Genomic DNA, 122,804 nt, shown 5'->3' on the forward strand with positions numbered 1-122,804 from the left:
ATGTAAGCCCCGGGCCAGAGCAGGAGGCGGCCGGCGTAGCGGCGGCATTCGCGTCGGCTGCTCGCCGGAGAGGGTGGCAGACGGTGTAGGCGAGAGGCAGATTCAGAGGGAGAGATGAAGCGTAAGTTTGAGGAAGAGAAAATATGAAACAGTGGGATTTAGCGTGAGTTAAGAAGGAGAAGTTGGGCTCCCATTTGTGGGCTTAAGCTTATTCATTAGTCATTTGACTTTTGATTCTTTTAAATTTAAAGTTGAAATGGAGTTATAATATGAGTTGATATTATTAATTTGAAATTGAGCCGTTTATTTTTCTATATAACAAAATACCTTTAATCATTTAATAATTTCATAATAATTAATTTTATTGATTTTATAAAATAAATTCCTTTGTTTTAATTAAATATTTTAAAGCTTGATTAGGAGTATTTAATTTTATCTGACTAGGTGCGGCGCGACGAGGATATGAATTTTAATTGAATTACTCAAGTTGAAGTTGAAGTTCAAGTTAAATTTTTAGGTGTGAGATTTATTTAAATACATGCCGTGGTTATTTATTGTCCATTTTAATAATATGTGTTTACCATATGTGTTATGACGTATATTTTGAGGATATTGCTAGGGGCCCGTAAATAGGGTCCAGGACTTCACCGTCCTTGGATTGCCACAATGCGATTTGAGATTTATTTTGAGGATGTCGTCAGGCCCGTAAATAGGGTTCAGGACTTTAATAATCCTTGGGATGCCACAGTGCGAATATTGAGGATATATATGAAATGACCGTAGGTGTTACCGTGTTATTATCTTGGACACTTATTGCATGATATCCCACACTAAGTATATTTTGTATGCTTATCTCATATTTAATATTTTCAGATACTTAAGGTTGGAGACGTGTAGAGGGTCGAATGGGCGCGTCCAGTCATGTTTTGAAAATATGATGTTGTAGATACACCTCACCCTTTTGTTTAGTATAGTTTTGAAGCTCAACTACTCTATGTGACTTATTAAGTTTAATATTATTATATTTTTGTGTTGACTTGTCGTCTTTTAAATTCAAGTTTTATCTCAAATAGTTTATTCAAGTATTCACTTCTTTTATGTTTAATAGAAATGGTTTTCAAATAAATTAAAATCTTTGCTTTATGGTATTTCCGCTATCAAAATTTATTTAAATTCGTATTTAACACTTTATTTAGATTAGGGTGTTACATCGATACCCGCAAAATCAACGATGAGGGTCGGGTGCGGGTATTGTTTTTCAAAAAATTATGGGTATCGGGTACCCTCGGGGTACCCGCATACCCGCATGTAATTTTTAATTAAATAAATAATTTTTATAAGTATTAAGTTTTAGGAAATCAAATACGAAAATAACTCCGTTCCACTAGCCCTAATCACGACTCACACTACAGAGAGCAGAGTTTAGAGACACAGTCGGGGGAATTTGGGAGGGTAAAGAGGGTACCCACAAATTGCGTGACAAAAATACCCTCCAGTAGGACAAAATATCCGCAAAATTAAAATTCACCAAAAAATTGTGGGACTGTGCGGGTACCCTCATACCCTCAGTGGATACCCGCTGTGAAGTATGAGGGTACCCACACAGTGCATGTGGGACGGGTGAGGATAGGGTATTTTGTCATTTTGTTCCACGGGTACTCGTAATTTGCGGATAGGGTACCCGCATGTACCCGAATTTACACCCCTAGGACTTTCATGTAATTAACTACATCTCTGACATCTGTTATTTTCTTTCGCCAATGCAATTTAATTTCTTCTTTTCCAATTTTGTTAATTACTTAGACATTTCACGTGCTAGGGATGTATGTCAATCCGGTCAATCCCTATAAGATTATCAAGTTATTAAGATGTTGCGGGTTAATCGAGTTTAAATTTTTTTGAATTAAAAATTTTCAATCCTAATCTCAAACGTTCGAATTTGGAGTTAGTCGGGCTCGAAAATTTATTTTTAAAAAAATCAACTAATTAATATATTTCTTTTGACAATATTATATTTGTAATAAGCAAATACACGCATAAATAAGTAACATTTCAACATCGACTTACATAAATAACTAATATGCAACTATTATATTTATTATTAGATTTTAAATTAATAGCAATTTTAATATTCTACGTACACTTATTTGCATAGTGCAATTTTTGGAATTTTCATTTGGCAGAGAGAGAGATTGGCAGGGCAAATTAATCATAATTAAATAACCCAACTCAGCCTTCAGAGCTTAGTCCAGTTAAAGGGAAAAGTAAAATTACAGCATAAACATGGATTTGTCACCGCAATCTTTAAAATTTTATTTATTGAAAAAGAAAAGACATAAACAAGTTTGAGACTAACAATACACTTCATGGTGCGTCAATTTTATTTATGACATAAATAAATTTAATTAGATACTTAGGTATAGTTTTTTAGGAAGCCTAGGAGTGAGAACAACATCAAGAGGCTTCAATTTCGGGAGAGCAAGTCCCAACCCTTCTCCCATGTCAACTGTCTCCCCATTTGGCATCGACAAGTCGAAGCTTTGGAGCAAACGGGCTAGGGTTAGATGTATAACTTGCAGACCAAACATCATTCCGGGGCACATTCTTCGTCCCGAGCTAAACGGGATGAACTCGAAATATTGTCCTTTAAAATTTATTTGACTTTTCTCGTTCAAAAATCTCTCGGGCCTAAACTCGTCTGGATCCAACCAAATATTAGGGTCGCGGTGCAATTTCCATAGGTTGACGACCAAACGCATCCCTTTTGGGACACGGTATTCGCCGATGTGGCAATCCTCAAGGGCCTCGCGGGGCCCCGACAGGGGGCCCGGCGGGTACAACCTTAGGGTTTCTTTGAAGATTGCTTGTAGATAGGTGAGGCTGTTGATGTCAGATTCTTGCACGAATCTGTCTCTGCCTACGTTGTTATCGATTTCGTCTTGGGCCAGTTTCATGGCATGGGGATTCTTTAGCAGCAACGAGATCGCCCATATTATTGTCACGGCCATGCTCTCGGATCCCGTCATGATGAGCATCTACATATATAATACTCCCTCCGTCCACAATTTAATGCCCTGTTTGGCTTTAAAAAACTGTCCACAAATTAATGCCCTGTTTTGCTTTTTGTACCCTTTTACTCTCTTACTTTTTCTATATTTACTACCCTTTGCCACTAATGGACCCACCTTCAAACACCTTTTTCACTTTTATATTCTATATTTACTACACTTTATCACTTTAGTCAACTATCTTTATCACTTTAGTCAACTACCCTTATATTTCACCACAACACATTTTTCAGCTTTCTTAGTCTCCGTGCCCACACCCAAATAGGGCATTAAATTGTGGACGGAGGGAGTATAAAAAATCGATTAATTAAAATATATATAGCAAAATGTATCTCAAACTATCACCCTTTCTTCAATTACATCCAGAACTATCGATTTCACAAATTATTTTCGGGACTATCAAATATAGTAAGATAGTTGGAAATTTAGTAGTGTTGGTAAAAATTCATATTTACACATGTATTTCCACGTCAAATTCTTCATTATATATATATATATATATATATATCCTAATCAGCTTTAAGGTATGAGAAAAAAATAATTTATTTGATAATATATATGCATTAGTGAATATCGATAGTTCAGAATATAATTGAAAAACGACAAGAACATGCATCATGCTTACTAGAATTGTGGCCTTGATGACAGTTTCCCTTGTGTAATTAGCTACCATCTCATTCTCCTCTATAGTTGACAACATCACATCCATGTAATCTGAGACACTTTGATCATTTTTTTGCTTTCTTGTCTGAATTCTTTCTTGAACCCAATCCTCAAGAACACTGTCTACTTGCTTGAATGTTTGTTTCATGCTTTTGATGTATCCTCCAATATCCAACCATTCAAGGGCTGGGATTGCATCAGAAAAAACGAACACTCCACTGAGGTACAACACTTTCTTATGGCTTCTTGGAACCTCCAATTTTTGTCATCGCCTCTGCAAGAAGAAGGGGTATATCAACAAGTTGAAAATAAAAAATAATTCAAAAATAATTCATGATTTATAGCCGAACTCCTCCTTATATATAGTGAAAATTTAGGCTACAAATCTCTTTTAAAATATAAACTATGAACTCATGAGTTCTATATGAAATATATATATATCAATTTGATGTGAAGAATGTATGAATAAAAAAAGTGAAATTTTTGTTGTTTATGAGATTTGAATCTGGACCATGAATTCATCCAATAAAATGATAAATTTAATTACCATAGCTTTTTATGATCCAAGAGTTCAAAATAAAAGAAAATTTATTTTAATTTAATCCTATATACACGTGAAAACGTATGTACAAGTAAAACACAAAATATAACATGCATGAAAGTTCACATATAACTACTTACTTGGAAAACGAGAACCTTTTCCCAACTAGCATCCGTAACATGATATTGAACGTCAAGAGCTCAATCCGACCACTCAAAGCCACCACCTTCTTCGATTCGCCGCCGTTTCCTCCGCCGCTCATCGAGTACAAATCCTTGACGAAGCCGTCGACCTCCGCCGCCCGCACGTGACTGAAATCGTCAAGGCGGCGGGCCGTGAAGAGGTCGACGGTCACCATCTTCCTGACGTCACGCCAGTAGGGCCCGTACGGCCCGAGCCCGAAGCTCGCGCCGCCGTAGCCCAAGTACTTCGCCACCGCCACGCTCGGCCGTGTTGCGAAGACGCGGTCGTTGGCGGTGAAGCACTCCTTGATCGCCTCCCAGCTGCTAACCACCATGCCGCGGTGGCTGCCGAGGCCGAGGGAGAAGACGGGGTCGTGGCGGTCGGCCATGGCCCCCAGGGTCCGGGCCACCGGGCTCGGGCCGTCGAGGAGGTGGAGGTGCCCTATCAACGGCCATGCACCGGGCGGCTCCGGTGGAGTTGTTACCTTCTTGGTTGAATTAAAATAAGAGTATATGATTAATATGGTTGCTAGAAATAATAATGATAATGCAATTTGTGAGGTGAGAGAGAAGAAATCCATTGTCGGAGTGAATTTGAACAAGATTTTGATATTGGTGGAATGTTGGCCATAATTGCTTGCTATTTATAGAGCGGGAATGAGATTTAGTACAACATTTTATGTCCCACTTTCAATTTTGTTTAATTTCTTATATATATTTTCTTCAATTTCAATTTTATATGCTTTAGTTTAATTTTGTGATTATTAACTAGGGTTTATTCCATCAATCTAGGATATATAATTAATTTTTATCATTTAATTTTCCTTTTATTAGCTAATAATAGGTTGATAAATTCAAAGTGATGGTATATACTTTTTAAAAAATTTAATTTTTGGAAATAAATATTAAATATAATTCATAGTATTATAATAAATTTTATTTTTATAAAAAATATTTTTAAAATATTAAATATAAGCATGGGACACAGTGACACATATAAGATTATTAACTAGGGTTTATTCCATCAATCTAGGGTATATAATTATTTTTTATCATTTATTTTCACTTTTATTAGCTAATAATAAGTTGATAAATTCAAAGTCATGGTATATACTTTTTAAAAAATCTAATTTTTTAAAATAAAAATTAAATATAATTCATAGTATTATAATAAATTTTATTTTTATAAAAAATATTGTGGGACACTAAAAAAATCTATTTTTTAAAAATAAAAATTAAATATAATTCACAGTGACACATATAAGATTGTGGGACACTGAATCTCATCCCTTTATAGAGTACATTTGATAACATATGTTCGAATATAAAAGGAAAGACAGTGTTTAATCTCGTGTTCCATCTGCTATATATTGTATTTATGAATTATCGTCATGTGTTAAAAAAAATGGGCTGGAAAGATTTTCTATAAGCAAAACAGTGTATCACACTTTATGTCCCACTTTCAATTTTATTTATTTTTTTATATATTTTTTCTTCAATTTCAACTTTATATGCTTTAGTTTAATTTTGTGATTATTAACTAGTGTTTATTCCATCAATTTGTGGTATATAATTATTTTTTATCATTTAATTTCACTTTTATTAGCTAATAATAAGTTGATAAATTCAAAGTCATGGTATATACTTTTTAAAAAATCTAATTTTTTAAAATAAAAATTAAATATAATTCATAGTATTATAATAAATTTTATTTTTATAAAAAATAATAGATATAAACATGGGACACAGTGTCACACATAAAATTGTGGGACACTGAATTGGATATATTAAATTTCCTTGACTTGTGGTGATTATTGACTCTTATTCACAGCAGGGGCAGATCCAGCTAGATTGATAGCTGTCAAATCGGTCAAATATCTAAGACTTTCATAAAAAACCAAGAAAACTAATCAACATCAAGGGTATTTAAAGAATAGGATATAAAATACTTATATTTATAAAAAAAAATGATATTTTTCACGTATAACTTAAAAAATAGGCCGGCATTTTAAATTTTCACTCTTATCTACTCCATTTTCTCGATTGTTAACACTTCTCGTGTGCTACACAATTAATATGAGAGAGATTACTACGTTATCATATAAGATTGACAACGTATGGTCTACATTTAACCAGCACAATGCATATAAATGAAACAAACGTTTCACCTAATTAGACATCTGACATCTGACCCCCCAATATTGTAATTTTCTTCATTTCCACATGCATACATCTCCACACATTTTTGAGCTAACTTCATAAGGTTCGGGCTATTCTCGGATTAACTCTTTTAGTTTGCAGGCTATTTGATTACAGACTATAAAAATGTTCTATCTATAATCCTATCAAATTATCGATATAATTGGATTTTGGGCGGATTTTTAGCTAGATTACATTTTGTGTTTGTTGAGTATTGGTTATATTCAAATATATATTGTCATTGTGTAGACAATTCTTGAAGTATCTTCGGATTTTGGGCTTGGTACTTTGGCAATTAATACAGTCCAGCACGAGTTTCCACCAACATTGTGCAAATTTTCAGCAGCATATTCCAGTTGGTACCTTACACGTCTCTTATGGATATATTTCATATTATATTAGCAGTATGCACAAATTATTGTTGGATCACAATTAAAGATAGATCAAGATCATCCAAGCAGAGTCCGAATAATTCGGTCATTAAAAAATTTAATTTTTTTTTTGAAAAAAATAATTTTTTTTAAAAAATAATTTGTTTTTTTAAAATATATATATATATATATATATATATATATATATATATATATATATATTAACGACCGAATTTTCGGTCGTTAAAATTAAAAAAAATAATTAAAATATAAAAAAATATTTTGTACGACCGAAAATTCGGTCGTTAAGAAAATTAAAATATTAAAAAAATAATTAGCGACCGAATTTTTGGTCGTTAAAAAATAAAAATAAATAAAAAATAAAATCGGTCGTGAAACGGTCGTAAATCGATCGTTAAGGCCGCAAAATTAACGACCGAAAATTTCGGTCGTTAACCGCGTGTTTTATTGTAGTGATATATATATATATATATATATATATATATATATATATATATATATAGGGGGCCGCTCCAATGAGACCCCCTAATTTTAGTGAGATCTAGGGCACGATCTGGTGCGTTTATTTTATCAATTCTATGGCTGATATTGTATCTGGAGGGTGATTTTTTTTCGCAGGGTTCGAATCCTGGAGGGAGCAGAATATTTTAAATTTTGTTATTCATCAGTATATACTGCCTTGTTCATCAGTATATACGGCCCTGTTCATCAGTATATATGTCTTATTCATTACGAATTTTTAAAATTTTATTTTTCATCAGTATATACATCTTGTTCATTAGATATACGTTTTGTTTATTAGTATTATATGTCTTATTCATTGTACTCATGTTACACGAAAAATAGAGGGTCCCACTGGAGCGCGCCCCTATATATATATATATATATATATATATATATATATGTATGCATCAAGTTCCACAACATATCTTTATATATATAAAAAGCAAAGTAAATGTAAACGACGGTTTAATTAATTGACATCTACTATTGTATTTATGAATCATCGTCACGTGTTAAGAAAATGTGATATATGGAATAATAATTTCTATAAGCAAAATAAGAATGAAATAAGAAAATGAGATTAAATATTCATGAAACGTTAAATATTTAAATACTACAATTGAGATTAATCACCTGAATTAAAATTAACGAACAAATTAATTAAACATACAAACAACGTTTAATTTTGAGTTCGAATTTCCGAGGGAGCAAAATTTTACAATATTAATTTAATACGATTATTCGTGTATTATAATTGATTTATTTGTAGATATTAGAACTAAAACGTAAATATAATAATCATATATCTATCATACAGTGTGGACGTTCCATTGAAAATTTTATTTTTCATGAGACATGAAAATAACAAATAAATTAATAAAATTTATGAATAAATCAATATAACTCACAAATGACCGTATCCAGTTAATATGGTGAAAATCTCGCCTCTTAAGGATTCGAACCCAGACCAAATTACATGTTCTACACTTAGGGGGGTGTATTCGTTGTGGATTTCCACAGACTTTAAAAAGTCTATGGAATTTAAATTCCATGGAATTCACATAGATTCCAGACGACTTTCAAAGAATTCGTGGTTGGATTTCACCCCGATTTTCACTGATTTTCGAAGACTTTATGGGATAATTTTGGAATTGAATTCCATGAAACCAGCGCCCGCGGAGAACCAGCGCCCGCTAGAAGAGACCCAGCGCCCGCAGAGTCCCAGCACCCGCTGGAAACCCAGCGACCGCTGGAAACCCAGCGACTGCTGGGTTCCAGCGAGTACATGGAGAATCGTAGTCTGGATAGATGGCTTCATAGTAAAAACAGATCATACAACATCTCAGGTTCAGTCCACCATGTTGTCCTGGACTGGCCCAAGAGGCTGCAAACTGCAATAGGAGCTGCTCACGGAAGTGGAATTTTTTTTTTTGTTTTCAAAATTGTGTCATGTTTGGCTCCAGCAGCTATATATTTTTTACAGATCTGTGGCCCCTCGCATTCTGCTGAATGAGAAATGGGGTTTTACTTTCTTAATTAAAGATTTGATTTTTATTTATTCTTTTCGAATATAAAGTTCTTACTTGACTCTGAATAGACATCTAGAACAAAAGGGTTTACCAAGAACACGATTTGCTCTCTGCCCTTCTTGCTTGCACAGTTCCTGCAAAAATCTATGTGGGGTTTCCTTATTTTGCATGAAAATTGTGCCCAGTTCAAAAAAAATTAAAACTTGCTTTAGACAAGTTGTGATTGTGTTGTTGCAAAGATGATTCCTTTGAAGTGGAAAATTTTAATATGGGACAAAGTTGTGGATATATATGATTGGCCAATATATATGTTGGCCATCATTTAAGGGAGACCCACCATGTTTACGAACAAAATGTATGGTCTTGAGTAATTTTCCAGCGATTGAACCCAGCGATCGCTGTGGTCAAAGGCTGCCCATCAGTGAGAAGACAAATGGAATCCAGCGATTGCTGAGTTCCAGCGCTCGCTGGCTTATTGGCCGCGGGCGCCGGAACTCAGCGCTCGCTTAAAACTTCATGGACGAATACACCTAGATTTGTATGGATTTTAAAAAGTCTTGAACGAATACACCCAGATTTATAAGGACTTTTAAAAGTTTTGAACGAATACACCCAGATTTCTGCAGACTTTTAAAAGTCTTGAACGAATACACCCAGACTTTTAAAATCCATAGAAATCCATCAAATTCCACAATGAATACACCCCTTGCGTAGTGCAATTTTTGGAATTTTCATTTGGCAGAGATAATTACAGCATATAAACATAAAGTTCTCACTTGTCACCGCAATCTTTAAAAATTTATACATTGAAAAAAGAAGAAGAAGACATAAACAAGTTTGAGACTAACAATACACTTCATAATGCGTCATTTTTATTTATGACATAAATATATTTAATTAATTAGATACTTTGGTATAGTTTTTTAGGAAGCCTAGGAGTGAGAACAACATCAAGAGGCTTCAATTTTGGGAGAGCAATTCCCAACCCTTCTCCCATGTCAACTGTCTCCCCATTTGGCATCGAAAAGTCGAAGCTTTGGAGTAAACGGGCTAAGGTTAGATGTATAACTTGCAGACCGAACGTCATTCCGGGGCACATTCTTCGTCCCGAGCTAAACGGGATGAACTCGAAATACTGTCCTTTAAAATTTATTTGACTTTTCTCGTTCAGAAATCTCTCGGGCCTAAACTCATCTGGGTTGAACCAAATATTAGGGTCGCGGTGCAACTTCCATAGGTTGAGGACTAAACGCGTGCCTCTGGGGACATGGTATCCGCCTATGTGGCAGTCCTCAAGGGCCTCGCGAGGCCCCGACAAGGGGCCCGGCGGGTACAACCTTAGAGTTTCTTTGAAGATTGCTTGTAGGTAGGTGAGGTTGTTGATATCAGATTCTTGCACAAATCTATCTCTTCCTATATTATTATCGATTTCGTCTTGGGCCGTTTTCATGGTATGGGGATTGTTTAGCAGCAACGAGATCGCCCATATTATTGTCTCGCTCGTACTCTCGGATCCCGTCATGATGAGCATCTAAAATATAATAAATAAAAAAAATTAGATTAATTATAATATAGCAAAATATATCTCAAACTATCATCATTTTTTCAATTACATCCTAAATTATTGATTTTACAAATTATTTTTCAGACTATCAAATATAGTAAGTTAGTTGGAAATTTAATGTGGGTAAAAATTCATATTCACGCATGTATTTCCACGTCAATTCATCACTATGTATCCGAATTAGCTTAATGGTACAAGAAAAAATTAATTTATTTGATAATATATATGAATTAGTGAACATCGATAGTTCAGAATATAATCGAGAAAAACGACGAGAACATCATGCTTACTAGAATTGTGGCCTTGATGACAGTTTCCCTTGTGTAACCGGCCATCATCTCATTCTTGTCTATTGTTGACAACATCACATCCATGAAATCTGAGTCAGTTTGAGCATCCTTTTGCTTTCTTGTCTGAATTCTTTCTTGAACCCAATCCTCAAGAACATTGTCTACTTGCTTGAAAGTTTGTTTCATGCTTTTGATGTATCCTCCAATATCCAACCATTCAAGGGATGGGATTGCATCAGAAAAAACGAACACTCCACCCAGGTACAACACTTTCTTTATGGCTTCTTGGAACCTCCAATTTTTGTCATCATCGCCTCTGCAGGAACAAGGGGTATTAGTGTAAAATATAGAAGTTGAAAATCAATTGAAAATAAAAGTGCTAATATCGATCACTTATAACTCAAAAATTATTTTGACAACTTTGCGTTTTAATTAAGTTTTGAGGGACACCAAGCGGTACGAACTCCTGTCTACGAACCATGAGGTACAAGGATCAAACCTCATCGCTCCCCCTCCCCCAAAATTAATATATATATATATATATATATATATATATATATATATATATATATATATATATAAGGGCTAGAATAAAAACACTCTTAAGTGTATAAAATATAAATGATTTTCAGCCCTTAGATCATCAAGATCAACGGTTGATTCGTAACCCTGTTGGATGAATTCGTGGTCCTGAGTTCGAATCTCAAAGGTAACAAAAATTTATTTTTCGCAATTCGTAACTCTGTTGGATAAATTCATACGTGCTCTACATAAAATTCGTACATTAAGAAACGTTTATATTTTATACACTTAAGTGTGTTTTTATTCTAGCTCACCCCTATATATATATATATATAGGGAAGGCCTTAAATAAGAGCATTTATTAAAATATAAAATAAGAATCATTTTCAGCCCTTAGATCATCAAGATCTACGGTTAATTCGTAATCATGTTGGATGAATTTATGGTCCTGAGTTCGAATCCCAAAAGTAACAAAAATTTATTTTTCACAATTCATACCTATATATAGTGAATTCATACGTGTTCTACATAAAATTCATACATTAAAGATTGCTCTTATTTCTTATTTTAAGATGTGCTCTCACGGTAGCCCACCCTTATATATATATATATATATAGAGAAGGGTTCAACAGAGAAGCTAAATATTGTGGAGAATAGAGAATTCGCAAAATAAAAACGAACAGATCTATAGTTTTAATGAACAGATCAATGTACCGCATGAACAACAATTTGCCCCGGGTTCGAATCCTGCTGGTGGCGAGTTTTTCTATATTTTTATTAAATACGTCTGTCCATTACATATGTTGATCTCTTCGTAAAATATATAGATTTGTTCGTTTTCTCGAAAAAGATAATTCTCTGTTGAACTCAACCCTATATATATATATATATATATATATATATATATATATATATAGGGGTGGGCTAGAATAAAAACACTCTTAATTAAGTGTATAAAATATAAACGTTTCTTAATGTACGAATTTTATGTAGAACACATATGAATTTATCCAACAGAGTTACGAATTGCGAAAAATAAATTTTTGTTACCTTTGGGATTCGAACTCAGGACCACGAATTCATCCAACAGGGTTACGAATCAACCGTAGATCTTGATGATCTAAGGGCTGAAAATCATTTATATTTTATACACTTAAGAGTGTTTTTATTCTAGCCCTCCCCTATATATATATATATATATATAGGGGCGCACTCCAGTGAGACCGCCTATTTTTTGTGTAACATGAGTACAATGAATAAGACGTATAATACTAATGAACAAAACGTATATCTAATGAACAAGATGTATATACTGATGAAAAATAAAATTTAAAAAATTCGTAATGAATAAGACATATATACTGATGAACAGGGCCGTATATACTGATGAACAATGCAGTATATACTGATGAATAACAAAATTTAAAATATTCTGCTCCCTCCAGGATTCGAACCCTGCGAAAAAAAATCACCCTCCAGATACAATATCAGCCATAGGATTGATAAAATAAACGCACCAGATCGTGCCCTAGATCTCACTAAAATTAGGGGGTCTCATTGGAGCGGCCCCCTATATATATATAAGTTTTGAATTCAAATATTTTCACATCGAATTCATACATATTTCAAAGATAATTCATGATTTATAGCCTAACTCCTCCTTATATATAGTGAAAGACTACACTATAAATCTCTTTCAAAATACAAACTATGAATCCGTGAATTTAATGTAAAAAATGTATGAAATCAAAAATTGAAATTTCTGCTCCCTATGACGTTCGAACCCAGGACCATGAAATTATTATACTTTATGATTCAAGAGTTTTAAAATAATTCTTAATTTATATTTTAAAATAATATTTTATTTTAATGTATTCCTATAAAACGTGAAAACATATTAACAAGTGAAAGTGTGAAACTCAAAATATAACTCGAAACACATAACTACTTACTTGGAAAACGAGAACCTTTTCCCAACTAGCATCCTTAAAATGATATTGAACGTCAAGAGCTCAATCCGACCACTCAAAGCCACCACCATCTTTGATTCGCCTCCGTTTCCTCCGCCACACATCGAGTGCAAATCCTTGACGAACCCGTCGACCTCCGCCGTCCGCACGTGACTGAAATCGTCCAGGCGGCGGGCCGTGAGGAGGTCGACGGTCACCATCTTCCTGACGTCACGCCAGTAGGGCCCGTACGGCGCAAGCCCGAAGCTTGCGCCGCCGTAGCCCAAGTACTTCGCCACCGCAATGCTCGGCCGTGTCGCGAAAACACGGTCGTTGGCGGTGAGGCACTCCTTGATCGCCTCCCAGCTGCTCACCACCACGCCGCGGTGGCTGCCGAGGCGGAGGGAGAAGACGGGGCCGTGGCGGTCGGCCATGGCCCCCAGGGTCCGGGCCACCGGGCTCGGGCCGTCGAGGAGGTGGAGGTGCCCTATCAACGGCCATGCACCCGGCGGCTCCGGTGGAGTTGTTACCTTCTTGGTTGAACTAAAATAAGAGTATATGATTAATATGGTTGCTAGAAATAATAATGTCAATGCAATTTGTGAGGTGAGAGAGAGGAAATCCATTGTTGTAGTGAATTTGAACAAGATTTTGATGATGGAATCTTGGCCATATATAATTGCTTGCTATTTATAGAGTACATTTTTTGACATATTCGATCGACTATAAAATGAAAGTCTTGGACTAAAATTTTGTTCAGTGTTTAATCTCGTGTTCCATGACAAATAGGCACATTTAGGGTTGTTACACTATGTATTTCAAAACATAACTAATAGTAAAATAAACGATGCTTTAATTGACTAGATAGTTAAATACTTAGTTGGTACAAACAAAGCTGAACTCTTTAATTAGGGTTGAAACATCAGCTATTGTATTTAGAGGTGGTCTTGGGTACACCCGGGTGTACCGTACAACCGGGTCACACCTTCACTTAAACTTTGACCCGCACTCTGATTTGAACCCATATCCTGACCCAACTCATATAAATAACACTATTTTGGGTACGGGTCAACCCGGTTGTACGGTACACCCAGGTGTACCCAAGATTTTGTGTTGTATTTATGAATATTTATCGTCATGTGTTGTTACAGTACTAGCTACAACTACAATTAATGGAGGATCAGTTGCACATTTAATTAGGGTTGTTACGCTATGCATAAGCTTGAGCAATTTTTTTTCGGCACGAATTTAAGGAGTTAGTATTTTGTGTGTTAAATGTGGTAGGTGAAAAAGTGAAAAAGTGAATAAAAAGAAAAACTTTTGCCATATAAGGAAACTGCTCAAGGTTCGCTGGACAACTCAAAAAGGAATGATGCTCATGCTTCGCGGGACGGAGGGATTATATTGTATTGTTATTGTGAGCGCGAGAATTCGAGTGAGTTCATTGTATTTTAAAAAAGGTTTGTAGCCTAACCCTTTCATAACTATTTATTGAGAGATGATCAAATGAGAATGAGTAAACACTAGCTTACACTTAAAACGCGTTATATATGTACATGGAGAAGTGTCATATATACATGTGTCATGTATGCCGCTTTCTCCGATAACAGTTAATTAGTATCATGTATGTGCTCATATATGATATTTTTTTATATATACATGATATTTTTTAAATGTCATGTATATTACAATATATGACATTTTATGACAGTCATATATAAGGAATTTTTATGGACTATAAGTGACACTTAAAAAATGTCATAATATGTGTCCATGTTCATGGAATCATAGCATTGTTCATTTCGAGTATTTAGAATTTAATAATGTAATTTTCACTTTTTTTTATTAGGATTAGTAGGTTGATCGATATTTTCCCTTATCGGTGAGTTGACAAATTTTGTAACTTGGTTAAAATCATAAGATTTTCTTTTATCTTTTTTTTTAATCACGATTTTCTTTATCTTAAGCTTAAATACATTCTCATTTATTAAATTAAGGGGATTTTATTTTTTCTACTTCATTTTCTCGATTTTTAACACTTCTTGTGTGCTACACAATTAATTATGTGATAGATTACTACGTTATCATATAGGATTGCCAATGTATGGTCTACATTTAGCCAGTTCACCTTCTTGTGTACTGCACAAATATGAACCATTTATTTAATAGAATGAAATAAATTAAACGTACGTTTCATCTAATTAGCTACATCTCTGACTTCTGGCTTCTGATTTTTTTCGCCAATTAATGTAATTTTCATAATTTCCAGCTTTGTTAATTACATCTGAACCACTTGATAGATACGTTTGATATTATCAAATTAAGAAGCTTGGAAATCAACTTTGCTTTTATTGGTTTTGAACTACCAAATTAAATGAATGAAACATTGCCAGTTTTCCAATTAATATTTTTAAGACGTGAAGAATGTGGAAACTAGCTAGATTAAAAACGTGTTAAGATTGGATCCTTTCCATTAGCTATATAGCCTATATTGATATCAATATTAAATCTTCTTTACATAAATATAAAAAACACAACATTTTCAGAAAATGAATTATTCAAGAATCGCAGGCCTTGCTCTAGTGGCAAAGCTGAGGCACCCAAAGCTGAGGCAAAATTGATCCAGGAGAGTTTACCGGGTAATGGGGCAACCGACGAACAAATTGGTTCAAGATCAACCACTTCAATTGCTGAGTCGACGAAGCCAACTGGCCCAGATACTGGCTTAGATGTTGCTACCTCTGCCGCTGGTGATATCTCCGCCCTTCTCTCTTTTTCGGTTTCATTGACTGTTCCGCTCTTTTCCTCTAAAAAGATAAACGAGGAGAGACTTGTACTGTAGTAAACGAAATTGCCTTGTTTTTTTTTTCCAAGAAAGAATGGGATGAAGCTTAGTCAGCTTGGGAACCTCAAATTTCGTTCGGAGATGCTCCTTCCTCGTCGATCAAGGATTTTGATTCTCGTGTTCCCTGTTTTTGTTGAAAGCACTTTTTGAAGAAATCCCCCACTTCTCTAGCTATCCTTCTGCTGGCCAGCCTTCTGAAGCACTTTTAGATCGTGTAATGCAATCTCAGATCACTTTCTATCCCCCTTTTGGAGGGTACTTCGAGTAATGGGTACCTCGTAGGACTCTCCTTTGTGAGTGGTCTTGGGTTCAATCCCGTTTGGCGGTGATGTTTTCCCATTTTAGGTGATGATGTATTATTATTGTACATTATATAAAGTGGTGATGTCACTGATGTATTGTTGTTGTATATTATATTATTTAGTGTTGAGTTCCCACACGCAGGACGGCTCGCCTGCGTGAGGTGATGTTTTCCCACCGTTGTGTGGTGTTGAAGTCTCCCACCTGCGTGCGAGTTGCATAATTAATTGTATTCAGATACCTCTTATAACTTCAAAAAAAAAAAAAAAATCGCAGTGTCATTCTCTCTCCTCTTCTCCCTTGTACTTTCTCTCTGATGGGGTACCTCCAATAATACACCATTTCACCATGCATTCATTCAGTGCCAAACAAATCCGATTAATCCATTTCTGCAGTTCTTTATACACCCAAAGCAATGCCTCATATTCATCACTTCTGCAAAATTACATAAGAAATTAACCTACGCTTCAATGAATCCTACACACCAAAACCCCAAATCATCATCGCCGCGAAGCAAGTTTCCCACCATTCTACGCGCGAAGGCGCACGGCATGCAGGTGAGGATCTCGGAGGCTCCAGCTACCGCGTCGTGTATCGTACAAGATCAAAATCGTCCCCGTCCCGGAAAACGTGACGGTTTCCCGAGTTGCGAGTAGGGCTGGTAAACCGGTTTCGATTATAGTTAAAACCGTAAACTGGGCCCTCCTTTTCAGCTTGGAATTTCGAGGACTAATTACTGTAGCCAAATTGGTCGGCCCATTTGGTATTTTCATAATGGGCTTAAATTGGGCCCTCCTTTTGAGCATGAACTAAAACTGTAGCCATACTTACTCAAGAATCAAGCTTATAATCTACTTCAGTCAACACAAAAACAAATTTGCATTATTAATTGCTTACAATGAATTTGTGATTCATATATCAATATTTATTCTTAATTTATCGGACATAATTACATGCTTTCACATCTTACTTCAAATTCTTCATTTTCCCACATGTTTGCTATTTGTAGGGGAATGGAATAAAGTTAAATGTTTCTCCTTTGTATCACCATGAAATAAAGAAAATGAAACATTAATTATTTGTTTTTTGTGTTAATAACCGATGCTCATGTATGTGACAATGCCATGAAATATATGACAAAATTGAGATTCAAATTAATTAATTTCTCACAAAAGAGGTTTGATATTGTATACATTTTGTTAGATTATCAGGAGATCAGTGAGGCGAACTTTTTTTAAAAAGGAACAGTAAAATTCATCTGAGCCTTGATTTTATCTCGAACCCTCGTTAATAATATAAACTATCAAACACATAATAATGCAAGATTATTTTGCTATCAAGACCTTAATTATAATTAATTAAAACCTACCAAGCACAACCTTATTATTTAAATATCTCGGATCCCGTACAAGCTATCAACTATAAACTTTGTCATTTTGTTTTTCACCTAATATATTAATGGTGAATTGAAGATATTTGTGTAACTATAAACTTGATTTTGCCATTTGGAGTATATGCGTGCAAGACTGCAAGGTTCTAGTAACTTTGAAAGTCTAAATTAATATTAAATAAATTAACGTGAAAGAAAATTCAAAAACATAATACTAAACTTTTCTACTTACTTTATTATTATTGTTATTGATGAGTTGCTGCTACTAAGGATTTTCAAATAGATATCCCTAAATTTCTTCAATAATAGCATCTTCTAGAATAACGTTAAGCAAGCAAAATATTGACGTTGTCTATTAATTTGCATATCAATCATGAGTTGAGTTACAATCACATTAGGGGATTTAATTACAAAACAATGTGAAACGTAGCATTAAAGCGCCTGCAAAAATGTAGTATATATAAATAAAGCATCTCGAATGTGAAATGCAGACATGTTATGTGCTAAAAAGGATGTTGACTATTGCACTATACAGAGATATCCGAAATTTAAAATGTAAAAAATTAACAATCAATATAGTCAAATAATATTAATATTCGCAATAAATCAATAAAGCATGGCATGCAATAAGAGATTTCAATTAAAGAGTAACTTTAAGTACATATAGATGTATAACTTTACCAAATTGAAATGGGTGGGTACGTTGTGGGAAAACTATTAGAATATATATACACAAAATGGGACAAGACTCTACATTTAAGTGAATGGTTTATGTGAGAATAGCAGGTCAGATTTGTTAAAATTCCAATTTAAATTCATATCTAATGATATATTATAAATATCAATAAAATTCAAATACATCATTAAAGTATAAGTTTTGGCTACACAAGTAATAAAAAAATTGAAAAATCGCACGACGATGGACTCGAATTCAGGACCTCAAGTCTTGGCATTAATCACCAACTGCCGCTGAACCAACACAGACACGTTTGGCTCCATATTTTGATTCGTTTTCATGGTGAAACGATGTTGGCATCTCAACCAAATTTAGCTAAAGCACATTAGACGAGAAACAAACGGGATGCTCATCGTTTAGCTAAGTCGACAAAGGATTTTATTTTTATATATGTTTGAAATGAACCTCCAATCCTTTGTGGAGAATCTTCTACATTTTTCGTACTTGTGCTTGTAATAAAGTCACCTTTTTTTCTTCAAAAAATAAATATAAATATAGATTAAATATATGTATATATCAAAAACACTCAAACTTTGGATAGTCTTTTTAATCTGGTACACAAATTAAATAAATAAAATGGATTATTTTTTTTTGTTGAAGTCAAATATATCATCTCAGCGAAGCTTTATCCAGTTATCATTTTACATTGTGTTAGTGTTTATTTTTCATTGAATGACTTTTTTATATCATCAACGATCTCTTTCCTTTTTGACATTTCAATTTTCCCTTGCCCTCTTCTCAATTAAATAAATTTTCAATTATTGGTGTATCTACGCCAGCAGTATTATTGACTATGAAATTAGTCAACTAAGAATTTCATTTATAGTTTTTTTAATGAGAACCATCTCTATTAATGGGAGGTTAATTAGGCACCAGACTCTATACGTAGCATTTTACTTCATGACATACTTTCTGTTAATTTTCACCAACCATAAAATCAAATACTCTAATACGATAATTATTTAATTTGCTCTGCATCAAAAGTGGGATTTTATTCTAATCCCAACTACAAATAGTAGTTACGAGATAAACTAATGAAAAGGAGAAGCTTAATTAGTTCCACCAGCTCAATTTAAACTCAAATTGCAGCTAATTTAGACATTAAATTTATTTGATCAATGTCATATATATTTCCCCTTATGTACTTAACAATTAACATTTTATACACGTACGTTAATTAATTATATTAGTTATCCCAAAATAATGTTAAACGACACGTGTTTAAATATCACCCCACCCGCCTACAACTCTTATAATGCAAAGATCATGCACGAAATTAGCAATATTGATCAAGTAGATTTGTCAGAGGTCGAATACGTTACCTTCTTTGAAAATTTCAAGGTCAAATCTTGGAAAAAAAATAATATTTGAATTATACTATATCTAATTATTATCCGATTTGCATCAAACGTGTCTGCCCACATACTTCAAAATTTTCTCTATATAATCCCAACTCAAAACCCTCATTATAATATCAAAAACCACAACATTTTCAGACAATGAGTTGTTCCAGAATTGCAGTGTCATTCTCTCTCCTCTTCTCCCTTCTACTTTCTCTCTCATCGGCTGCCTCCAACAACACATCGTCTCACCATGCATTCATTCAATGCCTTGAAAACAAATCCGGTTCATCCATTTCTGCAGTTCTCTACACTCGAAGCAATTCCTCATATTCATCAGTTCTGCAAAACTACATAAGAAACCTACGCTTCAATGAATCCTACACACCAAAGCCCCAAATCATCATCACCGCGAAGCAAGTTTCCCACATTCAATCCGCCATCTCCTGCGCGAAGGCGCACGGCATGCAGATGAAGATCCGCAGCGGCGGCCATGACTACGAGGGAATTTCCTACTGGTCCGACGATCCCAACTTCTTCGTGTTGGATATGTTCAATTTCCGCTCCGTCAACGTCTCCGTCGACGACGAGTCGGCGTGGACGGAGGTCGGGGCGACTCTCGGCGAAGTCTTCTACGGAATCGCCGTGAAAAGCCGCACCCACGGCTTCCCCGCCGGAGTTTGCCCCACCGTCGGCGTCGGCGGCCACTTCAGCGGCGGAGGGTACGGCAACATGATGCGCAAGTACGGCCTCTCCGTCGACAACATCGTCGACGCCAAGATAATCGACGTCAACGGCCGCCTCCTCGACCGGAGGGCCATGGGGGAGGATCTCTTCTGGGCCATCACCGGCGGCGGAGGCTCGAGCTACGGCGTCGTGCTATCGTACAAGATCAAGATCGTCCCCGTCCCGGAAAACGTGACGGTATTCCGGGTCGTGAGGACTTACGACGAAAACTTCGTCGACCTCATCCACCGCTACCAGCAGGTGGCGGCGGACGAGTTTCCCCGCGAACTGTTCCTTAGACTAACCCTAGACGTGGTCAACGGAACCAACAGGGCTACATTTCTCGCGATGTTCCTCGGGAACTCGCGAGACCTAGTAGCCCTAGTGAACAGCAGCTTTCCCGAAATGGGACTGCTGTTGTCAGATTGTCTGGAAATGAGCTGGGCCGACTCAGTTCTTTTCTGGACAAATTTCCCTGCAGGAACTCCAGTCACGGAGCTCCTGAGTAGGGTTCCGCAGGTTCTAACGCACCTGAAACGAAAATCGGACTACTTGAAGAAACCTATTCCGAAACAAGCACTAGAGCTCCTATTCAAGAAAATGGTGGAGCTGCAGACGCCGGCGCTGACGTTCAATCCGTACGGCGGGAGAATGGCCGAGATTCCGGCGACGGAAAAGCCGTTTCCACACAGAGCCGGCAACATTGCGAAGCTCCAATACGCGACAAATTGGAACGAAGATGGCGCGGAGGCTGCAAACCGATACTTGAATCTGACGAGGGAACTATACGAGTTTATGACTCCGTACGTGTCGATGGCGCCGCGGGAGGCCTTCTTGAACTACAGAGATCTCGACATCGGAATAAATCACAATGGCCGGAATAGCTACTTGGAAGGACTGGTTTACGGTTCGAGCTACTTCAAGGAGAATTTCAATAGGTTGGTGAAGGTGAAGACGAGAGTTGATCGGAATAATTTCTTTAGAAACGAACAAAGTATTCCGGTTTTCCCATGGAAGAAGTGATCGAATATATATGCATGATTCGAATTGAACTAGTAGCTAGATTTGTGATTATACAATTGAAGAATATATGTGATTTTGTTTTATTTTATTATTCTTCGATATATATAGTTAGCTTGGGTTACTTATATATCTTTTATTTGTAATTGAAATAAGGGTATATCTCATGGTGCCTATATGGTTTCAAATGCAATATATCTCATAGATTTGAGATAATGTATAAGTTGTGTACTTATACATTATTAACTTGGTTTAATTAAATATTTCTTTTTTCTCCGGTGTTTGTTGCATCATACTAGTTATTATCATCTAGAAGTCTAAGCTGACGAGAGAAATATCATTCTAATATTCCATTTTTATATCTTTAATTAGCGTGTTTACTTTTTTTTTTAATTTAAAATATTAAAACAAGAGAAGAATTAATTGAAGTCGCTTTTGACCGAACTGAACTATATTTGATAGTACTTTATATAGTACTAGTATATATCTATGCGTGTATATAATAGGGGCTAACGGAGCGGGCGCGAGCCCATCTCGCGCAAGCCATGCAAGGCTGCCATAGAGGGGATCGAAGCGAAGCACGCCTTTGTGCTCCGAGCGCGGATCGAAGAGGGGAAAGAGAGGCGCGTGCAAACATCATCAGAGGCATGAGACGAGCTGAGCCGTGACATGAGACTCGATTGTTGTAGAGTCCGTGGCTCGGACGAAAGGACCCACTTGCGAACTCAAAATTTGGGCGCGTTGGGCACAGAAGAGGGGAGAGAGAGAGAGAGGCGAGTGCAAATACCGCCGAGAGTATGGGGCGAGCCAGACTGTGAGATGGGACTCGAATGCTGCAGAACCCGCGGCTCAGACAGAGAACTCGCCTACGAATTTGAAATTTTGACTCGCGATTGTGGATGCTCTTAATAATTGAACGTCTGTCATAGTCTAATACAAAAGTGAACACACAAAACTTTTTTTTTTTTTGAGGCGAGAACATACAAAACTTAATTGACAAACAAATTAAATTCAATTAAACTACTCTCATCTGTCACTAATCGGCCAATGAATGATTTTCACTACTATCAATGTACTCGATCGATATTATCTAAACTCGCCTCCATTTATACTCATCATATTCACATCCAACTCATGATCATTACCAATTTCAGAAAGAAAAAAATGGAAACTTCGAGAAACACAAATCTGATTTTCTCTCTCATCGCCGCTCTCCTACTTTCTCTCTCATCGGCCTCTTCAGACGAGTCTTTCCTCCGGTGCCTGAACAACCACTCCGACCCCTCCAGTCCGATCTCTGCAATTCTCTACGCTCCAAACAACGCCTCCTATTCAGTTATTCTCCAAAACTACCTCAACAATCTCCGCTTCAATTCATCGTCAACTCCGAAGCCACGATTCATCCTCACCGCGCTGCACGTCTCCCACGTTCAAGCCGCCGTCGTCTGCGCAAAATCCCACGGCCTGCAAATCAAAATCCGCAGCGGCGGCCACGACTACGAGGGCCTCTCCTACACCTCCGACTTCGCCGATTTCTTCATCCTCGACATGTTTAACCTCAGAGCCGTCGACGTCAGCGTCGGCGACGAGACGGCGTGGGTCGGGGCCGGCGCGATTCTCGGTGAAGTCTACTACGCCATCGCCGAGAAGAGCGCCGTCCACGCCTTCCCCGCCGGGGTCTGCCCCCGCGTCGGCGTGGGCGGCCACTTCGGCGGGGGAGGCTACGGCAACATGATCCGCGCCCACGGCCTCTCCGTCGACAACATCGTCGACGCCACGATGGTCGGCGTCGACGGCCGCCTCCTCGACCGGGAGTCCATGGGCGAGGATCTCTTCTGGGCCATCACCGGCGGCGGCGCCGCCAGCTTCGGCGTCGTGGTGTCGTACAAAATCAAACTCGTCCGCGTCCCGCCAAAAGTGACCGTTTTCAAAATCCAACGGTTATATAACGAGAATTTAACAAACCTCGTGTACAGTTACATACAAACTGCGGCGGCGGACAGTCTGCCGCCGCAGCTCTTCATCAGGATGAACCTCGACGTTGTGAACGTCGCCAGCACTGCGACGAACCGAGCCAGGTTCGTCGCAATGTTTCTCGGTGCGTCGGGGAAACTCGTTCCCCTGCTGCACGAGAAAATTCCCGAACTAGGATTGAAGCAAACGGATTGTCTCGAAATGAGCTGGATCGAATCGGTTCTCTTTTGGAGCAGTTTTCCGGCGGGAACTCCGGCGACTGCTCTTCTCAACCGGAAACCTCCATCTGTCAATTACCTGAAAAGGAAATCGGACTACTTGAAGAAACCGATTCCGAAGCCGGAATTGGAGCTCATATTGAGGAAGATGGTGAAGCTGGAAGCTCCGGAGTTGGTGTTCAACCCCTACGGCGGCAGAATGGCGGAGATACCGCCGTGGGCGAAGCCTTTCCCGCACAGAGCCGGCAACGTCGCGAAGCTGCAATACGCGACGAATTGGGAGGAAGGCGGCGAGGAGGCTGCGAATCGGTACGTGAATTTGACGCGGCAGCTGTTTGATTACATGACACCGTACGTGTCGGCGGCGCCGAGGGAGGCGTTTCTGAATTACAGAGATCTCGACATCGGAATCAACGACAATGGCGGCGGCAGTTACGCGCAGGGAAAGGTTTACGGTCTGAAATATTTCAAGGAGAATTTCTACAGATTGGTGAAGATAAAGACCAATGTTGATCCTCATAATTTCTTCAGAAACGAGCAAAGCATTCCGGTTTTGCCCAGCTAATAAATCATGAATTATTGTTTGATTAATTTGTATTTTAACAAAAATGGATAATGAATTGTTTCTAAGTTCTAAGTTCTAACTTTGTTTTATTGCTACTATATATAGTTTGTTTTCTTTTATTCTACTATCTCTAACAATTATTAATAATTTGCAGCTGTTGCTGTAGAGGTTGGATTTATTAGACTCCAGATTTTTAAATAGAATGTTCATTGAAGAAAATTGGATATTGGGTAGTAAAAGCCCAAACTAGAATGTGTATTGGGTCCATAAGTTAGATGATGGGCCACGATGATATCTTTCTCAACATTTCCAAATTAAGTTGGTTGGATCAAGATTTCAGAGACCTTTTTCTAATTAAGATTTCAAACACTTCCATTAAACAATAAAGTTTAATGCTCCTTTTGTTCCATTAAAAGTAATCTGTATTTTGTTTTGAACTATCCTATTATAAATAGTTTATTTTTATAAATAATAAAATTTAACTCATAAAAAAGTATAGATCTTATAACTTTTAACTAATTTACATTAATTTTTTCTTTATTTTACGTGTAATAAAGTAATTCGTCAGTCCGTCACTTTTAATTAATGAGACGGCGGGACAATAAGATGTAAGAATGTGAATTTTTTACTAGTAAATCACTGAAAGTTATTTTAGTGATAGAAGTGGAGGTTTTCATTTCGGGATATAGAATTTTAATAGCATAATAGTGAGCTATTTATCGAATTATCATTGAAATTATTAATCTACAGGAGATCTTTGGTGTGGACATTTGCACGATACCGATTATTCACATGCTTTATTAGAACATTTGTAAGGGTCTTATTAGACACTTCAACAAAACACTTACAAATGTTCTACTCATTAAAATATGTAAGTGATTCGTACTGTGTGAATGTCCGGATAGAAGAATTTGTGAACATAAACAAATATAAAAAGGTTTAATCTTAGCATTTCCTTTAATGATGAATTAAAAAGTACCCAAAATATGAGCGAGACTACAAATATTTAGTCTATTCGCCAAACATTAGTCTATACGCCAAATATTAGTGTATACACCAAATATTAGTTTATGCACCAAATATTAGTTTATATTATAAGAACAATGATATAATATAGGAGTAAATTGAAATTATATTACAAACTTATGAAGATCACAAACAAACATGGCTAATTTTTGTAGTTAAAAATATCATCATTTCACTTATTCCCTTTGATTATGTCTCGGGGCAATAACCGACCGCAAATTTTTATATGGCTTATTGATAACTCTTCTTGATTTCTTAATATATGTTAATGTTTTTTATTAAAAGAAAAATTAAATGTCAATGTTATTAGGGTGAATTTCATAACCCATCGGCGACTTTTCTTCGTTATTACATTTCATTTTCATAATACATTTCCTTTATGAATACTTTTCATTCACATCCTCTAGAAAAACAATATGACGACAAAATCAGAAGAATACCTTCTACGATTCAAATCACTATTTACAGTCTATAATTAATCCCGCATTCATCGTTAATACTGATGTTGGAATACATTAGGCTCGTTTGGTTTTCATTTGGTTTTCAGTAAAGGATTATGTAGGATAATTTGTAACCAGGATATTTAACGTGGATAATCACAGATTATTAATACTGAGTTGGTGTTTGCTATCATGGCTAAATACATAATATCCTGGTTTAAGTTAATCCTAGGGGGAGGTGGTATTATTAATCTTAAGAAATCTGGATTAATAATACTGGGCCGTGGGATTAAATCGGATCATCCGCATTATTACTAAATAATACCAAACACTAGATTGATCTGTACTAAATTAGCTAATACAGTGTATTAGTCAATACCAAACATAATTGAATAAATTAGTAATTGATTTTGTTTTGGAATAACAATTCAAAAGCTCCAAAATTTAATATGGGGCGAGGACATTTGGCAGGTCTAAAATTAAGTAGTTTACGCGATTAAGGTATACAAAATGTTTAGGACACTGCAACCACAGATTTCGAAGAGAACAAGTCAAACATAAAAAAGGTTTGTTTGACTTCCGAATCATTGTTTCCACAAGAGTCAATGCCTAATTAATTCCATTATCTATCCACTGCACCTTATATTAATATCTTTTTGTTTTTTTTTTCTTTTTCCATTACACCAATGTCCTAAAATAGTTATATCAAAATTTTATAAAATCCATCCAATGCTCCAAGTTATTTCCACTTTACAAAAAAAATGTGTCATATTATAAAAAATATTTATTTAAACTCCTAATTATCAGCTTTGTATCAAAAACATTCCGCATCCCTATTTTAGCTCTCGAAATCTTGATGTAGCTTGCCCAATGCTATTAAAAGGTTATTTTATGTGTCGTGTCATTTTAAAAATTATACTGAATTAATTAAAAGGTCGACTTATTTAACACTTTTTCAAACAAATGAATAAAGAAAATCGATAATATGTCCCAAATTATGTAATCATTTGAGGTGTTGTATGGGATATATCATTTAAAAAAGAAAAAGGAAAATTATACAGCAGCATCAGGCAAGCCACGTCAAAATTTCGAAAGTTAGAAAATGAATGAAAAATATTTTTGCTATAAAATTGATAGTTTAAATTTAAACAAATATTCATCATAATTTGAGATATTTTTAATAAATCGAGTATAATTTAATATTTAAATTGATATGTATCTTATACGACAAATAAATAGATACTATAACATAAAATAACTTTAATTGTTTATAAACCTTAATTCTTTTTTCCGTGTGATTTCTTTAGTGTAAACGGTGTAAGATACCTCTCCGTACAAATTTCCACACGCTTAAATCGTCAAACCTCGCATGGAAAATATTTTTGTGCACAAGTCCACCACGAAAAGTCGCCTCTCATTAGTTAGTGCCTGCAATCATGCAATTATCCATCACATCGCGCTAATCCCCTATGATTAGTCGCCATAATTACTCAATTACTACATAAATATACTCCCTCCGTTCCATTGATCTTGTACCGTATTCCTTTTTTGTTTGTCTGACCATTTTGTCCCATTTCTATAAAATAACCCTTTTACTTTATCACTTTATCATATTTGCTCTCCTACTTTATCTATACACTTAACACTACTAATACTCTCCTTAATAACTGTGCCGAAACCAAATGGGACAAGCCCAATGGAACAGAGGGAGTACATCCTAATTTTGACATATTTTAAACCATATTCGTTACTAAAATTATATTCTCGTCAACAACCAGAATCTAACAACACATCCACAAAATCCGAAACGCTAAAGTTGTAAGAAAATTTAAAATTATATTACTCGAAATGTTATTAATTTGGTTCCCGACAAATATTTGTCGCTGTCACTGCGAAAATTGAATTCTTCTCTCTCTAAAACGTAGAAAAAAATTATACTTATATATATATATGTACAATGCTGCAGTTCTTCTCCACAGCACAAAGTGCGTATCCATCTCTCTTCTCCTCTCACTAAAATGAAGGGATCTTCGGTCTTAATCTTCCTAAACCTCGTCATCATTTTTGCTTACGCTTCTGCGCAGAATCAAAATGTGTACGACTCGTTTGTCCAGTGCTTCTCGGAAACGAAAATCCCAGAATCCGAGATAACGAAAATAGTGTACAGCCCAAACAGCCCCTTGTTCACGAATGTTCTAGAATCCTACATCAGAAACCGCCGCTTCAACGTCTCGACCACCCCGAAGCCCAGCGTCATCGTCACCCCGACCTCGGCGGCCCAAGTCAGCGCCGCCGTCGTCTGCGTGAGGAAGCTCGGCGTCCAGCTCAAGATCCGCAGCGGCGGCCACGACTACGAGGGCACCTCCTACGTCTCCGACGTCGCCTTCGTCATCCTCGACATGTTCAACTTCCGAAACGTCGACGTCGACATCGCCGACGAGTCCGCGTGGGTGGAGTCCGGCGCCTACCTCGGCGAGCTCTACTACAGAATCTGGGAGAAGAGCAAAGTCCACGCCTTCCCCGCCGGCATCTGCCCCACCGTCGCCGCCGGCGGCCACATCAGCGGCGCCGGGTACGGCAACATGCTGCGGAAGCACGGCCTCACCGTGGACCACCTCGTCGACGCGAAGATCGTCGTCGCCGACGGGAGAATCCTCGACCGGAAATCCATGGGGGAGGATCTCTTCTGGGCCATCCGCGGCGGCGGCGGCGCCAGCTTCGGCGTGATTATTTCCTACAAGATAAAGCTCGTCGCCGTGCCGGCGACGGTCACGGTTTTCCGCCTCGAGAAATACGCGGCGGATAACGCAACCGACGTCGTTTTCCAGTACCAGCAGATCGCCGACAAAGTCGACGACCGCCTCTTCATCAGAACCCTCCTCCAGCCGATCACCCGCAACAAGCAGCGCAGCGTCCGCGCCACCTTCATCGGGCTTTTCCTCGGCGGCGCCGACGATCTCCTCCCGATCACCGACGCCCAATTCCCGAAATTAGGGCTCAGAAAATCCGACTGCCGCGAAATGTCGTGGATAGACTCCGTCCTCTTCTGGGGGAATTTCGACAACACCACCTCCCCCGCCGCGCTGCTGAGCAGAACTCCGGATTCCGTCAACTTCCTGAAGCGCAAATCCGACTACGTGAAAAAGCCGATCTCAATCTCCGGCCTCGAGAAAATCTTCAAGAAGATGGTGGAACTCGGCAAAGTGGGGCTGGTTTTCAACGCCTACGGCGGGAGGATGGCGGAGATTCCGGAATCCGAGACGCCGTTTCCTCACCGCGCCGGCAACATATTCAAGATTCAGTATTCCGTTAACTGGGACGAGGAAGGCGCGGCGGCGGACAAGAACTACATGGATCAGATACGGTCGCTCTACAGTTTCATGGCGCCGTACGTTTCGAAGAATCCGAGGGAGGCTTATCTGAATTACAGAGACTTGGACATCGGAACCACCGACAACGGTGAGAACAGTTACAGTGACGGAAAAGTCTACGGCGTGAAATATTTCAAGAGCAATTTCGATAGGCTGGTCAAGGTGAAGACGGCCGTTGATCCCGACAACGTTTTCAGGAATGAGCAGAGTATTCCGGTTTTGCCCTTTCGCGGGGGAAGGAAAACGAGGAAATAGAGGGGTAAATTTGGAAGCGCCGCAGTTTATATTGTTAGTATTATCCCAGTTGCTCGCCTGCATTTCGTTATAGTAGAATTTTTTTGTATAATCATTATTTATATTGCCGTCGTAATACTTTTAAATTTTTCATACTACTTTTCCTAAGTTTTTAGTTCAATGAAATTTAAGGAGTCGGATATATATATGGTGGTATCTTGTTTTAAGTGTGTGGAACATAACATGTCCACGCCTTTTGAGGTTTGATATGTGGGGTATAGCTTTTTACTTCTCTTAAGATATATTATTGTATTGACTTTAATATAGTAACGTTGTGGTTTGTAAACTATGATAAGTTTGTATCACGATGATATCAAGTTACATACGGTAGTGTAGTTATTTGTTAGAATTAAGATTTATATAGACAGGGTTGAGTTACGAATTCATTTAACGTAAAAATTAAAAAAAATTGCACTTAACCTATAAAGTCACTGCATGCAGTCTGCATATAATGTATAAAGTATCTGCAATTATGTGATAATAGATTACCTTATAATTGTGCTTCATTGGAATCCGAACCCAAGACCACTAAAATGCAGATAATTTATAGATGAAGAGCAATTATTTTATAAATTAAGTGCAAGAGGTTTGTAGTTTGTACGTTAAAGTGATTTTCATTTGATCAAATTGTTGTGCATTTAAAAAAAAAATCACCTTGTTTTTGTGCCCAACATGATGTTGTGCACTGTAGAGGATCCTGACCCCTACACTAGTAATATTTAAGTTCGATAAATAACAAAATGACTAAAAGCTGCGATGAATCGCTCTCTTTTCTAGAAAAGAAAATAATACTAAAGCAATGAGCTTTTGATTTGTTTTTGTATTTTACTTTTTTTCCACGTACGTTTAGCTGTTACTTATGAAATTTCCATATCTTCATAACTATTTTAGTTTTTACTATATCATCGGTGGTTATCATTTAGGTTGGTAATTTATAATTAATTGCGCTTTTATCAGGAGTATTAATTATAGCATACGCACACAAATATTATAAATTATATGTTAAGTTTAAGTAGCTAGCTAGCTAGGTCCTTCAATTAATGGTGAAACTACTAATTGAAAAGGTCGTAACATATTTGAATATCATGACTTTATCGCATTGTCTGGAACTATATAGTATAAGTAGGCCCATTAATATTATATCATGCCCCAATAATTACAGAAAAGTAACATGTTAGGAGTGGTATTGAGCTTCTGGAATAAATCATACTAGTATACTTTAAATTAGCTTAAAAATATGACTTTAGGTTCATTTAACCCTAACCCATTGACTTAAAAATTAATGATTTAATTTTCACCTAGTGGTAGAAACTGACCTGATTAAAAGTAGATTAGTTATGCCAATTTTTCAAGATCTCGTGATTAGAGTTCTTATTTAATGCAAGGATTATTGACTAATGATTTCACCTAGTGTGGCTGGAAACTAATTAACCTGATTAATTAACTACTCAGAATTATGCCAATTTTTTCAGATCTTTTTCAGGTTTAGGTGGTCTCCTGTGAAACCGATTTCACGGTGAAACCGGGGTTCGAATGACAATACTTCAACATACAAATGACACTTTATGTTAAGTTTAAAGTGTCATTTAAGTTGAAGTATTGTCATTTGAAACTCGATTTCACAAGAGTTTTTGTGTTTCAGGTTTGTCATATATTATACTATTTGATGGCTAATTTGTCTTTTCTTGATTCACGTGTAGAGCATTGAATAGTTATGCAAATTAAATCAATATATCTCCAAGATTTTCAGGCTAATAGATTCATTTGTCTTTAATGTCAACTTTGGTAAGCTCAGGGCTGGCTATCTTGCTTCAAATCTAGGGAAGAGATCAATAGAGAATGCTAAATGTAAAGAGAATGGAGAATCGTGCCGAATATGTTAATAACTTTTTCGAATACGCCAACAATTTTACTGAACAGGCATTTCCAGGCATTTTCGCCCGGGTTCAAATCCCGGAGGTGGCATGTTATATGCATAAATGCATGTTCATTAAAATTATCGGCGTATTCGGAAAAGTTATTGACTTATTCGGCACCGACGTTTCATTCTCCATTCTCTCTACATTTAACAATATTCTCTACTATACTTCTCATTCTTGGTATATATTGAAAAATGATAGAGAGAGAGAGAGAGTGGAGTGTGGTGAGGAGGAAAAGGGTAGGTCGTCCTTGTCCCGAGAGAACTCCGGTGAGGCAGCAAAACTATCCTAACCATAGGGCTAACCCTAAACCCAAGTCAGCGGTTGATCGGCAGGAGAACGGGAAGTCCGACCAAGGAGTGACTTTCTTCTTTAACAATTTTCCAGAAGGAACCTGGATTCAAACACTCGAGAACAGGTTCAATAAGATTGGTAAGGTCATTGATATTTTTCGACCCAGGAAAAAAGACGTTCGAGGAAAATCTTTTGGTTTCGTGCGTTTCGAGAAGGGATTACAGGCGGAGAAGATTTTGGAGGATTTGAACAACATATGGTTCGGTAGCTACAAGTTGAGGGCATACATTCCAAGATTTTCAAGACCATACATAGCAGATTGCTCAGGTTTCAAGGAGAATCCAGAGAAAAATGAAATGATGGTAAAGGAAAAATACCCAAAGGCGAATTCCGGAAGAACCTTTACGGTGAACAGCAGAAGGGAACCAGGGAAAACATTTGTCGAGGCTCTTGGAGGCACAAAAAAGCCCTCGACCTTTCCGGCAGATGAAATCATCGGATTCCAAACAACGGAGGGTGAGACGGAATGGCTCCGAAAATCTTTCACAGGTTTCATGAAATCGGAGTTTATTTGGGAAGACTTTGAGGAGGAAATAAGTAGTGAATGTGCAAACAACTTAAAGATTTCTTCTTTGGGAGGCAATCTCGTGTTGATCCAAAGTTTGAACAAGTCACCGGTGGAGGAGCTGTTGAAGGAACTCGACGAATGGGCGAAATTTTGGTTCGAATGGGTTCGACCATGGTCATACGTTGATGTAAACACGCAAAGAACAGTTTGGACTAGATGGCATGGGGTGCCTTTGCAGGCGTGGAGTACTAAGTTCTTCGAGATCTCAAGCTCTCGAGTGGGGAGGCTCCTCAAGATTCACGAGAATACAAAATCAAAGAAAATGTTGGATTGTGCGTTTATACAACTTTCAACGGGGCTTGCTACCATTAATAGGTGTTTTGAATGCATCATCGATGGTGCTCATTTTAAGATCAAAATTGTTGAAGTTGAAGACTACCCATTAGAGGTTCAACCGATGCAACATGATGGGCATTCAGATTCGGAGTTTGAGGAGGAAACGGATGATGAGGAGGAGGTGGAGCAGGTTTCGACGTCACCGGCAAAAGCTCAGATCGGAGACAATTCAGCAGCCGATGGAGACGGTGGAAATTCAGGCAGGAACACGCCCCTTTTGACCGAGCTTTCAATTTCCAACAGACAAGCAGCCACCTTCTCGAACCCCGAAAAGATTTGTTACGTTTCTGATACGGCACAATCTTTAGGGAGCTTGTTTCAAGAGGAGAGGTCGAATAAAAATATGACATCTGGCAACCCCGAAGTGGAGATTTCGAAAAGTGGTGGGGAGAATTATGAGGACCAATTCTTACCTAGTATTCTCGGCCCAAGCAGCGTTCAAGCTGTATCTTGCAAAGAAACAGGGGATGTAAGCCCATTAAAAGAATTGGAGTCCAAAGCCCATGATGCAAGAGAGAGGAACCCACTTAATGGCGAACAATTCTCGCCTCAAGCTGTAGAAGTTGGAGGACCGCATGACTGTGAAGATGGCGGGCCTTTTTCACCGACATGTAAGGACAAGGATGCTGGAAAGGTAACTCACATGATAGAGAAAAAGCAAAAAGCAGATTCCATAAAGCTTTGTAGTGGAAAACAAAATCATAAAAAAAAAGAGGTGGGGCCGAATTATCTTTTAAAAAGGGGGCCAATCGTTTTCTTCAATTCCAACTCAAGAAGTATCCGCATAAATCTCAATTTCGAAGGAAAGAGAAAGGAAGGGAGCTCGAAGGAAGTGCGATGGAAGGTGAGATTTTCAGTGACAGATCAACTGAAACGTTTACAAAGGAAATAGCAGATGTTGAAACCTCAATTGAAATTGTTTCGAGTTCCTTAGAAGAAGGAAAGAAAATTTGGGAATTTGGGAAGAATTTAGGTTTGATTAGCTATCACGCGGACATGGAAATCGCAAAGGAGCTGGCGGAATGTAGAGAGAGGGTCAGGGAGAAAACCATATCGAGTGATAAATGAAGATGCTCTCATACAACATCAGAGGGCTGGGGAGTAAGATGAAAAAGAGAGAAATTAGAGAGATCGTTCAGCACCACGACCTCGATTTTTGCTTCATTCAAGAGACAAAAATGGGGAAGATTAGCGAGATGGACATCAAGTTAATTTGGGGATCAGATAATGTGGGAGTGGCAGAGAGACAAGCTGACGGGAGATCAGGGGGAATTCTTACAGTGTGGAATAGCGTTCGTTTTCATAGCTCGAGCCAGTGGGATTTGCCGGGAGCATCAATTGTTAACGGTCGATGGCTCTCAGGTAATGTTGATTGTTGTTTGGTTAATATTTACGCTCCCCAAAGTCTTTCCGATAGAGTCTTGTTATGGGATCAGATCAGTTTGGTGGTGGAACAGAATAAAGATTTGTGTGTCTGTGTCGTGGGCGATTTCAACTCTATTAGAAACGGATCTGAAAGGGTTGGTAGAGGGTCTCAGTTCCAATTTAGAGATGTGCAATCGTTCGATTCTTTCATTAGGAACAGCAATTTGGTTGAACTACCGTTACATGATAGGAAATTCACGTGGTACCAACCACAGGGACAGTGCAAGACAAAACTTGACAGATTTTTGGTAAATGATAAATGGTTGGATGCTTGGCCTCATTCTAAGGTGAGAGGTCTTCAAAGATCGGTCTCAGATCATGTTCCTATTCTCCTGGAGACTAAGGCTGTGTGTTGGGGCCCCAAGCCTTTCCGATTCTTGAACGCTTGGACTAATCACCAAAGTTTTGAGCAGGTGGTCAGTGAGTCGTGGCAAAAAAGTGGTATCATCGGATGGAGTTGTTATGTGTTTAAAGAAAAGATGAAGAGGCTAAAGGAGGATCTTAGGAAATGGAATAAATCAACATTCGGCCATGTCGAGGACAACATTATTCAACTGAAAGATCAGATTACGAAATGGGATGCTATTGATGATGCTTTGGGATTGGATGAGGAAGAGGTTATCAAAAGGAACGAAGCCGAGGCAGATCTCATTAAACAGCTTAATAATCGTGACAGTCTACTCGCTCAAAAATCAAGGGTTAGATGGATCAAGGAAGGGGACGTCAACAGCAGTGTTTTTCACAGGGCAATCAGGGGACGAAAAATCAAGAACGAGATGTCGGGGCTATTTTTTGAAGGGGCTTGGATCGAGGAACCAACGGAAGTGAAAAGAATGGTGAGAGAACATTTCAAACTGCAGTTTAGTAACAGGAACAGGTCGAGACCAACAGTACCAGAGGTGTTTGGTCAGAAAAGAATTTCAGATGAAAACAGAGATTTACTTGAAGCACCGTTCACTGAAGAAGAAATCAAAGAAGCAGTTTGGAATTGTGATAGTGGGAAGAGCCCGGGTCCGGATGGCTTTAATTTCCATTTCATGAAGAGATGTTGGGAGATCATCAAAGAGGATCTCATTAATGTTTTCAAAGAGTTTCATTCAAATGGAAAGATAGCTAGAGGTTGCAACCCGTCGTTTATTGTTCTCATTCCAAAGAAAGACGCCGCTTCAGAACTGAAGGATTTCAGACCTATTTCTTTAATCAATTGTCTTTACAAGGTAATCGCTAAAACTCTTGCTGCTAGAATGAAAAAAGTGATGAACTTCATTATTTCAGAAAGTCAGAGTGCTTTTATTGAGGGAAGATACATTCTTGATGGAGTGGTTATTCTGAACGAGATTGTGGAAGAGGCTAAAAGGAAAAAGATTGATACTTTATTGTTCAAAGTTGATTTTGCAAAGGCCTATGATACAGTCGATTGGAGCTTTCTTGATAGAATGTTGGCCGTCATGAATTTTGGAAATAGATGGAGGAATTGGATTGTCGAATGTCTCAGTTCAGCGACAACTAATGTCTTGGTAAATGGAAGTCCTTCGGGGGACTTCCAAATGGAAAGAGGGTTGAGACAGGGAGACCCACTTTCACCGTTCCTTTTTCTCGTAGCAGCTGAGGGACTGAACCTTTTGGTGAAAAAATCAGTTTCTAATGGGACCCTGGAACCATTCAAATTTGGGAGAGACAGATTAGAGATATCTCACCTTCAATATGCGGATGATACAATTTTTGTCTCCTCTGCAAAGACGGAGAACGCATGGGCCTTCAAGTGCATCCTTAAGTTATTTGAGCTCCTCTCGGGATTGAAAGTTAACTTCGATAAAAGCAACCTAATGGGAATTGGAGATGTGGGTGAAAATTGCAGGGAGATGGCTGAGATTCTCGAATGCACAAAGGGGGAGCTTCCAACGAAATATCTGGGAGTCAAAATTGGAATCAGCTTATGCCGAGCGATGAACTGGGAGTATTTGGTTGACAAGATTAAAAAGAAGATCGGTAATTGGACCAACAAAAAAATCTCGTTTGCCGGCAGGTTAACTCTTTTACGATCGGTCCTCTTCTCCTTGCCGATTTACCAACTTTCTTTTGCTAAGCTTCCTAAGAGTGTGTTGTCTGAAATCCAGTCTCTTTTTTGTAAGTTTTTGTGGGGAAGTGGGAGTTCTGGTGAGAGAAAAATCTGTTGGATCAAGTGGGAGGAGTTATGTTTAGATCTTAAGGAAGGGGGTTTGGGCATAAAAAATTTGGAGTGGTTTAATATTGCTCTCATGTCAAAGTGGATTTGGCGTTTCCTAACTGAAAAAGATCTTTTGTGGGTTAGGGTAATCAGGGCAAGTCAAGGGGAAATAGAGAGGGAGGAGGATGAGTTCCGAGTCAAGGGAGGAAGAGGCGGAAGAAGTGGGTGGTGGAAAAAGGTTTTGAGTTTAAGTAGGGGGGAGGGAGGGAACTGGTTCAGGGAGAATATGGTTTTACAAGTTGGGGAGGGCGAGTCGACTAGATTTTGGAAACAACGATGGGTTGGGGAGAGGAGCTTGGAGGATATGTTCCCTAGACTTTTTCATCTTAACTCCAATAAAGAAGGATTTATTAGTGAAATGGGAGGTTGGTTTGAGGGAGTGTGGAGTTGGGGGTTATCATGGAATCGGGAACTTAGGGGGAGAGAACTTGATCTTTTGTCTTCTCTTAATTCTTTGATTTGCAATATTCATTTGACCTCAGGGAAGAGAGATGCTTGGAAGTGGAAGGCGGACGTATCTGGAGCCTTTACTGTTAAAACGGCTTACAAATCTTTGAGCAATGCAGCAAGGCCGTCTATTCCCAGTTCAGATGGTTTCGATTGGCATCAGGTATGGAAAACACCTGCTTCTTTTAAGGCTGTTTTAACAGCTTGGAAAGTTCTTAAGCAAAGGATGGCGACTTGTGATAATCTTCAAAGAAGACATGTCCCTATCTCTTATTCAGAGGCGATGTGTACCCTGTGTAAATCGAATCAAGAATCGATTGAACACCTTTTCTTCGAGTGCCAACGGGCGGTGGAAGTTTGGAACGAGATTTTGGTTTGGATTGGAAAAGTAGCAGTTAATCATCATTCGGCAAAAGGTCATTTCTTAGCTTTTACAAATCTTGGAAGGAAGGAGGAAATCTCCTTCCTGACTGGTGTTTGGAGTTGTACTATTTGGTGTATGTGGAAGCAAAGAAATGGTTGCAAGTTCAATCAAGAGCCATGGAACAAAGATAAACTGATTGCAGAAATCAAGTCTAGACTGTGGAGTTGGAGGATGGCTTTCGATCTCAAGTCGGCGGCAACAGGATTCAGAGGTTGGTTCGCTGCGGCTACATTGTCTGGATAGTTCTAGATTCGGTTATCTCAAGGTTTTTGGAGTTCGAGTGTTCTTACTTTTCTGTGTATTTGTTCTGTTCTTCTCCTCTCTTTTTTTTATGTTGTGAACTCTTAGGTACCCCTGGTACCTCATTTTATTAAACAATTTCTCTTGCCTTACCAAAAAAAAAAAAAAAACAATATTCTCTACTGATCTCTATCCTATATATATATATATATATATATATATATATAGCTCGAGCTTGCCATAAGTTAACCCTACTTCTTTGTCTAGCTTTCATGTTGACTATTGTATTTATATGATTAGGACTGACTTTGCAGCCTTATTGCTTGGGTTCCTTCATTCCTGGTTCCTCTTCATCTTGCACATGTTGGCTTATATTCATTTAACCGACGTTGACATCTCATCTCTCTCCTGCAACTTATAAAGGAATATCTCATCATCTTATTACCACTTCTCCTTTTTCAAAAGGTATAACAGAATAAACTCTTACTACATATTAATGCAGCTCCATTTATACACGCCACATAATTCACGAATAATCATTCTCATCTTGTGAATTATATAAATGACAAGAAAATTTCAACGCTCCCACAATCAGAAAACTTCGATTAATCGTGACTCCATTAAAAGAATACCAAATCCTACGTAGGCATCTTAGATGATTTATTATCAATATTAGAAACGAGATTATTTGAGTGAATTATACTCCCTTCGTCCCCTTAATAATGACTTAAAATCTAATGACTCAAAATTTAGTTTATACTATCTTAAAATAAGTGGATCATTTTACTTAATTTGTAACTTTAAACAATTTTTTTTTAACATGCATGCTCAAAACACTTAACACGTATTTTGTCCAATGAAGAGAGTAGTATATATGGGTGCATTCATTTTGATTGTAAAAAATTTATTGGAAAATAATGGATAAGAAAATATTATCATTTTTTATTTATTTTTTATCATATATTTACTAGAGAAGAAAAGATGAGAAAATGTTGGAAAATATTTTCACACCATTACCCAAAGATAATATTATCCAACATTGTAGAGAAAATAAATGAAAATGGGCTGCTCGAGAAAATATTTCATCGTGCTTGAAGAAAAAATTCTACTCTATAATACTAAACATGTAAAAATGGTGAAAATTTATTTTTATTTTTATTTATATAATTAATTTGATATAAAAAAAAACAAACAAAAAAAAATAAAATTCACGCATTCCATGCATGGACGGGGCCACATAAGTGGGGCCGGGCCGGCAAGGGTAACATGCTATGTAAATTTGGTCCAAAAGTTGACAACTTGATCGATGTAAGAAATTAAGAATATTGATGAGAATGAATTTAAAGCAATGTGGAATGAGTTGGTGTCAACAATTACGACTAAACTCCCAAATAATCCTCCAACTTGGCTTGAAAATGTATAACTAATTAAGTTGGGTAAAGCTGGAAGAGTGTTCAATGCTTAATTATGGCGGGATTCTAGAGGGAGAAACGTATTCAAAAAAATAAATTTTATTATTAATCTTCTTGCTAATTATTCAAGAATTTAATTACTATCGATTCAAATCAAGATATTCAGAGACCACTGCAGAGAAAGAAAGATCATCATGGTAGTCAAATCATCCACAATTACTATAAATCAATATTTCAAGTTATAAGGCAAGGTAATACAACAATTCGAGTCAGATGTAAATTCGTGAATTTATAAACAATTAACCATACTATATGCAAATAAATCCAACTCAACACCATATATATAATATTATCATTTATAAGCCCATTGCCAAAACCTAGCAGGATCCATTAAAGAATGCTTGATGGATTCATATTAGGCCTACAAGCTATAACTAAGGTGTGTATGTGACTTCAACTAATTAAGTAGAACAATTTAATCAATTACTTACAACTCAAACTACTATATCAATCCAATCCACCCTATTTGTCAAGATAACCCAATTCATTTGCTACGAATGTCTCATTTACTTATAATTAATTTTAATTAAAGGGTGTGATTATTATCATTTATAAATTGCAACACGTAAATTTCATTAATATATATCAAAGGATTTCCACCAAACCTTAAAATTAAATAACTATATATAAAAAAGTGGAGATGTAAATAAGAAACGAAATAAAATGTGATATATTGTAGAATATTTATAGCAGCACAGAATCATTTAAGTAATTAGGGACAATTAAGAATGGTTGATTACTATAATAACTTTAATCTTGGTGGCTAATTAACCATTCAATTCTTGCTACACACCACTAACGATGCAAAACCACTTGCTAAGACCATTCAAAATTTTGCACTAATATATCAAATTGCACCTACTACCATTATCGTACTTGGCCAAATTGTTTTACTTCGCTATATATAAAAGATTAAGCACACAAGCATACACATAAATGTGCTTTATGAGATGCTAAAGTCTATAAAATTCGATCAATAGGAAAATCTCAATATTGTAGCAAATTCAATCCAAATGACACAATCAATGGAAAACATCAATGTCGGAGAAATTAAAGAAGAGCCAACTCAAGAGAAAGAAAAGAAACATTCACCCGAGAAATTAAATTTTAAAAAAAATAGCTTCTAGAAAGAAAAAATCTATGATGGAGTTGCATAGCCTATAGAACCACAAAAGAAAAAAAGAAGAGTAATTAACCAAGAAAAAGTTTGATGACTACATTGAAATTACAAGTAACAACGATCTGCCGCTGAACAACATTATGTCGCAAATCAAAACTAAGAAGAAAAGATCCTCAATCGTCAGAATCAAACTAGAAAAGATTTAAGATTCGTCTTGCTCCATAGTAGTCATTCTCATGAGAAACGTTCAACACGAAAGTTAGGACTATCCAAACCCTCCAGTCCTTCCTCTTTCTTATCACAAGGGTAAACGATAACTTGAAGGGCTCCTTCCCCGTAATAGCCCGCGTGTTCCTCTGATATTCTTTTTGCAGAAACCACTGCCGAATGGCTGCAATACTTCACGAAAATTTCTTTAAGTGTGACTATTTCTGCGAAATCTAAAGGGATTTCCTGTAACTCATTTTGCGAAGTAAGATGAAGGCTCTCAAGGCATGGAAAGTGAGAGCTTTCAATTTTCCAGATTTCTAGACCACCACACGGTCCACACCAGTCAATACTCAAGATTTTGAGGCTGCGAAATTGGCCTTCAGTTGTTTCCCACTTTCCTCCGTAGAATATCCCTCTTGAGATTTTGAGCATCTGAAGATGGGGCAACACACCTACCTTATCCAATATGTCTTCCCAACAATGATCTTTGCAACAAAGAATCAATGTCTTGAGTGAATGGGGAAAGTCGATTTCACACTTTCCAGAAAAATTGCAATCCAAGAACTCAAGTTTAGTTAGACAATCGAGCTTGCTCAAAGAATGCTCTCCCCAATTATAAAAAGCCAATTCTTTTATATTGGGAATTTTTTTGACAACTTGTTCGCTACACTTGAAATTAATTACTCTCTCCAAACTTTGCAGATTTTCCAAAACAATGTCATCTTGGTCGTTAGGAGGATCTGTGAGACGAAGACCTACGCTGAACTGAACATGCCTGATGTGAGGCATGTACCAAAAATCAGTTGGCGCCGTAATCGCATAACGGGTGTGGACATTTAGTGTTTGTAGATTCCAAAATCGCCATATTGAACAAGGAAAATTCCCCTCTCTTAAACCTATTTGAAGGAACCGTGAGTTAACTAACTGATCCACGTTTCCAGATAAATTCGAATCTTCCCATTCGTTTTTCCTTGTTTTCACTATCCTCAACAAGCTCATATTGAGAGGTGATAACTCATATTGATCATTCCACATCAAACAACGAGCTTGTGACATAGGCGCCAAGACACTTATGTCTTCATTGTCTTTTGCGGTATTATAAAACCTTTCTTTTTCAGCTTCTCGCAAGCACAGGTCTCTCAACAAGTCATGAATTTGGTAGCACTTCTTTCCCCAGTAATTGGTACTCGTTAAAACAAGATTTCTACCAAAAAGGTCTTTTAAATACTCTTTTGCTATCTCTTCCAAGCATTTCCCATTTACTGCTTTCACAAATCCTTCCGCAAGCCAATGTCTAATGAGCTCTGACATACCAATCTCCGCATCTTCGGGAAAAACTCCCATATAGAGAAAGCATGGTTTCAAATGTATTGGCAATTGCTTGTAACTCATGTATAGTATTTTCAAGCAACGTTCATCATCCTCTAAATTAACGACACTTGCATTCAAGTTTTCCCCTATATATTCCCAAAACTCTCTTTCCTGTTTGGACTTTGCCAAAAGGCCTCCCACCACAACAATTGACAATGGAAGTCCTTTGCAACTTTTTCCAATCTTTTTTCCGATTTCCTCCAATTCAAGAGGCCAACCTTCTTTCCCAAACACAATTTTGGAGAGAAGCTCCAAACTTTCAGCCTCATCTAAAAGTTTCATCCCAATGATATCAGAGTCAGGGAATTTAGAAGCCAAATCCGATAGCCTAGTTGTTACCACTATTCTGCTACCATTTTCGTTATTTGGAAAATAATTTCTAACTCCATCCCATGCATCGATGCTCCACATATCATCCATTATAATTAGGTATCTTCTATGATAAAGATGTTGATACAATTTTCTTCCTAATTCATGCTCACTCAAATTGTCATCAACTCTTATATTTAACTGACGAAGAACTACTGCCAATATTTCTCTAATGGTATATTCTTGAGAGATGGTAGCCCAAGCACAAATATAAAAATGCTTCTTAATAAGACGTTCCTCATAAATATTTCTAGCAAGAGTGGTCTTACCCGAACCGCCCATCCCTACAATGGAAGTGATTTGTAGATCACGGCAATGAGAAGTGAGCTTATCCATCATTTGAAACTTGGCATTATCAGCACCCACCATGCTACTCTGCTGCGGAATCGAAGAAGATCTCGAGGAATCAGGAGGCAGCTGATGTTGGACTCCAACTCTCCCTTGAATTTGCTTGGCCTCCTCTTCAATAGAAGCCATATCTTGTATCACCTTCTCCAGAGCTTCATAAAGGCCATCAGATCTCATATTTTCTCCATTATTTGTGAGCTGATCGAAAATATGAGATTCAATGGCGTGTTCAGCCGCATAAGCTGCATCTGCAATGCGAGACTCCAACGGATCCGCTTCTTGCGAGTAGCCACGATGTGGGTTATAGCCCTCGAGAAATTGGAGCAGGAAATTAATCTTTTGAGTGAGAGACTCAACTTGTTGAATGGGGAGAGAAATAGGAGGGCAGGGATGATGGCGAAGGTTGTTTATGATATTCATAGCAGAAAGTAGAGTTGCATAAGCAGCTGCCATGGTTGTTTTGGGAGTTGCAGAGAATATGAGATTAGATGAGTGAGAATGAAGATGATAGACTTTGATTAATTACGAATTCTCAAAGTCTAGCCTCTATTATTGAGAATATGCGACGAGATGAGTGTGAATGAATTAATTATGAATTCTCAAAGTCTTCCCACATGTATATTTTCTCATTTTTCTGATTCACAGATATTTTCGAAAAAAAAATACTATAAAAATCTACCGATCCCGTCTTCATTGAAACGTTAGCATACTACTGGATATTGCATATTGCATATATTCTATCATGAGTTAATAAAAAGTGGGGAAAAAATGGTGCATTACCAAAATAAGAAGTTTGCAATGCTGAATTCTTGAAGAAGAAAAGCCTTTTAGACTTAATGAAATGGCGAGAAGGAGATGTCACACGAAGAGGTTGAATTCAGATCCGGAAACTGTTCGACGAAATGCTTCAACTGATTTATTTATTTTTCCCTTTTCCTTTTTAAACTGATTAAAACAAATTATGTTTGTTAAATCTTTTTGATTAGGATGAATTCCGAATTTCAAACTTGCCTAGTGCAAGATAAATTTAGATGATGGTACAAAATAATCAAGTGGTAGTTAAATGCATTGATTAAATAATCAAGTAGTAGCTATAAATAGATCCGCCGCCCAGAGGTCTTTGCCGGCCCGCCGTCGCACACAGATCCACCGCATAGAAGCCATTGCCGGCCACGCCCCATCGCGCTGTGCCGCTCACCCGCGACCAGTCGTCGTCGGACTCATCGCAGACGCCCGGGCCGCACAGATCCGCCTCCTCCGTCAGCAGCGTTGCAAGTCTGCAGCAGACGGATTCTTCAGCTTCATCAGTACAGCAGCAGTGCGCTTATTGAGCCTTCACAGAAGTAGCCAGCAGATCCGCAGCCCTAAGGTCTCTGCCGGACCGCCCTCGCCCACAGATCCGCCGCCCAGAAGCACCTACCGGCCACGCCCACCGCGCCGTGCCGCTCAACCGCGACCAATCGTCGCTGCTGTCACGTCACTTTGTCCCAACCGAACGGGCAGTCAGTCCTTTCTCTTTTAAAGCTAAGTTCTACTTCCTTATCTCGGGTGATGTTCAGTTGATATGGATGCGAATTGAATTGAGCAATTGAGATAGCAAATTACCTTGAAAGTTTTCAAGCAGATGGGTTGTTCTTGGGGTTGAACGTATTGTATAATAAATGAAATGAATTGAAGGTGCCATGTTGAAACGAATGGAGTAGATTTGAACTGAAATTAGCAAAGTTAAGGACAGAGCTTACCTTACAGTTGTTTTTGTTTGATTGATGTATTGCTCGTTGTAGTTGATTACTTCCTAAAAACGGTGATAAACTCTACAATGGAGCCTAGAGAGAGGGAGAGAGAGTGGAGAGAGGTGAGAAGAAGAGGGATTGGTCCCAAACATGTCGAGAGAAAACCAGCAAGAAGCTGGAACCGGAGCAGTTTGAATGGAAGGAGAGATTGGAGTTCGAATGAACGTGAAGGCACTACAACCTTTTTCTTTAACAACATCCCAGAGGATTGCAGCATTGATTTTCTAAGACGTAAGTTCGAGACGGTTGCGAAGACGGTGGATGTATACTGCCCAAGGAAGAGAGATCTTTGGGGAAGACCGTTCGGCTTTGTTCGATTTGAAAAGATGGAGAGGTCTGACACTTTACTGGAGGACCTGAACAAACTTTGGATTGGCAGTTATAAGGTTAGAGTTTATAAGCCTAAATTCGAAAGGGATGATGAGAAGAGAAGGAATGAGCAGAATAGCGTCAAAGAAAAAAAGTTGAAACAGATCCAGCAATGCACCATGAAGGTGTATAACAGACACGCAGGTGTCTCGTTTAAGGAAGCTCTTACAGGTGCTAAAGATGATAAAGAACTTGATGACGAAACCTTACAGTTCCAGACGACGGAAGAAGACCTGGTTTGGCTTAATGGGGCTTTTACAGGTTACATTAAATCTGAGTTTCTCTGGGAGGAAGTTCGAGAGGAAATAAATAGTGAATGCGCAGGTTGTTTTAAGTTGAACTCCCTCGGTGGCAACATGGTCCTAATCCAAAGCAGCAACGAGCAGACGACCGAGGAAAATCTCAATAAGCTCAACGAATGGAGAGACTTCTGGTTGCAGTGGTGGAGGCCTTGGAAATCTGTGGATATCAACTATCAAAGAGTTGTCTGGACTAAATGGACCGGAGTCCCGCTACATGTTTGGAATTCCCGTTTCTTCAGTACGGCAAGCGCGAGGTTCGGGTTGCTTCTGAAAATTGAAGAAAAAACAAGAATGAAAGAGAGGCTGGACGTGGCTTATATACAGATGTCTACTGGGTTCAACTCTATTGGAAACATCATGAAATGTAAAATCGACGGTGCTTCGTTCCAAATCCGGGTGGAAGAAATGCCCGATAATTTCGTTTCCCCGGAGGAGGAGGAGTGGTCTTTGGACGAAGATGCTGACTCAGAATGTTCTTTACTAGATATCTCACAGTCTCCGGCGAAGGCTTCCATCGTCGAGTCGGAAACAGAGGACGGTGAAGGAAATGATTCGGTTACTCAAAAAAACGGCGTCTCAGAACTTGAGAGGAAGGTTGTGGAAACTAATGGCCCGTTCCCACATTACTTTGGCACAGATAAAGGGAGCCAAGTCCAGATGGTTTCCTCCAAAGGGACTGATAAATCACCTTCAAATGAGCCAGAGAGTAGAGGTAGAGAGCTCAGCGAAGGGAGTAGAAACGAGAAAGAGAAGGAATTTCAAAATGAACTTGAGGGGGAGGAGTGCGATCCCTCGAGGGTATCAGATTCTCTCACTGCGGGGGTTGTTTATAAGAAAGGAACGGCGAACAGACGAGGAGAAGTTTCGAGGAAGAAAATTCATAAATCAAAAGCCACCGAAAATCAGCATAAAGTTTGGGGAAATTTCATTGCTGATATTGAATCAGAGGGTGAGATGGGCAAGAATGGAAGCGGTTCGCGATCTACTGAGGCGGATTGGGAGAAGTCGGACAGAGATGAAGATACAAGAACATGGCTCTTTGCCAAGAAGTTGGGTTTATCGAGCAATCACCAAGACGCGGTCATGATCGAGCAATTAAAGGAGCAAAGAGCGAAGGCAGGAGATCCGAAGGTCGTGGGTGATATTGAAACAGGTTCTTAATGAATATTTTATCTTACAACATTAGAGGCTTGGGGAGTTCCATTAAACAGAGTGATATCGGAGAATTGGTTAGGAAAAATGCTTTAGATTTTTGTTTTGTTCAGGAAACCAAAATGGAAATTTTCTGTTCCCCAATGTGTGATAAGTGGTGGGGGATGAGTAATTTTGATTGGGCTGTGAGGGAGTCAGAAGGCAGATCGGGTGGAATACTATCGGTCTGGAACAAGGATAAGTTTGTGGCAACTAGTAAATGGAACGTGACGGGGGCTGTTATTGTTAATGGGATTTGGCTACAAGGAGGCCTGCAATGTTGTTTTGTTAATGTGTATGCGCCCATGGGAACCACCGAAAAGGAATCTTTGTGGGATACATTACAGCTCATTGCTCTTCAAAACAAAGACTCGTGCCTGTGTTTTCTTGGCGACTTCAACGCAGTGCGTGATTCGGGAGAAAGGGTGGGGAAAGGTGCTGTCTTTAATCAAGCAGATGCAAGGTCTTTTGACGCTTTTATTAGGCAAAGTAATCTGCTGGAAATCAGAACACAGGGAAGAAAGTTTACGTGGTATCAACCTGGTGGAGGATGCAAGAGCAAACTAGACAGATTTATGGTCAACGAGAAATGGATGCAGGAATGGCCGGACACAGTCGGAAGGGGGCTTCAGAGATCAATGTCGGACCATTGTCCGATCTTCCTGACCACAAAAACCAAGAATTGGGGACCCAAACCTTTTAGGTTCCTTAATTCTTGGCTCTCCCACCCAGATTTTTGCGCGTTGGTAAGGAAATCTTAGGATGAAGCTAAGATTGAAGGATGGAGTTGCTTTGCGTTCAAAGAGAAATTGAAATTGGTGAAGAGTGCGTTGAAAGAGTGGAATATGAGGATTTATGGCAACATTGAGCACGGCTTGACAGATCTTAAGGATGAACTTCAGGAGCTGGACATTTTTGATGACACCTTTGGTCTTGAGGAGAGTGAGACAATCAGGAGAAATGAATTACGAGCAAAGATTTTCCTTAAATCCAAAGAAAAATGTAGTCTTCTCCAACAAAAGGCGAAAGTCAAATGGGTCAAGGAGGGCGATCTGAATACTAGTTTTTATCACAAAGCAATTGTTGGGAGAAGAAAGAAGAATGAAATTGCAGGGCTTGATGTTGGGGGTTGCTGGATCGAGGATCCAAAGATCATTAAGGAGAACGTCAAAACGTTCTTCGAGAATCACTTCAAGAAGACGCCGCGCGTCCTACCTATGATACCGGGAGATTTCACTGCTTGGAAAATTTCTGCAGCAAATAATGCGGAGCTGATCAAACCTTTTTCAGAATCAGAAATTAAAGAGGCCATTTGGAGCTGTGACGGTGACAAGAGCCCGGGACCGGATGGCTTTAACCTCAAGTTCTGGAAAGCGTCATGGGAGATTATCAAGAAAGATTTTTTAAAGGTGATGACTGAATTTCACTCCAATGGCAAAATCCCTCGGGGATGTAACTCTTCATTCATCGTTCTCATTCCTAAAAAAGAAGGAGCTTGCTCACTTGAGGAGTTTAGGCCTATTTCACTTATTTGTAGCCTCTACAAAGTCATTGCGAAGGTTTTGGCGAATAGGATGAAACAGGTCATGGATTCAGTTATTTCGGATAATCAGAGTGCCTTCATTGGCGGCCGTTACATCCTAGATGGGGTGGTGGTTCTAAATGAAGCAATCGCGGAGGCTTCTAAGAAGAGAAAGGGGATGATTATCTTCAAGGTGGATTTCGCGAAAGCCTATGACTCCGTTGAGTGGGATTTCTTGGATTTAATGCTTGAAAGAATGGATTTTGAGCCATTATGGAGGAAATGGATCCGAGGTTGTATCTCCTCGGCGACGACGAATATTTTGGTAAATGGATCTCCATCTGGTGAGGTGTGTTTAGAAAGAGGATTACGGCACGGGGATCCGCTTTCCCCGTTTCTCTTTCTTGTTGTAGCGGAGGGGCTCCACTCTTTGATTACGACAGCTGTTGAGAAGGAGCTGATTAAGCCGGTAAAGGTAGGAAATGATGACATTTCAATTTCGCACCTCCAATACGCCGATGACACGGTCTTCTTGATGGAGGATGATGAAAGAAATGCAGTGGCAGTTAAAATGATTCTCAGAGTGTTCCAGCTACTATCAGGGCTTGCCGTCAATTTCAAAAAATGCTGTCTCTTCGGAGTTGGGGTCGAGGAGGATACGATCGAGAGGATGGCGGCTGTTTTGGGTTGTGATGTGGGCTCCTTACCTTTCAATTACCTCGGTATTAAAGTGGGCAGCAAGGGCAAAAAGGTTGCTGATTGGAAATACTTGGTTGAGAAGGTGAGAAAGAAAATCGATTCGTGGAAAAATGAGAAGTTCTCTCTCGCGGGACGTGTGACCTTGGTGAAGGTTGTGCTTCAATCCATACCGATTTATCAGCTCTCTTTTACCTGTTTACCAAAATCAATTGTGAGTTCTCTAAATGCTTTACTTGGTAATTTTCTGTGGGGAGGGGGTGCTAGTAAAAGTGCGATTGCTTAGGTGAAGTGGAAGGTGCTTTGTGCTTCAAAAGATGAAGGAGGCTTGGGGCTTAAAAATATTGAGTGGTTTAATCAGGCACTAGTCGTTAAATGGTTGTGGCGGTACCTTACTGGAAGGGACATGCTTTGGGCAAAAATTGTTAGGTCCATTTATGGTGAGGTTGAGTGGGGAGAGACAGGTATGGAAAACGCGGGGAAAGGTAGATTTAGAGATGGGTGGTGGCCGAAGATCGTTTCTGCGGCGGGAGGGGCGAGCAATTTTTGGTTTGTTCAAAATTTGAAGCCAAAGGTGGGGGATGGGAAGACCTTTAAATTCTGGACTCAGTGGTGGGTTGGTCAAAAGCCGTTGAAGTTTACTTTTCCTAGACTTTTTCAGTTGAGTGCGAATAAAGAAGCTGCAATCTGTGAAGTTGGGGAATGGACTGATACTGGTTGGTGTTGGGATTTAAGGTGGAGAAGAGAGCTGTTTGAGAGAGAGAGGGAAGGAGTTTCGGAGCTGCTTAGCCTTGTTTCTGGTACTAATCTGTGTGCAGGTAACAAGGACGGATGGACATGGAATGGCGACACTGGGAGAGGCTTTACAACCAAGTCCGCTTATGAAGCTATTAAAGATCAAGCAAACGAGACTACGGAGGCGGTGGAGGAAACTGATACGAGTACGAAGGTGTGGAAGATCCCTATTCCAAACAAAGTCAAGCTTACCGCATGGAGAATTTTGAAGAACAGAATTCCGACGTGTGACAACCTCTTGAGAAGAAATGTGATGTTGGGTGAAGTCGAGGTGGGATGTAACGCCTGTTTTCATCGGCAGGAATCCATGAACCACGTGTTGATCCACTGTCCAAAGACCTCAAAGGTATGGGAAGCAATCTTTCAATGGCTCGGAGTTAGCATGGCGCAGCCATATGACGTGCCCTCGCACTTTCAGTTCTTTACTAGTTTGAGTGGCCGAAAAAGAAATAAGAAGCTCTTGATGGCTCTTTGGTGTTGTACTATTTGGCTTATTTGGAAAATGCGGAATGAGAGTAGATTTGAGAACAAAAGATGGGAGAGTACAAACTTGTTTGGAGAAATCAAAGCTAGAGTGTGGAGTTGGGGTAGAATTTTTGGTTTTGTTAATGATGGAGTTGGGTTTCATAGGTGGATGTCGAATGATGAATTCCCGATGATTTTGTAATATTCTTGGTACTACTGGTGCCTTTTCGTTCTATAATATTTACTTTCCTTATCAAAAAAAAAAGTAGTAGCTATAAATATAGATTTGAATATTTAATTTTCTAGATTAATTCTCATTTTTCATCATATTTACTATTTTCATTGGATTCTCTCTATATGGTAAAAAAAAATGATAATGAATCTGAAACCTCAGATGTTTAAATTTTATTGCTAATATTTATACAAAGTTAATCGTGTGAAATTATTCTTCTTCTGTCTCACCTATCTTGAGACCCTTTCTTATTTGACAAAAGTTTTACCCTTTATTCACATTTTCACTTTTTCATCTATAGACAAAATACTACTTTCTTAAAAACCACTAAATAAAGTAAGAATGAAGAACAACTCTTCCATCATCAAGATCTACGGTGAATGTATCATTGATAAATGCATCACCTTAATTAAAATTTTGAAGGGAACAATTTTTTTTAGTGCATTAATTTTAACGACGAATGAATTGATTTTTACGGAAGATACATTAGTTATAATGATTTTCACGTACTCACGAAAAATTTACATCTCACTGGAATCATACCATATACGGCCTCCGTCCCAAATTAACTTGATCAGTATTTCTTTTTGAGTTGTTCCAATTAACTTGATCACTTTTCTTATATGGAATGATATTTCCACTTTATTCATTCTATTCACTCAGAACCGATCACCTACCCACCGTGGGCATGCATAACGTGCCCACCATGATGTGGCAATTGTAATTATAGTAAGATAATTTTAATTAGAGTAAGATTTATTAGTTATCTTTCCTAATTAAAATTGTTACATCAATGGTGGACACGTTATGTTTGCCCACGATGGGTAGGTGATCGGTTCTGTCTATTCACTTTACCACTAAACACATTTTAAATACTACTAATACTAAATTCTTAAATTTCGTGCTGAAAAGAAATTGATCAATCTAAATGGAACGAATGGTGTATTAATTTGAGAAAAACAAAATTCACGCATTCCGTGTTTGGACGGGGCCACATAAGTGGGACCGGCAACGGTAACATGCTATGTAAATTTGGTCCAAAAGTTGACAACTTGATCGATGTAGGAAATTAAGAATATTGATGAGAATGAATTTAAAGCAATGGGAATGAGTTGGTGTCAATAATTACGACTAAACTCCCAAATCCTACAACTTGGCTTGAAAATGTATAACTAATTAATTAGTTGGGTAAACATTGTTTCCTCGTAGAGAGAGAAACGTATTCAAAACATAAAATTTATCATTAATCTTCTTGCTAATTATTCAAGAATTTAATTACTATCGATTCAAATCAAGATATTCGGAATAGGTAATATACTACTAGCTTGAGTCAAGAATCCGATCCGAACGAATGTCATTTTTATTTATTTATTCTAAAACTAATATCAGAGGTTCAGAATGCAGTAAGATATGGAGTGGAAAAATATGCTACTAGAAATATTATAATCATATCATCGTGTCATTCATAATTCATGCTTAACGTTTATGCAGAGTATAATTATTAGGGCTGGTAATACGGTTTCGGTTTTTCGATTAAAACCGTAACCGAACCGAAAAAACCGGTTTTCGGTTAACCGAAAACCGGTTTTTACCGGTTCGGTTCGGTTACCGGTTAGTTTTTTTGTTGTTAACCGGTTAATCGGTTTAACCGGTCGGTTAACCGGTTAAACCGATTAACCGGTTTATTTTTTAAATTAATAAATAAGTATATATTAAATTAGAGAGTCTAGGGCTGGCCGCTGGGCTTCCGCTTTCTCTGTTTCTGTTTCTCCGACTTCTGCTTCTGCCGTCTGCCGCTCAGCAGGCGCCTTTCCGTCTGCCCCCACCGGCGCCGCTCCGCCACAGCCGCAGCAATCCCGTCAGCCTCCCAGCAGCCCAAGGTTGCGGCCGTCGTTCTGCTCTGCCTTTTTCAGCCTCCCAGCAGCAGCCGCAGAAGCAGCCTTCTCTCAGCACCAGCACCAGCACCTCGACTCCGGCGGCCACACTAGCACGGTGACACGCCCTCGACTCCGGCGACCACACCAGCACAGCTTCTACTTCTTGAAAGGTAATTTTTTTTTTTTAATGCTTCTTTCTGCCATTGTTTGCGCTGATAATATATGTGACTACACTATGTTGCGAATTTAGGTTAGAGAAGTGTGTTTGTGATTTGTTTCCTTATTTATCAACCATATAGAGATACACTCCTATATGTATATGTATGTATGATGAATATCAGTGAGTGTTCGTATATTACAATTTGGGAGAGAAAAAGATTGGATTCAGTGAACGAGTTTGGGGGAGAAACATTGTTTGGTAGACTCAAAATGTAAATAAACTATTACTTAAATAGTTAAATGTATGACCTTGAATCGAAGTTTGGTCTGATCAGTGATCACCATTAGCTTAGTCTATATATATTTATTATGTTTAATGTGTGACCTTGAATCTTGTTTAATGTATACAAAGATTTTCAATCATATATTATTATAACTACAATATTAAATATCAATTCTTGACATACTTTTTTGAAAGTATGAATTCTAGATTACTTATTTAACTGGTTCATAATTAGAATATCCTACACATTTATCTAATCTCTGCATTCATATGTTGAGACAAATGGATTGAGACTATGCTACTATTATTGTGGCTTTTGGTTGAATGGTTGTAATATGTGTTAGTTTGTTTACTTTTGTTGTTAATTGTTGCATAGGTTGGAAATTCATAATTATTAGAGGACTTTTTTTTTTTTTTTGTAAAATTATAAGTCTCTATAAAACTTTTTTTAAAACTAAATAATCATAAATCATGAGTTGGTGAAGTGGATAAGTTTCTATAATTTCTTCCAAAGGTCAAGAGTTCAAATCCTATTGCTTACATTATATAAAATTCGAATTTTTTTAAATTAATCGGTTACCGGACCGGTTATTCGGTTAACCGGTTCTTTAACCGGTTCGGTTATCGGTTATAACAATGAGGCTTATCCGGTTCCGGTTAACCGGTAAACCGGTTCGGTTAAAACCGAACCGGACCGATTACCAGCCCTAATAATTATCTTCAAATTAAAGTTGAGTTGGACATCGAAATTGTCAGCGTGGTGCAATTGTATAAGGTTAGGGTCGTTTCACTCATCAGACAGTCGCGTCACGCTGGCAATTCCGATGTCCAGTTCAGCTTTAATTTGGAAATACTCTGTGACAATAATAAGAATGAATTTTCAATTGAAGAATAAATTCCCCAATTTTAAATATCATGGGGAAAACCAAATAATGATGAAAATTCCCAAATTTATAGGTAATTAACCTATATTATATATATGCAAATAAATCCAACTCAACACCATCCAACATTACCATTTATAAGCCCATTGTCAAAACCCAGCAGGATCCATTAAAGAATGCTTCATGGACTCATATTAGGCCTACAATTAGCCATAACTATAAGGTTTATGTGACTTCAACTAATTAAGTAGATTCCCTAAAAAAACTAATTAAGTAGACACAATTTATAAATTAAATACTTGCAACTTAAACTACTAGCTACATCAATCCAATCCACCATATTTGTCACGATACATAACCCAATTCATTTGCTACGAATGTCTCATTTCTTATAATTAATTTTAATTAAAGGGTGTGATCTAATATTAGTATCATTTATAAATTGCAATACGTTGATTTCATTAATATCAAAGGATTTCCACCAAACCTTCAAAATAACTATATAAAAAATGTAGATGCAAACAATAAGTAACAAATGAAATGTGATATATCGGATAAAATCATTTAAGCAATTAGGGGCAATTAAAAATGGTTGATTACTAAAAACTTTAATCTTGGTGACTAATTAACCATTCAATTCGTGAGATACTACACCACTAACAATGCATAACCACTTGCTAAGACCATTCAAAATTTTGCACTAATATATTAAATTGCACCTACTACCATTATCGTACTTGGCCAAATTGTTTTATTTCACTAATTTATTTTAATTATATCACTAATCTTGCACTAAACTATGACAAGAATTTCATACAACTAAGTGGGATTCATCTGATAAAATCTACTTTGCGGCAGTGGGCGGCTTATCATTCATGATAAATTGATAATGCAGAAGCAACCACTCCACTACCAAATTTCATTTTTCAAAGAGAGCATAAGTTTTATGTAAATATTTGTTTCTCTCAATATTGTGATACAGAAAGTATGCCTAATTCAAGCGGCAAAGTAATTAAGTCATCAAAGTACTCTAGATCTCTCTCTTACAAAAGGTCATTGATTGAAATTTTATCGACGTCGTATTGGATTGTATTTTCATTTCTTTGCATATTTGGTCTAATTTATCCTGGCTTTGTTGTATTTGATTGATTCATTAATGTAATATGCAGTTTCATGATATGTTGTAACTCAAGAAAAATATTGATTTAGTGGTTTGTAGTTGCAAATAAGTATGATTTAGACAAGTAACGTTTTGTGTTTGGTATGATTAGTGTAAGATTTAGACACCTTTGAGTTTAGTTTAGATCTTTTTTTGTGCTCAAATCTTATGTTGTATTTACTATTCATTCCATTGTGTTGATAATTCTTTGGATTAACTAGCACTTCAATATGCTTATCTCTTAAACTCATTTTCTATATTTGGTAAGGTTTATGTAAGATTTGGACACATTAGTCCTAGCAAATATCTTTCAATGTTTAATTCATTTTGTTGGTTTTTTTAGTAAGAGTGAGTCGTAGCCTTGCTTTCAATTATTTATCATCCGTGAAATTTTGAACAGATGTGGAGGCTTGGGAAAAAAATTCTTATTGCGTAAGTTCATTTTTATAGTACTTTATGATCGAATTGGATAACCATTCTCTCCGTACTATTCTTTCTTACTTTATTACTTTTTTTGATACTGGTATCATTTACCATTCTACTATTACTTATTGCGACACGTCTCACCACAAGTTACACAGATGGTATCCTATACATGATGTTAGCTACTTAAAAAAAAATATTTTTTTTCCTAAAAAAGGTCAAATTTAAAAGGATAGTGTTTCATCCAAAAATCCAAAATAAATAAATAAATAACTTTAACTTTAAGCGCAATTACTTTGTGTTAGGCTTGTTGGTGTGCACGCGATGATGGACAGAGCATCCACGATTGACCCATTAAACCCAACATAACTATTTGGGCTTATCAATTAAATACAGATCATCTCTATATTTCTATATTTATTCCCTTTCTTTTACATTTTAAATATAAATCGCCTTCTTTAAGGATAACATCTCAAAAACCTCTCAATAAATCTATATTTTCTTGAGTTTATCAGCTTGTTTTAAAATTAAGAGTTATTTAGATGTATATTAATGGAATCAAATATCAATTATCTACATTTACAAAATTTCTATAATTACCCGATTGCGGAATTGGAATAATTTAATTTAATTTCCCAAAAGTAATTGATTATGGCTACCATTAGTGGATAGTTATGGGCATAACTTCCCTCTTATTCTATTTCCAACTACACGTGGTGGTGCTAAAAAATCCTATTTACTCTAAAAAAAAATCCTATTTCTATGTGTTCCTCTCTTTTATTAATAACTCAATATTATTTAACCAAGACTGAATGATTTGATGAAATGAAGATCTTTTCTTTTAAAGTTATTTTTATTTTTTTGGATGAAACACTATCCTTTTAAATTTGACCTTTTTTAGGAAAAATAAAAAAAAGGGCATAACTTCCCTCTTATTCTTCATGTTTAACTCAATTATTTTTATTGAGATCTTTTTTCACATTTTTACTAAGATAGAAAATTTTCTTGGGGCATGATGAAATATTTTTTCTCGGGCAGCTCCTTTTCATTCATCTTTCTCCAATGTTTGATAATATTATCTTTGGGTAGCAGTTTGAAAATACTTTCAAATATTTTCTCATTTTTCATCTCTAGTAAATATATGATAAAAAAATGAGAAAAATATACTCCCTCTGTTCCATCGAAAGTGATGCACTTCTTTTGGGCACGGGATTTAAGGAGAATAAGATTGTAGTGTAAAGGTGTGTAAATGTGTATGGGGCCACATTGTTTGTAGTGTAAAATTATTACCAAAAAAGAAAATGCACCACTTTCGGTGGGACGGCCCAAAAAGAAATACGTACCACTTTCGGTGGGACGGAGAGAGTAATATTTTTTCATCTTTTCTTGTTCATCATTTCTCAATAAAAATTTTACAACCAAAGTAAACGCGTGCCTACGCACCCTTAAAATAAAATTGTATCATGAATTGCAAATGTATGCAAGTTCAAGATACACACTCTTTAAAAACTCATTTTAGAAAATAATATTCACATCGAATTCAAACCTTTAAAGATTCAAAAAAGATGAACCCAAGAAAATCTAGAGTTGGTAAAATGAGTCCAAAAAGAATCAACTAACGTGCCATTTTGGCTACCTAAGAGGCAGCCTTAAAGCAACAAATGAGCAGCAATTAGAAGGCAAGAAACAAACCCCAAACCTCGTTGTCTCAAAACGTGGCCAAAAAAATATTGCAAATTGTGCTTCAATCCTCGGACACAAAATCACCCAACTCACACAATGTCCAAATCTTGATCATGATGAAGTCATTAGGTCACCAAGTAACCACCAAAATCTATATATAACCCTCCTCTCAACCCCCCCTCTCTCTCCCTCTCCTCAACAAAACCAAGCAAAATGGGATCTCCAACCTCACTCATCCTCACACTAAACATAGCAATTATTCTTGCACTTTCTTTGTGTGCATCATCCCAAACCATCCAAGAGAAGTACTACCAATGCATCACCCTCAACTCCGAGCTCTCCATCCCCTTCTCCACGGCCTTCTCCGCCCCCGACAACGCCTCGTTCGCCACCATCCTCGAATCCTCCGCGCAGAACCTCCGATGCTTGGTCTCCTCCGTGCCCAAGCCGCAGCTCATCTTCACCCCCTACACGGAGAACCACGTCCAGGTCGCGGTCACCTGCGCCAAGGACCTCGGCCTCCAGCTCCGCGTCCGGAGCGGGGGCCACGACTACGAGGGCCTCTCCTACATCTCCACGGTGCCGGACGAGCCCTTCGTCGTCCTCGACCTCTCCAAGCTCCGCTCCATCACCGTCGACCTCAAGAACAACTGCGCGTGGGCCCAGGCCGGCGCCACCGTGGGGGAGCTCTACTACAGGATCTCCCAGAAGAGCAAGACCCACGGTTTCGCCGCCGGCCTCTGCCCTAGCCTCGGCATCGGCGGCCACATCACCGGCGGCGCCTACGGCACCATGATGCGGAAGCACGGCCTCGGCGCCGACAACGTCATCGACGCGAGAATCGTCGACGCCAACGGCGTGATCCTCGACCGGGAATCCATGGGCGAGGACCTCTTCTGGGCCCTCCGAGGCGGGGGTGGCGCCAGCTACGGCGTCATCCTCGCCTGGAAGGTCAAGCTGGTCCCCGTTCCAGAGACCGTCACGGTCTTCACCGTGCCGAAATCTCTGGAACAGGGCGCCACCAAGATCCTCTCCAAATGGCAGCAGGTCGCCGACACCATCGACGACGAGCTCTTCATCCGAGTCATCATACAGCCGACGGGCGCGAAGAAAGACGAGCGCACGATGCTAACTCTTTACAACGCCGTCTACCTCGGCCGCGCCGACCGATTACTTCAGGTGATGCAACAGAGCTTCCCGGAATTGGGACTGACCAAGAAAGACTGCACAGAGATGAGCTGGATCCAATCCGTGCTCTACATCGCCGGCTTTCCGGGCAACACGCCGCCGGAGATTCTGCTGCAGGGGAAGTCCCTCTTCAAGAACTACTTCAAAGCGAAGTCAGACTTCGTGAGGAAGCCAATCCCCGAAGACGGGATCGAAGGGCTGTGGAAGAAGATGCTGGAAGAGGATTCCCCTTTGATGATCTTCAACCCCTTCGGCGGCATGATGGGCCGGATTCCGGAATCCGAGATTCCGTTCCCACACAGGAAGGGCGTGATATTCATGATCCAGTATCTGAGCCTCTGGAACGACGAGAAGCCGGAGACGGCGGCCAAGCACGTCGACTGGATCCGGCGGCTCTACAACTACATGGCGGCGTACGCCTCCATGTTCCCCAGGGAGGCGTACGTCAACTACCGAGACCTCGATCTCGGGGCGAACAAGAATGGTTCCAGTTTCATTCAGGCGAGCTCGTGGGGTACGAGGTATTTCAAGGACAACTTCAACAGGCTTGTGGAGGTGAAGACCAAGGTTGATCCTGGTAATTTCTTCAGACATGAACAGAGCATTCCCACTCTGCCATTGATGAACCATGGTGGGGAGAAGAGCATGATGCATTGAAATAATTTGTTTGCTAGTATTGTAAGAGTTTGACAAGAGATATGCTTATGTTATTTTTAGTGGTATGTTTGAGAATTTCACTATGCTTAATCTAAACTTTTTTTAATCTATTCCATCTTTTAGTATAACCAGCAGAAAGAGCGTACGTTGAACGCATAATTAATATTATATTATTTGATAAAAAAAAATATGAATATAATATGGATTAAATGCATGTATTATCATGAACTTAAGGCGAATTCCAAATTTAGCAAGAGTTTTAAAAGTTCCAATTAATATTACCACCTTTGCTACGTGTTCAATTTTAGCATAGATTTGTTTTCCGGCAGAACCACGTGGCAATGACGTGTCTTCCGGCGGACACGTCATAATTTTGTTATCCAGCGGTAGAGAGAGAGAGACGAGAGTGTCTGGCGGCGAATGGCCGCCATTGTCTGGCGGCGGCGTTCATCTCGTCTCCTCCGCCAACATCTCCCAAAAATCGAAGAAGAAGAAGAAAAAGAAAGTGGAGATGGCGCGCGGTGGAGGAGGGAAGGTGGAGGAGGCGACGCGAAGGTGGCGGCGCTCGTCTCGTCTCATCTAGAGCTAAAAAAAAATATACCTAACGGAAATACTAATAAATATTGTCATTAATTTAATACAAAAGATAATTTTGCAACATTGAATAATAATAAAAAAAAAATATGCAGGCATATCAAGATAAATTAGTTTTAAATATATTAAGCCAAATTTTTACTATATTTTAATTTATTTTGTATATTAATATTAGTATGTAGAAAATCATCTTATGTTTAACAGATTGACGCGGTTTCTCATGAGAACACCTCGCCAAATTTGGATGATGTTACGATTGATGATAACTTGGAGGATTTGGATGAGGAGGAACACTGCGCTGAGAGGGATGAAAGAGTTGTTGCTGGTTTGCAGTGGCGGAGCCAGGATTTTTTTTGGGGGGGGGGGGGGCTGAATTGTTACGGGGGTTCGGGGGGCGGTAGCCCCCTGGAATTTTTTTTTGGGGGCATTCAATACATTTTAGACATTTTTTACTAAAATACAAATTTAATAATAATAATAACAACATTTTCATAGATAATATAGTTCAAAACATTTACTAAAATTTTTTGGGGGCATTCAATACATTTTAGACATTTTTTACTAAAATACAAATATAATAATAATAATAATAATAATAATAATAATAATAATAATAATAATAATAATAATAATAATAATAATAATAATAATAATAATAATAATAATAATAATAATAACAACATTTTCATAGATAATATAGTTCAAAACATTTACTAAAAAAATTTTGGGGGGCATTCAATACATTTAAACATTTTTTACTAAAATACAAATATAATAATAATAATAATAACAACATTTTCATAGATAATATAGTTCAACATTTACTAAAAAAAATTTTGGGGGCATTCAATACATTTTAGACATTTTTTTACTAAAATACAAATATAATAATAATAACAACAACATTTTCATAGATAATATATAGTTCAAAACATTTACTAAAAAATTTTTTGGGGGCATTCAATACATTTTAGACATTTTTAATAAAATACAAATATAATAATAATAATAACAACATTTTCATAGATAATATAGTTCAAAACATTTACTAAATTTTTTTTTGGGGTCATTCAATACATTTTAGACATTTTTACTATAATAATAATAATAATAATAATAATAATAATAATAATAATAATAATAATAATAATAATAATAATAATAATAATAATAATAATAATAAGGGAAAATTGCACCTAAATACACAAACTTTGCCAAAAATCCATATTTGACGCGAAGTTAGGATTTTACATTTTAATACACCAACTTTCGTTGTTGTCCAAATTTGACATGACTTAATTCTTAAAAATTCAAAAAATAACTCCTTTTTGTAAATAATTATACAAATACCCACTTATGTTATAATTTGGGACATTTAAATCAAAACAAGACATTTCCTTATGATGTTTTCTTTTAAACCATTTTAGGCGCGGATCAAAGATTAAAAGAAAACATCACAAGGAAATATCTTATTTTGGTTTAAATGTCCCAAATAATAACATAAGTGGGTCTTTGTATAATTATTTACAAAAAAGGGTTGTTTTTGAATTTTTAAGAATTAAGTCGTGTCAAATTTGGACAACAACGAAAATTGGTGTATTAAAATGTAAAATCCTAACTTCGCGTCAAATATGGATTTTTGGCAAAGTTTGTGTATTTTCACGCAATTATCCCTAATAATAATAATAATAATAATAATAACAACATTTTCATAGATAATATAGTTCAAAACATTTACTAAAATAATTTTGGGGGGCATTCAATACATTTAGACATTTTTTACTAAAATACAAATATAATAATAATAATAACAACATTTTCATAGATAATATAGTTCAACATTTACTAAAAAAAAATTTGGGGGCATTCAATACATTTTAGACATTTTTTACTAAAATACAAATATAATAATAATAATAACAACATTTTCATAGATAATATAGTTCAAAACATTTACTAAAATTTTTTTTGGGGGCATTCAATACATTTTAGACATTTTTTACTAAAATACAAATATAATAATAATAATAATCACCCCCCCCCCCGGCTACGCCCCTGCTGGTTTGGTAGATTCGGCGAGCAAGCACAACCTAAAGTTGGGGGCGGTATTGGGAGGCAGGCTATAAGCAGGGGTGTCTCGCTTAATGGTAGCAATGGCTCGTTCACTCCTGCCCCAGAGGATAATGCTAGTCGCATTAGTCGTTTAGAATAACAGGTTAGTCAAGGGATGCAAATGCTCTCGGACGTGCCGACCAAGCGAGGTCGTGGCCGTCCTAAGGGCACGAGAAAAGGCATGGGAGCGCAAGCAATACGCCAACCTTCTGTAAATTGGCCGTTCTGTGAGCATGGCCAACCTTAGTAAGAACATTCGCCCTAGCAATACGCAAAATATCAAGAATATCCACCGGCAATAATTGGGCTTCCTCTTCCTCATTCACCATGAGCCTCGCGGCAAGAATGGAATCTGTATAAATCTCCACAAGCGTTAGACCATGTTCCATGCTAATAATATTTAAACGACAGGTGTGCGTGTGTTGGCCAAGCGGTAAAGGGTTAATGTCTATGGCCAAAGGTCTTGGGTTTGAGTCCCCTGTGGCGTAATCTTTAAATTTCTTTATTTAATATTGTTAATTTATCAAAAAAAATATTTGTACGACAGCCATAATCTCACCCGTCATGTCGTCGACGACGGAGCCATCCTCTTCGCTCCAACCACCTCAATCTTGCCTTCATGGTTTTTGAGTATGTTAAATGTTAGTTTATTGTAAGTAGGTGTCTTTTCGTATCGAGGGGATTCTTGACAATGCCCAATGTTCGTTTGGGTCTAGTGATTATTTATTTTTTGAAGAAATGGAATATTATTTAGTAGGAATATATCAAAATGTTATTCTATTGAATCTATTCATAGCCTTTATTTTACCTTATACTTCATAAGTTAACCCCTAAATTAAATTAAATTTGTAATAAATTAACAATTTCATTTAAATAAATCTAAAAGAATAAACACATACAACTCTCAATCGTAATCTAAAAATATTTATAGCTCATATCTAAATATTAAAGAAACACGTTTATGCAGATATAAATCCCAACTCAAAATTCTGAAAAATCACATGAAAAAAGAACTATCCATTAATCTTTTCCTCTTTTTCTTGTAGTTTGAAATTTTTTAAGAGTTTTATGATGCAAGAATAGGATGGGAGTTCTAAAAATAAAGATAATATATTGCAAGTATGTGTAATTTTTTCTCCCAAGCAAATTCAGCATATAATTTATATTTGTTGATGAAGAAATTGGAAACTTGCATCAAGAATCCAGAAAGATGATGCATCTTGAAAGCATGTAAAATATCTGCCATCACAAGGCGCGACTCTTGAATTCGTACTCAAAACAACCAACAATGACATTCTCGACTGCACGACTAACTTGTATATCTTCTCAACCGATTTACCACTCCACAACTTAATCATCGTCGGATCAATCCATGGTTCTCAGAATTTTGAGTTGGCGGTGATACGATTATTTGCAGGTTTATATCTGCATAAACATGTGTCTTTAATATATTATGATAGGGGCTATAAATATTTTCAAATTACAATTGAGAGTTATAGTTGTTTGTTCTTTCAAATTTAAATGAAATTGTTAATTTACTAAAATTTTAATTTATTTTTTTTATTTCAATTTTGCATGCTTATTTTAATTTTTGTTATTATTAATTGTGGTTTATTTCATCCGGTTAGAGTACATAAATATTTTTATAATCTACTTTTTTAATGGTTAATAATTCATTATTATGACTGATATATCCGAAGTTAGTGTGTGTATATATATATATATATATATATATATATATATATATTTTAATTTCAATTTTTGAAAATAAAAGTTGAAGATAATCTATCAATTATATAAACGATTACATATTGAAGAGATCTCCTTCGTTCTCTTTCCTACGTGGCTTCCTCTCAATCCTTTATTCTCTTCTCTCTTAATTCTCTCAAATCTCTATTCTCCATTCTCTAATCCACGTAGAGTTTGATAGGAATCAATAGATTCAATACACACCAAATCAAAATGCCTTAATTTCTCATCCTAAAGCAATAATTGAATCAGTTTCATCAATCATCGTTTCCATTGCTTGATTCTAGCAACCTTTCTCGCCCCAATCCATGTCAATATCAATAACACAGTTTTTGGGGGTAATTCAATAATTCGCTAAATCCATGTCATGACACAATTTTGGGAGGCGCGACTCCAGATGGGGCGACTCCACGCGGGTGCGACTCTCCTCCATCCTATCTCCTTCCCTATCGTCCGAACCCACCGGCACGGCGGCGACGCGAGGGCAAAAGAGAGACGCTGACATAATCATTGTGGGTGCCGGAGTCGCCGGCTCCGTCTTCGCTTACACTCTCAGAAAGGTATCACCTTCATTTTTTGATTAGAGAGCGATGTTAAATTTCTCTTTTTCCATTTTTTGTTTGGTTGAATCTGCTTTAGAAAATTTGAAATTTTAATTCGTTTATGATTAGTTTGATTTTAATTGCTTCAGTAACTTATGAACTTGTGCTATTATCTTTTATGAACTTGTGATATTTTTCTCTTGCTGAGATGTGGTTTTCCTTTTTATTTCACCTGATTTCTTCATGTTGTCACTCAAATCTCTCTCGAGTTTTATGGGAATTACCAGAAATTTCAGTAATACATAGGAATATTGTAATAGATCGATCTATGTACTGATATTATTGTCCTGCTATATTTATTGTGTTCCACACGAAAAATGATAGAAGGGTGGGTAAATTTAGTTTTCTATTATATTATATTTTTATAATGACGAATTTTTATGCAAAATGCTTAGATTGTGGAAGTGAATGTTATCTTGATGATTGAATATCTCTCTTGAGATCATTTCATGCATTTGATATATATAAAAATATGTTTTATATTTTTATCACTACAAGTTGCAATCACTCCTTTCACTATCACTCATTTCACTGCTCTTGTATATCTAAACAGACTGATTCTACTTGCCTGGTGGGTGCTAATGTTCCTACCATGATATTATTATAGGATTTATTAGTGTCATGCCTAAGCATCTATAGAAGTGAAGATAACATTTTTTTTGTGCTTCTTTGCCATCAATTAGATGTAGTTAACCGTTAGTAGGTGCTTCTGGGCATCACATTTTTTTGATACATGTTGTACAAATCACATTCGATCTGCTACTGCTGCTTAGCTATGCTACTGTCATGTGCTTTTACTTTAAGTTATAAATGCCTTTAGAACTTGGATTTAGACTAATGTCATGGATTGTGACTTCTATAGACTATAGGTACTGCCAGCAACAGCCTGAGAAATCAGTATGTTATGTTTGTCATACTTCAGAAAATCTTTGGATGTGTCTTATTTACGGTTTTGTTGGCTGCGGGGGGTATTAAATCTGTTACTCCCTCCGTCCACGAAATGAGTACCCATATTTCCTTTTTCATCCGTCCACGAAATGAGTACCCATTTCCCTTTTTGGCAAGTGTACCCCACACATCTCTTTAATTAATACACTCAAAAAGTGGGACCCTTAAACTATTCACATTACACTCCATACATTTCTTAAAACCCGTGCCGTCCACAAATGGATACTCATTTCGTGGACGGAGGGAGTATTATATCCAAGTGTATTAATATATGGCTCTTGACCCAAAAAAATATTTGTATAGGCTTGCTTCTCCAGTGTTTGGTAAACTAGAAGCAGAGTTGGCTGAAGGTTTGTGAGTTGAACACTCAAGTTTGAGAACTGCCAACTCCATTGCTGGTACAATCAAAACCAAATCAATTGTAAGTTTTTTTTTAAATGGAGTATCTTTATATATATATATATATATATATTGGGAAAAATAGTACAATAGTATTAGTAAATGATTATGGTTTCAAACTGAATGCTGCTTAAATATTTTGGGATATTTATTGGTTGTTTTCTTGAAGGGGATAAATTGTGGGTCCATAACTGATACAAAATCAATCTTGATAATTCTTGACATTCTTGAATAGCCCTCAATTTCAGTTGTTCTCATCAATGGGCAGAATCAACCCTATGAATGCAGATGCTATATAATAGTTTATATGTGGAAGTAGAATTAAATAATATTAGTATGTATATCTATTTATCTGTTCAGTACATGAATAACACACATCATATTCATGTACACTTCACAATTTTTTGATATGCATACCTAATTGATTGATGTCATCAGTGATGCATGGTGATATGATTAAGGTTATAGGTTCTATTTTCTTTCCTATTTATATAATAATCTTATCAAAGCATGGATTGTGAACATCATTGTTACAAACCAAACTATATATCATTTATTTATGTGAAGTATTGTTTAATTTCAGTACTTTTCTTTATGATTTGTTTATTTTGAGTGAGCTTATGTCTTTTGTTTCTATTGGTGCAGCATATCAAGACTATAATTACATCTTAAGAGGTGAGTTTTTTTTATGTCCTCTTTTTAAGTATTACTCTGGGTTCACATTCTTTGTTTTTCTTTAAGTATTAGTGATAGAATCTGTTTCATTATTTTTAGTTGCCTAAATATGAGATTATTGCTTGATGGTCTGAACCAAATCTATTAACTATATAACCAGTAGAGTGGATGAGAAGTAGTAGCAAGGTTTTGGGAGTTCATAAGCTTTTATCTAATAAGTCTTCTTGAAACTGATAAATGTGTCAATTTGCATATATTTGTCATGTGTTATCTACATATGAAAATGAAAAAAATCACCACTTTATCTTGCTATCAGATTACCATAATTATAGCTCCTTTTGAAAATGCAGCTTGTATATACCCTATTATTTTGTATTTTAAACCCTTATTACCCCAACATATGGAATTTATTACGCAGCACCTATACTACCATCCTTTTTAAATATATCCTATGTGTAGTTTTTTTTGGTAGTTAAGGGTTGATTCAACACACCATGGATATCGAAGTGGGGCTTTCAGAGACAACATTCAATTTTTCTTCATGATTTCACGGAGATTCAAGACTACTGCATTAACGGAATGCCGGTTTGGTGCACTTCGTTTCCAAGAACAATGTCATCTGCCCCTTCCACACCGTGGAGGAAACCGTTCAGGACTCTCTCGACCCCTTCTGCAATTACTGTGAATTATCATGTTTTTTAATATGGTTTCAGTGTTTCCATTTCAATCTTCACTTTTTCTTGAGAAAATTCTTATATGTATGCTTCGAATTCACTTTTCTTTTTCTTATAATTGCATCAGAGTATCCTTAGTTTGCATGATTGACTCAATTTCATCATCAAGAAGTTCTCTTTGATAATTGCAGTTGAGTTTTGTCTTTTTTTGCTGGTGGTTCATTTAGTTTCTTTATGCAGGTTGGGGTCACCATTTTGCTTGCAAGCGAAAGTACCATTTTATAATTCATGCAAAAGTAGATTGGAATGAGTAATTGGACGAAGATTTTGCGGAACTTGAGAGCCTTCAATTGTATAGATTGATTCACTGCAATGGATTCGAGCATCTCATCTGCATCAACGGTTTGAAATACAATTCAAATTTGTTTTGCACAGAGGATAGTATGGAATTATGGGACCGTCTATGCACTCTTCTTAGAGCCAGATTCAGTTTTCTTCAACACGTGCGCTTTTATCAATCTTTGGATTTAGTTCAGAAACAGGGGAAACAACACTGATGAGGTTAGAGAAACTGGTGGATTCGATGAGAAAAAGCTGGTGGCCAGCAAGAAGGCTTGAGCACGTGCTCCTCGTGATCGTTGATCTATTGAAGGAGCACAAGAATGAGTCTCGGGCGCAAATGTGGCATGTCGCGACAAGAATTGAGAGACGAGGCGAGGAGGTAGATTGGGGACAGTGGCTTGATCGATTTCGTGCTCAAGTCGATAAACAGTTTTATAGTGGAGAATCAGATTATCCGTCGTGCCACGAATCCCTTATCCATGTGTGGTGTTTCACGAAAATTTTGGTGACATAATTTGAAGAAATGATTAACTTTGCTTGGTGCACAACTATTATTAATTGTTTTATTGAGATATAGTATTTCACAATAGAGATTTATGTTATGGAAGTTTTGAGTTATATAAGTAATTTTTGTAGCTTAAATTGTGAATTAATTATTTAGAAAAAATAAAAATAAATGTTGTGTCGAATTTTGTAATCATGAATGAGACCCCTGACGAACTCACCATCGTGTTGGATAGATAATGTTTTTTAAATTTGAGGTGGGTATGAGGTTTGACTGAGAAATTAAGGCGACTCTTTCTATTATTATGTACAAGTTGATAAATTTAATTTAATTGAAGTTTTTGATAGATTGTGAGGTAATTTTAAATATTATTTTAGTTTTTATTTTTTTATATCATGATATGAAAATTTAATCGTCGTTCTATATTATATGCACACTTCTTAATTAGAGCCTACATATTCATTTTTGTTTGATACGCGCATTCTATCAATGATAAGTGTATTAAAATTTATACAAAAAAATTAAATTTATTAATTCATTGTTCTAATATATGGACTTCTATTGTTTGACAAACTTATTATTGGCTAAATTATTATTAGTCAAGTTAAATTAAAATTTTGATAGAAAAATAGTAACTATTTATTTGGCCAACAAATTAATTAATTAGCCAAATTATCTTATTATAAAGAGGATGTTTAGTTGGCCAAATAAATAGTTATATTTAGAAAAGATCAAATAATTTATTTTTATTATTTCTTATACGATCAAATCAAGCAACTTCAGTACGAATTATTACTGATTTTTTCATAACGAAATATGTTACTTGGTTTAACCAATATTCGGATTTAAAAATTCAATTATTTGATATAGGTTTGAGTGAAATTCAGTTTAGCGTAAATGTGAAAACTCTAATTAATTTAAGTTATTTAATTCTATTTTTTTAAAATGACGAGTTTACCTCGGTACCAACATTGAGAAACCTGAAAATTCTAATTGTCTGTTAAGCATAAGATGATTTTCTAAACATTAATATTTATATATAAAATAAATTAAGTATAATAAAATGTGACTTAATATATTTAAAACTAATTCATATTGATATGTCTACATAAGTCTTTTATTTATTCAACGTAGCAAAATTATTTTTTGTATTAAATTAATGACAATACAAATTGACTAATTGATTTATAAATATTTTCGCTAGGTATATGCTTTTTTATAGCTCTAGACGAGATGATTCTCAAAATTTACTCTTGGTCTTTCAAACTCCAGACAAGATAATGTTAAAAAGCCAGAGGTAGTCTATCAAGTTTCATATGAGATATACTCAAAACTCAATTTCGCCTCCAAACAATATGATGCTCACAAGTTAGAAGTGGTTTGCGAAGCTCCAAACGAGATGATGCTCATAACTAAATTCCGATCCTTTAAGCTTCAAATGAGATAATACTTAGCACTCAACTCCGATCTTTCAAGCTCCAAATGAGTGATACTTAGAACTCAGCTCTGGTCTATCAAACTATGGACGAGATGATGCTTACAAGTCGTTATGATCTTTCAAGCTCCACGCGAAATGATGCTCACAAGTGAGTTATGGTCTTACGAGTATTTTACCTCCAAACAATATGATTCTCACAAATTAGAAGAGATTTGTCAAACTCCAAACGAAATGATACTCGTAACTTAATTTCGGCCTTTGATGCTTCAAATGATATAATGCTTAGCACTTAACTCTGATCTTTCAAGCTCCAAATGAGAGATGCTTAGAACTCAACTCCGGTCTATCAAACTATGGACAAGATTAAACTCACGAGTCAGTTATGGTCTTTCAAACTCCACACGAGATGATACTCACAAGTCAATTATAGTATTGCGAGCTCCAAATGAGATAATGCTTACAAGTCAGGTTTTATCGTTCAAGTTGTAGATGAGATGATACTTATAAGTCAAATCTTATATAACAAGCTTCAGATAAGATAATGATTTAAAGTTCGATGTACAAGTGATATTTCAAGTTACGGACAAGATAATGCTCAAATTTTTTTTAAGATTTGAATGAGTTGATGTTTATATATGAGACATGATCTTAAATTTTGCCAATCAATTTTAAAAATATATAATTATAATTACAATGTAAAGTGGTTTCCCGTCGAATTTCGACGGGTTACACACTAGTGTATACTAATATTAAAATTTATATTTATAAACGACTCTTGCATGTAGTAATGCACAATTATTCTAATTCCTCCTATCGCTATCTTTCAGTGTGAATGCTAGCTGTAAAGTCAGAAATTAAAGTTTTGAATAATAGAGGTATGCTAGATTGGAAACAATACTTCATGTGGCCACACTTTGAGAATTCATAATCACACTTTCTCATCTCATCTTATCTCCTCCTATTCTGCTTCTCTCTGCAACTCCCAAAACAACCATGGCAGCAGCTTATGCAACTCTAGTTTCTGCTTTGAATATCATAAACAACCTTCATCATCACCCTCGCCCTCCAGTTTCTCTCCACGTTAAACAAGTTGAGTCTCTCACTCAAAAAATCAGTTTCCTGCTGGAATTTCTCCAAGGCTATAACCCCCATCGTGACTACTCCAAAGAAGCGGATCCATTGGAGTCTCGCATTGCAGATGCAGCTTATGCGGCCGAACACGCCATTGAATCTCATATTTTCAAAAAGTTCACAAATAATGGAGAAAATATGAGTGATGATGGCTTGTATGAAGCTCTCGAGAAGGTGATACAAGACATAGCTTTGATCGAAGAGGAGGCCAAGCAAATTCAAGGGAGAGTTGGAGTCCAAGTCCAACATCAGCTGCACACAAACTCAACGCCTTCGGATTCGGCGAGATCTTCTTCGATCCCGCAGCAGAGTAGTATGGTGGGTGCTGATGATGTCAAGCTTCAATTGATGGATAAGCTCACTTCTGATAGCCTTCATCTACAGATCATTCCCATTGTAGGGATGGGCGGCTCTGGTAAGACCACTCTTGCTAGAACTGTTTATGAAGAACGTCTTATTAAGGAGCATTTTGATATTTGTGCGTGGGCTACCATCTCTCAAGAATATGTCATTAGAGATATTTTTGCAGTAGTTCTTCCTCAGTTAAATATTGGAGTTGATGACAATTTGAGTGAGCATGAATTAGGAGAAAAGTTGTATAAACATCTGTATGGTAGAAGATACCTAATTATAATGGATGATATGTGGAGCATTGATGCATGGGATAGAGTTAGGAATTATTTTCCAAGAAACGAAAATGGTAGCAGAATAGTGGTGACAACAAGGCTATTGGATTTGGCTTCTACATTACCCAACTCTAATAGCATTGGGATGGAACTTTTGGATGCGGTTGAAAGTTGGGAGCTTCTCTCCAAAACTGTTTTTGGAGAAAAAGGTTGCCCTCTTGAATTGGAGGAAATCGGAAAAAAGATTGGAGAAAGCTGCAAAGGACTTCCATTGTCAATTGTCGTGGTGGGAGGCCTTTTGGCCAAGTCTGAGCATACCAGAGAGTGTTGGGAAGAGATAGGGGAAAACTTGAATGCAAGCGTTGTTAATTTAGAGGATGATGAACGTTGCTTGAAAATATTATATATGAGTTACAAGCAATTGCCAATACATTTGAAACCATGTTTTCTCTACATGGGAGTTTTTCCCGAAGATTGGGAGATTAGTATGTCAAAGCTCATTAGATATTGGGTTGCGGAAGGATTTGTGAAAGCAATAAGTGGGAAAAGCTTGGAAGAGATAGCAAAAGAGTATTTAAAAGACCTTTTTGGTAGAAATCTTGTTTTAACGAGTACCAATTACTGGGGATGGAAGTGCTACCAAATTCATGACTTGTTGAGAGACTTGTGCTTGAGAGAAGCTGAAAAAGAAAGGTTTTATAATACCGTATCAAATAATGTAGGCATAAGCGTCTTGCCGCCTATGTCACAAGCACGTTTGTTGACGTGGAATAGGTTTGTTCTACGACTATCACCTCTCAATATGAGCTTGTTGAGGATAGTGAAAACAAATGGATACGAATGGGACGAAATAGATATGTTTGGACACTTGGATCAATTAGTTAATTCACGGTTCCTTCAAATAGATTATTACAAGTGGGATATTCCTTGTTTAATATGGCAATTTTGGAATCTACAAACACTAATTGTTGACAACCTCAATGGGGCTATTACTGCGCCAACTGATTTTTGGTACATGCCTCGCATCAGGCATGTTGAGTTCTGCAGGCTTCGTCTCACAGATCCTCCAAACGACCAAGATGACATTGTTTTGGAAAATCTGCAAAGCCTGGGGAAAGTTGAAGGTTTCAAGTGTAGCGAACAAGTGGTAAAAAAAATCTCCAATATAAAAAAAATGGTTTTTGATAATAGTGGAGAGTGTGATGATGATGAGAAGTATTGTTTGAGCAATCTCGATTGTCTAACTAAACTTGAGTCCTTGGATTGCTCCATTTCTCCAATAATTAGTGCAATCAACTTTCCCCTTTCGCTCAAGAGATTGGTTCTTCGTAACAGCAGCAAATCTAGTTATTGTTGGGAAGACACATTGGATAAGGTAGGTGTGTTGCCCCATCTTCAGAAGCTCACACTGGAGAGGGGGGGATTCAACGAAGGGAAGTGGGAAACAACTGAAGGCCAGTTTCGCAGCCTCAAATTCTTGAGTCTTAAAGATAGTGATAATCTAGCAATCTGGAAAATTGAAAGCTCCCACTTTCCATGTCTTGAGAGCCTTCATCTTAATGGACTAGATGAGTTGCGGGAAATCCCTTTAGATTTCGCAGAAATACCCACACTTACAGAAATTGATGTGTACCATTGCTGCGATTCGGTAGTGGTTTCTGCAAAAAGAATATTAGAGGAACACGAGGACTATTATGGGGAAGGAGCCCTTCATGTTCACGTTGAGCTCTATGATAAGAACGAAGAAGGATTGGAAGAAGAATTGGAGAGCTTGGATAGTCCTAATTTTTGTGTTGAAAGTAAAATGTATTGGATTAGTTTTGATTTGTAATACTCCGTTTGAATGATGGAACAAGTGTGCAGTGCAGAGCTCCTTTGTTTCTCTTTATGTTTTGGCTTCTTTCTTTTGAATTCTTATTCACTGCCCTTTTTTTTTTCTGCTAATTCCACTTTTTTATTGGCAGCAACCGAAAAACAAGTGGGAGATAAAAAGAGATGGCCATGTAGTGTTCATTTGGTTTTTGAGCTTCTAGTTTGGTTAATTACTTGTGAGTTGTGACATTTTACTATTTTTTGAGGCCTTAGTCATTTTTTGACGAAGTCCTGTTGTAATTTTTGACTTTTGCGTGTGGGTGTGCTCGTTTTGTTTTCCTTTTTTTTTTTTTGGTTATAATAGACAAGTACTTTTTTCTTTTCTACTGAGTTTTTCTCACTGGATTTTCTTCGAATAGATTTTGATGGGTCTTAGCCTTTAGTCAACTGTAAGGGTTCTTAGTTTTTTTTTTCTCTAATAAAATCTATTTATAGGGTAGGGTTAACATAGAAACCCCCCTTAAGATGAAAACTAGGAACCTAATCTAAACCATTGATTTTACAAAAATAAAGGGCTGAGATTAAACTACAGATGCACATTTTAATTATTAATTAAATTGTAATTGAAATCAAAAGGGTAGAAATGTGATACAGTAATTAAATCTTTTGCACGTTTCCAATATCAGTTTCATTTGTAACTTTCACCTAGGGTTTGATATTAGAAAGCGCCGACTTCTGTGCAACACCATTACCGCCGATCTGAAAAAACAGGGACGTAGTCGGAGGAGAAATTGAACCCTCGGTTGATCTCTTTCATTTTCGCATATATCTAGGGTTTAATTAAAAAGGGGTGGCTGGTTTATCTGAGAAATCTTCTGTGCAAGAAGTGGTCCCTCGATCTGGAAAAGGAAGCGACTTGGTTGCGGGATTTTTGGCTGGCGGTGACTTCTGTGCAACCAAGTTTACGGAGGTTGCAAGAGATTTAGGCAACTCGGGCTGTGGTTGGCGACGGGGAATTGTGCAAGACGAAGGTGTTTCCGGCGTGTGTGGGAGATTTGAGCGGCGGTCTGTGCAAGGCGGCGGCGGAGTGATTTTGTTAAGTAGTTTTTCTTCGGCGATTGTGTTTCACTACCGGCTACGACAGAATTCGGTAATTCAATTTTGCGACATTGTTTTTCCCCTTCAAATTGAAATTGCATAGATGTTGGATATTGTTGCATAGTTTCGATTTATTGGTTATTGAGTGTGACCTTCAATGAATTTTCGATTCACTGCACAGATGCATGGACTTGAATCCATAGATGCAAAATATTCCAATTGCTTCATTTCATAGTTTCGATTTATTGGTTATTGAGTGTGGCCTTCAATGAATTTTCGATTCACTGCACAGATGCACAGACTTGAATCCATATATAGATGCAAAATATTTCAATTGCTTCATTGCTTCGATTTATTGGTTATTGAGTGTGGCCTTCAATGAATTTTTTATTCACTGCACAGATGCAGAGACTTGAATAGATAGATGCACGAGTTTCAATTGCTTCATTGTATAGTTTCGATTTATCGGTTATTGTTAGATGCACATTTCGATTTATTTGTTAGATGCACATTTTTGATTTATTGATGATTTGCAGAGATGCACAGTTTCGATTTATTGGTTATTTGCATAGGTGCACATTTTCGAGTAATTGGATAGATGCACAGGTTCAATCTCTAAGTAATGTTAATATGTAGTTTCATAGAGTTATAGACAATCCCATCATTAATTAGAAACTTTTTAGTTGATTCTTGTGTGGTGCATATATGTTTGTTGCTACACACTTCAACTCAAAAAACATATATATTGGAAGCTGAATTTGAATTTAGAAGAGGAGACAAAAAGATAATTAGCAATTTTATTTGATTTATTGGTTATTTTGCTTGCACAGATGTTAAGAATCGTTGCACAGCTTGATTGTTCATGTATGTCGACTTGTTACAATTTTTTTTCCAACTTTATTTGCTTGTTGTTTGTTTTGTAAAATAGTTTTATGACTTTGATGAACAATTGTTAGTAAAGACACAATTTTTTTAAAAAATTATGACTTGCTTCGATTAAGATGATAGAAAGACTAAATGATTAATGCCATGGTCTAACTGCTTGAGCTTCTTGGAACCTACCGTGCACATTGATTTTGAAGAACAGTCGTATAAATTATTGCTTGCACAGATGTTGAGTATTGTTGCACAACTTATTTTATCATGTCAGTTGCTTTTTCCCTTTGTTTTTGCCTTTGGTTTCCCCTCTCCCCACTCCCTTTATTTACTTGTTTGTTTCTAAAAACAGTATTAGGACTTTGATGAACAATTGTTAGTAAATGCACATTTTTTAAAAAAATTTGCATCGTTCTGATTAAGAGGGTAGTCAGTATGGAATTGTGCGTTGTTTTGATGATCTAAGTTTTAATTGATTGTCATGATTTTGGGTGTTATTAATGACATAGGTATTTACTGATTGCACAGTTTTAGGTGTTATTGCATAGATGAAGCTAATTACATTCACTCGTGTATGTAGTTGCACACATGTGAGTTTCTGTAAAACTAAATTTTTGGTCGCATATTCTGTGATTCTTACTTGCACGAAATTTTGAGGGTTGACTTGTTGCTAAGATGAAGCTAATTGCATGAATTCATGTATGTAGTTGCACGCACACGTGGGATTCAAGGTGAAATGTGGAGACTGGGCAGGCATAAGTTGCCTTGGTTTATCCTCGTATGCTGCATTCTCCACAAAATCATTATAGACATGGAAGACGACATATCCGATGACTTGCCGTCGACTTTTGTCCATGATCAAGGACACGGGCAGGAGTTTTGTGAATCTGTCGACAAAGCAAGATTGATTTTGCGGGACAGACTGTGCATGTATTTTTCTAGTAGATAACAACTTAGCATTAGTGAACAAAATCTTGCTTGTGCAACTAGTTTCTTTTTCAGTCCAATATATTGATAGATAGGGGGTGTTGTTATTTAGAGATTCAATTTTATATTTTTCATAAAGCTGTTGAGTGCAGAGTAGAACGACCAGTCTACAAGATAAGTATTTTTTTAACGCCTTCAAAGCATTAAGATCAAGATTTTTTAACGCCCTCAACGACAGGTTCTATTCAATTATTTTTTAACTGCACAATCAAGACACAGATTTAAGATAGCTAGGCATATTGAATCATCCGAAAACAAGCTATTTCGACTGTAATTATACCCTTTTAAAATCATCGAGCTAGACTATGCAAACCAAGAAAATTATGTGCAATAATAGTATGATGGGCAAAAAAATCTAATATAACTATGCAAAACACAATCGTTTCGTGCAACAATAATCAAATAATGAAACTACATAGCATGTTGTGCAACTATATATTTTGCTTATGCAACTCAAAAATACTATGGTTAACAACAAAAACCACAAAAATTGACTCTACAAAAACACTTTCTAACCATTAAATAATATCAACAATAAAAATTCAAAATTAATTAATAGAACTTAAATAATATAACGTGACACCAAAAATAGCACTGCACTATGCAACATTTGAAATATTTTGTGCAACAATAATATGTTATGCAACAAAAAGTCATTGAACTATGCATATCACCCTCTGATTCGTGCAACAATACGCAAATAAATATGCAGCAAAAACTCATTGAACTATGCATAACAATATAATCCGTGCAACAATAAGCAAATAAATATACAACAAAATGCCACATTGTGCAACTATATCCTTGTTTTATGCAACTAAAAAAATATGATTAACAACAAAAAAACACAAAAATAACTCTTAAAAAACACTTCGTAATCATTATATAATATCAAGATGCATTTTGCATAATGAAACTATAAAACTTTGATTATAATCAAAACAGAAAAAAGTAACATAAATAAAATTTCGAAAATAATTATTCTAAAAAAACCAAAATATGTAATAAAACATATAATGAGATACTTTGCAGAAAATGATATTAGTCCATAATATATAAATCAACAAGAAATAAAATTTCATGAATCCATTCAGTGTCATAGTATATAAACAATTGCTTCATCTGGCCTCAATAAGAACTGGCTTTAACCGTATGAAAGTTACAGAAAATATGAGAGAAAATAAATATTCAGTATTAAGAACAGAAAACTAAAAACCTAGATGAATGAAAATAAATATAGATGAGAGAACGTGATAAACAATCCCATAAAAATAGTTTGTTTAATTAATTCAATAAAATAAAAATGACTTAATTAACCTTTAACCAATTACAAACTAAAAAAAACGGCACCTATTAATTAGATTATCTAATTAGGCGTGTTTTTTAAGTAGTTTAATCCTAACCACTAGATCTTTAATTTTAAAGGCTAAGATTAGGTTCCTAGTTCTCATTTTAACAGAGGTTTTTATTAGAACCTCTTCCTCTATTTATATATTTTTGTATCATCATCTAAATTTATCTCGCCTTAACATATTTGAAAAAGAGTTCCTCTGAAAAAGAGTTAGGGTGGTTTACTTTGCATGATTCATAAGATGCATCATTATGTATTTTTATCCTTAAAAATATGATTTTTCCAATCCCACAATTAAAATAGATATAAATCAAGTAAAATAGCTTATATAATATAAATAATCAAGGCTCTTGAGATATCTCAAATTTTAAATCATTAAAATAAATAATGTATTTATTTCGATGAATTAAAACTTTGAAATATCCCAAAATCCTAATAAATCTTATTATTTTTATCTACCAATACTAATACTAAAAAATAAAGGATCTCTTCGAGCTTTAACAAAGAGATTTGATTTAATTTAATTTCTATTCATAAATAGAAAAAGTACGCGAAATTGCTAATCATTGGTTTAGTTCTCATGATCTCATCAAATTCTCAGGCAATATGATAATAAAAATTATTATAATGAGTAGGGTATGATATTATCAATAAATCTATTAAGTCATATTGTGGTCACCCACAAACTAGTTAAATAAAATATATATATATATATATATATACTATTTAATTTATTTTTCAAAATAAATATATATAGAATTTAATTATTTTATTGTATTGTTTATATTGTAGTACTTAATTTTTTTGTAATTTTATTTTTTAAAAGCAGTATAAAAATTATTAGAAAATTTACAAAAAAAAAGAGTATAATGTGAACAATACAATAAAATAATTAATTTTTTATTTAAAAAATAAATTAAATAAGTTTTAAAAAAATCATTAATGTGAGTGGCCCAATGTGCCTGTTTAACATCACTCTAATGTAATGATACATCTTGATTTGAACTAACTGAGTCAAGTGAAGAATGTACAAACTTATATAATAGTGAGTTATTATTAATAATTTATATATATATATATATATATATATATATATATATATATATATAAACCTTATGAATAGCTATAGATATATATCACATACATTTAGTGTAATATCTAATGAATTACTCCCTCCGTCCGAGTAGAATAGTCATGTTTCTTTTCGGCACAGAGATTAAGAAACTTGTTTTTTGAGTGTAAAGGTGTGTGAGTCCACATTATTTATAGTGTATAATCATTATCAAAAATAGAAACAGGACTATTCTAGTAGGACGTCCCGAAAAAAAAAATATTAGAGTGGGACGGAGGGAATAATATATTTTTATAAATATATAATATGTAAAACAACCTTAAAGTAAAACATGTAATAAGGGTAAAATAGGCAATCCACATGTTGTGCCCAACACTTTTTTTCTATTAATATAGATCATCTTTTACATCAACTAATAGAAAGAGCGTACGTTGTACGCATATAATATTATTCTATTTGATAAAACAAAAAATATAAATATAATATCTATTACTTCCTTCGTCCCATGAAACATGAGACAGTTCTTTTCGGCACGAGAATTAAGAAATTTGTATTTTGTGTGTAAGTGTGGCAGGTGAAAAAGTGAAAAGATTAATTTTTTTATCATTGTTAGAAACAGATAATGCTTCGTGAGACAAACCAAAAAGGAAACTGTGTCATGTTTCATGGGACAGATGAAGTATATTTATTGAACAAATATATTTATTTATAAGCCTTATCAATAGTTATAGATATATATCACATAGATTTAACTATTGCTATAGGTATATATCACATAGATTTAACTATGTAATATCTTATGATTTAATATATTCTTATAAATATATAATACTACGTAAAATAACCTTAAAATAAAATATACAATAAGGGTAAAATAGACAGTCCACATGTGTGTAAGACTCTTTTTCTTTTAGTATAAATATAGATGTAGATTTAGAAAGAAGAAGAAAGCTTCAAGAATCCTGCTAATAAAATTGAATTCATTAAAAAAATTGTACATAAAATACCAGTTCCTAAACAAGTAGCTAAAAGGGGGGGAACTCCAGCTAAACATCAACTCCATAACAACTTATACAATTTTGGATCCACAAATACAAAGGTGCAACTGCCCAACAAGCTGCTAAGGAAACACGACATACATTTCAAAAGCTGGATGCGAGAAGCTCTTTTCAGAAGGCAGTTTTGATAGCTAATAATACTAAGGAAAGAATCTACTGCAAAAATTTATGTACTCTTCCCAGCGACTTTTGATGGGGGCGGTAGAGTTCCGAAGACCTTGTCCCAGAACGAGGAAGTAATGCCGTAACCTTTGTCCTGGATGCGGAAGTGGTGGTTTAGATGATATTTCTGCACAACAGGAAAAGGGAAGTTGTGTTATTGCCACACTTCTGCACAACAGGAAAAGAGAAGCGAAACATGTCTCTAACAAATAAGCACGAGTATTTTACCTTGAGATTTTTCGGATATTCAGTGGTTGGCTGCCCGTGGTGCACGTAGTAATGAGTTACATCGTACATCACGTAGCCCAGAAGACCACCAGCAAATAAAGCAGGAGCAGTGGAGGGAGTAGACAACAATTTAATGAAGTTCCAGAACTGCAATCGACATTGGTAAGCAAGTTGAAAAATTAGACCTCTAGGTATACATAATTTTCAAGAAAGCAGTAAAGTCGGTAAGTAATGTTGGTTTTGAGTAGAACTTTGTTCAGAGTAGACTGAGTCAGCAGAAGAAAGATAGAATCATAAGTAGAGAAGCATTGACTGAAGAAAGAGGGGAGGGTTTTTGTTCTTGCGAACAGAAACAAAGCCTGAGAAACGTAAATAAGAATCATACTGGATACAAAAGAATTGCAGTGGCAGCAGGTGGAAAAACGAGTCTTAGACCATCCATTGGGTGCTTATGGTGACAGCCGTGCAGAAGATAATGAAATGTGTTACCCCTGCAATCGTAAGTGTTTGGTAAGACACGATGATACAAACTGCAATTGTGCAAATAATGGCCAGAAGTCGTGTGCCCATGGACATCCACATACATACACAGAGACTAAGATGACCAATTGGAGAAAAGGTGTAAGAGCAAACTCACCAATAACTCTTCGTCTCAATGTGGAAAAGAAATCGATGTAGGGAATATTCCATCAATGTCCAGGTAAAAATGCCAAGTAGTACCACTAATACTACATCAAGAACTGTATGGCCCATATAAATGGACCTTGAAAGGGACCAACCAACAACCGGGAGCCAAATAAGAGGAATGTACCACCATTTATTCTTTGTCAAAAACTGTTCAAAGAAATAATAAGTAACTGAAGTAACCTAGGGATGACTCCCCAAAAAGCTATCGAAAACAATAGAGTAGATATAACTTTTTTCTCGGTGATTGACTGCACATCAGAGAATAACCCCTTGACAGACATTTCTGAAAGATCAATACCTCCACAATGTCATTTTCAAAAAATCGAGGGCTTTCTTTGCAGACAATCGGCTGGTGAATCCACTCCTGATATTCTTCACCAAGATGGCCAACCTATGAAAGTTCAGACAAATGAATTAGAACAAGAAGAATGAGATGGCTAAATGAGTGATCTGCCTAAACAGAATGATTCACACAAGAGGATTGAAAACTCAAAATACTACCTTTCTAGGTCACCGTTTGTAATTGTGATACAATCATTTACTTCATAATCTTAGACTACCGATATTATGGATATAGTCATGACTCATGTATAGAATCTAAGGTAATTGCCGATCTTAGACAATGGGTGAAAGTTAATCACTTAACATTGAGTAATGAGTTTGGGATGATGGAAGAGAAAAATAAGAAAGATACTATACTTTATGCAGAAAGGGTATAAACTTCAGAAACACAAATATAACCAATAAGCATATTGGGACTCTAACCTGGAAGACGAGGGGTTTGTTTAAGTCAACAGTGAATCCCTGTGCCACCATCTCCGTCACGTAATCTTTGCCTGTGCAGAGTAGATGATAACAAAACAATCAGGCATAGTACATGATATTGCACCAGAAAGACTGAATCCTTCTCCATAAACTATAACCAATGTTCACAAGTAATCAAAAAAATATTTTTTTTTTCAGTTAGAAGATCATATAATTTTTTTTGAATCCAGCTGAGAATCCTAGCTAATTTATTATCGAAATCCACAAATCTCTAGATGGGAAGTTACTCACATAATCAGATTTCAAGAAAACTAACCTGTCTACTGTGCTACTTCTAGTTAAGCAAAAGAAAAGATAAAAAAAAAAAATTGTTCAAACGATATTTTCCAAGAACTTGTGAATATCTATGGGCCACTAATAAATGACAATTAATAAGCTACAAGAAAAATAATGCATCTAGCCAATTCAAAGCTGAAGAAACAATGCACCACTACACGGATCTAAACGTTAATGTCAACTATCTTACCCGTGAAAACAAGCTATAAATCATAACCGTATACCCTTCTTGATTTCAGCGTGCAATACCCTTTCCCAATGAAGAATTTTTCGGCATTGTAACTAAACAAAACTGATGAGAGGCTCCAAATTCTCAAGAGCTATTTTCAATCTAAAAATAAAAAAAGTAGAAAACCCTACGATTTATAAACAGTAAAATGCAATGAAAAAGACTGCCGGCACCTGTCCTCACAAAACCCAAACTTAATCAAGATTCACATGTTTCTCGAGAAGGATGGCTAATCCAAGATAATAATACACTGAGCTATCGGCACCAAAATCTGATCCAGGAACGTAACAGAAAACCCAATTCAGCAAGAAATCACAGATCCATTCCAAAAGAGGAAGCGAAATTTGCGAAAGAGACACGAACCTAGAACAATGCGGGGTCAAAATCGCGAGATTTAAGCGGAGAGTCTTCCCACACTCGCCGCCTGCAGCAGTTGTCGCAGTTGAGCAAGAGTGAAAGGCTGGGGAATTGGATTCTTGATAGATAAATAAATTAATAATCTGAAAAAAAAAGTAGGGAGAGATGGGATTTGGGGAGAGAAGATCGTGGCCGCAGAATAGAGGGAATCGCCAGCAAATATTCACGTTGGATTCCTAACGGTTGACAGCCTGGCGTTTCCATGTTCACAACTCAAATAATATCATGTGATGCTACGCTTATTTTATTTTATTGTTTAATTAAATAAAATCTTAATATTTGATTTTATAGATTGGCAAAAGTATGTAATCATGATCCCAACACTCGTCGTCTTTATCCAACGAGTGTTGGAACGAGATCTATTAATTAATTAATTTATATTTTTTAGTCGAGTTATTGAATGAAGGTGATGATTTATTTTACATAATTATGTGATTCCATGGAAAAAACTAAGTACTTTATTTAACCGAAAAACACAATATAATTCTTTAGTATTTTTCGGTTAAATAAAGTACTAGTTTTTAAAAAAATAAAAAATAAAATAAAGTTCTAGTTGTTTATATTGCGTTTAATGGCTACCCAAAACTTTACTATAAAAAATGTTATACTTTTGTACATTTATAAAATATATTTTTTCTATACTTCCTTCATCCACCATAAATGGAACACATTTTCTAAACATGGAGTAGTATTTAATAAAATAGATGGTATTTTATGTAGTTAGGGATGTCAATCGGGCCAGCCCACCGGGTTTTCGGGCTAGCCCTATCGGGTTCCGAGTTAGTCGGGTGCGGGCTAATCGGGTTGGAGATATTTTCGGGTTATAAATCTTCAACCCTAACCCTAAACTTTCGGGTTTCGGGCTAGCCCATCGGGCTAATCAGGTTAAAGGCGTAAAAATAAAATTACCATTTGTATTTTATTATTCCTAATGATCTAATGTATAATGTATAAAATATACATAGATATTAAAGATATAAATTATATAGCAAAGCATGAAATGCAAAAATATAAGATATTCAAAATTATATAAACAAAATTATATTAAAATGAGATAGTAAAATTTAACATGTATCAATGCACTAGAATCAATCTGGATTATTACTGAATAATTAGTGGATTTGCCATGCACGTCTCATTGACAGAAAAAAAAAAAAAAAAAAAAAATGGTATCATCTTAAAATGAGATACTAATAATTAATTTCTAACTAATGAGATACTAATAATCAATTTCTACAAAAAATCCGTAAATAATTTCACTTTTTTAATGAGATTGCACACACACACACATATATATTCTAACTAATTAATTTCATTTTTTTAATGAGGCTACATATATATATATTTAAGCAAATACCACAGATCTAAACATAGCAGAAGTTGTAACTGGATGCATCAGTCACAATTCCGTCAGTCCATCGGGCCAGCCCACCGGGTTTTCGGGCTAGCCCTATCGGGTTCCGAGTTAGTCGAGTGCGGGCTAATCGGGCTGGAGGTTTTTTCGGGTTGCGATTTTTCAACCCTAACCTTCTAATTTTGTCGGGTTATTCGGGTCGGCCCACGGGTTTCGGGCTGCATTGACATCCCTATATGTAGTGGAGAAATGGTCTTATGATTGTATAAAATGAGCAGTTGAGTTGAGATTGAACTAAATATAATTTTTTTATAAATAAAGGATATTTATAAAAATAAAAGATAAAGAAAATATATAAGCTCACGTGGTACAAGGAAAAATGCCATGTGAGATCATTATAGAACTTGTCTATGATTGCAATTAACAGAAACCACATTTTACTCAGACAATGATATGAAACTAATTTCAATACGCAACCTATTTTTAGGAATTTTGCGTCACTTGCTAAATTGCTTTAAACGTACGAGGGTTGCAACAACAAATACAATAATCAAAATTGAAAAAAATAACATTTGTAAAGAATATGCGATAATAGAAATGAGAAACTAAATCAAAAATATTGCTAGGGGTCAAAGAAGTCTATTGTGTTAATAGTATATGTTAGTCCTCAAAGAAAAATTTAAGTTACAAATAAAAGAGAAAAAGAAAAGGGTGCCAATTCCTCTCATCCTAACCAAAAATGGAATTGTACAAGAATTTTGGTAGAGATATATAAAAGCACATGAACTCATTCGAGTAGATACAATGCTACCACCACCATATATTCGTTATGTAGTCGCGATCTAAGACAAATCGTGTACTCGTGTAGTCGTGTAATCAGCTAATTTTCTTGGCGATTCTCGGAGCGAGAGTTCCGAACACCCTATCCCACAAAGTGGAAGTGATTCCAAATCCCTTGTGCTGAATTCTGAAGTGATGGTCCATGTGATTTCTCTACACTTAGCAACACCACAAACTCACAATCTTACAACAATGCTACCTTAATTTGTTTGAGAAAAACAAATGAGTTAGTTTCTTTTGAATGATAGTTTTACCTTGAGTTCATGAGCTATGCCTTTGAATGGCTTTCCATGATGCAGGTAGTAATGTGTGCAATCGTACACGACGTATCCGAGCAAGGCGCCTCCGAACAGAGCCGGGGAATAGGGTGCCGGTGTTAGAAGCTTGAACGCGCTCCACAACTGATACATGCATACATACATACATCAGAAGCCATACAAAGATGTACTCCCTCTGTCACGCTAAAAGTGGCTTATATTCCATTTTGGATTATCTCGCTATAAGTGGTCTATTTCCATAAATGACAAAATCTAACCCGACCTACAACTTTTAACCAATTTACACATTCTCCTTAGTTTACGTGTCCAAAAGTTTTGAGTCACTTATAGTGGGACGGAGAGAGTAAGAATGTAGTGATCGTCTGTCTGAAAATTGTTTGCTTACCGGAACGGCTAAGATTGCTGCTGCTGCCGGAGGAAAGACGAGCCGGAGGGCATCCATCGGGTGCTTGTGATGGCAGCCGTGAAGGAGGTAATGAAGTGTGTTTCCCCTGTCACAATTTTTTCCTTCAAATTATCAGCAAATGTTGCTTTGATTAATTCTTTTTTTTTTTATGAGAAAGATGAAGACAATAAACAAACCAATAGGTAGTTGTTTTCATGTGGAAAAGAAACCGATGCAAGCAATACTCCATCAAAGTCCACATGAAGACACCCCCAACCACTGCTGCTGCAACATGGCAAGGAGGAATTCCGGCTCTTGCGGATGAGGAGGCGAAGAAGGATGCAACGGGTAGCCAGACGAGAGGAATTACCCACCAGACGGTGCGCGTCATGAGCTGCACAAGTTCACTTATAGTGAGAAACTAACACTACTTAGAGCTGTAAATCCACATAAACAAACATTCTTCAAAACCACATACACCAAAGCAATAAGGCCATATTAGTTAAGTTGTAGTATTTGGTAGTGTTTAATTATATGTATGTCAAATCAAAAAACCAAACTCATACTCATTCCACCATGAAATTCTTGTTTTTGGAGAGAAAGAATTTGCATAGTAGTTAAGTTGCATATCTATATAAACAAGCATTCTCCAAAAACACATACACCAAAGCAATAAGGCCATATATATTAGTTAAGTTGCATATCCACATAAACAAACATTCTTCAAAAACACATACACCAAAGCAATAAGGCCATATTAGTTAAGTTGCATATCCACATAAACAAACATTCCTCAAAGACACATACACCAAAGCAATAAGGCTATATTAGTTAAGTTGCATTGGATATATAGTGTTTATATGTATGGCAAATCAAAAAACTAAACTCATAATCACTCCACCGTTAAATCCTTATTTTTGGAGAGAAAGAATATGCATAGTACCTCCATGAAATCATTTTCAAAAAATCGTGGGGTGTCTTTGCCGATAATAGGTTTGTGAACCCATTCGTCGTAAGATGCTCTAAGATGGCCGACCTATCATCAACACATGGAGATGAAACTGAATATAAATAAAAGTTAGGATGCATATATAGCTGAAGAACCAGCAACTTATGTAAACTGTAAAGTAGCTCAAACTAATGATTCCATTTTACACATTGATTGAACAAGATAATATTCTAGAATCACTTGTGCACTAATTTTGTTTACTCTGAAAATGAATGGTGGAAAAGACAGAAGTTTAACAAGTACATCATTTGCATTCTTTGAAATACTCCCTCCGTCCCGCGAAGCTTGAGCAGTATTTCTTTTCGGATTGTCCCGCGAAGCTTGAGCACTTTTCTTATATGGCAAAAGTTTTTCATTTTATTCATTTTTTCACCTACCACACTTAATTAACACACAAAATACTAATTCCTTAAAACTCGTGCCGAAAAGAAATTGCTCAAGCTTCGCGGGACGGAGGGAGTAGGAACAAGAAAGAAATCCATAAATCTCAAACAACACTCCTTTATGTGATGGATATTTACTAAACCACTCATACAAATCCACAACAAATCTAATAGCCTTAGTTTGTAATTCATTCCTAACAATTCATCCTAATCTAGTCACTCAAATTCCCTTTAATTAGTATACCATATATAGATAGAATATGTTGGTCAAATAAGGCTACTGCATGGGCTACTATTATAGCCATGCCAATTTTCCAAGCTTTTATGGCAAATGGCTTTAAGGTCAAAAAGGTGCTGCTATTTTCTTCAAGCATTGCGGCCAATCTTTCAACAACTGCTGCAGATACTATTCATTTGGAGGCAGTCTTTTGCCTATAAATAGAGAAGGCAGCAACCTGCAAAAATCACCCCAAAACTCATAAACACCAACACCGCAGAAGGAAAATTTTGCTAGAGAGAGAGAAAAATCTTGTGAGAAAAAACTTCAGTGTGGAAGTTATACACGAGTGATAAAAGTGAGTTGAGAGATGGCCTCTGCGTAGGCAGATACAAAATACATTGTGGTATTTTTGTTGTACTCCTCATTTTGAGATTCTCTAATATATTGGTGTGGGTCCGTGGACGTAGGCAGTTTGGCCGAACCACGTTAAAAATATCGGTGCCATTTTTCTTCTCGTTTCATATCGGTCGATATCCAAAATATTGAGTCACACTTGATCCCGGGCGGAATTAGTTGTGTCTAATTTCCCAACAACAATCCTGGGCGGAATTATTGGCGTCTATAATTCCCAACAACTGGTATCAGAGCCACGGTGGTGGCAGATATTTTCTGATGTTTTTTCGCTGTTACTATTCACGTGAATAGTGAATTTCGTGAATAGTGAAATTTGTCGGCGGTTCCGGTTTGTCGACAAAAGGTGTTCTAAGCACGGTGGTGAGCTGAAAAATCAGAAACGATCCAAGGAGTCCAGATCGAGTGGGAGCAATGTCGACAGACGATAAAATTTCCAAAATTGATAAATTCAACGGTGTGAATTTTGGATTTTTTTTGGAAAATGCAAATGGAGGATTACTTGTACCAGAAGGACCTGTATAAGCCCTTGAAGGAAAATCCAGAAGTCAAGGACATGGAGGGAGCAAGTCAAAGAATGGCAGGCAGAGCTCCACGAACCACAAGAATTTCAACAAATCAAAGTCTGTTGAATGTTGGAACTGTGGTCAGGTCGGACACTACAGAACGCAGTGTAAAGTACCTTCAAAGGGAAACGAGAAAAAGACCGAAGCCAATGTTGTGGCTGAAGGAGAAGGACGTGAGACATATTCCAGAGTTGAGGAATAACTTGATCTCCGTCAAGCAATTGTCGAGAGAAGGATGTGATACACACCTCTCAGGTGATTGTTGAAAAATCACTAGGGGCGCAATGATTCTTGCACGTGGCAATGATACTGGCAGCCTATACACAGCGATGAATGCGTGTGTGACAATTGCAGTTGCTGATAGCAAGAAGAATGCAAATTTGTGGCACCAAAGACTTGGGCACATGAGCCAGAAAGGGCTCAAGTATATGCATTCGAAAGGGAAACTACCAGAAGAGGGTGAGTTTCAACACAAGTGGTAGAACTCTGAAGCTTGAGTTAGTCCACACAGATGTTTGGGGTCCAGCAAGAGTTTCATCCATTGGCGGAAAGTCTTACCTTTGTGACTTTCATCGATGACCACTCGAGAAAGGTGTGGGTTTACTTCTTGAGACAAAAGTCAGAGGTGTTTGAGGCGTTCAAGAAGTGGAAGGCCATGGTGGAAAATGAAACTGGCTTACGGATAAAGAGATCCGATAATGGCGGAGAATACGAAGATATGGCGTTCAAGAAATTTTGTTACCAGAATGGCATCAAGTTGGAAATGCCAGGGACCCCACAACAAAATAGAGTCGCAGAACGCATGAACCGGACGTTGACAGAAAGAGCTAGGAGCATGAGGATACATGCAGGACTGCCAACACAATTTTGGGCAGAAGCTGTCAACACAACGGCATATCTCGTTAACCATGGGATATTTGTACCATTGGAGTACAGAATACCGGAGAAAGTTTTGAGTGGCAAAGAAATTAAACTTTCTCACTTAAAAGTATTTGGCTGGGTCGCGTATGTACACATTTGTGATCTCGACCTCAGGTTCCTTGTATCGAAAGTCTTCCTGATAGTGTGGTCAGGTAGCGAGTTCCGTTGAGTGGTAACGGCGGTGCAAGATATACGGAGGTGTACCCCCAGTGAACTCACGATTGAATCCGGTGGTTCCTTGTATCGAAAGTCTTCCTGATAGTGTGGTCAGGCAGCGAATCCCGTTGAGTGGTAACGGCGGTACAAGATGTACGGATTGTCGTTCGAGGGAGGACATGATGTGGTCCTTGGTTTGAGGGGAGGATTTAGGAGAAGCAAAGCGAATTCTCGGGATGAGAATTTACAGAGACAAGCAAAAAGGTGTTTTGCAGTTGTCTCAGGCCAAATACGTTGATCGAATCTTGCAAAGATTCAACATGAGCGGTGCTAAGCCGGTTAGCTCAGTGTTAGCTAACCATTTCCGCCTATGCAAAGAGCACTCTCAAAAGACAAAGGAGGAAAGAGACTTCATGGCTAAAATTCCTTACGCCTCAGCCGTTGGAAGTCTGATGTATGCCATGGTCTGTACTAGACCAGATATCGCTCATGCAGTGGGAGTTGTGAGCAGAATTATGGCAAATCCTGGAAAGCAGCATTGGGAAGCAGTAAAGGTGGATATTGAGATATCTACGTGGATCTACTGATAGATGCTTATGCTTTCGACGAGGTGATGTAGCACTACAAGATTTTGTAGATGCAGATTTTGCCGGTGCGGTAGATCGCAGGAGAAGCACTACCGGTTATGTCTTTACAGTTAAGACAGAAAGACTGCTGCGTTGATCGAGGTGTTGAAGACAGATTGAAATCAGTCTTCAAGTGGGAGATTGTTGGTCAAATAAGGCTACTGCATGGGCTACTATTATAGCCATGCCAATTTTCCAAGCTTTTATGGCAAATGGCTTTAAGGTCAAAAAGGTGCTGCTATTTTCTTCAAGCATTGCGGCCAATCTTTCAACAACTGCTGCAGATACTATTCATTTGGAGGCAGTCTTTTGCCTATAAATAGAGAAGGCAGCAACCTGCAAAAATCACCCCAAAACTCAGAAACACCAACACCGCAGAAGGAAAATTTTGCTAGAGAGAGAGAAAAATCTTGTGAGAAAAAACTTCAGTGTGGAAGTTATACACGAGTGATAAAAGTGAGTTGAGAGATGGCCTCTGCGTAGGCAGATACAAAATACATTGTGGTATTTTTGTTGTACTCCTCATTTTGAGATTCTCTAATATATTGGTGTGGGTCCGTGGACGTAGGCAGTTTGGCCGAACCACGTTAAAAATATCGGTGCCATTTTTCTTCTCGTTTCATATCGGTCGATATCCAAAATATTGAGTCACACTTGATCCCGGGCGGAATTAGTTGTGTCTAATTTCCCAACAACAATCTTGGGCGGAATTATTGGCGTCTATAATTCCCAACAGAATATAGCAAACTATATAACAATAAATTTGAGCAATTTGATGTTGCTAAAAATTACCCAAAAAAAAAATGGAGAAATATTCATACCTGAAAGACGAGTGGTTTGGTTAAATCCACCTTAAACGTCTGATCGGCCATCTTGGCACCTAATGAAGAACACAACAAAAAAAAAATTAAACTTCGAATTTTCAATTTTGTAAAACATAAAAAAAAAAAAAAACTCATAAAAAAGTACTCACTTAGATAACAAATATGCAAACACTGTAAAAAAAAAAATGGAAGTGTACCTTAGCACAGTGCCCACACCAGAACAATGTTTCAAATCTGAACAAATTGGCCTTTTCTTTTTCTTTTGCTTGTTTTTCAAAAATAATAAAATTATTGGGGTTGTTTGTGTTCATGAAACAACATCAGATTAATGAAAAGTAGATTGGTTATTGTTGGAAATAACTGATGGAGGAGAGAAGAGATTCAAAACTTAGCGGAATCAATGCACAATCACGCAACAAAAAAGTAATTAATGTAAAGGGTGTGCAATAAGTGAAAAAAATATAAGTTGATATAAAAATAAACTTAGCGATGTATTTTTCATTTTTTTCACTAATTAAATTTAGTAGAAAATAATTTTTCATATGCATTCTCGCACACTGTTAATTAACTTTATTAAGTTTAAATTACAAAATTGTCACATAATATTCATTCATAAATATAATACAACAGCTCCAAAATATAAATAAGATAAGGCTAAATTTGAAGTCCAAGAAAGAGCTCCAATATTTGAACTGGGCTCCTATTTAATACAGGGTCAATACCACCTATTAAAAAAGCCCATTTAAAGCGCATTTATGTATATATTGGACTAACAAGTATTTCCACAGCCCAAAGAAATAAGAAAAGTCTTACTACTGCTGTCTACTTGGTTACTAAAAAACTAAAAAGCAAGAAAACAAAAATTAACAATATACTCCATCCGTCCCATGAATCTTGACACATTTAATTTCAGCACGGAAATTAAGGAGTTGTAGATTAGTATTTTAAGTATGTAGTTGATAAAGTATGAGAGAGAAAGTAATAATTATTACCTTATTTGGAAATGTGTCAAGATTCGTGGGGCGACCCAAAAAAGAATATGTGTCAAGATTCGCGGGACGGAGGGAATATTCTATATGGGATGGGGCTAAAAGAAAAACACATTTAAAAATATATAATATGAATCATTTTTTACTCTTGGATCATCAAGATTTACGGTTGATTCATCATATTAATTTGTTAGATAAATTTATAATCATGAATTTGAATCTTATAGGTAGCGAAAATTTTAATTTCGCAATTCCAACATTTAAACAACGAATTCATACGTGTTTTATATGGAATTCAAACATTTATATACAATTTCTCTAAAATTAAATCCCAACTGTTAAATTATGAATAGATCAATGCCGTAAATCCATTCTTACTTTATACTTTAAAAGTTGTTTTTAGCCTAGTCATCTCCTATATATATTCACGTGAACGTGTGACATACGATAGTTAAATTGAATGAGTCAAATGAGTCAAAGATAATTAGAGAAAAGGTCAAATTAATATAACGAGCCCTAAACAGTCACTATTATCTTAATACATACAAAAAAACATTCATCCTAAGAAATAGTCAAATTATTATTCATAACCCAATAACAATTATTTTCGATCAGAAAATTCATCTCATATGCTGTCTCAGATGAAAAATTTATTTCCTCCTTTTGTTTTTTTCACTCTAGTTTTTCATATTCTGAAATTTTAAATGGAAAAAAATTGATCACCAATTCATGCATATCTGGAATTTGACGGCCAATTCGTTAACTGTCGTTGACTGTGTCATAACAAAATCAGATTAAATATAATTTATATTGAAGTATATATAGGATTGCACACCCATGCCATTGAACCACACATTTCAATAATTATTCGAATTTCACTCAAAAAAATGGGAAGTTCAATGATATTAATCCTAACTCTTACAATAATCACTTGCACTAATCTCGTCCTAGCCCATGAGCCTAGCCCTCTTCAAGATTTTTGCGTTGCCGATTTCAAAAGTCGAGGTTAGTAATTAATTATTTTACATTTTCATGCGATATATACTTTACATTTCCAATTGATATTAATATTTTTTTATGTTAAATATCATGACTACGATGCAGTTAGGGTAAACGGCTTCACTTGCCTAGACTCTAAGCAAGTCACAGCCGATCACTTCCATTTCCGGGGCCTACACATCCCCGGGAACACCTCGAATCCCCTGGGATCCTTTGTGAACCGGCCGACGGTCCTCGAGATCCCGGGGCTCAACACGCTCGGCATCTCCACCGTGCGCGTGGACTACGCGCCGCGAGGGGTGGTCCCGCCCCACCGCCACCCCCGCGCCGCCGAGGTACTGACGGTGCTCGAGGGTACCGTGCTCGTCGGATTCGTGACGTCGGACCCCGAGAACAAGCTCTTCTCGAAAGTGCTGCGAAGAGGCGATGTTTTCGCATTTCCATTCGGATTGATTCATTTTCAGCAGAATGTAGGAGAAAACGACGCCGTTACTATAGCGTTTTTGAGCAGCCAAAACCCGGGCGTCATCGCCATCGCTAACGCCGTGTTTGGCTCTAATCCGCCGATCAATGCTGATGTGTTAGCCAAGGCTTTCCAAGTCGAGCATGACCTTGTCAATAAGCTGCAAGCTCCATATAAATTATAATTGTTTCTTTTTTATTATACATAACTATGTTATTGATTTTTTTATCCTTGTCCGAATATAATTGTGTTAATCATTATTTAGAGCTAGAATTGTATAAATGGATATATGGACGAAACATATTTTGTGTTTAAAATTAAATTTGAATAAATAAAATTATATTTTACTCCATAGTATAAAAAAATAAATCGATATTACTTGGACTTTGTCTACCAGCCACTTTGTTATGTTGAATTAGTGTGTTTGAAATTAGAAGAGTTTTGGCAAATTATTTTTAGAAAATGAAATATGGAACATGGTTTACGATAGAGGATCTGATCATCCGATTAATTTTACTCAAATATGTTTTGCATGACTGATTAGTTCAAGGTGTGTGTGTGTGTGCGTGTATATAGATATAATATTTTGGATAAAAAATTATGGAGTAGTTCATAATTACGGTGCCCTTTTCAATATTACTATATTAATAAAATTATAATACTTGTTTACTATATAAATATTCCGAATATGAAATGAAATAAAATACAATATTATAAGATAAGAAAGAATATATGCCGTTTCTTTTATAGAAATTAAAAATAGAATGTCTGCAATATTGGGTTAGTTCTATATCACTTCTTTATTTCTGACCTAAAAAAATATTTCATACTTTTCGTATTATATATAGGTACATATGTATTCATGATATATATCATCCAATATAAGATACTATTGATTAAGATACACAGAAACATGCATTGAAGATGATGACATGATCTACATAATTAATCACAATTGGTTGCCTTTTAATTTATTTATTTAAGTTATACTCTAACGATGATAAAAAAAAAAAAAAAAAAAAAAAAAACGAAAAAGTTATCCTCTAACGATATTCATGAATCTCTTGGTGAAGAGTGACAAGTGGCAACTTATCTTAATTAAGTATAATTATTGCCAACAGGGAATAAGTCTATCAATCGACCCAGTCTAATTAGTTTCAAGCAGGAATTGCATGCTCATAGAGTAATTAATTAAAGGGTAAATATCACTTTAAACCCCAAACTATTTTCGCACTATCAATTATATCCTGAACTATTAAAAATAATTTTTTAAACCTTGAACTATCAATTTTGTATCAATTGTACCATTTATCCATTTTTCATCCTTTGAATTTTTAATGAGTAATGCATATAATCACGTCGTTTTATATAATATAGGTCAAAAAAAGAATGATTCTAAATACATTGTGGTATCCAGTGAGCCGCGTCAAATTTTTGAAGCTAAAAAAATGAACGAATGGTACAATTGATATAAAATTGATAGTTCAAGGTTTAAAAAATTATTTTTAATAGTTCATGATATAATTGATAGTGCGAAAATAGTTTGGGGTTTAAAGTGATATTTACCCTTAATTAAATCCATATATGGTTTATTAATTGATTAATTAGGTATATGAAAAACAATATACAAAGCTTTTCATCTCCACAAGATAATGCTCTCTTCGTCCACGAAATGTTGTCTTAAGGGAGGGAGTTCAGGGAGGCACGAATTTTAAAAAAAATGTATTGTTTAATTATTCAGTGGAAAAATGAGCCCACAAATGAAGAAAAATGTAAAAGGTTCATTCAGTTAGTAAGTGGAGAATAGAGCCCACATGTTAATTAATTAGTGAAGAAAGGAATCCATAAATTATTACTAAAAATAGATTAAGACAATTTCTTATAGACGGACCAAAATTACAAATTAGGACAATATATATTTCAGTGGACGGAGAGAGTAGTAAATTTCGTAAAATCTATACATTCTTCTCTTCCATCCACATTAAACTTTAAAGGTTGTTCCTTTCCGGTGTTGGGTGACCTAATTAAGACTTGCCCTAAGTTTATTTATCTCTCTCTCAACCAGTCATTATTGATTTGTAATTACGTGACCAAATATATAATGAATTAGTTAAGTATAATAATCAAGAGGGGGTTATGAAGATATGGATTGTGGACAGTTTTCTTTGATAGTAATTAACTACACCAAAAGCTCCCATTAATCTCATTTTTTTCACAAAAATTATAGTAGCATGGTTTGGAGCTCACTAGTTTAAATAAATAGTTGATAGATATGTTTAAAGTGTAGAAGGAAATTCATCAAAATTAAATGGAGAAAAAGACCCTCCAAAATTAATGTATTAAATGGTTGAGTATTTTATAAATATTGAGTGTTAATGAAGTTTAAAATATCGCATAGTTTCCAAAAAAAAAAAAGTAATATATAAGGCTATAATTTTTGTGGACGACGGGAAGTAATTAATAGAAAGGCCTATAATTTATTCTCCATCGTCCCCTTTTCCTATCAAATAAGATTAATGTAGTATATAAAAGAAGGAACGAAAATAATTAATAATCACAACAAAATTTTTTATAGTGGAATAATTACAACTAATTACTTATTATAATTCCCAAAACAATTAATGTGAATTAGATCGAGTGCTATTTGGGCGTCACGGATAACATCACACAAGCACCAACACACTCATGTGAAATGTTATGCTTTCTTTGACTTACATGATACAAATACCCTTCCTCCACCAATGCTTTTTATGTCGAATTAGAATGAAATTTCATTTAAAGGTATTGACAAATAAAATTATGAATTATTTAAAAATTATAATTTTGACGTGATTTTTGAAATGTAGTCATTTTTTCAATTTTTATAATTCCTTCTCCCCAATCATTTTCGATCGTTGAATTGTTGATTTGGAGCTTACGTGGTTCAGTTCGCCACGTAATATTCGTGTTACGACGTCGTTTACAATAATATTGCTGAATATTAGAAATTAGGGTGCAGATACATGATGCAGTCCGTTTATAATCTGCTGAAATTTTTAATTCAAATTGTACAAAACGACGTCGTTTAGTCTTCACAAAAACAATGTCGTCTTTACTAATTCAAGCACTTCGACAATCAAAAGAAAATTAGAGGGTACAAAATTAAAAAATAAATTAAAAAAATGATAATTTAATTCACCACACTTTAAAAATCACGTCAGAATTACAATTTCAAAATAATCCTTAATTTTATTTGCCAAAGTTCTTTTATAAAAAGAGGGAGAGGGAGAAATCATGGAAGAAATGAGACAAGATTTGATGTTGCGTGGGACTAGTGTCACTTTTTAGTCACACTTATGAATCCAACCCACCAAGATATAAATGGAACACATAGCTGTAAAGACTTGTCACGATTCTATTTTAGAAATAGCCTAATTCAATAATATGCTATGATGGTGAGAGGATACTCAAGGTGAATGAAGTGGGAATTTTCTTTTAATATCTCAAATTATATAGTAGTACTATTTATTATGTTATTTTATTTTGTTTTTATGAAACATGTTTGTCTTCACTTGAATACAAATTTAAAGTATAGTGGCCCCAAAGATGGGATCATTTATTTACAAAAAGCATCAGCAGAAAAAAGAGAGAACGAGATATTTTCCCTGAAGTTCAATATTGTATTTGTGGTAGGATGTTCACAATTCAAAAAATTTAAATATATACATGGATGATGATAATAGTTTTTTATTTTTATTTTTATTTTTTAGTAATGCTTGATGTTTCTTTCAAATCAATAAATTTTATAAGTACTAAATTAAAACTTCGTATTTTTAACAATTTTTTTAAATAGAACAAATTATTTTAAAAAATCGTATACCGATGGATTCGAGCCATTTATTATTATTATTATTATTATTATTATTATTATTAGATCATCCAAATTAAAAAAGAATTATTGCCCGCTAGCGGGCTGAAAAGTTTGCTCTATAATCGACCATTTTTCTATTTATAGTCAACAGATATAACATCATAGCCGCTAGGCACGCCAGTTCCAATTAAAATGATCAATAATATATTGAGGCAATAGAGCAAGATTTCAACATGGGTTAAGTACCAAATTCCCCCATCGATGATGTCTTTATCGCGTACAGGACCCTATAGTCAGGGTAAAAGCTGTTTATTATCTCAACGTGACAAAATCGCACCAAATACCCCCTTGCGTTTTAACGGCGGTTAACACCATTAGAAAGGGTTAAGTACCAAATTCCCCCCTATCGGGAATATTTGGTGCGATTTTACCACATTAAGGTAGTAAACAGCTTTTACCCTGATTATAGGGTCCTGCGCGCGATATATAGGAACGCCATCGATAGAGAAAATTTGGTACTTAACCCTAAAAAAGTGATAGGATCTATAATTTTTTAAAAATTAAATATTACTCTCTTCGTCCGACTTCAAGTGTATTATTTCTTTTTAGTACGATTATTTAAAAATATTAATTAGATTATTAAATGATTTAAAAAATATCAATTAGATTATTAAATAGTGTGGTGTAGAGTTGAAAATGCGATATGAGCTCCAAAATTTTTATTTTTTGAGAACAATTTTTTTCATAGAGGGAAATAAGATATTTGAAGTCGGAGAATTCAAAAAAGAAAGAAAAAACACTTAATTGGAACGTAAAGAGTATTATATATATATATATATATATATATGAATCAATGTTAATGTAATATTTCAAAATAGAAAATAAGTCAATTTTAAGGGACGGATGATTTATTTATCTATTCAACCACCAACGAAATCCAATAGAGTGTCATAAATTCATCTCATCCGGCAAGCAACGCGTGGATGACAAAAAGAAAGTCAAGAGAGATAAAGATGAAATTTTTTCAATTAAAACCCCCTTCTTTTCAAATGGAGAAAGAATACCAATCACAAATGGGAATTCCGTGAAACTTTACAACTTTTTTCATCACTTCCTCACTCTCTTTATTTCTTCTCCACGCCTAAATCTTTTACAAAAAGCTAAACAAAAAAAAAAAAAAAAACATTAATCATCATGCTTCAAGGTGATCCAAATTCAGACAACTAAACAAATAGGTTAAAAATTAACGATTTCCATCTATCAAATTTACACCTCGTATATCATATTCAACAACACAATCAAATCCTTAAAAATGATTTTCCTAACCGGATTTAACGCTAAACGACACCGTATTAGACAACGCTTGCCCTAATTTCAACAGCAACAGCCACAGCAAGGTTAGCGCAAGCGCGAACGGCCGGCCGCCGATGAGGCCGGCGAGGACGATCAGGCAGAGCACCATGTACCTCCGAGCTGCGGCGGCGTCGATTTTTCCGCCGCCGCCGCCGCTGCCGTGGTCGTCAATTTTTGTGTCTGCTTCCTCGATAACGTCCGACAACCTGAGATCGGAATAAATGGAGCTGTTGCCGTCTTCTTCCTCTCTGTGATCTGAAACCGATGATGATACGCTTCCGTTCTCGGATTCCTCGGCAATGTCGATGATTGGCAAATCGTGATCCTTTTTGGCGCCTCTGAATTTCTTTGGGACGATTTTCTTCATCTTGGATTTGATCTTGGCTCTTCTCGATTTCACCTTGCAATCTGCGGAATTGGAATTGGGGATTGACATTGAGATTGACTCCTCTCTCTTCATCGCCATCTCCACCAATTCGATTTCTTGGTAATCCGATCTCTCCTCCGCCGTATCCTTCTCCGGTTGAATCTCCGCCGCCGCGGCAGGCGGCGTGGATGATTCGCAGGTTATCGAAGGCAAAGAAGCAGGCTTTCTTGTTGAAGGCTCTTGCTTCACTTCTAACTTGGTAAACCTTAATAATCTAGCACCGATTCCCCCCTTCGCCGCCGCAAACGGCGGCTTCGAGAGGCGGCCGCAGTGTTTCCCGACGTACTCGAGGAAGAGTAGCAAGACCGCCGAGATGGTGATCCCTACAGTCAATCTCTTGGTCGCCAACGCCAAAACCACCACCATAAAAATCTTCGAAACCCCTATCAAAACCCCATTAACATCTCTATCTCTATCAAAACCACCGCCGTCCGCCGCCGCCGCAGCGGAGTTCCTCCACAGCCGCGCTCTCGAATGCGCCGCCGCTGCCCGATCCTGCTGCAGCACAAGATTTCATTTGACGGCGGAGGCGGGATTGGTGAGAGTCTCTGCGGCGACGGCGACGCCGCGAGCGACGGCGGCGGCGGCGGCGGAGGGCAAGAGAGGGGCGATCCTTCAATCACCGGATCATAAACATCATCGTCGGGAGATGCAATCGGCGGACTCTGACGCCTCCTCTTCGACGGCTTCTTCAATTTCTCCCGATTCTTGATGAAGAGATCGATCAGCGACGTCGGAAAACCGGTCTCCACCACCAGCGACGAGCCGTCGCGCCGCTTCTGGGAGATGTGGAGATGGTCGTTGACCAATTGGGAAATTCTCGTGCTCTTCACCTTCTTCCACGGGAAAGGCATCGCACAAACACAATCGATCGAATTCCAAATTCCAATCGATTCCTTCAATTTCTACAAATTCAGAGCGTTTCTCCGCAAAAACTCCTCCTTGAAAGAAAGAAAAAGAGAAATTTCTGAAAATAAAAACACAAGGAAACAGATAATGTCTGCATAAATCATTCAAAAACCCCTCGATTCGAAATCAAGAGACTTTTGAAGAAATTGGTTCAGTTCAGAGATGCGAAACTAAAAGGAGAGTCTTTATATAAAGGGAGGAGCTATGATTTCCACTTTCTGCTCCAAATCATGAAAGAGGTTGAGAAAAATTTGAAACCCTAAAGAGGGATTTATAAGGAAGGAAAAGGGATTAGGAGGAGACGGCGCGTGGGAACTGTTTTCAACTGTAATAATCGGATCGGAGAAATTAATGGGAATTGTTTTGCTATAGCTGTCGGTTGAAGGCCTGCTGTTCATGGACGGAGTAATTAAGGAAATTTAGTTACAGTCGCCCTTTTTTTTAATATCATTAATAATGAGGATTATATTGTGACAATTAATTCCATGCCATAATTAATATGAGAGGAAATAAAGTTACTTTCTTTTATAAAAATACACGTTAGACATAAATTTAATTTTAATTTATTAGACTTATATTATATTTAGGGCCGATTACCTTCCTAATATTTTTGGATTAAATATAGATTCGGCATGCAAATGAAAAATTAAATTTTACCGAATGCTTTAGAATTAACAAAATATACTGAAGTAATTTCATCAGTAAGTTTTTTTTAGTAGGGTCAGCTACGAGCTTACTTTTTTTTCTATCAATTAATTTTGTAGAAGTTTCGTTGTTCACACACTATAGAATTATTCGATAATTCTTACTTAATTAGTTTTTTTTTTTTTTTTTAGTTGAAGAATAACACTAAACCAATAATTAAATAATTTGTGTAGCCCGCAATTTTAACATATAGAATTTCCACCGCGCTTGGTGAACTACTTTGCCGTAAAATATCAAGTTATCAACAACAAAAGGAATACAATAGAATGTTATAGTAATTGATTATAATACTAATTTAGGAGACAAAATCGACTTAGCACAAAAAATTGTGTATATTTGTTAGTGGTTGCGGTATTTTCCTTTCTCCTTCCTTTTTCTTAAGCATTGCTCATTTTGACAATTGTTGATTTGCTCCAAAATCATTGTCATTTTCGATCCAACCAAATACACTTTATAATTTACTATTAGTTTATTTTGGCATTGTGGAACGTCTAAATCGTTGATATAAGAAAATAGATCGTGGACGATTATTTTATTAATTAGACATTCCAATTTGAAGAGGACACTCTTTAGACATATTATATATAAATGCAATCATTTCCCAACCTAAAATTAAAGTATAATTAAAAATTATTTCTATATTAATCAAATATGAAGAATCAATCCTTTAAAAGTTGGTATAGATAATCTCACAAAAATTTATATAATACATATGGACTCCGTACTTTATAAATATTTACATTATTACACATCTGTATAATTTGGTCTTTCGTGAAACTGATCTCATTCATAAAACTGATTCTTACTAAGAGCGTATAAATAAAAAGTATCTGCAATTCTACAAACAACATGCGCTACCTCAATGTTACACTCTTTCATCTATCATCTCTTAGGCGTGGGTTCAATTGATAAACGGAAAGTATAAAACTTTTCGTAGGTAAAAATAATAATTGTCGTGAAAAAAGTAATGTTTGATAAACAATACATTTATTCATATCATATATTTTATTATAACAATAATTACTTTGAATTATTCATATTTTTAATCGACCTAAGACCTGCAACCCGCGCCTAAATCCGTCTCGTTCATACACTCAATTTTACTCAAATTTTTGCATTCATAGCATAGAAGCCCATTATATATACAATATACATACATGTGTGTTTGTCTCCCATAATATTGAATATTGGTGAGGATATTTTGGGACACGGCGGCGTGCGATATATGCTTTTGGAAAAAAGATGAGACCTTTCGCGAATGGTAAAAATAATTGCTGCATTTGTGAAAAAATAAAATAAAATAAAATAATTGTTGCATATTCATTGAGTAGGACAGACGCAAATGTGTTTCTTTAAATGCCAAACACATGCGTTTTTCCGAATTATTATGTCGTTTTCAACTCGTAAAAATTAGTCAACTTTGTAATAGTTACTGACTGCACGATATGAATATGCGCGCAAATAAAGTTAATTCGTTTATGTAAAAAAAAAAATTACTACTATATTAATCACGTTTACTAGTCCATAATATTATATATATTATTTTGTTTTCCTTTTCTCCTTTTTGTAATATTCAGTACATTATTATTGGTGAACCAAAAAATGTAAATTGAGAATCATATCCCCACTTTCCAAATAGAATATCAAGCGAGGGGTAAATATATTGAAAAATATCCATGTGCGCTTAATTAGGGGAATGTAATTAATGAATATTAAGTATGTGACCAAATTCACGTGGATCCACTTGAACGTTTTTTATTAATTACTAATTTGGAGTTTTAATTTGACGGTTGATATGACAAGATGGCAATTCAGAAAATAGTTTATAGGCCTTTACTCTTTTAGTGTTCTACATTTTGTCTCATATCTTTTTGATGTGTTATTGATATCCGCGAAAACCCGAACTCATTAGGGTGGGTTTGGATACCATTTGATATCCACGGATAGTTTTGTGGGTACAATTCACTATCCATTTAGTTCGTGGGTATAGGTTTGGATACTTACTATCCATACCCGCGAAACCCGTTTACCCGCGAAAAATACCCGTCAATTACCCGTCAATTATCCGTCAATTACCCGTCAAATATCCACAAAAAATTCTATAAAATATGGGCTTTAAATACATATTTTGAGATTATGGGCTAGTATTTTATATTTTAAAATAGGCCCAAACAATAAGGCCCAAAGTCTAATACTGAGCTAAATGAAAGAATGGAAGCTTTTGGACTTGTCTTGAACATGAAGAAGAAGAGTTCAATGAAGAGGGTTCTATTTCTACTGTCGAGCAATTATAGACATTGTTCTTTGTTGGATTTTATATTTTAGTTGATGAATTTGAACATTGTTCTTTGTGAATTTGAATTTAAACATTATTCTTTGTGGATTTGAACTATGCTATTTGTGTTGATTTTTTTTCCTATTAAATTTGTTGTAAATTTATATTTAAATTCTATTTCATGGGTATCCAGCGGATAGCGGGTATCCGGCGGATAGTGGGTGACGGATACCCGTCGGATAGCGGGTTTCGCGGATACCCGACGGGTAGCGGATATCCGCGGGTAGCGGGTTTGGATACCATTTGATATCCATGGATAGTTTCGTGGGTAGCAACCACTATCCATTTAGTTCGTGGGTATGGGTATGGATAGTCACTATCCGTACCCGTCGTACCCGATTGTCATCCCTAGTTATTCATATAATATTACCAGTTTATATGCTGATGAGGCCTAGCAGCAAAGTAACTTTCCATCGTGAAAGGTCTTGGGTTTAAATCTCGCTTGTGTGCGGGTAGTTTTTTTATTTTTGTGTGAATAATATTTTCATTTATTTATGTGTGGGTAGTTTTTCCATTTTTGTGTGGGTAGTGTGTTCCCACCTTTGTGTGAGTAATGTTTCGCCTGCGTGCTGTTGCTTTCCCACCTTTATGTGGTGTAGAGGTCTCGCCTGAGTGCGGATAATTTTTTTTACTTTTGTGTGGGCAGTGTTATGTTTGGGTGCGGTTGTTTTTTCAGCTTTGTGTGGTATAAAGATCCCGCATGCGTGCGAATTGCTTATTTGATTATATATTAGATACCTCTTGTAATTTTAAAAAAAAATATTACCAGTTTATATGGATTTTTTTTACGTGTTCGATCCTCATTTTCGTATTCCCCAACTTCAAAAAAAATAAAAATTACTTCGAATCGCAATTGTGTGCAGACGTCCTAGCTATTTTAGTTTTATTTTAATTAATTAGTTTAACCAATATTTAATTAGAATCTTAAATAATTCTCTAATTATCATCCACTGCTAAGAGATTTACGGATGTCAACTATTTCTGCAACCCATTACAACATTTCTCCCTTTTTGGCCCAATATATAACTTTTGCTACATATGAAACTGGGCCTATTTTCATTACCCATTACTCGTAAATGTAGGCCTTGTTAATGGACTCGACCCATTAAAACAGGCCAATATATCCACAAACTAAAACTAGTCGCTTTTAAGGGAAGCAGGAGTATATGTTATGATATATTAAATTTAAAAAAAATAAAAATATAAATAATAAATATAGATAAATTTAATGTAAGGTCTTGATTAAATAAACAAAAAATTATGTATGATTAATTTGATTCATTGAAGATTAAAAATCAATAGTTTACAAATTAAAAAAATGGAATACTATAATGTTTCAACAACACACATATATAAAGGGAGATGAAAGATATGCTACATACCTACCGTGAACACTGGAGTATTTTTTTTATTATTATTTTATATATTTATTTTGAGTTTACTATCTCATAAATTTTATCGAGATCATTAAATTTATACATTGCATAAATTCAAAGCTCAAGTTATTATTTGTAGTAATTAAGTTAAATGAGAAGATGAACAAGTACATCTCTAAAATAGGTTCAGCTATTTCTTTCTTTTTTTAGGTCCAACTACTTATAATGATGAGGTTTCAATTTCGCAATTAATTCCAGATGAATATTAGTCAATTAAATGACATTTATTTCTCCATTCATCACTAACATGGAACACTTCATGAGGGGAGTTTCAGCATTTTCCCATAAAGTTCCAAAATATTTAAGTTGGATGATTATGACAATTCACCTTAAAAAATAATTTTTTTTATAAACCTTTATCCGAAAAAAAAAAAAAAGAACATTCTTCTTGGGAAACGTACATAGAAATAGAATCTTAATGGATAAAATGAATAAAAAATAATCAGAATGGCATTTCTGATAATATAGTGAAATCCGAGCCCGAAACAACAAAGCTCAATCTATTTCACCTCCGTTTCCTCTCCACCACTCTCAAAAGCTACACTCAATCAAACTTTCAGCTCGAAAATCAAAACCCTCTCTTTTTGTTTTGCAGAAATCAATCATCACTCTAATTTTCCCTCCAAAAAAAGAGGAAGTAAACAACTGAGGAAAAAATGAGAGAAATCCTGCACATCCAGGGCGGGCAATGCGGCAACCAGATCGGCGCCAAATTCTGGGAGGTGATCTGCGACGAGCACGGCATCGATCAGACCGGGAGGTACAGCGGCGACTCCGAGCTCCAGCTCGAGCGCGTCAACGTCTACTACAACGAGGCCAGCGGCGGGAGGTACGTGCCACGCGCCGTCCTCATGGACCTCGAGCCCGGCACCATGGATTCCGTCAGATCCGGGCCCTTCGGCCAGATCTTCAGGCCCGATAATTTCGTCTTCGGCCAGTCCGGCGCCGGGAATAATTGGGCCAAGGGACATTATACCGAGGGAGCCGAGCTCATCGACTCCGTGCTCGACGTCGTGCGCAAGGAGGCCGAGAATTGTGACTGCTTGCAAGGTTTGTTCGTTAGATCTGGTGCTTGTCTCGTTGAATCTCGTGGATTTTGATTGGGTTTTAACTGTTTCGCGTTTGATACTCCTATGTTTGCTTATGAATTACGAGTTCTCTGAAATTTTAGTTGTTTAGGCTAGTTTTGTGTTTCTGCTTTTGAATTCAACGTGTTTTGACTTGTTTTGTGCAATGGAACAGTATGTTTCAGTTCATATTTTGTCAGTGATTAATTGTTATCTTGATTCTGGTTCTGATTTAGGCCAATTTTAGCGCAATGTGAGGATTTGATGCTCTGGAAATTCCATATTTGCTGAATTAGGGTAGCATTTAATGGAACTTCTAATAATTTCGAACGCCTTAGGTCATGCTTTGCCAGATTTCGCCATGAGCTTTTTGCCTTTTCTTTGGTTTATAATCTTATAATAGGATCTCTCAATTGCTCCTATCATTTTTATCCCAAATTTCATCACATCATTACTTGCAAGAACTCAATATGAATTATGAACTGTTTTTTTTCAATAAGGCGTAGGGTAATGCAAAAGGGGGAATGATTTTTCAATTGGATTGTGACATTGTTATGTTATTTCCTCAACAGGATTTCAAGTATGTCATTCCTTGGGTGGAGGCACGGGATCCGGTATGGGAACCCTTCTCATCTCCAAGATCCGAGAGGAGTATCCGGACAGGATGATGTTGACATTCTCCGTCTTCCCATCTCCAAAGGTATCCGACACTGTTGTTGAGCCATACAACGCCACATTGTCTGTTCATCAGCTCGTTGAGAATGCAGACGAGTGTATGGTTTTGGATAACGAGGCCCTCTATGATATCTGCTTCCGTACTCTTAAGCTCTCCACTCCTACCTGTAAGTTTGCTTATTTTGGTGATGGTTTTAGTTGGCAGTGTCTCTAGTGCGAAGTCGTTATGGGCCTGTTTTCTTGCAGTTGGCGACCTCAACCACCTTATCTCCGCCACCATGAGTGGCGTCACATGCTGTCTCCGTTTCCCAGGCCAACTCAACTCTGACCTCAGGAAACTGGCAGTCAACCTGATCCCCTTCCCACGGCTTCATTTCTTCATGGTTGGATTCGCACCCTTGACCTCCCGAGGCTCCCAGCAGTACAGGGCGCTCACAGTGCCGGAACTCACTCAGCAGATGTGGGACGCGAAGAACATGATGTGCGCTGCAGACCCACGCCATGGGCGCTACCTGACCGCCTCAGCCATGTTCCGTGGCAAGATGAGCACCAAAGAAGTTGACGAGCAGATGATCAACGTACAGAACAAGAACTCGTCCTATTTTGTCGAGTGGATTCCTAACAATGTGAAGTCCAGTGTCTGCGACATCCCTCCCACGGGTCTGAAAATGGCTTCCACCTTCATCGGCAACTCCACCTCGATCCAGGAGATGTTCAGACGCGTTAGCGAGCAGTTCACTGCCATGTTCAGGCGCAAGGCTTTCTTGCATTGGTACACTGGTGAAGGAATGGACGAAATGGAGTTCACGGAGGCCGAGAGCAACATGAACGATCTCGTGGCAGAGTATCAGCAGTACCAGGACGCGTCTGCCAACGACGAGGAGTACGAGGAGGAAGAAGAAGAGGAGTTAGCTCCTTGATGTGTTTGATGAGTTCCCATGGTATGTCCAAATCTCATGGTCCTTGGTTTTTTATATATGTGGGTGGTTATTGTGTCCTAAAATTTAGATTTTATCTGTCCATATGTATAATAGTATGATTTGTGGTTTGTCACGTTTGAGATGGAGTGTGATAAAATTTGTTGTCTCATTGAAATGGGAGTTAATGTTATGAATGCTTGTGCTGCTACTCATATGTACAATTTCTCCATTTTTTATACATATAACTATTATTATGATTATTAACAAGAATTGTAAATATAGATATTCATACAACAGATTAAAACAATACACAATCACAAGGAACAATCACTCAGCCTTTTTCATGAACAAACAAATGTGTGTGTGTGAGGGAGAGAGAGAGAGAGAGAGAGAGAGAGAGATGAATTAGTGAAAGTCATAATTTCTGGTAACAGCATGGCTTCTGGTTCTGAGAAACATTTGATCACTCTTGAGAGCCACATATTCTTGAAACTCACACTGCTCATCTTCATCAATGGTGCCAATCTTCCCCAACGCAACGCTGTAGCTTCTGTCTATACCTCCATACCCACCCCTCCCTCTCTCTCTCAAACAACCAACTCGATCAAGCTCCATCGATCTGTACATCTCGTCGTCGTGTTTCCATCGTCTGTTGGAGTCGAAATTCTTGGAAGTATTAGCCGTGTGGGAGCAGTTGACGACCCCGACTTTGCTGTCGAAGGTGACGAGGACTGTCGACGTAGAAATCCCTTGCCCTGCGCAGAAATCGCCTCGGCGCCTCCACGTAATGCCTCAGCCGCCTCTGCTTGTTTTCTGTGATTTTCATGATCACTTGTATCAAACTCTTTTGTTGATTTGAGTGATTGTTGGTGTTGTGTGTGTATATTATATATATAGAAGAGTTTTGATTGTTGGGTTTGGGAGGAAATTGTTGTCAAAGAATGTAAAGTTGAAGTAAAGAATCAGATCTCGAGAGAGAAGCCATGGTCTTCCATTTATCCTCTTTTTTGTTTTCTTGTATAACATAATATTTTATTGAAAATTAGCCTAATTGAGAGAGAGATTTTAAACCAAGATAGTTTCTGATCATTATGGAATGAGAGTCTAATGTAAGTGTACCAATTTGCAATATATTTGATTCAGTGTGAGCAATCATATACAACTATAACATAAAATTTGATGTCATTTGTGTACAATCTTACTAGTATTTACCGCTGAATAAAATTCAAAACCAACATGATCCTCAGCGTCTAGGACTTGAATGAAAACGCGTTATATCCTCGAAAACCGGCAGCCTCCTCCGGCTCTTGGAGTTACCAAAGCCGAGGTTATCATCAACACACGGTCCTCCACCAGCTTGGCCTTCAAAGTTGAGAGCTTTGGTTGTCAACGGTGAAGCACAGCACGATACACTTGGTGTATCGGGTTTGTGTTTCTGATCAAAACACAGAGAACGTCTCAATGGTTGGTGGTTCTTTGACAGCGCGTTTTTCTCTGGCTGAGACAGATACCCGCCTCCAAGATCCATCGTTCCCATCTCCCGACTCACTTCCTCAGCTGGATCGTGCAGCTTAGGGGTCTCGGGGACCACGTTGGAGTCCATATTCTCATCATTGAACCCTTCTTGATCCATTGAAGCAACAGAAACAGAGAACTTATCTGAGAATGAAGATTTCTGTGCTGGTTTGCCTAGATTGATCTTTGGATAATTGTTTCTCCAGCTGCCAAACTCTTGTTCATCTTCTTCTTCAACCATATCAGCCCAACTCTTGTGATGATCATCACGTCTTGGAATCTCACGAGCCGGATTCTGGTCCGGGATTCCTTCTACTGTTCCAAAATCAGCAGATGATTTCTTGCAACCATATGCCAAACTATCCATCCCTTGTTCATTAGCTTCTGATGGCTTCGCAGATGCATTCCTCTTCCCCAAAAACTGTGGCAATATATTCGGCATCTCATCAGGTGCATCATGACAAAAGTAGTCGACGTTTTGACTTGCAAACGAATGCGCTGTTTCACTACTGGCAGATGATCCAAATGACAGTTTCCGGCAATAGCCTCCATTAGCGTTCTCTGCCAAACCGGCCTTCCTCTGATCTTCATAGCGCGTGCATCTCCTTGGCTGAGTGAGCGGAACTTTTGGAGTATTCCGGTAGGAGAAATCACGGCTCACATTAGGCTCATAATGATTCGCCCTCCAATCAAAATCAGCCCTCTTCTCGTATGCAAAGTCAGTAGAAGTTCCTTTGCTCGTCTTGGCAGATGAGGGCAGTGGAGACGACAACGCCCCATTGCTATCATTAGAATGTCTCTGACTTTGAGAGCAGAACCTACCACCAAATGGCTTAGTTTTACTGAGGTGTCCATCTGCAAATCCCCTAGCCATCCCAGATTCATTATTATGTTCCATCTGTTTTGTAGGCTTAAGGCCACGCTGTGACTCAAACTCGGCCAGTATCTCACAGGCACGCTCGTATGACTTAAGATACGATTCATCGACAGCACCACTGTCAGATGGTATGGACTCGAGCAGAAACTTGGCTTCTGTCAACTTGTTCATGTGCATCAAGCATACTGCCAAGTTACACTGCTTGTTTTTATCCGCTTCAAAGGATAGCGCTTTTCTGCAGAGACGTTTACACGACACACCCTCAAAAACTTCGTAAGTTGTACATACGAAAAACTAGATAGAAAACACATTGCTCAAAGTTAAGATACCTGTAATTTTCCTCAGCAGGCTTGAAATCTTTCTGCTGCATGTAAGCCCAAGCTAAGTTTCCTAACAACCTGCAGTCATACTATGAGAATCACAAGGTAGTGAAGAATCATACGAGCCCGTTCACGAACTAAAGAAGCAAAACAAGATAGCAACCTCGAATACTCCTTCTGAACTGTGATCTGAACCTTCTTTCCTTGAGATCTTGCAGTCTTTGTTTTCCTCCCGGAAAACGCCATTCCCTCTTCAACTTGCTTCAGTTTATACTGAAGCAATTCGATCTCTTCCTCCATCCTTCCCGATTGCTGCATTAACAACACTTTGATGCTGAGGCTATCATCGCAGTATAACTGTCAAGGTTGGTAAAAAACAGAAGAATGTTAACCTTATAGAGTTCAACCAATATATTGTCGAGAGATTCCTGAGAGTCGGGAGGAGAGAGATGGCGAAAGGACTTGATGGCCTCGATAGCCTCATCTGAGCGATTCAACTGTTTCATGACGACGGCCATGTCTTTAAGAGCACTATCAACTCGATCACCAGCATTTATCGCTTGCCAGAACAGGGAAATCGCCCTGCTCGGATCCTTGTCTACAAGCTGTAGTAGTCACACAATGCAGTAGCCATTTCAGCAGATAAACACTACATCAGAAACAGTAGAATTCCATCTACTTACAAAATTTAACTGTTTCAACATGTAATTTGCACAATGCAGTAGAAATAAAAACAAAAACAGCAGAATCATCATAATTTCCAGAGTAAGATTCCTCAAATTATCATATGCTCACACTCACATCAGAAACAGTATAATTCCACCTATTTGCAAAATTTGACTGTTTCAACATGTAATTTGCACAATGCAAGTAGAAATAAAAATAAAAAACAGTAGTATCATCATAATTGCCAGAGTAAAATTCCTCAAATTATCACATGCTCTTCCAACTAAGTGCAAAATTTTCATCCTCACTGAAATTAATCAAAATCCGAAACAGAAAACACACCCTTTTAAAATCCCAGAAGCAAAAGATAAACAAAAAATCTCCACAAACATCAAATTGAGCTACCCAGAATCAAGAAACGATAGAAACACTCGAGAATCAACAAAATGTACCTGAACATGTTTGGCTCTAACATAAGGCGAGTCGCCAGAAGGGATCTTGTGAACGACGTGAAAGAGGTCTCCCTGACGTAGTTGCGGCTTCGTCTCCGACCTCGGCATCACCGGCGACCGCCGCTGAGTCTTCCATGTCGGCGGCGGCGTCAAGAAGCCTCTCGGCTGACCAGAGTTGTCGACGCAACTGCTACTCAACATCGCCGTCTCCTACGATCAATTCTTGACCGCCCCTTTTGCGTCTTCAATCCTGCAGTTAGAAGAAAAAAGATCCAACAAAAATGTTTTCTTGAAACGTAGAATAGGATTCGAGTGAATCACGTTTTACCTTTGGGGAGATGAAAAGGAGTGCCGGAAAATCACGACTGAGAGAAAGGGAAAATGGCCGATTTCGGGAAAATTATGAATGTAGAGAGAGAGGAGAAAATTGAAATTTGAAATAGTATGATGATCGTCGTCATCATCAGTGATGGAAAAGTGTGGGACTAGCCGTTATATAAGTTGCCGTTGGTAAAAGCCGCGACTCTTTGTTTTTGTTTTTCTTTATTTCTTTTCTTTTTTACGCTATTCGTATTTTTCAGTTAGTAACTTTTGGTAGGGAAAAAAACGGGTCTTTTTATTTGAGGGAAGAAAACGGATCTTTTACCGGGTGGGTGGGTTCAAACTTTTTGCCCCATTTGGGTGTAACGGAATTATAAATTCATTTTTTCGCGGCAATTTTTATTTTTAATTTTTTTTAAAGGGAAATTTTGTCTGTTTAAACTTGAGGTTTAGGAAATTAAAGTAGACTATAAAGGAAATAGAAGAGCACTCGAGCTACAGTGTTATTTAATATAAATATTAAAACTATAGTAAATAAAAAATTGACCATGAACTTAATTTCCCCATGCAATGTCAGTTTCCTTAATTAGAAACCAACACAAAACAAGATCACATTTTTGGGTGAATCCATTTATTCTTTCAGACATGTTTCAAAGTCTGGATTGCCACTTTGAAGAGAAAAAGAATTAGAAGAAAAATTACCAAATGTTTCTTCAACACAAGTCCATAAACCACTCCCAACTCACACATCTTTGCACTGCTCTTGCTTCTATTCTTGATGCATTCACAGCTCATCTTCTTCGACCTTCAACGCGTTTCAATTATAAAGAAATCCGGATGCAGCATTACAAATCGAGACACGAGAAGACACCATTGCCAACCTATTCCAAAATAACACTACTGACGGACCAAGTGCAGAGGTTTCTGAAGCGCGTTCCTTTGCTGTCTAGACATAAACACGACGTGCCATCCCAAGAGTTAGAAAACGGCAATAATGAAACAAAACTTACTTGCAGAAGGTAGAGCCAGCGAGGGATCCGTAGAAGGACACTGCTTAACAAGAGCAATTGGTTAGAACACACGAAATCGGATTCAAGTCAAAATCTTGTACAAACTAACCATGAAAGTGAGTGGTTCACACAGCTGATAAACCAATTAGTAATCACTGTTTTGCATTTTACCTTCGTAAACTAACTTTATTATACAAGCACAAATGGTTATGTTGTACAAATTAGATAATTTACAGACATTAATCAAAATAGAAATAGTCATAATGCAAGGGAGGGAGGGGGGAGTCCTAAGAAAAAAAATTGAGATGAATTGTACATTGATTCTCGTTCGTGCTCTACACTAAACCTCGTCCTTGCCATGGAAATAATGGCGAAAGACGCAAGAAAAATCCTTCGTTCCATAGCCTCCGTCACAAAGTTCTGTGAATCTACACGGTAAATTGAGAGTTAAAAGACAAATTAGTAAATGGTGAAGCTAATAGCAGAAGGGAGTGAGCTAACATCTGTAGTGCTGAAGATGTCATCGGACTTGTTGCACCGACTTCTTTGGCTGATGTAGCTGCGAGGTTTAAGTCCTTAGCCTACATTGAAAGTGAACAATAAAAACGCATTTTCTTGAAAGCATGAAGCTGTCTTAAATGCAAGTGTTGTCAACCACATACCATCAGTTTGGTAGCAAACCCTCCATCGTAATTCCTAGAAGCCGGCACCCCATTCATCACTCCCGGCACAGGATTGTAAGTATCGCTGCCCAAAAACGGAGAACATTATCACCAATGAAGATCATGCTTTATATTTTCGTTTCTGGCATGCGATCTTTCATCCCTTGACAAGTAGTGCATTACCTACTCCAACATCGAGCACTCGAAGAGTTAAATATCTCAGTCAAAGTAGTCGCTCCGATGCCCAATGACTGTCCAAGTGAATAAGCTTCCGAAACCCCAAGCATACTCACAGCCATTGCCAAATTGTTGCAAATCTTTGCCGCCTAGATAGAAAAATTGAGCTTTTGTAAGGCTAGGTGAATAACCTATCAGATTTTCTCTCAACACATTTAGCACATGCCATTTTTCAAGAAAATATTAATGGATGAAAGCAAGAACATACTGAACCATTTCCCGGACCACCGCAGTGTATGATGTTTTTGCCCATCGAGAGAAACAAAGGTCTCGCAGACATATAAGCTTCCTCAGAACCACCAACCTAATCGAAGACACGAATAAAGATGCAAATATGCAATGTCATATTTTAGTATGCGATAAGGAAAAAGATCCCTAGTATCTCATGTTGAAAATAAGTTGAATTCTTGATGTCAATTGGCAAAAATGAAGCATAAATCAGATACCATGAAAGTGAGAGTTCCGTTTTCAGCTGATACGATACCTCCGGAAACAGGAGCATCCAACATAGCAGGAGTGCTAGAGCCACCTTAAACAAACACTCACTCAATTTTTAATCTCACAAATGTAGCAAGAGAAGAAAAATAGCTTTCGAAAAGGGGGAAATAAGACTATACCTTTCAAACTAGAAGTAGCAACGGCTGCAGACAGTTTTCTGGATGTTTGAGGGTCGATTGTTGAGGAATCTATGAACAACCACGACCTAAGCTGATCTGCGTGATTAAGGATCCCTTTTGGTCCCGTGTAAACGTCCATCACCTACATACGAAAACGCACAAGCCAAAACACATTCTAAGACAATCAATCACCACAGGTTGCCAATCATGTCCCATTACTTTTAAAGCTAGCTTACATGGGCAGAAGATGGCAGCATTGTGATTACAGCATCACTTTCTTCAGCAACTTCAAGAGGCGAATTCTTCACGAGAAACCCTTTCTCGGAGAATGCCCTCATCACATCATGGTTACTGAACAATATAAACACATCTTGAGCAAGCAAAAACACATATCATAAGCAAAACACACACACACACACACACACATATATAGCATTACATATCATGAACCACAACATTGTATCCGGCTTTAAACAAGTTATCGGCCATCCGTGATCCCATGTTTCCAAGTCCTATGAATCCAACTCTCTGTAATATATCAATAAACAACAAGATTATATCAATCATATCAAGAAAATTGAAAAGTTGCTTCAATTCGAGATGGGCTCAGCAAAAATGCCATTACTTGAATTTCTTCACCATGTTATCATTCTTTGCAAAATCAGACTTCACACAGAAAGGGTTACTTCTTGTCAGTAGAAAGATTGATTATTTGAGAAAATATTCATAGTCACAGCAACAATAATCCAACACCCAAGAAATTTATTTCGGGGGAAAAGTGATTAAACACAGCAAATCCAACAAACATAAAACCTTGTGTTGATCAGGCTGGAAACAGAAACTAAACAATACAAGCTAAAACAAATATATGCAATAGAATATATGAAAAAGGGCAAACATAAATACAAAAAATTTACTTTAATTTGGGAGGGAGCAGTTGATGAGCAAAACTTGCGAGTGCACAGTCCATGGATGCCTCTGTTAAGTGATAAAAGCAACCTCAATCTATAAACAGCCATTACCAGTGTTGTGTGTGTGTCTAGAGAGAGAGAGAGAGAGAGAGAGAGTCGTTTTAGCTGAGAAGGGAGAGAGAGTGTCGTTTTAGCTGAGCTGGTACGGTGTTTCCGAAGAAGAACCAGCCTCCTTTTTTATTCTTCGAGTTTTGAGGGCTATTTTCCAAATTTAATCAATCTATAAAAACTTGAGTCTTTGTCAAATCTTTATAAATATAAAGGGGGTACGGCCAAAAAAAATCCACCAATCTTGAAAATAGTTGCAATTTTTATATGAACTTTTAATTAAATAAAAAAAATACATAAATTTATATTTTTATTGCAATTTTCACCTAAGTTTGACTTTCAGTTTAATTGGCAGTCGAAAATTCACCTATTGTTAGTCTAACTTATAATGATGAGGAAAATTTAGAAACTCGAAAGTATAAAAAGACAAATTTTAATATATTTGACTTAATTTCAACTGTCAATTAAGCTCTAATTTAATTGAAAGTCAAACTTAGGTGAAAATTACAACAAAAATATAAATTAATGTATTTTTTGACTTAATTGAAAGTTCAGGTGTAAATTGCAACTTTTTTTTAAAGTTTGTGTATTTTTTGACCATAATCTCATATAGAAAAGCACAACCATTTTCAAAAATAGTAGTAAATTATATTTTTCTGCCAAAAATTACCTTACTATTTTTGGAAATAATTTTTTATTTCTAATTTTTTTTATTCATTTTGTCTACTCTAGATTATAGAAATATTTTTTTATTATAATTTTTTCAATTGATACAATTTATCACATTAGTATTAATTAATTTTTTTTAATCTCTTAAACATGACTTATAATCGCACCATTTTTTTGACAAAATCACTTATAATTTCGGTTGGAAAGTTTAATTGTTTGTTGGCCGAATTTGATCGAATTAATTTATTCATTTGATGCATAAAAAATATTTAAAATGTCACAATCCTTGATCATCTATTTTAGGATAATTATTGCTAGGTTGTATTTGTTATTATATCAAAATACAAATTTTAAAATTAAACTATATGTTCATTAAATAAAAAAAAAGTATATATAGATCTATGATGCACGGATTCTTAAAAAATTAGCATGTACGGCGAATCGGATTCTTTTAGGGTGCGATTCTCTCGGATTCTCGTCAGATTCGCACCCGATTCGCCACGTGGCGTATCTTTTAAGACAATTTATAAAAATAAACCGGATTCGCAAATTCCATAGGCGAAATTCATGTATCTCGTACACGAAAAGTCTACACAAGGTTATTTGATAATTTTATTTTCAGTTATGACTTATAAATTGGACTAATAATATTTGAATCGTTATATTGTTGCTCAATTAACTTATATAATTGAAAATGCTTAATTTTTGGGTAAAATAGAATGTAAATTACATATAATTAATGTAAGAAAATTTAAATTGTATATATTTTATAAGCATTATATATCATAAAATTTTAATAATTAGATGTATCATTGCCGAATCGCACCCTATAATTTTTAAAAACCTGTATCTCCGTACTCGTATCGTATCGCCCCCGCATCCGCACCCCCGTACCTATGCAACATAGATATAGATATAATATATTAACACTCACAAACACACACACACATATATATATAAATATGTGTATATTTTAGTATTGTATATATTTCAGAAGAAATTTTGTATAAATTATATTAATATAATATGTATATATTATATCATCTTTAATATAGATTTTGACGAAATTAAAATGCAAGACAAATTTTAGAATGGGCTAAAGTTTAGGTATTTATATTACAACTTTATATAGTTGAAAAAAAAACCAAAATTCACTAATAGTTTATGGATTTATAATCAATTAACGCCTCAAAAAAATATGTTGTAAAATGCAAATCAGTAAAAAATAATTAAAAGTTTCAAAAACTCTTTCAAGACTAATAGAAAATTTGAAAGAAAAATATCTAGATATTTCGGTAGAAATTTTAAATAGATAATAATAATTATTAGATAATTTTTTTTGACAAGATCTTGATCATTCATTTGATATGCCTCCAATTATAAGATGAAACAATTTCATCTTGATTTTTACGATACTATCTTTATTAGAACTATTTTATATTATAATATAAGTAACTTATAGAAATTCATTTTCTAAATATAATATTTTAAAATATTTATTTTATTATTTTAGTTAAATAGATATCGTTGTGCATGGTATAATTTGATGGGCTATCTTCTAAATTTTCACCATCTATAAAAATTGAGTCTTTATCAAAGTATTATATGCCGCCCTGCAAAATGAGCTATTTTTAATGGTATTTAAAGATAATTAATGGAGCATTTAGTAAAGGTTGGAGTAATCTTACAAAATTGTGGCAACGAAACTGTGTCGTTTTACATTGTTGCCTGTGTGGTCTTCTTACAAGAGGTTGGTCTTTTTAGTTTTTAATTTTTATAAAATAAAATTACTAATTCGAGTTCGCCAAAGATCTTGCAGTCAAATTGGCGACTGACAGCGCAATCATCAAGTATTGTGGGCTAAGCTCAAAAGTATGCTCAGCGTCAGGCCCACCCGTCGATACAGGCTGATCGTTGGGCCGGAGGCGACTGATGACAACAACCTCGCATATCAGTATCAGTATTATCAAGTATTGTGGGCTAAGCTCAAAAGTATGCTCAGCGTCAGGCCCACCCGTCGATACAGGCTGATCGTTGGGCCGGAGGCGACTGATGTCAACAACCTCGCATATCAGTATCAGTATTAGTATGCTCAGTTGGGCGTGCATGTTGGCCAGTGCCAAATCAACCTAGACTGATCATGACGACGAGGAAAGATTCAGAATAAGTGATAGCTTGATTTTTTTTTTTTTTTAATTTCTTTAAATCTTTAGTTGTGTTTCTTTCTGATGGATCAACTTTCGTTTTCTTGGAATTCTGTAAACAATTTAGTTGATTACCGTTGATTACCACTAATAAATTGAATCTTAAGAACGCCCTATATTCCTACAGCACGAACAGAAAACTTAATAGGAAATTATTACAGACAAACTTAATGATTTCAGCTAATAGAAATCTTAAATTGAAACAATAACAATCGAGTTTTCCTATTATTTGTAGAGGCACTCTCCCGTGCAATCGGTTGCACCGTGCAACTGGTTTCTAAATGACACTACTTCAACATACAAATAGCACTTGTAGATCTTCAAGTGTCATTTGTATGTTAAAGTAGTGTCATTCGAAAATATTCAAGTGTCATTTTTCGAATGAAGTAGTGTCATTCTAGAAATCAGTTACACGGTGCAACCGATTACACATGAGTATTTGTGTTATTTGTATATGTGGCAAATCTACGTGAACTTGAAGAACTGAAGACTAACATTCCCTGCTCTTGAAAAAAGAAAAGAGAAATCAACTTTTTTTTTTTTTTCTGTACGAGCTGCTGAAGAGTGAAGAGACTAAGAGGGCGTTTGGCTGAGCTTATAAGCTCTTCAAAATAGCTTATAAGTTGTTTAAGAGCTTATAAGCTCCTTCCAAGTGTTTGGCAAAATAAGCTCATCAACAGCTTATAAGCTTCAAAAATAAGCTCCCCAAAAAATAAGTTCCTCTACCCCAACTTATTTTTTTATAATCTCATATGTAACAATCTTTTTACAAATATTTTTCAACTATAATTTATTATTTTCATCATATACTCCCTCCGTCCCAAACGAAATGTCTTATTTCTTTTCGGCACGGAGATTAAGAAATGTGTATAAAGTAGATAAAGTGGGTTGGTGGAAATTATTTAAATATTAAGTATAGAGAGAGTGTGTATTGCCAAAAAAGGAAACATGACATTTCGTTTGGGACAGCCCAAAAAGGAAAACATGACATTTCGTTTGGGACGGAGGGATTATTATTTAAGTTCATTTAAGTTCAATTTTCTTCGATTTTCTCTCTCTAGCAAAAAAATTCTCTCTCTAGCTTATAAGCTCAATTATCTAAACACTTTGACAACTTATAAGCTCTTAAAAATGACATCTTATAAACTATTGAAACATCTTATAAGCTCCTCTTTAAAATAAGCTTAGCCAAACACTAAGACCACATTCCTAATTCAAAATTTTTAGATAAATTCATTTTTAAAATGACAAATAATAGTACTCCATATAGTAGTATAATTTTTTATTTATATAAAATATATTATGGAGTAAAGTTTCTTGAAATTGAAATTGACGTATCAAATTAAAATTAACGTGATATTATCAATATAAATTAAAATTATTATTGTTATTATTATTATTATTATTATTATTATTATTATTAGCGTGTAAAATGTAAATACTCTGACCTTGAAGGATAAAGTGAATTATGCGAAGCTTCTTTTAAGATTTTTTTTTTTTAAACATTTGGAGCCGATCTTAATTAATTAGCTATGTTCTTGTTTTTTTTTATTTAAATGGCCAAGCATACAAAATTTAATAATGAAATTAATTGAACGTTGGATTAATACAAAATTTAAATTCATATGGTGTTTGGGCCTTAAAAATAAGAAGGAAAAAAAGAAAAAAAAATGTTGGAAGAGTGATAGGAAGTGAATGAATGAAGACTACTTTGAGTGAGTCTAACTCCAAATAGAGAAGAGAGATAGGGAAGAGAACAGATATTTCATTAATTGTCTGCTCCAATGTACATCTTGCTCCCTATTAATTCTACTGCCAAAACGGCTTGATTCAACAAACTACTGAAAAACATAACAGAAAAGTGGGGACCAAGGGACCCTAGATGCCACCTGTTCCTTAGCTACTTCATAACAAAGTCTTGATAACGGATTGGTATTTTCTTCTCACGAGTGGGCCGGTCTGCTGCTATTGGGCTGTCCACACTTTGGGCTTGAGCTTCCTCAGCAACGGTTGTATCATTCCCCTTTACTTCGACAACAACCTTGTCCTCAAGGTTGAAGGTTGGGAAAGAGCGCTCAAAACTCTCCCGCGCCTCCCAGGTAGAGCACTCCGAAGGTTCGCCTTCCCACTGAATCAGCACTTGTTTTTGAGTTCCCGCCGACGTTAGGATGTCGCGCTCACCGCAGATTGCCAGAGGAGCCGGAGCAGGTTGGGAGCCATGGGTGTCTGCCGGCAAGGCACATACTGCAGTAGTGACTTCCCCTTTGCATGGTCTGAGCTTAGAGACATGAAAAACGGGATGTATGCGACTCCCAGGTGGAAGATCGAGACGGTATGCTACGCGTCCGATCCTTTCAAGAACAGAGAACGGGCCATAGTATCGTTGCGCAATCTTTGGAGAACGACGGCCTTGGACTGTGGTTTGCCGGTATGGCTGCAGACGGACCAACACTTTATCTCCCACCAGAAACTCAAGGTCGCGTCGATGGGTATTAGCTTGCTGCCTCATGCGTGATTGTGTTTGTTGGAGAATTTCCTTCAACTGCTGCAGCAATATGTCCCTTTCCTGCAAGAGCTCATCGAGAGCTTGAATTTTGGTACCGCCAGCTGTATATCGAGGAATCATTTGTGGAAGCCTGCCAAACAAAGCTTGAAAAGGAGTCATCCGAATACTACTACAGTAGGAGGTGTTGTGTGAGAACTCAGCCCAACCAAGGAAAGATGCCCAAGTCGACGGACGATTAAGAGTGAAGGCTCGCAGGTACTGCTCCACCGCACGATTAACAACTTCTGTTTGTCCGTCGGTTTGAGGATGGTATGCCGTGCTATGCCGAAGCGTAGTGCCGCTCAACTTAAACAAGTGCTGCCAGAAGGCACTCATAAAGATCGGGTCACGGTCAGAGATAATTGTGACGGGAAATCCATGCACCCGGACCACCATATCCGTAAATAGCGAGGCAGTGGACGCAGCAGTGAACGAAGTGGGAAGAGTTCCAAAGTGGGCAAACTTAGTGAGTCGATCCACGACCACCAAGATCACAGTGAAGCCTCGGCTGGGAGGCAATCCGGTGATGAAGTCCATCGTCACTTCCTCCCAAACATGATTAGGAATGGGCAGAGGCTGTAAGAGTCCGGCTGGGGGCTGCGTTACATATTTTGTCTGTTGGCAAACTAAACAAGAGCCTACATAATCCTTCACCATAGCATGCATCCCTGGCCAATAGAAAGTAGAAGTAAGCCGCATTAAGGTCCTCTTGACCCCTCCATGTCCAGCTAATGGCGTCGCATGCGCCTCTTGCAAGAGTCGGGGAATTAGCGGTGAAGATTTACTGATATAATATCTCTGCTGATAAGTGAGGATACCATTGGCAATCGCAAATTCTGGACCCAATTGATGCTCGCGTAGTTTCTGATGGAGCTCGCTGAGATCGGCGCAAGTGTTGTTCTCTTGTCGAAGTTGCTCGATCAGCTCCGTGACTGGAGTGCTTCGTGTTAAGAAAACCTTAGCCTCATCAGAAACGAGACAATCAACTGCGTGCTGGTCATGACAACGGGATAAAGCATCGGCTGCCAAATTCGACGAACCCGTGCGATACTCAATGCGGAAGTGAAATCCTAATAACTTCCTCACGTACTTTTGCTGCTCTGGCGTCTGGATAGTTTGTTGAAGAAGCTCCCTAATGCTTTTATGATCGGTGCGGATGAGGAAGGAACGACCCAACAAGTATTGACGCCATTTGTGCACGGCTTCAACAATAGCGTGGAGTTCCTTTGTATACGTGGAGGCAGCTTGGAGGCGTGGTCCGAGCTTCTTACTAAAGTAAGCAATTGGTTGTTCTTGCTGCATCAAGACGGCGCCTATGCCAACATCCGACGCGTCTGTCTCAACGACAAACTCGACACCAAAATCCGGCAATCGTAAGACGGGAGTGGTGGATAGAGCTTCCTTTAATCTATCAAAAGCTTGTTGCGCCTCTGGATTCCATTCAAAAGCATCAGTTCTCAATAAATCAGTAAGTGCAGAGGCAATACCTGCATAATGTCGCACAAATTTCCTATAGTAGCCGGTGAGTCCAAGAAATCCGCGAAGCTGTTTCACTGAGCGCGGAATAGGCCAAGATTTCATCGCCTCAATCTTTTCCGGGTCAACAAGAACCACCCCATTAGAGACGATGTGACCCAAATAAGCTACTGTGGGCTGCCCAAAGACGCACTTCGATCCCTTTAAAACAAATTGATGTTGGTGCAAGCGTGTGAAGACTTGATGAAGGTGGTCGACGTGAGCCTCCATTGCTTCGCTGTATATCAATATGTCATCGAAGAAAACCACCACGAACTTATGCAAATAAGGAGCGAAGAGTTGGTTCATCGTAGCTTGAAACGTGGATGGGGCGTTGCACAACCCAAAAGGCATGACCAAGAACTCAAAGTGACCGTCGGTGGTGCGAAATGTCGTCTTTGCTATGTCGCGATGGTGTACGCGAATCTGGTGATAGCCGGCATGCAGATCCAGTTTAGTGAACACACGAGCATTGCCCAAATCATCCAATAGTTCATCGATCGTGGGTATCGGGAAGTTATCCCGCACAGTGACAGCATTGAGCGCTCTATAATCCACGCAAAAACGGAACGTGCCGTCCTTCTTGCGCACTAGAAGCACCGAGGAAGAAAATGGGGAGTGGCTCGGCCTAATAGTCCCTTGGGCGAGCATGTCGGCCACGAGTTTTTCCATTTCCTGTTTTTGAAACTGGGGATATCGATAGGGCCTCACGTTCACCGGCTCGGTGTTCTGTTTCAGGTGGATCCGGTGATCGGTACTCCGGTGCGGTGGAAGGCCGGTGGGTGGAGAAAATAAGTGACGAAACTGCAATAAGAGAGGGTGTAGCGCCAAAGGGGTGGACTCCGGAATCAGAGACCCTTGTTGGGTTGTGAGACCATCTGCAGAATGAGTGGGCCGAATAAAAATAGCCTAATAAGAATCCACTTCGTTTCGTTGGGCCAGTACCTGCAATTGGGAAAAAGAAATGGGCTGGATATCCACAGCTGGATCTCCCATCAAGGTTTTCTTCACGCCGTCGACTGTGAATTCCATCGTCTGCGCGGCATAATTGTGGGTCACCGGAACCAGAGTTTGCAGCCACTGGATACCGAGGACGATCGCCGGACCGGCGATTTTCAGCAGGTGGAGATCAACGGTGATTTGGTGGCCTTGTATATTGATTGTCACATCGGGGCAAATACGGTCACACTCAATGAAGTCCCCATTGCCCACAAACACCCGAAATGGCGGAACAGAGCGTGTGTTGAGTTGAAGGGCCTGAGCAACTGTCGGCTGCAAGAAGTTGTGAGTGCTCCCGCTGTCAACAAGTACTCGAACGGCGTGACGCCGGTGGTGGTGGTGGGTGTTGATCGAACGGCGTGTGTTTGAGGGCGAGAAAACGGGAGTCCACAACGGACATAAAGGTGGTGAGTGTGGAATTGGTGGCGGCAATCTGACCTTCAAGGGCTTTGAGAACAGCCAAAATATCGGAATCAGCCATTGATAGAGTAGTGCAATGAAAGCACCAATGATAGGAAGTGAATGAATGAAGACTACTTTGAGTGAGTCTAACTCCAAATAGAGAAGAGAGATAGGGAAGAGAACAGATATTTCATTAATTGTCTGCTCCAATGTACATCTTGCTCCCTATTAATTCTACTGCCAAACGGCTTGATTCAACAAACTACTGAAAAACATAACAGAAAAGTGGGGACCAAGGGACCCTAGATGCCACCTGTTCCTTAGCTACTTCATAACAAAGTCTTGATAACGGATTGGTATTTTCTTCTCACGAGTGGGCCGGTCTGCTGCTATTGGGCTGTCCACACTTTGGGCTTGAGCTTCCTCAGCAACGGTTGTATCAAAGAGGATATGCCGAAAGCCATCATGGAAGAGAGTAATAAAGCCTGTTGGGCATTTACGGTGGCGTTGGCCTGTTGGGCTAGATTTTGATAAATAAGAAATGGGCTTTGGCATATTTTATTTTGCGTTATTTCAAACAAAAGAAAATTTTATCATTTCTCATTTCTTCCATAAAAATCAAGAATGAAAAATGGTAAAAAGTTATTGTACAAAAAATGGTAAAAAAAAAAAAGAAAAAAGAAATAGATTATATTTTATCCCTTCTTTTTTCACGATAAATTTATAAACACACTCTTAGCCTATCATTTATAATATCATTCTAAACCTCTCATAGTGCATTTACTTTGATGGAAAATAAGAAGAAAAAAAATACTCCTTCCGTCCCGGCCAAGACGATACATTTGCTTTTCAGTACGAGATTTAAGGAGTTGTAGATTAGTGTTTTAAGTGTGTAATAATAAAGTGATAAAGTAGAGGAGATAATGTAATAAAGTGATAAAGTAAGAAAGAGAAGGTAATAACGTGATAAAGTAGGAGAGAGAATGTAATAAGGGAATACTTAATTAGTGTTAATTAAGTGTTTAAAATTCCTTATTTTTGCTAAATATAGAAATGTATCATCATCATTGAAATGATCCGAAAAGGAATACGTAGTATTTTGGGCGGGACAAAGTGAATATATATCTTCACTCTTTTTCTACCATTTTCACATGTATATTATGATAGAAATTCTTTTTTGAACAGTGTGGAATATTTTCTCGAGCAGCTCATTTACTCTTTAATATTGAATAATGGTATAAAAGTATTTTCTAACATTTTTTATCTTTTCATCTATAATAGTAATAGACTATCTTCTAAATTTTCACAATCTATAAAAATTGAGTCTTTATCAAAGTACTCCCTCCGTCCCACCATTTTAGTTCCTTATTCCATTTTGAGATGTCCCAAAAAAATAGTCCATTTTTCTAATTAATACTCCCTCCGTCCACGAAATGAGTACCCATTTGTGGATGGCACGGGTTTTAAGAAATGTATTAGGTGTAGTGTGAATAGAATATGGGTCCCACCTTTAATACCACCTTAATTTAATACCACCTTAATTTAACAGATTAAACTATTCTAACACCAAATGCATAATACTCTTTCAGTTTCAAATGCCAAATCAAAAAAAGAAAAAAAAAACATCTTTTTATGAAAACCCA

At 36.9% G+C, this 122,804-nt stretch overlaps 14 protein-coding genes, 1 long non-coding RNA gene and 1 pseudogene across 24 annotated transcripts; 8 read left to right on the forward strand and 8 right to left on the reverse strand.

The window, feature by feature from the left end:
• Positions 1–2,288: 2,288 nt before the first annotated feature.
• LOC130985092 (dimethylnonatriene synthase-like) lies at positions 2,289–5,059 on the reverse strand (annotated as a pseudogene).
• Positions 5,060–9,836: 4,777 nt separating this feature from the next.
• Positions 9,837–14,190, reverse strand: LOC130985095 (dimethylnonatriene synthase-like). The gene is made up of 3 exons (XM_057907865.1): positions 13,408–14,190; positions 10,933–11,248; positions 9,837–10,609 (listed from the first exon to the last, which is right to left on the reverse strand). The coding sequence occupies exons 1-3, from the start codon at positions 14,028–14,030 to the stop codon at positions 9,980–9,982; spliced, it is 1,569 nt and encodes a 522-aa protein (XP_057763848.1). The 5' UTR covers positions 14,031–14,190; the 3' UTR covers positions 9,837–9,979.
• A 5,901-nt stretch (positions 14,191–20,091) lies between these two features.
• On the forward strand, positions 20,092–22,033 carry LOC130985097 (berberine bridge enzyme-like 8). Its single transcript, XM_057907867.1, has one exon. It carries the CDS (start codon positions 20,175–20,177, stop codon positions 21,762–21,764), a length of 1,590 nt encoding a protein of 529 aa, XP_057763850.1. The 5' UTR covers positions 20,092–20,174; the 3' UTR covers positions 21,765–22,033.
• A 782-nt stretch (positions 22,034–22,815) lies between these two features.
• LOC130985096 (berberine bridge enzyme-like 8) lies at positions 22,816–24,582 on the forward strand. The gene has a single exon (XM_057907866.1). The coding sequence runs from the start codon at positions 22,896–22,898 to the stop codon at positions 24,516–24,518; it is 1,623 nt and encodes a 540-aa protein (XP_057763849.1). The 5' UTR covers positions 22,816–22,895; the 3' UTR covers positions 24,519–24,582.
• A 3,223-nt stretch (positions 24,583–27,805) lies between these two features.
• LOC130985098 (berberine bridge enzyme-like 21) lies at positions 27,806–29,938 on the forward strand. Its single transcript, XM_057907868.1, has one exon. The coding sequence runs from the start codon at positions 28,003–28,005 to the stop codon at positions 29,608–29,610; it is 1,608 nt and encodes a 535-aa protein (XP_057763851.1). The 5' UTR covers positions 27,806–28,002; the 3' UTR covers positions 29,611–29,938.
• A 10,477-nt stretch (positions 29,939–40,415) lies between these two features.
• On the reverse strand, positions 40,416–42,932 carry LOC131024784 (late blight resistance protein R1-A-like). The gene has a single exon (XM_057954320.1). The coding sequence runs from the start codon at positions 42,930–42,932 to the stop codon at positions 40,416–40,418; it is 2,517 nt and encodes an 838-aa protein (XP_057810303.1).
• Positions 42,933–56,153: 13,221 nt separating this feature from the next.
• Positions 56,154–58,267, forward strand: LOC130985099 (berberine bridge enzyme-like 15). The gene has a single exon (XM_057907869.1). It carries the CDS (start codon positions 56,526–56,528, stop codon positions 58,155–58,157), a length of 1,632 nt encoding a protein of 543 aa, XP_057763852.1. The 5' UTR covers positions 56,154–56,525; the 3' UTR covers positions 58,158–58,267.
• A 4,384-nt stretch (positions 58,268–62,651) lies between these two features.
• On the forward strand, positions 62,652–66,879 carry LOC130985100 (uncharacterized). 3 transcript variants are annotated; one of them, XR_009088898.1, is made up of 4 exons: positions 62,652–63,172; positions 64,466–64,583; positions 65,207–65,236; positions 65,709–66,879. It is a non-coding gene; the product is annotated as an uncharacterized LOC130985100 (long non-coding RNA). The 3 variants fall into 3 exon arrangements; XR_009088896.1 differs by having other exon boundaries at positions 62,654–63,172; positions 65,696–66,879; XR_009088897.1 differs by having other exon boundaries at positions 62,658–63,172; positions 66,151–66,879.
• Positions 66,880–69,188: 2,309 nt separating this feature from the next.
• Positions 69,189–71,783, forward strand: LOC131024785 (putative late blight resistance protein homolog R1B-16). Its single transcript, XM_057954321.1, has one exon. It carries the CDS (start codon positions 69,189–69,191, stop codon positions 71,781–71,783), a length of 2,595 nt encoding a protein of 864 aa, XP_057810304.1.
• Positions 71,784–78,100: 6,317 nt separating this feature from the next.
• On the reverse strand, positions 78,101–81,380 carry LOC130985101 (dihydroceramide fatty acyl 2-hydroxylase FAH1-like). 3 transcript variants are annotated; one of them, XM_057907870.1, is made up of 8 exons: positions 80,977–81,235; positions 80,787–80,884; positions 80,049–80,119; positions 79,582–79,674; positions 79,234–79,430; positions 78,982–79,087; positions 78,597–78,743; positions 78,101–78,495 (listed from the first exon to the last, which is right to left on the reverse strand). In XM_057907870.1, the coding sequence occupies exons 3-8, from the start codon at positions 80,097–80,099 to the stop codon at positions 78,373–78,375; spliced, it is 717 nt and encodes a 238-aa protein (XP_057763853.1). In that variant the 5' UTR covers positions 80,100–80,119; positions 80,787–80,884; positions 80,977–81,235; the 3' UTR covers positions 78,101–78,372. The 3 variants fall into 3 exon arrangements, with proteins under 3 accessions (XP_057763853.1, XP_057763855.1, XP_057763854.1); XM_057907872.1 differs by lacking the exon at positions 80,787–80,884 and having other exon boundaries at positions 80,977–81,380; XM_057907871.1 differs by lacking the exons at positions 80,787–80,884; positions 80,977–81,235 and adding an exon at positions 80,575–80,676.
• Positions 81,381–83,013: 1,633 nt separating this feature from the next.
• On the reverse strand, positions 83,014–89,357 carry LOC130985103 (dihydroceramide fatty acyl 2-hydroxylase FAH1-like). Of its 2 annotated transcripts, none has more exons than XM_057907873.1 (7): positions 89,201–89,357; positions 89,001–89,059; positions 84,831–84,923; positions 84,085–84,281; positions 83,888–83,993; positions 83,479–83,625; positions 83,014–83,382 (listed from the first exon to the last, which is right to left on the reverse strand). In XM_057907873.1, the coding sequence occupies exons 2-7, from the start codon at positions 89,049–89,051 to the stop codon at positions 83,227–83,229; spliced, it is 750 nt and encodes a 249-aa protein (XP_057763856.1). In that variant the 5' UTR covers positions 89,052–89,059; positions 89,201–89,357; the 3' UTR covers positions 83,014–83,226. The 2 variants fall into 2 exon arrangements, with proteins under 2 accessions (XP_057763856.1, XP_057763857.1); XM_057907874.1 differs by having other exon boundaries at positions 83,014–83,377; positions 89,201–89,356.
• Positions 89,358–90,805: 1,448 nt separating this feature from the next.
• LOC130985104 (putative germin-like protein 2-1) lies at positions 90,806–91,823 on the forward strand. Its single transcript, XM_057907876.1, has 2 exons — positions 90,806–90,997; positions 91,097–91,823. The coding sequence occupies exons 1-2, from the start codon at positions 90,880–90,882 to the stop codon at positions 91,636–91,638; spliced, it is 660 nt and encodes a 219-aa protein (XP_057763859.1). The 5' UTR covers positions 90,806–90,879; the 3' UTR covers positions 91,639–91,823.
• A 4,695-nt stretch (positions 91,824–96,518) lies between these two features.
• On the reverse strand, positions 96,519–98,463 carry LOC130985105 (uncharacterized). The gene is given in 2 exon segments (XM_057907877.1): positions 96,519–97,552; positions 97,555–98,463. Coding segments are annotated over 2 exon segments (1,311 nt in total). The 5' UTR covers positions 97,939–98,463; the 3' UTR covers positions 96,519–96,625.
• A 4,455-nt stretch (positions 98,464–102,918) lies between these two features.
• Positions 102,919–105,336, forward strand: LOC130985106 (tubulin beta chain). The gene is made up of 3 exons (XM_057907878.1): positions 102,919–103,519; positions 104,109–104,378; positions 104,458–105,336. Exons 1-3 carry the CDS (start codon positions 103,126–103,128, stop codon positions 105,129–105,131), a joined length of 1,338 nt encoding a protein of 445 aa, XP_057763861.1. The 5' UTR covers positions 102,919–103,125; the 3' UTR covers positions 105,132–105,336.
• Positions 105,337–106,244: 908 nt separating this feature from the next.
• LOC130985107 (protein POLLENLESS 3-like) lies at positions 106,245–110,339 on the reverse strand. 2 transcript variants are annotated; one of them, XM_057907880.1, is made up of 7 exons: positions 110,164–110,339; positions 109,985–110,087; positions 108,962–109,211; positions 108,236–108,448; positions 108,007–108,155; positions 107,853–107,921; positions 106,245–107,758 (listed from the first exon to the last, which is right to left on the reverse strand). In XM_057907880.1, the coding sequence occupies exons 3-7, from the start codon at positions 109,160–109,162 to the stop codon at positions 106,375–106,377; spliced, it is 2,016 nt and encodes a 671-aa protein (XP_057763863.1). In that variant the 5' UTR covers positions 109,163–109,211; positions 109,985–110,087; positions 110,164–110,339; the 3' UTR covers positions 106,245–106,374. The 2 variants fall into 2 exon arrangements, with proteins under 2 accessions (XP_057763863.1, XP_057763862.1); XM_057907879.1 differs by having other exon boundaries at positions 109,290–110,087.
• A 111-nt stretch (positions 110,340–110,450) lies between these two features.
• LOC130985108 (probable 3-hydroxyisobutyrate dehydrogenase, mitochondrial) lies at positions 110,451–112,988 on the reverse strand. 4 transcript variants are annotated; one of them, XM_057907882.1, is made up of 11 exons: positions 112,904–112,980; positions 112,726–112,868; positions 112,248–112,336; positions 112,045–112,159; positions 111,809–111,950; positions 111,638–111,720; positions 111,400–111,495; positions 111,138–111,280; positions 110,955–111,039; positions 110,794–110,873; positions 110,451–110,720 (listed from the first exon to the last, which is right to left on the reverse strand). In XM_057907882.1, exons 2-11 carry the CDS (start codon positions 112,825–112,827, stop codon positions 110,633–110,635), a joined length of 1,023 nt encoding a protein of 340 aa, XP_057763865.1. In that variant the 5' UTR covers positions 112,828–112,868; positions 112,904–112,980; the 3' UTR covers positions 110,451–110,632. The 4 variants fall into 4 exon arrangements, with proteins under 4 accessions (XP_057763865.1, XP_057763864.1, XP_057763867.1 ...); XM_057907881.1 differs by having other exon boundaries at positions 112,726–112,988; XM_057907884.1 differs by having other exon boundaries at positions 110,451–110,712; positions 112,726–112,977.
• Between the last annotated feature and the right edge of the window lie 9,816 nt (positions 112,989–122,804).

This window comes from Salvia miltiorrhiza, chromosome 5, assembly GCF_028751815.1.
Source record: "Salvia miltiorrhiza cultivar Shanhuang (shh) chromosome 5, IMPLAD_Smil_shh, whole genome shotgun sequence".
Taxonomy (NCBI): Eukaryota; Viridiplantae; Streptophyta; class Magnoliopsida; order Lamiales; family Lamiaceae; genus Salvia; species Salvia miltiorrhiza.

What these genes read in the sequence shown, in the direction of transcription:
- LOC130985098 (XM_057907868.1), top strand. Translation starts at nt 28,003, where the DNA reads ATGAAGGGATCTTCGGTCTTAATCTTCCTAAACCTCGTCATCATTTTT.
- LOC130985101 (XM_057907872.1), bottom strand. Translation starts at nt 80,099, where the DNA reads ATGGTGGCACAGGGATTCACTGTTGACTTAAACAAACCCCTCGTCTTC. An exon ending in ATTGAGACGAAGAGTTATTG is followed by an intron (nt 79,088 to 79,233) that starts GTGAGTTTGCTC and finishes TTACGATTGCAG; the next exon opens with GGGTAACACATTTCATTATC. An exon ending in AATATCCGAAAAATCTCAAG is followed by an intron (nt 78,496 to 78,596) that starts GTAAAATACTCG and finishes CCTGTTGTGCAG; the next exon opens with AAATATCATCTAAACCACCA.
- LOC130985103 (XM_057907873.1), bottom strand. Translation starts at nt 89,051, where the DNA reads ATGGCCGATCAGACGTTTAAGGTGGATTTAACCAAACCACTCGTCTTT. An exon ending in CCAAACCACTCGTCTTTCAG is followed by an intron (nt 84,924 to 89,000) that starts GTATGAATATTT and finishes TGTTGATGATAG; the next exon opens with GTCGGCCATCTTAGAGCATC. An exon ending in ATGAAAACAACTACCTATTG is followed by an intron (nt 83,994 to 84,084) that starts GTTTGTTTATTG and finishes AAATTGTGACAG; the next exon opens with GGGAAACACACTTCATTACC.
- LOC130985097 (XM_057907867.1), top strand. Translation starts at nt 20,175, where the DNA reads ATGAGTTGTTCCAGAATTGCAGTGTCATTCTCTCTCCTCTTCTCCCTT.
- LOC130985107 (XM_057907880.1), bottom strand. Translation starts at nt 109,162, where the DNA reads ATGTTGAGTAGCAGTTGCGTCGACAACTCTGGTCAGCCGAGAGGCTTC. An exon ending in TTAGAGCCAAACATGTTCAG is followed by an intron (nt 108,449 to 108,961) that starts GTACATTTTGTT and finishes TGACTACTACAG; the next exon opens with CTTGTAGACAAGGATCCGAG. An exon ending in GTTCAGAAGGAGTATTCGAG is followed by an intron (nt 107,922 to 108,006) that starts GTTGCTATCTTG and finishes GTATGACTGCAG; the next exon opens with GTTGTTAGGAAACTTAGCTT.
- LOC130985096 (XM_057907866.1), top strand. Translation starts at nt 22,896, where the DNA reads ATGATCATTACCAATTTCAGAAAGAAAAAAATGGAAACTTCGAGAAAC.
- LOC131024785 (XM_057954321.1), top strand. Translation starts at nt 69,189, where the DNA reads ATGGCAGCAGCTTATGCAACTCTAGTTTCTGCTTTGAATATCATAAAC.
- LOC130985106 (XM_057907878.1), top strand. Translation starts at nt 103,126, where the DNA reads ATGAGAGAAATCCTGCACATCCAGGGCGGGCAATGCGGCAACCAGATC. An exon ending in GAATTGTGACTGCTTGCAAG is followed by an intron (nt 103,520 to 104,108) that starts GTTTGTTCGTTA and finishes TTTCCTCAACAG; the next exon opens with GATTTCAAGTATGTCATTCC. An exon ending in TAAGCTCTCCACTCCTACCT is followed by an intron (nt 104,379 to 104,457) that starts GTAAGTTTGCTT and finishes GTTTTCTTGCAG; the next exon opens with TTGGCGACCTCAACCACCTT.
- LOC130985108 (XM_057907881.1), bottom strand. Translation starts at nt 112,827, where the DNA reads ATGGCTGTTTATAGATTGAGGTTGCTTTTATCACTTAACAGAGGCATC. An exon ending in TGCTGCCATCTTCTGCCCAT is followed by an intron (nt 111,951 to 112,044) that starts GTAAGCTAGCTT and finishes TTTCGTATGTAG; the next exon opens with GTGATGGACGTTTACACGGG. An exon ending in ACATCTTCAGCACTACAGAT is followed by an intron (nt 110,721 to 110,793) that starts GTTAGCTCACTC and finishes TTTACCGTGTAG; the next exon opens with ATTCACAGAACTTTGTGACG.
- LOC130985099 (XM_057907869.1), top strand. Translation starts at nt 56,526, where the DNA reads ATGGGATCTCCAACCTCACTCATCCTCACACTAAACATAGCAATTATT.
- LOC131024784 (XM_057954320.1), bottom strand. Translation starts at nt 42,932, where the DNA reads ATGGCAGCTGCTTATGCAACTCTACTTTCTGCTATGAATATCATAAAC.
- LOC130985104 (XM_057907876.1), top strand. Translation starts at nt 90,880, where the DNA reads ATGGGAAGTTCAATGATATTAATCCTAACTCTTACAATAATCACTTGC. An exon ending in TGCCGATTTCAAAAGTCGAG is followed by an intron (nt 90,998 to 91,096) that starts GTTAGTAATTAA and finishes ACTACGATGCAG; the next exon opens with TTAGGGTAAACGGCTTCACT.
- LOC130985095 (XM_057907865.1), bottom strand. Translation starts at nt 14,030, where the DNA reads ATGGATTTCCTCTCTCTCACCTCACAAATTGCATTGACATTATTATTT. An exon ending in AAAAGGTTCTCGTTTTCCAA is followed by an intron (nt 11,249 to 13,407) that starts GTAAGTAGTTAT and finishes TTGTTCCTGCAG; the next exon opens with AGGCGATGATGACAAAAATT. An exon ending in TCATCAAGGCCACAATTCTA is followed by an intron (nt 10,610 to 10,932) that starts GTAAGCATGATG and finishes ATTATATTTTAG; the next exon opens with ATGCTCATCATGACGGGATC.